At 53.3% G+C, this 140,398-nt stretch overlaps 2 protein-coding genes across 4 annotated transcripts; both read left to right on the plus strand.

Moving 5' to 3' along the window:
* Window positions 1–10,006: 10,006 nt before the first annotated feature.
* NPM1 (nucleophosmin 1) lies at window positions 10,007–24,203 on the plus strand. 3 transcript variants are annotated; one of them, XM_008255384.4, is made up of 11 exons: window positions 10,007–10,397; window positions 12,223–12,302; window positions 12,772–12,891; window positions 13,406–13,499; window positions 13,806–13,912; window positions 14,004–14,071; window positions 16,929–16,986; window positions 17,233–17,316; window positions 18,433–18,534; window positions 20,438–20,512; window positions 23,850–24,203. In XM_008255384.4, exons 1-11 carry the CDS (start codon window positions 10,340–10,342, stop codon window positions 23,886–23,888), a joined length of 885 nt encoding a protein of 294 aa, XP_008253606.1. In that variant the 5' UTR covers window positions 10,007–10,339; the 3' UTR covers window positions 23,889–24,203.
* An 8,614-nt stretch (window positions 24,204–32,817) lies between these two features.
* Window positions 32,818–66,627, plus strand: FGF18 (fibroblast growth factor 18). Its single transcript, XM_002710377.5, has 5 exons — window positions 32,818–33,235; window positions 33,372–33,408; window positions 45,902–46,082; window positions 58,181–58,287; window positions 65,986–66,627. Exons 1-5 carry the CDS (start codon window positions 33,204–33,206, stop codon window positions 66,250–66,252), a joined length of 624 nt encoding a protein of 207 aa, XP_002710423.1. The 5' UTR covers window positions 32,818–33,203; the 3' UTR covers window positions 66,253–66,627.
* The last annotated feature ends 73,771 nt before the right edge of the window (window positions 66,628–140,398 follow it).

Consider the following 140,398-nt stretch of genomic DNA (forward strand, 5'->3'; position numbering starts at 1 on the left):
AGCCAGGTGCTTCTCCTGGTCTCCCATGGGGTGCAGGGCCCAAGCACTTGGGACATCCTCCACTGCACTCCCGGGCCATAGCAGAGAGCTGGCCTGGAAGGGGGGCAACCGGCACAGAATCTGGTGCCCCGACCGGGACTAGAACCCGGTGTGCCGGCACCGCTAGGTGGAGGAGTAGCCTATTGAGCCGCGGCGCCGGCCCCCAAATAACCACTGTGCCAAGTCCCTGCCCACTGGGTGGGAATTCTCAGAGCCTGAAGGCAAGGTGGGTGGAATTGCCTAATGGGCAGCAAGATTGGGATGGTCACCAGGTGTACCTGCCTCCCAGAGGTTTGTTACAATTGTCAAGACCACAGTGTTCCTGGAGTGGAGAGGCTGCAGCCAGCAAAGCAACAGCAAATATTTAGATGCTCTGGTAAGATAAATGTGCCCCAAAGCATTGGGAGTTAGATCCTACACAATGTAGAAGTTCCCAGACGTATGCTAGTGAAGTGTTTAGGCAGTGATACGGGAGTTGTGGGGAGATAGATCAAGGACAAGCCATTGCCCCCTCCCCCCAACTCCCTCTGCTAAGAGGCACAGTCTTGACAGGCTCTCGGTGTGGAGGCAGCAAGTCCTGCACTAGGAATGTTGTTCTGCCTCAGCCACAGGTGCCTTGGAAGGATGCCAGAGTCGGAAAGAGCTCTGGGGCCGGGAGCAGGCTTGCCCTGGGCTAGGTCCTGTTTGTTATCTGCAGTAGATAAGGCACCCTGTGAAGTTGCTTTCAGACCCCTATGGGAGAGCCACAATGCAGATGCCCAGGGGTCCAGAGCAAAGGCCTGCCCTCCGCAGTAGAAAGCCACTTGAGAAAAACACGCTGGGATGTTTCTGTGTCCTGGGTCCTGTGACTGGTGGGTTCACAGGTGGGTCAGTCCGCAGAAGGCTCTGCTTGGGTATAAAAAAAGATCTTTAGATTGTTTTAAAATAAACTTTTGAGATTTATTTGAAAGGCAGAACGACAGAGAGAGAGCACTTCTATCCCACACAGGTGGTAGGAGCCCAAGCACTTGGGCCATCTTCTGCTGCTTTCCCAGGCACATTAAACAGGGAACTGGACTGGAAGCAGAGTGTCCGAGATGCAACCTGCACTCTTATATGGGATGTTGGCATCTTAAGCAGCAGCTTAACTCACTGTGCCACAGCGCATGCCCTGATAATGTGAGTTTTAGTGGACTCACTTTTCAACGTTTCAGTATTTGTTCAACAATCTTAATGTTCTGGGAAAATTTTAGCTGTCAAAAATTATTCTATCTGCTTATTCTTTTAAAAAGACATTTATTTATTTTGAAAGTCAGAGTTACAGAGAGAGGGAGACAACGAGAGAAAGAGAGATCTCCCACCTACTGGTTCACTTCCCAAATGCCCACAACAGCCAGGGCTGTGCCAGGTGGAAGCTAGGAGCCAGGAGCTTCCTCTGGTCTCCCACCTGGGTGGCAGGGCTGAAACACTTGGGCCATCCTCTGCTGCTTTTCCTAGGCCATTAGCAGGGAGTTGGCTTGAAGTGGAGCAGCCAGATACAAACTAGCACCCATATGGGATGCTCATGTTGCAGGTGGCAGCTTTACTGGCTATGCCACAATGCCGGCCCCCCAAACTAATTTAAAATCCTGTTGGGAGGGGGTGGGAGATGAAGTTGTGGCATAGCTGGTAAACTCCTGCCTGCATCCCATATAGCTGCTGGTTCAAGTCCTGGCTGCTCATCTGGGGAGTGAACCAGCAGATTGAAGATCTCTCTCTCTCTCTCTCTCTCTTTCTCTCTCTCTCTCTCTCTCTCTCTTTGACAGGCAGAGTGGACAGTGAGAGAGAGAGAGACAGAGAGAAAGGTCTTCCTTTTCCGTTGGTTCATCCCCCAATGACCGCTGTGGCCAGCGCGCTGTGCCAATCCAAAGCCAGGAGCCAGGTGCTTCTCCTGGTCTCCCATGGGGTGCAGGGCCCAAGCACTTGGGTCATCCTCCACTGCACTCCCGGGCCACAGCAGAGAGCTGGCCTGGAAGAGGAGCAACTGGGACAGAATCTGGCGCCCCAAATGGGACTAGAACCCGAGGTGCCGGCGCCGCACGCCGGCCTCTCTCTCTCAAAATAAATAAATCAATCTTTAACAAAAAAAATCCTGTATGGGATGGGGGACATACTTTCCCTTTTGCTTCAAGCTCCAGTATGGATCAGCATAGCAATGACATGAGTTCACATTTTTGATGTTTTGTCATCTTGGATTTCTTCTGCATTCATTTTGAATTTTTAAATATTGCATTAAAGTATTATTTATCATGGTTACTGATTTTTTAAAAAAGATTTATTTCTTTATTTATTGAACTGCAGAGAGAGAGACAGAGATCTTTCATTCACTGGCTCACTACCCAATGGCCTTTAACAGCTGCGGCTGGGCCAGACTGAAGCCAGAAGACAGGAATTGCGTCCAGTCTCCTTCATGGGTGGCAGGAACACAGGAACTCATAATAAAGTAGCACAATTTGAACAATGTATTGCAATAAAAGTTATGTGAGTGTGGTCTCTCTCGCTTACTCCAAATATGTCAATTTATTAAAATTTATTTTCAGACTGATTAACCACGGGAAACTAAAACTGTTGTAGGAAGCTGAGCTGCTGCCTGTGGTGCCAGCATCCCATACGGGCGCTGATTTGAGTCCTGGCTGCTCCACTTCTGATCCAACTCTCTGCTAAAGGCCCGGTAAAGCAGCAGAACTTGGCCCAAGTGCTTGAGACCCGGAAGATGCTCCTGGCTTCTGGCTTCAGGTTAGCTTGGCTCCTGCCTTTACAGGCATTTGGGGAGTGAACCAGAAAATGGAAGACCTTTCTGTCTCTCTGTCTGTCTGTTTGTAATTCTGCCTCTCAAATAAATAAATCTTAAAAACAAAAAAGAAGAAGAAGGAAAATGCAACCACACATAAGGGGACGCTTCTGTAGTCTGGGTGGGCATTAGGCTGTGAGACTGGTTTAGCTACATCCTAGTAAGTCCTGTAAGTGTGGTCTGCCTAGAAAGAGGTGAGTCATGTGAGCTATTTTCCTCAGGTTGGAGCCTGAGCCAAGAGCCCGAGATAAGGGTTAAGATCTCATGTAATTTTCTGAATGCCTGAAACTAAGACATCTTCAAACCCGCTACAAATGGGACAAGATGGTAAGGAAGGGTCGGTGAAATCTGAATTTGCCCTTTGTCCTCCATTCCCTGTCTACAGTTCCTCACATCCATGGACCCTCTGGAGTGATGGTATCATTTTGTTCCTTTTTCCCCCTTTATTCATATTCTATATTTATTTGAGGGACAGAATTACAGACAGAGAGGGAGAGACAGAGAGAGAAAGAGAGGTCTTCCATCCACTGGTTCACTTCCCAAGTGGTCATAACTGCTGGAGCTGGGCAAATCTGAAGCCAGGAGCCAGGAGCTTCTTCTGGGTCTCCCATGTGAGTTCAGGAGCCCAAGCACCTGGGTCATCATCTACTGCTTTCCCAGGTCATAGCAGAGAGTCATAGCAGAGAGCTGGATGGGAAGTGGAGCTGCTGGGACTCGGACTGGCACCCGTGGAGGATGCTGGCGCCACAGGTGGAAGCTTAACCTACTATGCCACAGCATTGGCGCCCCCTTATTCTACATATTTATTTATTTAGTTGAGAGGCAGAGAGAGAGAGAGAGAGAGATCTTCCATCTGCTGGTTCACTCTCCAAATAGTTGGGCCAGTCCGAAGCCAGGAGCCGGGAGCTTCTTCCTGATCTCTCATGTGGTCCAAGGACTTGGGCCATCCTTCAATGTTTCCCCAGATGGATAAGCAGGGAGCTGGATCACAAATGGAGCAGTCTGGACTCTAACTGGCACCCATATGGGATGCTGGCACCACAGGCAGTGGCTTTACCCAGTATGCCACAGCGTTGGCCCTGACAGTGTCATTTTTTTTTTTTTTTTTTGACAGGCAGAGTGGACAGTGAGAGAGAAAGACAGAGAGAAAGGTCTTCCTTTGCCGTTGGTTCACCCTCCAATGGCCGCCACAGCTGGCGCGCTGCGGCCGGCGCACCACGCTGATCTGATGGCAGGAGCCAGGTGCTTCTCCTGATCTCCCATGGGGTGCAGGGCCCAAGTACTTGGGCCATCCTCCACTGCACTCCCTGGCCACAGCAGAGAGCTGGCCTGGAAGAGGAGCAACTGGGACAGAATCTGGCGCCCCTACCGGACTAGAACCCAGTGTGCCGGCGCCTCAGCTCACTAGGCTAATCCTCCGCCTTGCGACCCGGCCGACAGTGTCATTTTGTACTTTGGTGGGTTGACCAGTGACTGACAGCACCCAGGTAACTTCAGGATGGAGGATGGGCACTTGGAATGACCAAGCAAGATTAGAAGGTTAAGAGTTCAGCCGCACTCCCAACCTCCGTGGATGCTACAGAGGCTGGAGGTTAAACCTTGCCCCTGGTCCATAAGTTATTCAATAGTGCCTAGGTAACAAAGCCTCTGTAGACACCAAAAAAGACAAGGCTTGCAAGGCTTGCAAGCAGTTGAACACATGCGGGCTTCCAGAAAGAGGAACGGGAACATCACGTGCTGGGAGGTGGCACCCAAGGCCATGGTCACAGCTCCAGTGCTCAGGGCGCTTCCACGCCCAGCCCTTTGTATCTCTCCACTAGGCTCCTTATTTGTATTCTTTGGAGCAGCCTTTTTAATAAAACCACAAACATGTTATCTCAAAGACCTCTCTCTCTGTAACTCTTCCTTTCAAATAAAACAAACAAATCTTTACAAAAATTTAAAATATGGAATGTGATTGTGCTATGAATGGTGTTGCTAAATGAAGGAAATAAAAGCAAATGCAAACAATGACAATTGTAGATGACTTTTTTTTTTTAAAGATTTTTTTATTTTGCTTGAAAGAGTTACGTACAGAGAGGAGAGGCAGAGAGCACAGAGAGGAGAGGCAGAGAGCGAGAGAGAGAGAGCGCGCGCGAGGTCTTCCATTCGCTGGTTCACTCCCCAAGTGGCAGCAACAGCTGGAGCTGCGCTGGTCTGAAGCCAGGAGCCTGGAGTTTCTTCCCGGCCTTCCACGTGGGTGCAGGGGCCCAACGACTTGGGCCTTTAAAACTGCTTTCCCAGGCCATAGCAGAGAGCTGGATCGGAAGTTGAGCAGCCAGGTCTCGAACTGGTGTCCACATGGGATGTTGGCACTGCAGGTGGCGGCTTTACCCACTATGCTACAGTGCTGGCCCTGTAGATGTCTTATTTTTAAGGTTTATTTTATTTGAAAGGCAGAGTGCTGGGAAAGGGGGGCGGGGAGAGAGAGAGAGAGAGAGGGAGAAAGAGAGAGAGAGAGATCTTCCATCTGCTGGTTCACTCCCCAAATAGCCACAATGCCCAGGAATAGGCCAGGCCAAAGCTGGGAGCCCTGTCTCCCACATGGGTGCAGGGGCCTAAGCACTTGGGTTGTCATCCTCTGCTTTCTCAGGTGCATTAGCACGGAGCTGGATGGGAAGTGGAGGAGCTGACACTCGATCCTGTGCTCTGATATGAGATGCCTTTAACCCAGTGTGCCACAATGCCCTCCCCAGAGATGACTTTTTATCTAAAAATATTTCCTAGCTGTCCATAGAAAATCCTAGAAAAATTAATGCAATAGCAAAGAACCCTGTTTAAAGGCAGAATATGGTCCCTAAGACCAATTCCCACTAATGGAATCAGAGTCCTTAGAGAAATGGCTGAGACTATGTTAGAGTAGGAAATGTACAAAGTGAATGTGGGGTATTTTATCATGCCCCCATGTAAGACAGCTACCAAAGGGGCTGGTGCTGAGGCGTGGCGGTTAAAGCCTCCACCTGTGACACCAGCATCCCATATGGGTGCCAGTTTATGCCACTGTCAGTCCAGCTCTCTGCTCATGACCTGTGAAATGCAACGAAGGATGGTCAAGTGCTTGGGCCCCTGTAACCGCATGGGAGACCTGGTTCCTGGCTTCAGCCTGGCCCAGCACTGGCGGCTGCAGCCATCTGGGGAGTGAACCAGTGGATGGAGGACTTTTCTCTGTGTCTCTCCCTCTCTCTGTCTGTAACTCTACCTTTCAAATAAAGACAATCTTATAATAAATAAATAAAAATTCATGTGCATATATAGATATTAAAAAATTGGTCATCTTTGGAATCATGTAGGGTTCTACCTTATTATTCTGAAACTAAGTAAATAAAAATTTATTTTCCTGCCTTTCCTTTCTTTTGAAGATTTATTTCATTTATTTGAAAGACATTACTGGGCTGGCTTTGTGGCGCAGCAGGTTAATGCCCTGGCCTGAAGCGCTGGGCTCCCATATGGACGCCGGTTCGAGACCTGGCTGCTCCACTTCCAATCCAGCTCTCTGCTTTGGCCTGGGAAAGCAGTACAAGATAGCCCAGGTCCTTGGGCCCTGCACCCACGTGGGAGCCCTGGAAGAAGCTCCTGGCTCCTAGCTTTGGATCGGTACAGCTCCCGCCGTTGCGGCCATCTGGGGAGTGAACCAGCAGATGGAAGACCTCTCTCTCTCTGCCTCTCCTTCTCTCTCTGTGTAACTCCGACTTTCAAATAAATAAATAAATCTTAAAAAAAAATAGTGATTCAGAAATGCCAGCACCTTAAAATTCATTAAAAAAGAAAGATTACAGAGAAACTAGGAGAGAGAGAGAGAAAGAGAGAGAGAGAGAGAGAGAGAGAGAATCTTCCATCCACTGGTTCCCTCTTTAAATGGCTGCAATGGCCAGGGCTGGACAGTTTAAGCCAGGCACTGGGAACTCTATCCAGGTTTCCCACGTGGGTGGCAGTGGCCCAAGTACTTGAGCCATCATCCCCAACTTCTGGTATGCAGAGTAGTCGGGAAGGGGTGGGGATGAGGGTGCCTCTGATTTGGGATGTGGACTTCCCAAGGGATGGCATAAACCCACTTGGCCACAATGCCCGCTCCACTGAGTTTAACCTTATTACAGAAAGAGAAGCAGACAGACAGAATGTACCCTTTGGCACAAAAGGATGGATTCTCGCCTTCTATAAAGTTTCTTGCCATGAAAGTGAACATGAGTCTAGTCAATCTAGATGAGCGGTGTCCCATAGAACTGTCCGTGATGATGCACATGTTTTGTGTGCCATCTACCACTATAGCAATTAGCCACAGGTGCCTATTGAATACACGGTTAGAGAAATTGATTTCTAAATTTTAGTTTATTTTAATTCATTTAAAATACCATATGGAGTTAGCGGCTTCTGCATTTGACGGTATGGCTCTTGGATTTACTAATTTATGGACAATTCAGAGGATATAGGCATGTGTTAAACTGTTAAATGACATGTGTTAAACTGTTAAATGTATCCATGTAATGTGTATAGCTTGCTTAGATCCCTGTTCAAGCCAATCAACTGCTAAAGACTGCAGGGAGTATTTGAACAGGATAATTCATAATATTAGCAATGATTTAAATTTTTGCTTTGTATCATAACGGCATTGTGGCTAAGTTTTAAAAAATTGTCTTTTAAAAATACACACTGAAGTGTTTCCAGGTGAAATGATACCTGCCTGGAATTTTTTTTTAAGCAACCCAGCGGAAGGAGAAGACGGGGGCAGGCACTGTGGTGTAGTGAGTAAAGCTGCTGCTGTGGCGTAGCAGGAAAAGTCACGTCCTGCAGTGCTGGCATCCCATATGGGCACCAGTTCGAGTCTCGGATGCTCCACTTCCAACCCAGCTCTGTGCTATGGCGGGGGAAGGCAGTAGAAGATGGCCCAAGTCCTTGGGCCTCTGCACCCACGTGGGAGACCTAGAAGAAGCTCCTGGATTGGCCCAGCTCCTGCCCTTGTGGCCATATGGGAAGTGAACCAGCAGATGGAAGACCCCTCTCTGTCTCTGCCTTCACCTCTCTATAACTCTGTCTTTCAAATAAATAAATAAAGCTTTTTTTTTTTAAATAAAAGGAGAGGAGGAAGTTGCGTGGAAGGGTGTGTGTGTGTGTGTAAATAAATTATAATACATATGAAGCATGATTGGCCACATAATTGTTGAAGCTAAGTGGTGGAAATATGGGTGTTCCTCATGGATCCTATTTTGTTCAGATTTGAACATTTTCTATCGTAAAATGTGTTTTAAAATGAAGAATTAAAAGAGAAGCTTGGATTTAAGAAGAATGCATCCAATGTGATACCATGCAAGCCCTAAAAAGAGTAGAGTGTGGAAAAGGAGTCCCATGGGTCCCTGTGTATGATGTCACGGCAAGACAACTAAGCCCCATGAGGGGGTCACTGAGATAAGCTGCTCAGTGGTTCTTGCCTTCAGACTTGAGACAGTAAGCCTGCTAGCCAAGCATCTCTGCAAACAACTGAGCCCAGTCTGCACTGAAACTGGTTTTTATCCATGTGAGTGTGGGCCCTTTGTTTTTCCTTCCCCACACCCCTTCAGGGGTATTGCTGGGTGGAGGGCTTTCTGAGCATGGAATCCCTCCCAGAGGGATTAGCTTAGTCCACTAAACTGCCCCCAAGGAGAGGAGTAGGACCCACCCAAGCACACTATTGACCCATAGCAAGACTTTTGAAATGTAAATGTTGGTTTGTTTCCAAGGCCTGTATCCTTGTGCCATCACACAAATATTCCCACTTTCAAAAAATTCCCATTTTCTTTGACCACTGGCACACAGATAGGCTAATGTCTACCAAGCTACGTTAATAAAGTTGGAGGACACTGGATAAAATGTGATCTTACTTAAACAATAAAAGAAGTATTTCTGAGTGTATGTACATATATTCCTAAGTACCCATCCTTTTACTGTGGAAGTCCATTTCTTAGGCTATATTCTATTAAACTACTTTCAGATATCCATAAAAATATAGGTACAAAGATGTTTACCTAAATAATATTTTTAGTAAAATTAGGTAGAAAATATGCCTATCAATGGAGGAACAAATAAATTATAACATACCTACATTATACTACCATAGACAAACATCTATCCAAAACATTTTTTTAAAAGTTTACTTATTTACTTGAAAGTCAGAATTACAGAGAGGGAGAGGCAGAGAGAGAGAGAGAGAGAGAGAGAGAGAGAGGTCGTCCATCCGCTGGTTCACTCCCCAAATGGCTGCAATGGTCGGTGTGGACCAGGCAAAGCCAGGAGCCAGGAGCTTCTTCCCCGTCTCCCACGTGGGTGCGGGGGCCCAAGGACTTGGGACATTAGGCCATTACCAGGGAGCTGGATGAAGTGGAGCAGCCGGGACTCAAACCTCAAACCGGCGCCACCATCACAGTACTTCCTAATTCGATGTATTGAGGTAAAAAAAAAAAAAAAAAAAAAAAAAAAAAAAAAAATTCCTTAAGAAGCCCAGCGCTCAGGGTCTGTGAGGTCTTACGTGTTTGTCAAGTAGTTTAAAATGCTAATTCCCAGGCTGCCTTCCAAAGATTCGAATTAAGGTTCCTGCATTTAAATCGAGTCAAACGTTTCCTTTCGCCGGGAATGTTAAAGGTTAGGAAGTGCACATCCCCAGAGGCTGCACCGGCGGAGGCGGCTGACTCGGTCCCCGTGTGGCCCCAAGTTGCCATAAAAATGAGGACTTTGTTGATTTTTCCTCAGAAAGGGCGGATTTATAAGAACACAGAGTCCTGTAAGTCTGGCCAATAAAGAATAAAAACCGTCGTCCACTCGTTCTCCCGCTCTGGCACCTGAGACTAGCTGTGGGGAAGCCATTAGCTCCGAGCCCAGGCTTTCGGGCAGGTCAAAATCCCGCGCTGATTATGCCATCTTGGAGGCTTGCGGGAGACGAGGGGATGGAGGAAGGAGAATGGAGCTGCTTTCTGGCTTATTCCCGACTGCCTGAGCCTCCGCATCCAGCACAGCGAAGGCCTGCTGTCGCCATCTTGCAGGGTGGGCTGCGCAGGCTCTTGGCGCGAAGCCGACGCGCTGGAACCGGAGAGGACGTGGAACCGCCGGAGGTGGGGAGCGCGCGCCGCAAGGGGAAAGCGCGCCTGCGCATCGGCGACGGCGGCAGAGGGGTGGGGCAGGGTTTCGAGTGCGCGTGCCCGGTGTGAGCCCGCGAAGTACCTGGAAGAGGTGGGGGGAGAGGTAGAGAGGAGTGTGTTGAAGAGCGCTTGCGCAGCAGCGCGACCGTACTGCGAGAAGGGGCTGAAGAGCACGCGCGCGGAGGCGGGACTTGGAAAGCTATCGCGAGATTTCTGGTGGCTATATATACTAGCGGGGAGCCCGCGTCCTTTCCCTGGCGTGATTCCGTCCTGCGCGGCTGTTCTTTGCAGCAGTGGGCGTCTAATCTCCGTCCGCTTTCTCTCCTACCCAAGTTCGTCCCTCCGCCTCATGGAAGATTCGATGGACATGGACATGAGCCCCCTGAGGCCCCAGAACTATCTTTTCGGTAACTATTGTGGGGGTTGAAGCGAGGCCGAGCAGGGCCTGGTGGTGGCTTTAAGGGTTGGGGGGAGGGGGCGGCGGGAGTCTGACTGAGGCCCGGGCTGTTGGAAAAAGGCCGGCAGACTGGAGGCCGGAGAGAATAGGGAGCAGACCGCAGGCGTCCTGGTGCTGAGCGGGGTGGGAGCTGGGAGCAGAGAGTGAGCCGTGTGAAAGGGGTGGGGAGGAGCGGCGGCCCCCGGCCTGGGGCGTGAGCGGGCCATGGCCCAAGGCCGTCTGAAGGTTCGGCGTTGCCTGGGCTGCGAAGTAGGATTCCAGGCGTGATTTTTTGTCCCGTAGTGTGTAAGTCGGCTGGCTTGTTGCTAGGCCGTGTTACAGGAGGTTGGGGGGGGTGCATGGAGGGGCGTGGAAGTCCCTGCTGGAGGAGGAGGTGGGTGCAGCCTGGCGTCCTCATCCAGAGTTCCGGGCCCGGAGACAGCTCGGGTGCCTCAGCCAGTGAACCGGGGAGGGGATGTGCGGCGGGGCTTGAGGAGGCCGCGACCGCCCGAAGCACGTGGTTGCCACGTGGTTGGGGGAAGGGAGGGGGTGTGGGCTGTACATCCGGGGCTCTGGCATCTTGTCACCCACCCACCCCCCGCCCCAGCCAGGGGTCCTGTGGCTGCTTTGAGACTGTTGGGCGGGAAGTGATAGGTGTAGTGGCGGATTGAACTAGGATTCTGGAAGTCTTTGTCCAGCGTCTGCAGCATCAACTGTACCGTAACTGGCCTTTTTAGAGTCCTCTTTCTGCCTCAGCTGGTAGACGGACCTAAACCACAATACAGGTCTGATGCTCAGAGAAGTAATTAGGTTAAGGTTGCGCTTAAAAACCAGATTTAAACAAAATCCTTGATTGCAGAGCCAGCGCTTCATAAGTGAGGCTTATTTTTTTTCCAGGAAGGGTGTAGCGGAGGTAGTCCAGCATGGATTTTGTTATGTTCACCAACGTTCTCGGGTTGTAACCAGAGATTGGGAACCACAGCGCCCCCGTCCCCCGCGAACTCACACTACTATGTATGCATAGTTTTAAGGAATTACAGTAGAACTTAATTCTGGGAACCCTTTGTTGGTTAGACATGGAAATAGATGCTAATCCTACCCCTAGTTTACAAACCATGTTGAGGTTTGTTAGCACTAGCATGCTTAAGTATCTATTGTGAATGGGAGTGAAGTGTAACCACGTAAATTTTTATTCTGGCAATAATTAAAACAGTTTCCCGATGGAGTGGGAGTAGATAATGTGCACGGTAGTGCACTTTAGGACTTAATTCTTAGCCATTTTTAGAGGTTTCTGGTGATTTTATAAACAATAATTCTTTTTTTTGGCCCTTTATATTGGAAGTGTCCTTGATTGTGTCTGTTGCCTCTATTTCTAATGTGCATCACTTTGGAATATTGACCCTTACAAGTTGATTCTTTTATGTTGGTACTTTTCTCTGTAGATGAAAGCTGTTCATCTGAGAAACCATTCTCATTGCTAATTTTCCACTATTGGGAGTTTAGATAGATAATTCCAGTTTTTTAAATGGTTGGGAATTAACTATTATATATTAGGCTTCATTATTGATATGTCTGCAGAAGTAGTAGTGCTTGTCTCAGTGTATTGAAAAATACTGTAATGAAAATGCAACTAATACAGACTTGTAAGGACCTTAAATGATTTTTAAAAATGAGTGTTGAGGAAACCAGAAAGAGACCATTCTTCCTACTCTGTGGTAGCTAAAGTAGAGGAAAACTACTTAAAAGGTTAGCTTTGTTAATTTTCTGCTTGTTAGAATTGCTTTTTTCTTTTACAGGTTGTGAACTAAAGGCTGACAAAGATTATCACTTTAAAGTGGACAATGATGAAAATGAGCACCAGTTATCTTTAAGAACGGTACTTAAGCTTTTAAAATAAACATTTCTTGATTTCAGCAATTTAATTGTCCCCTATTTCTCTGCTTATAAGAGTTTTTATGATTGGATATTGTATATACCTCATCAATAAACTTGATTAAAAAGCTGGGCATGTTCACTGCTACCTGGTAATCTGGTAAAGTCAAGTCACCGTTTTATTATCTTGCTTCATTTGAATCATGAAAGATCTCTAGGGTGTCTGCCAGACGAACCTACTCAGCTTTGTAGTGGGTGTTTAATAGGTGTTCTGTATAATATGTGTGCATTTTTAAGTATTTCTTCAAGTTTACTGAACATGAGAAATTGGTTTGCCAATCTTACTAAACTTGAAGGTAGTGTTGGCACAAGTTGGAAATAATGATAAAAGTCATATTTGGTATTTTTAAACACAGATTTCCGAGGCAGGATTGTAAAACAGTTGGAAATTAAAGTTTACAAACTGTTCACAGGTCAGTTTAGGCGCTGGTGCCAAGGATGAACTGCACATTGTTGAAGCAGAGGCAATGAATTATGAAGGCAGCCCGATTAAAGTCACACTGGCAACGCTGAAAATGTCTGTACAGCCAACGGTAAGGGTGCTTGGATTTGGGATTTTATGTCAGGATTTAGTTCTGTTTTAATGCAGGTATTTAGGTTACTACAAGCAGTAGTAAAAATTTTTTTAAAGATTATTTGAAAGTCAGTTACAGAGAGGCAAAGAGAGGTCTTCCAATGCTGGTTCACTCCCCAAGTGATCGCAGTGGCTGGAGGTGGGCTGATTGAAGCCAGGAGCTTCCTCCAGGTGTCCCCTGCTTTCCCAGGCCATAGCAGAAATCTGGGTCAGAAGTGGAGCAGTTGCCCATACAGGATGCTGGCAATACAGGCAGCGGCTTCATCCACTTTGCCACAGTGCTGGCCCTAGAAAGTGGAATTTTATTTGGTGCTTCTTTACCCCATTAGTCATAGCTACATGTTTCTGTCACTAGAGTTGAATGGTCAGCTGTTAAAAAGGTTTCTGCTGTTAAATAGAGGGGGAAACAGACTCACTGGTTTATTTTGGTGTGTGGATTTGCCTGTAATGCTGTTCTTAAATCTCCATTTTAGGTTTCCCTTGGGGGCTTTGAAATAACACCACCTGTGGTCTTAAGGTTGAAGTGTGGTTCAGGGCCTGTGCATATTAGCGGACAGCACTTAGTAGGTATGTTCTTTTCATATACTGCATTGTATATATATATATATCATATACTGCAGTTGCTTGGCTTCTGGTTTGTACTTAAACCAGGCTTGGTTATACTATTACTGTTTATAGTGAGTTCCAGTGAGAACCTTAAATTAATGATAGTAAGGGCATGTTTAACAACAAAATCCTTTAAAAAATTCTGTTGCCATTTGCTGTCCTTTTGTTGGATTTTTAAGTGTTCAGCATTCTATAGTATTAATCTTTATTTTTCCTGAATGATTCTTGTTTGAGTTTTAAAATAAATGTCTGATAATTTTATTTTAGCTGTGGAGGAAGATGCAGAATCAGAAGACGAGGAGGAAGAGGATGTGAAGCTATTAAGTATATCTGGAAAACGATCTGCCCCTGGAGGTGGCAGCAAGGTGCCACAGGTAGAGATGTCATTTCACTGCAGATTTGCATTACAGCCTTTGTTAGGTGGTAACAATCAGCATTTGCTCATAAGTATATTTTCCTTTTTAGAAAAAAGTAAAGCTTGCTGCTGAAGAAGATGATGAAGATGACGACGACGACGATGATGATGATGAAGAGTGAGTAGCATGCTTTTATGTGCATGGGTGGTAATTTTATGGAAATGATTTACCAGAGTTATTCTGTGCAATAGTTCATAATTAAAGGGATTCATGTGGTCAGTGGTTGTCAGCAAAAAAATGTTGGGACTGAGCCTTTAAAATGCTGCTGTGCATTGTGGCTTTTCCTAAGAGTAGAGCATGCAGCATTGGTAGGAATGGGAAAGTAGAGACAGAATCCTTCCATCTATTGGCTTACTCCCCAAATGGGCTGAACCAAAGCAATGAGCCCAGGAGTTTCTTCGACCTCCCATGTGGGTTTGGGAGCCTAAGCAATTGGGCGATCTTCCACTGCTTTCCCAGACCATAAGCAGAGAGTGAATTAGAAGGGGAGCAGCTGGGACATAAACTGGCACACTTATGGGATGCTGGCACCACAGATGGAGACTTAGCCTGCTGTGCTACAGTGCCAGCCCCAGTAGATTTACTTTTTAAAATGTAACCACAGTGTCGGAATTGTCCCTTTGTGTATATAGTAAGTAGATAATGCTTAGGGAGAAAGTAAAGTATGGGTGGTCCAAATCAGCACATTTTCGAATAGAGGAGAGGGTAGTCAAAAGCATGTGTGTGCTAAGGGACGTCATGGTTGCCTCAAGGGGGCTGAGGGTTAAGAGCATGGCATGGATGATGGTTAAGATGTGAAAAGATGAAATAGCCAATTGGCAGTAGACTTTGAACAAAGAACAAGGTGAAAGGGAGATCCTCTTTTGAGGATGGAAAGGGTATGGCACAGCTTAGTTGAAATTTATATCTGGATTCTATACTAGTATTGTTGGACAGTGTCTTCTGTACTGAATACAGACTTGATTTTTAATCTTTCATCATTTTTGTTAGGTGTAAGAAGTAACTTAGAGGTGATTTGGAGTATATGTATGTGTATATGTATGCGGACACTCTTATAAGTGGTTTAAATATCCCTGGATTGTGGAATACTTGGATCCTGGAATCAACACCCTGTGCAGCCATCACCTAAAAACAATTTTCTGTTTTTACATTTATTTGAAAGAGTTAAGGAGAGAGGGAGAAACAGATCTTAACATCCACTGATTTGCCCCCAAGTGGCTACAGCAGTCAGGGTGGAGCCTAGCCAAGAGCCAGGAGTATCAGTGAGTGGGAAGTGTCTAAAACTTGGCCTTTTGAAGTTTTTTTTTAAAGACAGATTCTTTTATGTCTTAAACCGATTTATTTTTAAAACTTTTTATTTGAAAGGCAGAGTTAGAGAGGCAGAGAATCTTCCATCTGTTCACTACCTAAGTGGCCGCAACAGCTGGAACCAGGAACTTCTTCTGGATCTCCCGTGAAGGCACAGAGGCCCAAAGACTTGGGCCATCTTCTGCTTTTCCAGGCCACAGAGGAGATGGATGTGAAGTGGAACAGTTGGGTCTTGAACTGGAGTCCATACGGGGTGCTGGCACTGCAGCTGGTTTAACCCACTGCGGCACATCACCAGCTCCTTGAACCTTTTCTTGGGCCGTTATCAGGAAGCTGTATCTGAAGTGGAGTAGATGCGACACCACGTCACTAGCTGCACAAATCATTTTAAAATGGTGTAACTGAAAAAATCATTTCCCTTAGCTGTGACTCCTCATGTTCCTCAACGAATGAACTTGGTCTTTATATTTGTAGATTTGCCTATTCTAGATGTTTCGGGTAAATGGTGACTGGAGGTTTAACTCTTCGGGAAAAAAAAGCCTGGCAGTTCCTCTAAGTGCCTGAATGATTCCTGCCAGTGGTGGGTTGTATACATACCTACCCCACTGGTGTATAGTATCATTGTGGTTTTGATTTGCATTTCCATGGTGACTGGTGATGGACATATACCATATGTATATCTTTGGAGAAAAATGTTGGTCAGATCCCTTGCTCATTCAAAAATTGCTAGAGTTCTTTATATTCTGGAAGCAAGTACCTTAGGTGATTTGCAAATACTTTCTGCCATTTTCTGCCATCTTCAGTAACTTGGTGGTAGCCTTTGCATAAAAATTCGTTTTCATGAAGTACAGAATTTTTTGCTTTGCTTTTGTTAAACCTAAAACACCGTTGCCAAATCTGAGGTCGTGAAAATATACTAGTAGCTTCAGCATTCATATAGGTCTTAGATTACTGTTTGAATCACCAAGTGAGAACCCTATGTGGTTTTAGGACAGATTTTTCCAAGGAAGTCAGCATTGTTGTAGGGATTCTGTTGAATATTGTCATTAGATTTAAGTCTACTGTGAATTTTTTGTGTCTTTAGGGTTTTTTTTTTTTTTTATTTTTTTTATTTTTTAAGATTTATTTGAAAGAGTTAAACAGAGCACAGAGAGCTTCCAACCACTGGTTCACTTCCCAGATGGCCACAATGGTTGGAGTTGGGCTGATCCAAAACCAGGAGCCAGGAGCTTCTGGGTCTCTCCCATGGTTCAGGGGCCCCAGAACATGGGCCATCCACTACTGCTTTCTCAGGCCATAGCAGAAAGCTGATTCAGAAATTGAGCAGTCAGGACTCAAACCATCACCTGTATGAGATGCTGGCACAGCAGACAGAAGTTTTATCCACTCTGCCACAGTGCTGGCCCCTAGCTATTTTAACATGTCCTCAAGATTCATCCCTGTTGCAGCATGGGACAGGGTTTCCTTAAGACTGAATAGTATTCCATTGTATGTTTACAAATTTTCTTAATCTATTCAGCCATTTGGACATTTGGTTGGCTATTCTGAAAAGTGTTACAGTGAGCCTGAATGAGCAAGTATGTCTTAGAGAATGCATTCAATTCTTTCACTAGCCTCCCCCCAAATTTTGGAAGTTCTTAAATATTTTCCCTTATTTCATTTCTAGTGATGATGATGATGATTTTGATGATGAGGAAACTGAAGAAAAAGCTCCAGTGAAGAAAGTAAGTACAGTGCTATAAGGTTGTCAGAAATGACAGCTTATCTGTTGTGTAGTGCATGGAAGGAGAGAATATGGCCTTGTACTGAAAACATTAAAGGGGGGAATGATATTCATGGCCTTTTCCCACAATTTGTTAGCCTTTGGTAACCTTCTGACGAAATGCTGCATTTATGGGATTTGGCACAGTTTATTTGAACTGATAGATTTTGTTGTGGGACCTCTGATTAAGAGTGCTTTCCATTTTCAGTCTATACGAGATACCCCAGCCAAAAATGCACAGAAATCAAACCAGAATGGGAAAGACTCAAAACCATCAACACCAAGATCAAAAGTAAGTGGATAAATGTATACAGTCAAGAGGGAAGAAATGCTTGTTATTCATTGTTCCATTCCACATACTGGAGAGGTGGCTCCTAGGATTCCGGGGGTAGGGGTTGGAGCCACCATAGCTTTTTGTTACATTTACATAAGTGGTTTCTTTTTTATTTTATTTTTTTTAATTTTTGACAGGCAGAGCGGACAGTGAGAGAAACAGAGAGAAAGGTCTTCCTTTTTCCGTTGGTTTACCCCTCAATGGCCGCTGCGGCCGGCGCACCGCGCTGATCCAAAGCCAGGAGCCTGGTGCTTCTCCTGGTCTCCCATGCAGGTGCAGGGCCCAAGCACTTGGGCCATCCTCCACTGTACTCCTGGGCCACAGCAGAGAGCTGGCCTGGAAGGGGAGCAACCGGGACAGAATCCGGTGCCCTGACGAGGACTAGAACCCGGGGTTCTAGGATTAGCCTATTGAGCCTCGGCACTGGCCACATAAGTGATTTCTTATAAGGCGTATGGATTTTTTTTAAGATTTGAGAGGTAGAGTTGCAAACAGGAGAGACAGGTCTTCCATCTGCTGGTTCATTCCCTGAATGGCTGCAATAGCTGGGCTGATAGGAAGGCTGGAGCGTCTAGGTCCCCCATGCAGGTGCAGTGGCCCAAACACTTGGGCCATCTTCCATTGCTTTCTTAAGCCATAGCAGAGAGCAGGGTTGGGAGAGGAGCAGCCAGGATACCAGCCGATGCTGCAGATGGAGGCTTAGCCCACTGTGCCATAGTGCCAGCCCTAGGATTATTCATTATTGAAAGTACACGTAGTGGCACAGAGCAGAGGTTGAGCCCTGTCTACATGTTGGTATCCAGTAGAGCTAGAAGCCACCGTCTACCTTTGGAAGGTGAATTCTCTGGGGTGTGAACACCAGGCATCCAGCTATTGATTTCATTCTTTTGAACTAAATAAATGCAAATGCAAGTTATTCCTAATTATTTCAAACAGTATGGTGCAGCGTGAATATATGGAAACACCTCTGGGTTATATGCTTGCTATTGTAATAGAGGGGACTGTAGGGTCAATATTATCAATATTATATACATTAATATTAATGAACTTTTGGGCATTCAAATTTTTCCCCAGGGTCAAGAATCCTTCAAAAAACAGGAAAAAACTCCTAAAACACCAAAAGGACCTACTTCCGTAGAAGACATTAAAGCAAAAATGCAAGCAAGTATAGAAAAAGTGAGTAAACTAGCTGGTTCTATCCCCCCCTCAAACAACCTTTCTGGGTTTTGGATAAACTAAACATTACACTTTTTTAGCCTTTTAATGTACTTAACCTGTTTCATGATGATGTGAATTTTCCAAGAGAAAGGATTACTAAAATAGAACTAGTTAGCTATATTCATTTATGTTTGTCTGATTTTTTTTGCATAAGTGAAATTAAATGTGCTAAATTTAACATTGTAAAGAAAATAAGCACGTTGGATGCAAGATAAATTCTGACTTTTAGATGTTAAAATGACACGGATAAGAAAATTTCTGCTCTCTGGTTGTTGTATCCCTTTTAGAACCAGCAGAGGGCGTGTGAATCTTCAGTTAATTTGCAGATGGCTAGAAAAGTAGGAAATTCTGTGTTGGTCCTGCTTGGCATTATTGTGAATAAAACTCAGCATTTTCTGGCAATCTGAGTCAATTCTCTTTGCCCTTTACAGCAAGGCATTACTAACCAATACATACTATATAATTATGAATTTGAGTGACCAATATGCTTACATTTAGTCTTTCTGTCAGTGGAAACCTGTGAAGAGAGGGTCAGCTCTTGCCCTACTACCTTCACGATTTGAGATTAAAACAGTGAACTCAGGACATGCGTGTAGAGTATGGAATAATGGGTTCACATGTTTTAGAATTGCATTTCATAGCAGCATTAGTTTTATGAATAATAACTTAAGAATCCAGTTTCTGGGAATGTTGTCCCTTGCATACGGTGCTAAAATGACATCTTTGAGAAGTCCCTCCTCTCAGTTTTAATGCGGTCCTATCTCCTTGGTTTAATTGCAGGCGAATTGAACAGTCCTGCTGGGCACTACTGGTTAATTAAGCCCAAAGATTGGGAGAGGAAAAGGAGAAACAAATATAGTCCATACAGAGTATCATCAACAGTCGAGACTGAAGTCTTCTATTTTAATCTCAATCCCCTTTCCTGATATGCCATCCATACTCCCTTCCAGGCTTGAAGCAATCTCCTTTAGCACTTTGCTGTGACTGCTGTGATTCAGTGAAACCTTTGACATTGCTTTCTATTACATGTGCATATTCCTCATCTCTTTAACCATGTGTTAATTACTTTTGTATTTCCTTAGCTGTTTAATAAATTTGAATTGATAAAATAAGAATGTATGTGACAATAATTTAAAAATGAAAATGATTGCAGTGAGGTTTATTTTCTGGGTGTTAGGCCTGGTCCGTTTGCCATTTGGGAACCTTCTTTAAAATGCATGAAAGGTGGTATTTAGGATACAAGAAAAGCCAGTAAAAATTCAAAATGTTTCCTAAGTGGTAAATTTAAGTATGAACAGTTTAAGGTGTTGGCAGTGCTTGCAGTGTCTTAAATTTTGGTAATACAAGTATTGCTAACACTTTGTTGACTGCAGCCAAAATTTGAAGGAAATGATCAATTTTTGTTACAAATTAGTGATGTTAGGATTTCGCCATTCAACATCTCATTGCCTAAATTGATACCAGGTTATTGTGCTGGACCTAAGTTCTTGGTGAATATTAAATGTTATATTACACAGTTTTGGTCACTTGTGATGTAGTTCTCAAAGGGGATTGCGTTTTTATTTGGTTCTGGGTGGTAGAAGGTGGTTGCTTGTTTGTATACCTGAAGCACCTCAAGTGTAGCCTATGTTTATTCCTAGAGTGACTACCTGGCAAGATTTGGATCTTTGAAGGCGTCTGTAGAGGGGGACTACTTTGAAAGTCTATGCTGCCCACTATATGTCCTAGACCTAAAAGCTGTTCCGTAAAGTTAAAGGGATAAGGAATAAACTAATTCATGTAATAGCATGCAGATCTTCCTAACAGTTGCTTTGTTAAACAACATGTTACTGTACTTATCCTTAATCTTCTTTCTCAATAGGGTGGTTCTCTTCCCAAAGTGGAAGCCAAATTCATCAATTATGTGAAGAATTGCTTCCGGATGACTGACCAGGAGGTAACTGCATTTTCTGCATTGTGACTCAATCCAGACTTGGGTGATTCATCAAGATTCCCCTTTTGTTCCTTTAGTCTCTTAACTGTTGGCTCCTTTTAAAAGGCTCCTGACCACAGACAATACGTCAGATTAAATAACATGGAAACTCTTAAAAACTGAGTTGGCAGAGGCTGGGAAGATAACATTTTTAGTACGTTTTTCTCAGCTTTTATATAGTTGGTAAATTACCTCTTGATTACTGAGCCCAGTTTTACTTCTGGCGCTGTCTTGGCTAAGGAAACCAGCTGTGGTTTTCCTTGTTGCTCTGTTAGGCTGTCTGGAGCAGTCTGCTCTTGGCTTTCTTGGGAGCTGAAGACAATTTTGCTAAAATCAACCTAAAGGATAAAATTCAGAGAGCAAGAAGCCAAATTGTACTTGCTATATATATGAGTTCTTCGAGGAGTTTGTAGAAAAATGGAATTGAATATAAACTTGTGCCAGCCCATGCATTTTTTTTCCAAAATTTGCACTTACCTAGATCTTTGAATCCCTTGAGTTAATTCTGTAGTTTACTGAAAGGCAAAAATCTTCCATCCACAGGTTAGTACCCGAATCCCTGCAATAGCTGAGGCTGGCCAGATAGAAGCTGGACTTCCCCTCCTGGTTTCCTAGGGCACTTATTAGCAGGAAGCAGTTAGTAACCCAGAGGTTTTCCAGTGTTGAACACAGGTGTCCCAAGTCTTAACCAAATTTAGCCGCTGAATTTTATAATTGTATAGGTGTTATTAGTAGGCTTAATTTTTTGGATTTGGATTTTTAGTTGCTGACTAAAATTAGCAATTAGATAAGGTTATTAGGCATATACAGGACAGGTGCTGTGTTTAATTTTATGTCTTTGTGGAGGGCTCCTAAGTCTAAATATTTTCAATAAATTTTAAAAATTTCTTTTTTTTTGACAGGCAGAGTGGATAGTGAGAGAGACAGAGAGAAGGGTGTTCCTTTTTGCCGTTGGTTCACCCTCCAATGGCCGCCACGGCCAGTGCGCTGCGGCCGGTGCACTGCGCTTGATCCGAAGGCAGGAGCCAGGTGCTTCTCCTGGTCTCCCATGGGGTGCAGGGCCCAAGCACTTGGGCCATCCTCCACTGCACTCCCTGGCCACAGCAGAGAGCTGGCCTGGAAGAGGGGCAACTGGGAAAGAATCCGGCACCCCAACTGGGACTAGAACCCGGTGTGCCGGCGCTGCTAGGTGGAGGAGTAGCCTATTGGGCCGCGGTGCCGGCCTTAAAAATTTCAATTAGCTTTTCCTGCCACACTATTTATCATTTAAGAATCGTGTGAATGGCAACACAACTTGACTTAGTTTCTGGGTTTGTAGTTCTTTCAATTCAGCCCTGTTCATGGTTAGTTGTGTAGTCAACCTTGAGTGAACATGGAATTGATTCAAATTCTACAGTTGCTGATTTTCTTTGGTATGAAACTAGATTTCTGTGAATATTAGGTTATTAAACATAAAAAGCTCCTTGAGGTTGGCATTTAACCAAGCTGTTAGGATGCCTATACCCCATATCAGAGTACTTGGATTGATTTCCTTACTCTGAGTGCTCCCAATTCCAGCTTCCTACAAATGTAGATCCTGGGAGGTAGTGGTGACAGCTCCTGTCACCCACTTGGGACCTATGTTGCTTTCATACCCACTGGCCTTTGCAACTGAACAGTATCAAATTTCATCTTTCTAGATATTGGAACCTTCAGGCATTCCAAATCTAAGAATCAAATCCAATGTCCTTGAACGATCAGTGCTCAAAGCTATGGATTTTGTAGCAGTTGGGATTTCAGATAAGGGATGCTTAGCTTGTAGAGACCCACCATCTCTAAATTGCTTTTCTGGCAAGATTAGGCACAAGTAACATACAGCTCCTTGCTTGTGCAATATTTTTCTCAAAAGACTTTTAAGGCTTTGGCAGCTAAAATCTCTTCCAGATGGGACTTAAGAAACAATAGCAAATGCTTGCAAAAACTCTTACTAAAGAATTAATCAAAATTGTGCTGCTTTTGTGTAGAAACTACAAATAGAAGTTTTGTTGAACTTGTATGTAAAGGTGCAAGCTGTTATTGCAGAATTGAATGAAGCAACGTGATCTGCAGAAGGTGTTGGGCTGTCCTGTCCATAGCCTACTGAATGCTAATCCGGCAGCATCTGTTTGTGTTAGAGCAAATGACAGCCTTCATATTGTTTGAAGTTAATGATTAGGAGACATTTGTGTTATTTGCCATTTAATGTTCTTCAGTCTTTTTGCATTGTGGTATAGCAGGTAAAGCTGCTGCCTGCAGTACCAGTATCCCATGGGTATCTGTTGGAGTCTGGGTTGCTCCACTTTCCATCCAGCTCCCTGCCACTGGCCTGGGAAAGCAGCAGAGGACAGCCCAAGTGCTTAGGCCTGTGCACTCCTGTGGGAGACAGATGAAGCTCCTGGCTTTGGCCTATCCCGGCCTTGGCCTTGGCAGTCATTTGGGGGAGTGAACCAGCAGATGGAAGATATCTCTTTGCCTTTCAAATAAAGTAAAATTAATAAATTCAAAGCTTAAGTGGAGAACTATGTATGTATGTGATATACTGCTTTGAAATGGTTATCTTTTGAAGGATTTAAGTAAATATTCTACCAGCTTGAACAAGTAGAATCATGTTAAAGGAAATAGGAATTGAGTGGTTTTTGCTTTTTTAAGTAAATGATACTTCTAAATCATGAATATGAAACGGTAGTGAATTATGGAAAAATGGGGAGTTGTGTTTCGTGCTTCACCAGCTCGATACAAAGAGCAAGTCTTAGTAGGTAATGTCAGTATGTGAATCTAACGCTTAGCAGTTCTCATTGACTGTTCCGTGGACAGTTGAAGAAAGTAATTTCCATAAAGCAGGAGACTGAAATTCCCATCTGGGGTAAAATTAGTGATGTGATTTAGGTAAATCATCCTCCTCCCCAGATAAAGGAATAAATTCAATTCTGTCCTGAGTTTTTATTTGGTTGATGGGCAATCCCAAAGCTGATTTGCAGGCTGATGAGGAGTTTGAGGCAGTATTGTCCAAACTGCTCTCAGTCTTTCCTCAGCTGGATGGCCACACTGGTCAATTATATTTGTTAATGTAGGAATCTTGGGATTCTGTGTCTGAATTGGAATATTTGAAAGTTGGTTTGAATATAAATTTGTTCAGTATTAGTTCTTAATTATCTGGAGTGTGAATGTCTTTTGTGGTAGAATGAAAAATAGATGTTGAACAGTGCAGAGAGACGTGGTTTAATTTATTGATGTCTGTGAAATACTGTGGTTCTTTAACCACATTTCTTTTTATTTTTTCCAGGCTATTCAAGATCTTTGGCAGTGGAGGAAGTCTCTTTAAGAAAATAGTTTAAACAGTTTGTTAAAATTTTCCGTCTTATTTCATTTCTGTAACAGTTGATATCTGGCTGTCCTTTTTATAATGCAGAGTGAGAACTTTCCCTACCGTGTTTGATAAATGTTGTCCAGGTTCCATTGCCAAGAATGTGTTGTCCAAAATGCCTGTTTAGTTTTTAAAAGAAGGGACTCCACCCTTTGCTTGGTTTTAAGTATGTATGGAATGTTATGATAGGACACAGTAGTAGCAGTGGTCAGACGTGGAAATGGTGGGGAGACAAATATACATGTGAAATAAACTCAGTATTTTAATAAAGTAGAACTGTTACTCTTTCTATTCACTTATTTAACCTTTTGTATGTAGATAGTATGTTGTATGTTGATAGTATCCTGAAATCCCATGTTGAAAGTCCCTGCCCCTCCAAATAGTCTCTGGAGTTAACCAATTTTTTCGTGACAATTTAGTGCTCATACAGTCCCACCTCAGGACAATAGTCAACAACTACAGCTATAAAAACATGTTTCCAAATGTCATTCTGCCTGTGCTTACCTTATTCCAACTCCCAAAGGAAATTGGCATGTTAAAACAGCCAGGTGAACTTCCCAACCTACAGTCCTTTGCCTAAGTTGAGATAAGAAAGCTGTTTTTGTGACTTTTCTTGGTTTGTCCAGGAATGACACTTCAAACTGATTTCACCATTTTTGAGTTGGAAATACTGTTGTGATTGCTATGCTTCCTGTCATTTGTCTTGATAGTTTTAAAAAGTACATGTGAGAAGTATTTTCTGAATGCTTAAAATTTTTAAGTTGTCTTGATTTTGACAACTGAAGGCTCCCTTTTAGGCTGAATCTCAGAAATGTGTAGCTTTTTCTGGCAAAGTCCAAAGTCCACTGCCGCAGTTGTATCTTTGGTAAATGACTGTGTTCTGAGGCTTGATCATGTTCCTTTTTGTGAATTCATAAATTGGGCCCTGAGGGACTCTGGGTCTGATCTCCAGTTCTGGGCCATTGGGGATTTCAGGGTCCCACTTCCATCTATTGGGCTTTGTGTTTGATTCTTTTGGATATTTTTCCTCATTCCTTTGTTTAAACTTTAGGAAAGACTATTTTCTGCCTTCTCAAATTTTTGTCACTTTATTTTTAGCTTTAACTAAGTGCCTGGGTCCTTTGGAATGTACTTAAAATCTAAAAAAATACTGTAATTATGAAGGAGTCTCATCCCTGATTCCGTTTTATATTTCTCCCCCAGCTTCCCTTCCTAACTTGTTGTATGTTGATTTAGTAGGGTGGAGTATGATTACACGTGCAGGCAGCTTTGGGAGTGTGCAGTCCTTGCCCTTTCCAACTGGGCTGGCTGTCAATCCAGGTGGTGGAGGAGGACAAAAGGTGTAGTAGCTGTCAGTGCCTCCAGTCATTGAGGTTGTTAACAACCTCACTGATTTAATTGTTCTAAATATGTGTTGCTTTTCTGCTGATTATAGTGGAGGCATAACAGGGAAAGATCTGCTTATAAACTGAATTGCTAGACCAATCCCAAATGAAGTACTCAGCCAACTTACTGGATAAGTAACAGGTATTGAAGTAACGCCATAAAGAAATGCTACGAAGAACCACATGATGCAGTCGCTGCCCTGATTGGGCACTTCACTCTGTTGGGATGATCATGTATGTAACATTTTCAAAAGTGGGGTTAATATTTGGTTTTACCCTAATGGAAATACAATTATACATATTGGCTTATGTGTCTGAAGTTGAACTTCACCTAACAATTTCAGGTAACAGGACATCCTAAAGGACCATTCTGAGTGGGAGCCACTGGCCTTAAGGAACAATTGTATTGAAGAAACAATTGTATTTACCTCTAGTCAGTTTACTGAATAAGAATGCTGCTTGATGGCATAGTCCTTAGCAGTACCTTTGTATTCTGCAGGCAGCTTTTTTTTTTGACCGGCAGAGTTAGGTCTTCCTTTTTTCCATTGGTTCACCCCCAAAATGGCTGCCATGGTCAGCGCACTGCGCCACTCTGAAGCCAGGAGCCAGGTGCTTCCGCCTGGTCTTCCAAGCGGGTACAGGGCCCAAGCACTTTCGGCATCCTCTTTTGGCATCCTCCACTGCCTTCCCGGGCCACAGCAGAGAGCTGGACTGGAAGAGGAGCAACGAGGACTAGAACCTGGGGTGCTGGCGCTGCAGGCGGAGGATTAGCCAAGTGCTCTGCAGGCCGTTTTTTAAAAGACTAATTTGAAAGATCTTCCATCTGCTGGTTACTCCCCAAGTGACTGCCAGTGCCGGGCCAGGCCAAAGCCAGGAGCTTCATCCAGGTCTCCCTGTGCGTGTTGGGGGCCCAAGTACTTGGACCATCTACTTTTACCAGGTCATTAACAGTTGGATTGAACATGGAACAGCTGGGTTCCCATATGGGATCTGGGTGTTGCAGGCTATGGCTTTATACAGCACCCCACAACACTGGCCCCTCTGCAGGCATTTTCTCTGGTTTCATTTAAAACAAAATTTTATTGATTCCATTTGTGCCTACATTTGTGAGAAATATTTGCCAGTCTTCAGAATGATGGACTGATAGCTAGCAACCTCAAAGGAATCAGTGAATTACATCCTGACTTCAGGTTTTTATATTTCAAGCTGCTGTATCACAGATTTGAGAAAAGCTGCTTTAAGATTCTGTCAAACCTTGGTAAGCTGCTACCTACTTAGTGTGATCAGGTTTGTTTTCCCATTTCTCCAGAGAAAAACAATGATATCCATAGGCCACAGCCAGGGTGGAATCCTTGTTAATACCGGGTACAGACCCTTTTGGGACTATTGGAATCACTGGGGAAGGACATTGATGAAGTTGGATGACTAAAGGAAGCCTTTCTGCATATAAGATAGGGTGTTTGGGGTTGGGCCCAGCACTGTGGCATACAGTGAGTAAAGCCTCTGCTTGAGACATCATCCCATGGGTGCCAGTCCAGCTGCTCCCTTGCCAATCCATCTCTCTGCTATGGCCTGGGAAAGTAGTAGAAGGTGGCCCAGGTGCTTGGACCCCTGCACCTGCATGGGAGATCTGAAAGAAGCTCCTGGCTTCAGATTGGTCCAGCTCCAGCTGTTGTGGCCAGTTGGGGAGTGAACCAGGGGAAGGAAGACTGCTCTGTCTCCCTCTCTGTCTCTCAAATAGTAAAACATTACAAATAACGTTGTCCAGATTAGAGGATTACAGTTTTTCCGGGAAGTGCAAGGAGGAGCACTACCATCCAGTCCATCCAGCTGTGTCCTGACTCATGGGCCTACCAGTATAGGTCCCACATTTGTGTGAACTTGAGAGCCTCCCCTGTGCTAAGGGTCTACCTCTAACTTGATCCAGTTGATGCTGCTGCTTGAGCAGATCTTGTCCCCTGTTGGGTTGGATGTTCATCTTTGTCACCACACTAGTTGTATATACCATGAACACCTTGAGTCAGTCTCAATGAAGATTGGGAGAAAGTGGAAAACTAGTGTCAGTTCATTGTGCTTAAAAAAGAGTAGTTAAATGGGTTCTCTGAAGAATGTCATTGGGTTAGAATTTGCTGTTCCTGGTCCCTCAGTGAATTGAGTAGCTTAGAGTTGGGAGTGTCTAACTGCATCCTCAAACTAGTGATAGCCATGCAGCTCAGGCCCTTAAGGCTATTTTTTTTTTTTTTGGTTTATTTGAAAGGCAGGAGTTACAGAGGCAGAAAGAGAGGTTTTCTATCCATTGGTTCACTCCCTAGATGGCCTCAACAACTGGAGCTGTGCTTATCTGGAGTCAGGAGTTCCAGGTCTCCCACATGGATGCAAGGGGCCCAAGGACTTGGGCCATCTGCTTTCCTCAGGCCATAAGAAAGCTGAATTGGAAGTGGAACAGCTGGGTCTTGAACTGGCACCCACATGAGATGTCTGCACTGCAGGTGGCAGTTTCACCTGCTACACCACAGCCTGGAGGCCCTTAGTGGGTCCCTCAACTGCCACTTGTGTCATTCCTCCATTCTTAAAAGCCAGAGTAACTGAATCTTAACCCTTAGTCTGAAAGCCCTTGATAGATAAATTGTCAACTGGTTATATCCATGCTATTAAGTACTACTTAACAACAAGATGGAATGACTACTGGAAAGTGCAGAAAGAATGAATCTTGGGGAAAAAATATGCCAGGCTACACGCAAAGGAGCACGATGCTTTGTGGTTCCATTTATGTGAAATATGAAAAACTGCCTGGGACCAGTGGTTGGGGGTGGGGAAGTTACCTGAGGAGGTACATTTTTATGTAGTTAAGTTTGTCAAGATCGAACTGCATGCTTAGATGCATTAAAATTGTATATAAATGGTATGTGAAAAAAATGCCGAGGTGTGCGTGTTTGGCTCAGTGATTGGGGAGGCCATGTAGCATATCACAGTGTTCCAATCCTGGCTCAGCTCTGGATTCCAGCTGCTTGATGTGCACCTTGGGAGGCAGCAGGTGATGGTTTGAGTTGTTAGATTCCTGCCACCCATGGGTGAGACCTGGGTTTGAGTTCCCAGTTCCAGTATGTTTGGTAAGTGAACCAGTGAATGGGAACTTTCTGTCAAATAAATTCTAAAATAAAAGGCTTATATTTTTCCTATGAGGCATGATCAAGGTAATTATTATTTAAAAAGATTTATTAGCCGGCGCCGTGGCTCAATAGGCTAATCCTCCACCTTGCGGCGCCGGCACACCGGGTTCTAGTCCCGGTTGGGGCGCCGGATTCTGTCCCGGTTGCCCCTCTTCCAGGCCAGCTCTCTGCTATGGCCAGGGAGTGCAGTGGAGGATGGCCCAGGTGCTTGGGCCCTGCACCCCATGGGAGACCAGGAAAAGCACCTGGCTCCTGGCTCCTGCCAGGATCAGCGCGGTGCGCCGGCTGCAGCGGCGGCCATTGGAGGGTGAACCAACGGCAAAGGAAGACCTTTCTCTCTGTCTCTCTCTCTCACTGTCCACTCTGCCTGTCAAAAAAAAAAAAAAAAAAAAAAAAAAAAAAAAAAAGATTTATTTATTAGAGAGGGAGAGGGCTTCATCTACTGCTTTACTCCACAAATGGCTTATCACCAGGGGCTGTGCCAGGCTTAAGCCAGGAGCCAGGAGTTTCATCCAGGTTTCCCATGTGATTGCAGGAGCTCAAGCACTTGAGTCATCTTCTGCTACTTTTCCCAGGCCATTAGCGGGGAACTGGATCAGAAGTGGAGCAGCCATGACTCAAACCGGTGCCCATCTGGGATGCCAGCATGCAGGCGGCGGCTTAGCCCACTATACCACAAAACTGGTGCCAAGCAAATTGTGTTTTTGCCCTCTGCCTTTTTCCATTACAGGCACTTGAAGTCTACCTGGAATATTCCTTTGCATGACTGACCGTCTATCTGGCTCTCAGCCTAAATGTTTCCATGGGGTCTTCTGACCACTACATCTCTTCCCATCCTGCTGGCTCCATTCAAAGAAGTAGCACTTAGCCTTGGTCTGTTGCTTATTACCCTTGTTCTCTAGTAGAAGCTAACTGCCTTTTCTGTAGGTTTTTTTTGTTTTTGTTTTTGTTTTTTGTTTTTGTTTTTTTTTTTGTTTGTTTTTTGTTTTTTTTTTTGGTGCAGGGGACCTTTCCTATCTTTATTGTGAAGGCTGAAAGTCCAGGAGACTCAACAGACAGTGGTCAAATGAATTGATAAGTGATTCCGAATGCATGTGGCAAATAGGTCATATTGTAACAGCTGTGTGAAGCTCGGTTTGAGCGTGTGCTTGGTGAGAAAAAGGAATAATTTAGTAAAAGGAAGTCAAGATATTCTAGTTAGAAGCCTTTTCAACTACCTTGGGAGTGATCCTACCTCTCCACTTCGGGAAGTTGTAAAGGAAAGAAATGTGAGAATACAGTGGAAACCGTAGCTACGGCTGAGTTAATAACAGCTAAAATGTTGGGAGCCGCCTTTATGCGCCAGACTCTGCATGGTTTCGTCCAGTACTCAACAACTCTGAGAGTTATTACTGTTCTTGGCCATATTTTTGTAGATGAGGAAGCAGTCTGCAGACTTGTTTGCTGGAATTTATAAGTGAACATTGGAGGCAACATTCAAATCCCGGACCTCTGATTCTTGCATTTATGCTTGTAACCCCAGACTGTTCTTGACTTTTTGGTCAGTGTTGTTTGTGGGATAGGGGAGATCAACAAAGACGCTATCAGAGCCCTGGAAAAGACTGCACGCAAAAAGGTAGGACATCAAGTAGTTACATGCTCAGTGTGTTCAAAAGTAATAGAAAATAGTCGTAGTACAGAGACCTCCAGCTCTTAGCTGGGGGGTACTTCACACACTAGTGGGTGGTGAGCTCAAACCACTCCTTAACTGGATCTTAGACGTCTTAAAAAGTTCTGGCAATGGGAATTTCTAAGTAAATTTAGTTGGGTAGCTTCACACAAGGACTTTCTCCATCACTCAGCATCTTTTTTTTTTTTTTTAATAGAGTTACAGGGGCTGTGGGAGAGAGAGGTCTTCCATCCACTGATTCTCTCCCCAAATGGCTGCAACGGCTGGAGCTGAGCTGATCCAAAGCCAGCAGCCAGGATCTCCCACATGGGTGCAGGGTCCCAAGGACTTGGGCCATCTTCTGCTTTCTCAGGCCATAGCAGAGACCTGGATCAGAAGAGGAGGAGCAGCCAGGACTCAAACTGGCACTCTTATGGGATGCTGGCACTTCAGGCCAGGGCTTTAACTACTGTGCCACAGCGCCAAACCCAACAGCCTCTGCTTGTGGGCTGGTGTGGCAGAGGATTAAGCTGTCACTTGAGACTCCTACATCCCATATCAAAATGCCTGGTTCCAGTCCTGGATCCTCCAGGCTTCAGCTGCAGCTCTTCCTAATGCACCTGAGCAGTGGTAGATGATGGTTCAAGTACTTGGAGTCCTTGTCACCCACATGCGAGACCTAGATGGAGTTCCTGGCTCTTGGCCTTGGCCTGACCCAATCTTGGCTAGTGCAGGCATATGCGGAGTGAACCAGCAGATGGGAGACAATCTCTTCTTCCCTCCCTCCCTCTCTCCCCCTACTCCCAGTGCACCCTACTCCCCCACCAATCTCTGTTTCAAGTAAATCTTCGGGAGGGGCCGGCGCTGTAGCACAGTAGGTTACCTCCCTAGCCTGAAGTGCCGGCATCCCAAATGAGTGCAGGTTCAAGACCCGGCTGCTCCACTTCCGATCCAGCTCTCTGCTATGGCCTGGGAAAGCAGTGGAAGATGGCCCAAGTTCTTGGGCCCCTGCACCCACATGGGAGACCCGGAAGAAGCTCCTGGCTTCAGATCGGCGAAGTTCTGGCCGTTGTGGCCAACTGGGGAGTGAACCTCTCTCTCTCTCTGCCTCTCCTCTCTCTGTGTAACTCTGACTTGCAAATAAATAAATCTTTTAAAAAACAAATCTTTGGGAATAATCGCCTCTGCTTTGGAACTTGAACTTCAAATAGCTTGCAGGAAGGCTTGATACTTGGAACTAATACTGACATTTCATATTCCATGTCTAGGAAGCAGCACATGCCTCAGTTTATGCCTTAGTGGAGTGGGAATATCAACCACAACGAACAACGCAAGGAGGCTTTTAACCAAAGAAGATTCCTGAGTTTTGCTTTGTAGCTTGTTTTCCAGTTTCCTTCCCACTGTGGCCTGTTTCCTTTAGCATAAGGCCAAGCAGAGCCTGGCTGACGTGGGCTGTAGATGGAGCAGCAGGGTGTGAGAATAGGTTTGGGGGTTTGTGGAGAGGACAGGAGTTATGCCTCTGGACGGACTGGAAGCGGTGCAAAACAGTGTCTTGAGAAGCGTGATAGTCAAAAGACCCAAGCTGCTCAGTTTGCAGGCGGAAGCAAACCTTAGCCTGCTCTTGGGCTTAAAGTGGGCGCTGACCAGAGTCCTGGCTACTCCTCGGCCTGTGGTGCGCCCGGCTGAGGTTGCAATGACGGCTCGGGGCCGCTAGGTGGTAGCCGTGTGTTTCCAAAGCTGGCTGTTGACCCAGGCGCCCAGCTGGGATCCCCAGAAGCGACCCCGGAGCCCCAGCGAGGCCTGGGGTGGGGCAGGGGAGAGACGCCCCGGAGTCTCACCCTCCAACAGCAAGCACGGGAAGGGCGAGGAAGGGCTCCCTTAGAGTGGCCGGCCCTCCGGGAGGGCGACTTAAGAATGGCCCCCTTTTGGGTCCGCTCACGGGGTGGGTAAAAGCGACTCCCCCTTCAGCTGCGGAGCCGCCCTGAGAGCTGGGACTGACCCGCCCTCTTCCCCGCTCCCCACTCTAGCGCGGGTGGGTGTGCGTGCGAGGAGCGACTGTGGGCGAACGAGGACGCCCCGCACCTAACCGCCACCTGGGGGACCGCCGCCTGCCAGATTCGGGCAACGTTTGCGCCGCTGCGCGGGTCACTGCGCCCGGGAGCAGCGCTCCGACGGCTTCCAGCGTTCACCGGGCCCGGCCTCGCGGGTGCTGCCCCTTCGGAGCTGCCGGAGTCTGAGCGCCTCCCTTCCAACCGGAGCCGCCAGGAGGAGGCGGCGGCGGCGGCGGCAGTGGAGAGGCCGCAGCAGGCAGGCAAGCGGGCAGGGCCGCCTTTGATGTGGGCGCGGCGCACCCAGGCGAGCTGAGCGCCCGTCCGGCCGCGCCCCGAGGGGGGAGCCCCCGGGCCCCGCATCCTCATTGTGCCGGCTCGGGCCCGGGCCCGCCCCCGGCCCCCCGCCCCCTCGCCGCCCGCGCGTAGAAAACGCCCCGGCCGCCGCCAGTGGTGGGAGGCGGCGATGCGCACGGCCGGAGAGACGCGGAGGAGGAGACATGAGCCGGCGGGCGCCCAGACGGAGCGGCCGTGACGCGTTTGCGCTGCAGCCGCGCGCCCCGGCTCCGGAGCGCTGACCCCCGGCCCCGCGCAGCCCCGCGCCCCGGCCAGAGAGCGCGCCCCAGCTGCCAGCCCCGCCGCGCATGCAGTCTCCGGAGTGAGCCAGCCAGCCAGCCAGCCTCCCGCGGACGGCCAGACGGCCGGACGGCCGGCCAGCGCTGAGCCAGCTTCCCCGCACCGGCCGGGCACCTCCTGCACAGAGGCGGCCGCCCCGCAACCCCCGCGCCAGCCCGCAGGGCGCAGCGCTCGGGAGGAGCCGCGCGGGGCGCTGATGCCGCAGGGCGCGCCGCGGAGCGCCCCGGAGCAGCAGAGTCTGCAGCAGCAGCAGCCGGCGAGGAGGGAGCAGCAGCAGCAGCAGCGGCGGCGGCGGCGGCGGCGGCGGCGGAGGCGCCCGGTCCCGGCCGCGCGGAGCGGACATGTGCAGGCTGGGCTAGGAGCCGCCGCCTCCCCCCCGCCCAGCGATGTATTCTGCGCCCTCCGCCTGCACTTGCCTGTAAGCGCCCGCGCGCGGGACAGCCCACCCTGACCGGCCGTCTGGTCGCCTGACTTTGCGACGGCGTATCTGTCTGTCTGTCCGCGCGCCCCCTCCCTCGAGTCCCGCTGACCGCCTCTCCGTCTCTCTCTTGCAGGTGTTTACACTTCCTGCTGCTGTGCTTCCAGGTACAGGTACGTGGGCTCCTGCCTCGCGGTGCAAGCCGACCCCCCTCTCCCGGGCCGCGCCCCCTCCCTGTGCCCCACCCTCCTGGGCGCCGAGCCCAGTGCACCTGTTCCCAGGGCGCGGAAGGGCGGCTCCGCGCGCACCCTGCGCGGGCTGGGACTGGCCAAGGGCAAGGGGCTCGAGCTGGCGCGGGCTGGCGCAGCCCCGGTAGGCTTCGGCTGGGAGGAGATGCCCGGAGCCGGCGGGCTGAGCCGCAGCAGTGCGCCGTGCTCCGAGCCCCCTGCCCGCAGCTGCCGGAGTCGGGACCTGGGGGTTTTTTCTCTGCTAACCCTCCCTTCACGTCGCCGCTCGCTCTTCCAAACAAAAAGGCTCGTTTGAGCCGAGTGGATTTCGAGTCCGGGGAGGGAGCTTCGGTTGTAAATTACTCTCTGGCTTCAAAGGCGTTTGCAGCATTGAGAGACAGACAGACAGACAGACACGCACACGCAGGGCGAGGGCAGACGCGGGGCGCCGGGGCCGAGGGCCGCTGCCCGCAGCCCGCGAGGCCGCTCCCGCACGGGCGGCGCTCCGTACGCCCTCGCCCGAGGCGGCGCAGCCCTCGCTGCTTCCCCGCCTGCTCCCCGTTCACTCTCGCTCTCCGTGAATCAGAAGAGGGCTTGGCGCTCAGCCTGGAAAGCACTTGCTAAAATCTGATCTGTTACTTCAGCAGCTTTCAGACTCGGGAAGGTCTTGGCACGCAGACAGTTGGAACGCTCTGGCTTCCAAAGCCGTGGAAATGAAGGGAAAAGGGGGTGGGGGTGGGCGGGCGGGAGGGAGGAGTGGGAGCGAGGGAGCTGACTTCAGCCCCGATTAGAACCAGACCAGCGCTGCCGCAGCGTGGTGGTGGTGAGGGGCGGGCAGAAGGGATAGGAAGGGCCAGCTGCCCAAGCCCCCACCCACCTAGAGTTGCGCGGCGCGGGAGCGGCTGCAGGAGGGCCGTCCCGCCCCCGCCCCCTCCTGGCTGCGGGCAGGTGTCCTTCAGGGCTGGGGAAGATGCTTGGGCTGGCGCCTTCTGGACTCTGGAGATGCCGGGAGAGCCTGGAGCTCTGGCAAGTGGTGTTTCTCCTAGATTTCTGGTGTGCAGGGTGCTGTGGAGACCCAGCAACCTCTTGCAGCATTTGTGGGTGGTGGGTCTCTTGTTTTCTTTCCCACCCTGTCCCGAGCATGGCAGTCTCGTCCCTGCGCTGGTGCAGTGGGAGGGCTGGGGGCTGGCAGGACAGGTGGATGGCCCGGCTGATGGATTCTCTCCTCCTGTTGGCCAGGCTGGAGTCCCCACTGACTCCTTGAATCAATACAACTGGAGTCAGTAACTTAAAACTGGCTGGTCGCCAAAGCAGCTGTGGCCCCTCGTGGGGGTGGGGGTGGGCTGGGGGACAGAGAGAGAGAAGCTAGTGCCCGGCAGGGTCCCCACGCAGAGCTGCAGAGCGCAGGCCCCCGGGTCGCTGCACGGGTTCCGCTCGGCCGACCCGGCCAAAGCTCTTTTCTGGAACGCTGGGCCTGGGGTGAGGGGAGTCTTCGCACCTTGGCGCCCAGACCTCCGGATGCTCCTCTTGGTGTTTCTTGAAGTGGGGCCCAGGACAGGGGCTGCGTGTGGTCTTTGTGTTCTCCAGGGCAGTGTGAGCCAGGGAATCTGGCCTCAGCGTCCCCCCTCCAGCCCCGGGCCAGAGCCAGCATCTTGAGAGAGAGCTGGGTGGTCCCTGGGTTGGGGAGGGGGAGGCAGCCTTTAAGCAGGTGAAGGATCCGGTCCACTCTCCCTCCTCCCCCCTGCTTCCTTCCCCCTTCCTGTGCCCTTTTGTGCTCTCTGGCCTTTCTGCACTCAGAACTGATGGTTTTCACCCAGGGTCTATGTTTAAGCATGGGATTATGAGGAGGGGTGTGCCTGAGACATTGCACAAAAATGGTGTCCAAATGTGTTGTGTCTGGAAGGCGGTCCTCAGCTACCCAAAAGATTTTCAAATGAATCTAAGGTCCCCCTCAAAGGTAAAGAATTGCTACCCTGGGATGTGATGGGCAAGGTTGGCAGGCTCGGGTCCCCATTCACACTTCCTAGGACAAAGGTAGGATGCCTTTGGTGGCAGAGAGCGCCTTTGTGGCACGGAGGGGACATGTGGTGTTGGTAGCCTGGAGTCTTGCAGTCTGCCTGCTCCCTAGTGAGGAGCTGGCGGGCCCATGCTGGGGGCCGCTCCGTCCTGGGCAGGGTGAGGTACAGGGTGGCACTTGGAACTCTGTCTCCTGCTGTCTGTGGCTCCCTGTGGTGAGTCTTAGTCTCCTCTGCTGGGAAGCAGGTGGCCATGCAGTTGGCCTGATACATGGGAGCAGGGGGGGAGGCCATGCAGGTTTGCACCTGCCCACCCAGGGGGACACCTGGCTCTGCCGGGAAACGTGGGCACCTATGCCCTGCCCACCCCCCGCCTCAGTGTTTTGGGGCTAGTCTGGTCTCAGCAAGGGCTGAGCTCCTGTCCTCCCCTGTCTATCAGCCACCAGGCCCAGAACAGGTCCCTGAGCACATGCAACGCCAGCCCCAGTGTGCTGAGCCCCGCCCTCACCCACCGGCCACCCCGGGGGGAAGTGGGAGGCTGGGAATTTAATAAAACCCCTTCATCCCTTGTCTGCCCCGACTCGGGACACCGCGGACAGCTCAAATCGGAAGAATTTTAAAAATTTCCGCGGGGAGCGGGTGGCGTGACCAGTAAATTGCTTTTCTGCACTCGGCTGAGCTCCGACAATGACACCGGCGCCCGGCCTTTCACGCAGCTCGGCCGGCACCTGCCCGACATTGTTCCGGCCGCCAGGCTCCGCTAGGTCCGGGCCTGCCCCAGACAGGCGGGCCGCTGGGGAGGGGGGCTTCCTCCCGCCCCACGGCCCTCCCCTAGGGCCGCTTCCTCCCACACTGCAGGAGATGTTCAAGTTTGGGAGTTTGCTTCCACGCCCCCTTGGGCTGAGGACGCCCCACACCCAGACTTTTAAGTTGATGGGGAGACAATGTCCTTTGGGGAGAGACCGGTCCTGCTGGGTGCCCTTGTGATTTCTTAAAGCAACATCTTGCAGCCGTCCATGCCAGGAGGTGTGCCCCCAGCCCGTACCTGCTAGGAGCCTGCCTCTTGATGGCCTTGGGAGTGAGGCGTAGTCTGTCTCTCTATAGATGAGGACACATCAGCGGGAGTTGGTCTCATCTGCTGCTCTGCTTCCAGAGCTGTGGAGTGTAGTGAGGCAGTGCATATCTTCTTCCCATTTCACAGGCGAGAAACTGAGGCTGTTGAGCCTTGACTCTCCTAAGGGAAGAGGTGCTGCTTGGAAGGATTTTAAAGTAATGTCAGGAACCTGGGTTCATTCATCCCAGCATTCTACAAGGAGGTTGAGGTAGGAGGAGTTCCTGTTTCACAGAAGGAGAAATTGAGGCACAGGGTAGGAAGGAATTTGTTCAGAGCCATGGCTAAAAGTCCCAACCTTGTATTCTTTCTACCACACCAACCTGACTTTTCCAGAGCCTCCTGGCTGGGATCCAGCATCCCAAGAGCAGGCTCGGGGTCTGCAGTGAGGGCCTGGGCGGATTCCGGTGTGTCAGGGCGAGTAGGGGGAAGTTGGTCAGCACTCAGCGACTCCAGGCCCTGGGCCTGCTGGAATGGGCTGACCCGAGGCTCCCCGAGTTGGGAGAGGAGGGCGTCTGGGCAGGCAGTGGGTGTGTGAGGTCCCGAGTGCCCCTCCCAGCCTCTTTCCCAGCATGGAGGAGGGGCAGGCACCCTGCCAGCATTCCTGCAGCCCGGGAGTGTCACCAGCTCCGCTCCCAGATAAGGAGGTGGATTTTTAGAATTTCTGGTGGTTGGCACGGCCAGTGTCAGTGGGCTTGGGGCAGGTGTCGGGGTCACAGATGCAGCCTCTCCACTGCTGGGGGCAGTCCTGAGGATACCTTGGGTCCCCCAGGGGACTGGAGGGGCAGGGGGAAGACTTCGTATTCTCTGCAGGACCTGGGTCTGGCCTGGTCCTCTTGCAGGAGGGGTGTGGGCCTGGGACAGTGGAGCACAGGCTAGCAACCACCATGGAGGCTAGTCGTGGCGGCCGCTAGGTACCCAGCTCACAGCGCTCAGGCACTGCGCCGCTTCTCCCCGCCGTGCCTCACAAGCAGCCTGGACTCAGGGAGGTCTAAGATGCAGAGCAGGAGGCTCAGAGGCACACAGTCAGTTGCTGTTGGTCTCATAGCGCCAGAGAGGCAGGGCTGGAGTTGGCTCATGTCTCTGGCTCTAGAATCCCAACAGGAAAAGGCAGTACGAGGAGTCTGCAGTTGGCCAGCCTGCTTCGGATGGTGGCTGTGCCTTCTCTCTGCTGTGTGACCTTGGGTAGGTTACTCAGCCTCCCTGGGTCTCAGCTTCTGCCTGTGTGAAATAGGAAAAAGCCAACAAGATGGTCCCTGCTTCCCAAGGGGCTTGCTGGGCTGTTACCTCTTTCCTGCAGTTCCAGCCCCAACCCCTGTGCCTTACTCTGGGAGGTGCCTTGCCCAGCCCCCCGGCCTTTCCCGGGGTTCTGCCACCTCCTGGTCACTTGGGGGAGGGACAGTAGGCTCTGGAGTTGTTACTGAGTTTGTTGTGTGCCCCCCTCACCCCAGATCCACGGCAGCGCATCGTGGGAAGGGGCAGTGTCCAGGACCCTGCCCGTGTGCCGGGGCTGAGGGGAGCAGACCAGCCTCAGAGAGAGGGCCGAGGCCTCGATCCGCACTTGAGTCTTGGGGATTTGTTCTGGGACATCAGCCCCCTTGGGCCTTCGTCAGACTTGCTGGTAGTTCTTTACTCTGCCTCAGAAGACGCTGCTGTGCCGTGGCCGGGGCCCATGTCAGGCCTCCTGGGGGCCTCTGAGCAGGACTGATAGCATCCCTGGGTTCCAGTCCTGGCTCTGTCCCTGAGGGGGCCTTGGCTTACCCACCCGAGCATCCACCAGCCAAGCTAGGTGTCTCCGCTGGTGCCCAAATGCATAGGCTTGGCTAACCTCTGTGAAGTGGGATCATGAGAAGTACCTGCTTCTTAGGGATCATGGTGAGAATGAAACCGGCTGCATCGCGCAGAGACGCTAGCCAAGCACACTGGCAGACACACTGTGAGTAACAGTCGGAGTAATGGCTTGGTCGGTTATCTGCTGCGTGTGGGTCAAAGGCATCTTGCAGCCTGCCTGGCCCCCACTCAGAGCTTGCTGGAGGCTAAGGGGAGGTTGACCCATCCTGAAGGCACCATGGCCCCTGGTAGAGCAGGCATGCTGGCTTGGAGGGCAGGGCCTCTGTTGGCTGGGGACCCAGCTGGAGGCCCCACCTGCTCTCCTCGTGCCAGGTGGCTCAGTTTCCGTGTCAGTCCTTGGGGACTTGGGAGAAACTGAGAGATGAGTGCTGGGGAGCCAGAGCTTAAGGGCTTGGTGGTGCTCACATGAGGAGCCCTGAAGGGGTGGCAGTCCTGGCACAGTGGGTTAAGCCATTGCCTGGGATGTCCCAATCCCATGTTGGAGTTCCTGGGATGGAGTCCTGCCTCTGCTTCCCATCCAGCTTCCTGCTAATGTGCAACCTGGGAGGCAGCAAATGAGGCTCAAGGGGTTGTGCCCCTGCCACCTATGTGGGAGATGGAGCTCCCAGCTCCTGGCTTTAGCCTAGCCCAGCCCTAGCTGTTGTGGGCATTCAGGGAATGAACCTGCAGATGGAAGATTCTTGTCTTCTCTGAGTCTGTTTCGTTTGGGGGCCAGCGTTGTTGTAGGTGGTAGGGCAAGTTGCCTCTTGATGGAATAATCGAGTGCTGGTTCAAGTCCCAGCGGCTCTACTTCCAATCCTGCTCCCTGCTAATGCACCTGGGAAGGCAACAGATGATGGCCCAGGTCCTTGGGCCTCTGCCACCCACATGGGAGATGAGGGTGGAGGTCTAGGCTCCTAGATTCAGACTGGCCCACACCTAGCTGTTGTGGACATTTGGGGAGTGAACTAACAGTTGGTAGATACCCCTCTGTCTTGCTCTTTAAAATAAATACATTACTTTTTTTTTTTTTTTTGACAGGTAGAGTTATAGACAGTGAGAGAGAGAGAGACAGAGAGAAAGGTCTTCCTTCCGTTGGTTCACTCCCCAAATGGCTGCCATGGCCGACGCGCTGTGCTGATTCAAAGCCAGAAGCCAGGTGCTTCCTCCTGGTCTCCCATGCGGGTGCAGGAGCCCAAGCACTTGGGCCATCCTCTACTGCCCCCCGGGTCACAGCAGAGAGTTGGACTGGAAGAGGAGCAACCGGGACTAGAACTTGGTGCCCATATGGGATGCTGGCACCGTAGGCGGAGGATTAACTAAGTGAGCCACAGTGCTGGCCCCTGACCTTTCTTTTTAAAAGAAAAGAAAAGCCCTGAAATCAGGCCTAGGGCAAGAGGAACTTGCCAGGGAAGATGTCTCACTGAGTCGGGAAGTAGTAGGAAGCCAGGTGTGAGGACACTGTGAGCCAGCCAGTGCCTGTGTGTGTGTGCGTGTGGGTGCAAGTGCATGTGTATGCATATGTGTGTATGCATGTGTGCGCATGTATGGGGTGTATGTGTGCACATGTGTGGGGGTGCATGTGTGTACACATGTGCCTGTGGGCATGTGCATGTGTTCTTGTGTGTGTGTGTGTGAGAGAGAGAGAGAGGACCTCTCTGGGCACGTGGAACTCCACTACCTGCAAGCAGGGTGTGTCCTGGTGTCCTCAGGAAGCCCCACCCACTGGGCTGGCTGCCGTGTCAAGTGCAGGACTAGGAGTGATGGAGAAGGCCAAGGCGGCACTCAATGCCAGAATAAAGAGCGTGGCTGTCCTCTTGTGGGCAGGAAGAACTCTTCTGCTGGTGCAGGACACCAGGAGAGCAGGGGCCGGAAGGAAGGGAAGGGGGGAAGAGGAGAGGGCAGGGGTCTTCCCTGGTCCTCACCCCCAGGCTGGGTCCGGGTTGACACCCATATCGACGATCTGTATGGAGGAGGCTGATGTATGGGCAGAGGGAGGTTGACCCTTGGGCCCCACCCCCACCTCCCAGAGCCCCTCCCAGCTGATGGCTCAGCCCTGCCAATCAATACATTGATAGCCCTGGGAGCTTAATGGACAGGCTGGGGGTGGGGAAGGGCCCTTTGTGGCAGCAGGCAGTTGGTCCTGGTTGAGTTGGGTGTGGGGAGTGTGACAGGAGCCAGAGCCTGGGCTGAGGGCAGGGTGGGGCATCCATCTGAGCCAAGGGCAGAGTAGGGGATGGGCTCATTCTGTCCAGGACTGCCTGCGGGGAGCTTTCCAGGCTGCAGAGCCAGAGCTGGGTGTGATCTCAGCTCTGCCATCCTCTGTACCATGTGGGTGAGTCCCTTGGCCTCTGTGGGTCTCCCTTTGTCACCTGGGGCACAGGGACAGTGAGACTTGCCCTTGCTCAGGTTGTTCAGGGGGGAGCAGAGAGGCAGAGCCTGGCAGGTGCACAGCCTGGGCCCTGGCCCAGAGCAAATGCCAGGTGACAGTAATGATGATCCATGGGCGCTGGGGCCCATGCCGCCCTCGAGGAGGCACTGGGGAGCTGTGTGTTGGGCTAGAGATGGGGGGGAGGCTGGCTTTCTTGGGGAACAGCCCTGGGGTGGAGAAGAAGATCTCAGGGCTGAATCCAGAATGTGAAACAACTCGGAAATCACCGCCACTGGGGGGGTGGGGGGGTGGGCGGTGGAATGTGCCGGAAGTCTGTGGGCTGCCCCTCCTGGGCCAGCCAGATCCTCCCTTTCTGGGCAGGCTGCCTGGAGACAGGCACGGATTGCGTGAGGCCTCAAAGATGGGGGACCCGGGCGGGAGAGGGCAGTGGACCCCATCCTCCCCTCGCAGGGGAGGAGAGCTGCAGGCCTCCAGTCCTTTTGTGGCTCATCTTGGCCCCACCCACGTTCCTGGTGCCAGTCCTGGAACACACTCCTCTTCGCTTATCTGTGGGGGCCGTGTATTCCAAGACCCCTGGTGGCTGCCCGAAATCAGGGTGGTGGTGAGCTCACGCAGCAAGCACTGGGGTGCTCGGGGGCGGCCCGCAACCTGGATGGTCACCATGTGACCAGGCCGTGCGCAGTGGGGTCACACGGAACAAAAGGACGCTTCCGCCTCAGGTGGGCCGCAGGACTTGACGTGAGAGTTCCTGGTGCTGCTTAGATCAGTGCAGCTGAAAACATCGGAACTGGCTGTTTCTGAAATGTTCCGCGGAGTGTTTTCGGACTGAGGTTGACCCTGGGGGCCCCAGATAAGGGTGGCGGCTGTAGTGGAGGAGAGGGTGAGTGAGGAAGGGACGGGGTGGCAGCGGGCGTGGGGAGTGGAGAACATGGGCTCCAGACCAGTTGTAAAATGTAAACTTTAAAGTTTATTTCTTTTTTATTTACTTGAAAAAGCAGAGTGAGAGAGCGAGAGAGAGAGAGAGACTCTTTCACCCACTGGTTCGCTCCCCAGATGCCTACAGCAGCAGAGGCTGGGCCAAGCTGAAGCCAGGAGCCAAGACCTCCATCTGGGGCTCTCACGTGGGTGGCAGGGGTTCAAGTACATGAGCCATCACCTGCTGACTCCCAGGGCACCCGTTAGCTGGAAGCTGGGACTCAATTCAGGCGCTTTGATGTGAGGTGCGGTCGTTCCAGATGGTGTCCTAACTGGTGTACCTAATACCCAGGCCTGCTTTTGAATCTTGATTCCTCTTCTCATCAGTTCCATGACTTAACCTCTTCAAGCCTCAGTTTCCCCATCTGTGAAATGGGGGTAATAATCACACCAGCTCGTGGGCTAGCTGTCGGGATTCCAGAAGTGTTCCTAGCACAAAGGATCTGTGCCACAGTAGTGGTTTTTAAGAAACAAAGTAACATGAAGAAAAAAAGAAAATAAATAAAGGCGTGGCTGTGGCTACTAATAGAATCTTTCTCTGAAATACCTATTATAAACAATCCCATTTTGCTGATGAGAAAACTAAGGGTTAAAGAAATCAAACGCGTTGATGATTGGACATGCAGCCAGGTAGGAGGGAAGGGCAGGTGGCGCTAGTTACCGTGTGTGGTTGAATGCATGTGGGGAGGTGTGTGGGCTGTGTGTGTGTGGCTGATGTGTGGTGTGCTGGATGGCTGGGGAGGTGCAGACGTGGCCCAGGAAGGAGGAGAAAGCGGTGCACCTGATTGTTGGAGCCACCAGTGGGCCCAGGCAGCTGATGTCTTCAGCAATGGTGATCGTGGGAGGTCCCAGGGGAGGGCATTTGGTGGATCACTGCAGGTTTGCACTTTTCTTGCCAAAGTGCCAGAGAGGAGACTTGGAAGTGCGGTGGGGCTAAGTCCCAAGACAGCTGTGCTGTGTAGTAGCGGGAGCCAGGGCAGCGGCGTCACGTGATGCAGACAGAGCTGCAGAAGAGGAGACTGACTGTGGGCAGGAAGTGAGTGGGCCCTGTTCTGCTGGGCACCCTGTCTGGGGCCCCCGCCTGGAGACCTTGGCAGACCTGGGGGGAGACTGGAACCTGACAGGCCCAGGTGGTCTCTGTGCAGCCTGTGGATGGGGGAGTGAGTGCTCACAGCAGATGCAAACCCTCAGGGCAAGGGCAGGGGGAGGGTGGTTGGGGACCCAGGCCACCTTGCTGCTTTGAGTCAAAGGGAAACCCATTCGCATGGTGGCGGGGGAGGGGTGCAGGTGGAGTGACACAGGAGAAGGAGATGTCCTTTATGTGCCGGCCCCTCTCACCTTTGAGAGTTCATCCTGTGGTTTTCCACAGCTGTCGTGCACCTGCCGGCTGTGGCCAGCAGCTCCAACTCTCCTGGGAAACCCTCCAAGATAGGCACCAAGACGGAGGGACCTGCTGCCTGGCTAGCAGGCAAAGAGAAGAAGTGAGCTCTGGAGGTGGACCCTGGAACTCAGCAGGCTGCAGCACAGTTCTGAGGCCCCAAGGGGCTGATCTGTGAAATGGGCTCACTTGCATGGATGGTTGGGGGAACCAGAGGAAGTGCTGTCGTATCTAGAGCACAGTGTGTCAGACAGAGGAGAGCTTAGTAGTCAGCAGCTTCAGGAACATCCTGGGCAGCCCTCTGTGGGACACTCTATGCTTGTTTGGGCAGTGAGGGGTGGGGCTTCTAGCAGCGGAGTCCCTCACTCTGAGCCACAGCCATTTGGCACGCATTTGCTAATTGCCTCCTGGGGGCAGAGCTGAGACCCAGAGATGAACCAGACAAGCTGGACTCTGGGGACAATAAGCAAAGTGCAGTGGAGAGCCTCTGCACACTCCAGCCTGGGAGGCAGGGGCCAGTTTCCTGGAGGCAGGTGACAGCTGGGCAGAGGGAGCAGGGTGCCCTGGGCAGAGAGGCCAGCCTGTGCAAAGGGCTGGAGCCGCCCACAGGCCCTGCCCAGGAAGCCCAGGGCTGCTCCTTGCCTCTCCCGGGTCCGACAACAGAGCCACCCCTGCCATGTCCCTCAGGGCTGGTATGGCTGCAGTGTTGGAGGTGGCGAGAGGGATCATTCCCCCCACTTCTGGGGAGGACCCCCGATAGCCCCTGCTGACCCCAGGTCACCCCCGCTGCCTGTGTCCAGTGGGCCAGGGAGAAAATCAGTCACGGAAGGGCGGCTTCTGGGGCAGGAGCGCGCCCCTCGGGGCCCCTGGGGGAGGAGATTGGTTTGACCTCTGGTCGATAAGGTCTCCTGTGAGCAGGAGGAGAGTTGGAGGACGGGAGGGAGGCTGGAGGCCTGGCCTTGGGGGAGGGGCTGGGGCCAGGCCACTCCAGAAGTCATCGCAGGAGGGTCAAAGGCCATGGGTGCGGGGCATACAGGACAAATGCCCACCAGGTGTGGGCCTTGGGGCCCTGGGTAGAAAGCCAGGTGGCCTGCAGGGATCCAGGCTCTGATCACTGTGGCTGCTTGGAGGCACACCGGGTGGGCCAGCAGGCCAGGCCCTGTTCCTCTGGGCCGTATGGCTTTCCGAGCCTCAGTTTCTCCATCTGGAAAGTGGGGAGAGGGGGCTGTGCGTAGCGTTCCCACAGCCCAGAGTCCTTGAAACTCTCAGAAGCAGTCACTTGTTCTGGAACGAGGGGGTGCTTGCTTGTTTCAGCCTCACTGCAGCCCATGGAGTGGGGGGCCCATCATCATCACCCTCATTCTTGGAGGTGAGGACACAGAGGCACAGCAAGGTTAGGAGTTTGCCTGAGGTTTCTTAGCTAGAGAGTGGCGCTTGGGCTTGGAACCTGGGGCCAGCTCCCGGTAGCACTGCTGTGTGGTGGTGGTGGTGGTGGGGTTTGCAAGCTGGCAGCCCACAGCAGGGGTGGGCCATGGGCAGTGCAGGCTTGGGGGCCACAAGGCCTGTGTGTTCTGCTCCGGAGTCTCGGTTCCCTCACCTGTCGTGCGGAATGATGCTTCCAGCCTGAGGAGGCCTGTGAAAGCTGAATAAAGTGGCTCTCCCAAAATACATGTGGGGGCCAGGCCCGGGGAGGGGGGTGGACAGGTGCAAGTCACCTGGGGACAGAGACCTGGGTTGGCCTTGGGCTGTCCTTGCCCTTGGGAGCCCATAGCGGAGGGGTGAGACAGATACTTGAGCAGCCGGGGTCCCAAGAGCCCTGCCACGGGCTGGGTGGGGCCATGCTGGTGCTGTGTGCCAAAGCTCATCTGAAACAGACCCAGAGTGCCGGCGGGACTTCGGAACTGTCCAGCTCTGTGGATTCAAGGCAGGGCAATGGCATGCAATTTGTAGGATGCAGGAGAGCCTTGTTAGAGGCAACATGGTGATGATAGGGTTCCAGGTCTTTTCAACACTCGTTCATTCATTCAACAAGTGTTTGCGTTTCTGCTCTGTTAGGTTCTGGGGAATAGCAGCCCCTGAGAGGTAGAGAGAGAGAGAGGAGAGAGAGAGCGAGAGAGACAGAGAGTGCTCCAGCCTTCCTGTGCTCCCAGGCTGTTGAGGACAGACAGTTGTCACTTGAGTAGATGTCAAGGTCACAAATGCTAGAAAGAAACACAGAGCTTGGCTGGAGAATGAGAAGTGACAGAGGTGGTGCTGTCTCAGAAAGAGGCGGTCCCGGGGCTGGGTGTTGCTGTGTCTGCAGCCATACTCCAGGGGCCTCGGGGGGGGGGGGGTCTCCGTGCTCTGCTTCCCTTTTTCTTTCCTTAACTTTTCTTCCTGGGACGGGGCCCCGGCTCCACCACTTTCCCTAGAAGGAATCCAAGGCAGAACATCCCACAGGTCCAAGGTCACCTGAGAAAGCTGCGCTCCGGCCTGGCTTTCACAGGGGCTGAGGTGGGAAGACCCCGGGGCGTTGTCACACAGACCCAGGCCTGAGTCTCAGCTCCGCCGCTTCCTATCCGGGCCACCTCGGTTCACCTCCCCAGCCTCTGTCGCCCGACCCGTGAAATGCGGGTGGCAGTGGGGCAGTTGTGAGTGTGGGCCGAGGCCCTGCCCTCTGCTGTGAACGTGGCTGGCTCCTGCTCCCAGGGGCCCCAGCCCTGCCAGCGTGGCTCACTATGGCCCCTTTCCCTGCCCAGGTGCTGGTGGCCGAGGAGAACGTGGACTTCCGCATCCACGTGGAGAACCAGACGCGGGCTCGGGACGATGTGAGCCGTAAGCAACTGCGGCTGTACCAGCTCTACAGCCGGACCAGCGGGAAACACATCCAGGTCCTGGGCCGCAGGATCAGCGCCCGCGGCGAGGACGGGGACAAGTATGGTATGTGCCAGCTCCTCCTCTTCCCCGGGGCTTTAGAGGCCTCCAGTGCAAATTCCAGCTCTGCCGGGTCCCGGCTGTGTGACCCTGGGCCTCAGTGTCCTGATTTGTAAACTGGGGATGCAGTGGTGAAGCCAGGGGAGGCTAGTTGGGAGTGCCTACTGCAAAGTGCTTTGGTGGCGGGCATCTGTGGCTCCCTGGGGGATGGCTGCTCCCCATGCCATTGGTGCACCAGCCCCAAGTTCAGACACTTGCAGGGGCAGGAGCCACTGGGTCATGCATTTTGGATGCTGCTGCTGGTGCATGCGAATTGCCTTGGCATGTATGTATGTGTGTACCTGTGAGTGTATGTGTGTATGTGTGTGAGTGCCAACGTGTATGTGTGCTGCACACTTGAGCTTGTGCACCTGTGAAACGTGGATACTCCCAATATCATGGTCCTCTTGACCTGCCCTTGACCTGGAACCTCCTGGCCTTTGTTAGGAGGTGCTTGGGGACCCTCACCTGCACCCCCAGGCTGCCTCTATGAGAACTGGGAGGAGCAAGGCCCCTAAACAGCAAGAAAAACATGACTGCAGCCTCCCAGAGCATGGGGGTGCGTGGCTGTGACGGACCCTGAGCGAGTACTCACCGCACAGGTTACGGATTGAGCATCGCCAGGCAGGAGGAGCTCCGGCTGCTCCGAGCCAGCCTGGTTCTCGCCCCTGGCCAGGAGAGCACAGCACTAGGCCTGGGGAGGCAGGGCCGTGGGTAGCTGAGGCCCTGGCTGGGCTGGGAGTCCTTGATGCGGCCGAGTCTGCCAGCCGCGGCGTTCCTGGGGTGATCCTGCTCGCCAGCCCCTGCCCGTTGCCGGCAGGACATGACAACAAGACAAATAATTTCGTGGACCTTTTATCTTAGACACCATTTATTTTCCTGCAGCCCCAGGGCAGGACTGACCTCATGGTAGGGCCCGAGCGAGCGAGCGTGGCAGCTGCACCATCACTGGGGGCCAGGCTGGGCCGGGCAGGGCTGGGCCACGCTGGCCTCCCGCACCTCTAGGCCAGCTGCCTCCTTCCCGGCTCCCTGGCCATCACTCTCACCACCGCCCCTCCCTCCCACCCTTCTTCCCTTCCTGGCTCTGCCCCTTTCCCCTCTTTGTTTTCGTCCCTCCCCCTGGCCACAGCTTCCCTCCTCCCCAGCTCTCCCAGGCCCTCTGCGTGGACGCCTGGCTGCGCCGCGCGGGCCCAGGTGCTGGTTTTCCCTGGGCTCTGCTGTCCGGTTGCTGCCAGGGAAGAGGCAGCTGGCTGGCTGCGGCAGGAGGAGGTGCCCTGCTGGGGGTTCCCCGGAGCTCTCGCTGGCCCCTCCAGGCTAGGAGAGTACAGGGGGGTCACACTCTGGTCTGAACCATCTGTCCACAGCCTGGCCCGGGAGGCAGGGGCTGGGGAGGGAGACGGGCCCGGGCACGGCAGGCCTCTCCTTTGCTCTGCTGAGCTGGGGCCTTAGGGGATCTTACCTGCTGTGTGACCTCGGCCGTGCCCTCTGCCCGTCTCTGGGCCTCAGTTTCTCATCGATAACAATGTGAGGTTTGGATTAGAGCTGTACTTTTTTTTGATTTTTAAAAGATTTTATTTATTCATTTGAGAGGTAGAGCTGCAGACAGAGAGAGGGAGAGACAGATAGAGAGGTCTTCCATCCACTGGTTCACTCCCCAGATGGCCGCAAAGGCTGGAGCTGTGCTGATCTGAAGCCAGGAGCCTGGAGCTTCTTCCAGGTCTCCCACACAGGTGCAGGGGCCCAAGGACTTGGGCCATCTTCTACTGCTTTCCCAGGCCATAGCAGTGAGCTGGATTGGAAGAGGAACAGCCGGGACGCAAACCAGTGCCCATATGGGATGCTGGTGCCACAGGCAGAGGCTTAGCCCTCTATGCCACAGCCCCGAGTGCCGTGCTTCTTAAATGTCAGTGTGCATATGAGTCACTGAGGGCACTGTCAAAACTGATGTGGGTGAGGGGCTGGAGTGGCCCCGGGGGTGGCAGTGCCGGCCGACCCCACTTTGGGGCTTGGGGGCACCTGACCGATCTAGCACCACACCTGCTGGGCGGTCATCACACTCTTTCTAGGAACATGTTCCTCAACCCCTGCACACCCAGGGCACCATGGAGGCCTTGCGGCTGCTCCATTTAAATATCGCATTAGAAACGCAGATGAGGGACCCCATCTGTGAGCCCTGGGAGAGGAAGTGAGACAATGGAGCCAATTGAAGCTTCCAATCTAGATGATCAATACAAATATTATTGGGAGGGTGATTTATGTGGCCACACGAGGCAGGAGGACGGGGCGGCGGCTCCGTAGGTCTGTATGAGGGGCCTGCCTTGCCCTGGGGGAGGGGCAGGCTGGGTGCTGAAGGGACCTGCTCCCCTCGTCTCAGGTCTGGCTCTGGCTGAGAGAACCATGTAGCCTGAGACGGGCAACACACATAGTTAGAATCACCTCACTGCGGTCTCAGAATTTCAGCCAACCAAGTGCAAGTACAGGATCCCTGCAAACACCTGGCATTTGGCATCTCACCTTGGAGTTAGTAGAATGGCAGCCTCTGTGGGCAGGCAGGCTCAAAATGCAGGTCCCCTTGGTCTGGGTGACTTGTCTGCAGTGGTGGCTCGTTGGTGAAGTGTGCACAGGTTATCACTGGGGCTCCCGAACCCCTGCGTTCTGCAGAAGGATCTCCTTCTGTGTCCCCTCCAGCTTTCCCTGCGCCATGGGAGCCATGAGGGTGGGCTGCTCCAGGAATGAGGGGCTTTCTGAACCTAGGGCTGGGCTCTGGGGGTGGGGCGTGGGCTATGGGACAGCTGGCCAGAAGACTGGAGGCTCAGGGTTTGGGCTGCCAGGCCAGGAGGGGGGTCGAGGGGGAAGTTTCTGTGAGCCACCTCTTCTTGCCCTGGGACCAGCGGGCCTGGGCCAGGAGTCTGCAGCTCTGGGCTCAGAGCCTTCCTCTGCCTAGCGGGGATGAGAAGGCCCCCCTCACCTCCAAGGTTGATGCACCTGAGCATGGGAGGTGAGGGCCTTGGTTCCTGGCTGTAGGAAGCAGGGCTGCTGGGTACTAGGGCAGGACCCTAAGAAGTGCAGGGGCTTGGGGCCACATGGAGGGGCTGTGCTAGCCAGGGATTTGGGGTTTCAAGGGCTGAGCACGTGCACCCTGGAGTCTGGTGGGATTCACGTCTCAGCTCCACCACTTAAGAGCAGGGATGGGTTAGCCCTCTGAGCCGTCCTCTTCTGCAGAACGGGGCACTGACATGGGAGAGTGTCCGAAGCACAAGGCACCCATGGTTGTCCCAGCAAGAATATGAGTAATGACCATGAACCGCATCGCTGTGGTCCTGGCTGTCACTGGCTCAGGGTGGGGCTCCCCTGTTAGGAACTTTGGTTGTTTAAGATTTATTTATTTATTTGAAAGGCAGAATGAGAGGGAGGGAGACAGAGATCTTTCTTTTCTTTTCTTTTCTTTTCTTTTTTTTTTTTTTTTTTTGACAGGCAGAGTGGACACAGAGAGAGACAGAGAGAAAGGTCTTCCTTTGCTGTTGGTTCACCCTCCAATGGCCACCACGGCCAGCGCGCTGCGGCCAGCGCACGGCGCTGATCCGAAGGCAGGAGCCAGGTGCTTCTCCTGGTCTCCCATGGGGTGCAGGGCCCAAGCACTTGGGCCATCCTCCACTGCATTCCTGGGCCACAGCAGAGAGCTGGCCTGGAAGAGGGGCAACCGGGACAGAATCCGGTGTGCCAGCGCTGCAAGGCGGAGGATTAGCCTAGTGAGCCGCGGTGCCAGCCGAGACAGAGATCTTTCATCTGCTCCTTTGCTCCCCAAATGCCAGCAATTGCTAGGGCTGGGCCAGGCCAGAGCCAGGATCCTGGAACTCCATCCAGGTCCTTCAAGTGGTGACAGGGGCCCAAGCATTTGGACCATCATCTGCTTCCCAGGTGCATTAACAGGGAGCTGGATTAGAAATGGAGCAGGGGCTGGTGCTGTGGCTCAGCAGGTAAAGCTACTGCCTGCAGTGCCAGCCATCCCTTATGGACACCCATTCGAGTCCCAGCTGCTCCAATTCCAAAACAGCTCTCTGCTATGGCCTTCAAAAGCAGTGGAGGATGGCCCAAGTGCTTGGGCCCCTGCAACCATGTAGAGATCTGGAAGAAGCTCCAGGCTGCTGGCTTTGGATCAGCCGGCCATGTGGCCATTTGGAGAATAAACCCCCAGATGGGAGACCTCTCTCTCTCTCTCTCTGCCTCTCCCCCTCTCTCTCTGCTTCTGCCTTTCAAATAAATAAATGAATCTTAAAAAAAAAAAAAGTGGGGCAGCTGGAACTTGAACCAACCCTCATATGGGATGCCGGCATTGCAGGTAGAGGCTGCACACAAAGCAGGCCCCAGGAGCTGGTTCTTGAGTCCTTGGGGGGGCCCTGGGGGAAGAAGGGGAGCTTCCTGTCTGCCGTCACTTCAGATACAGGCAGGGCAGGCCCTGTTGGCATGGTTCTGTGCAGGGGACCGAGGCCAGCTGAGGAAAGATGGCCTTGGGGTCCTCTCATGGGTGTGGCTCAGTCTCCTCTGAGTTAGCACCAGGGCCCCTCGCACATTCCACACAGATGGCCCAGCCGGGGGCGGGGTGTGTGTGTGTGCAGTGGTGAGTGACACGTGCCAGGGCCCAGTCCTTGAGCAGCTCTCAGTCTAGCGCCCTGTTCCTTACTTGCGGCCCACATTGCACAGGAACAATGCTGTTACCTTTCCATACCTGTTCCCTTTCAGGCCTCAGTTTCCCACTTTTAGCCTGGGTGGATTAGAGGATGTGGAGTTGACATTCCGCAGGCTTCTTCCGGTGGGGGCTTGGCACGGGTCTGTGATTCCAGGTTCACAGGGAGCCAGTGTGCCCTGGAGCAGGCTCTGCCCTGCTGGGCAGCCTCCCCAAGCCCCAGCCTCGCCTCTTTACCACCCCTGTCCCAGTACGGGTCCCATCCTGGTGGAGCCAGCTATTGGCATGCTCGGCTCCTAAGACAGGGGTTCCTTGGAGGCAATGACCTTGCTTTCTGCTGTGTCCTCAAGCCCAGCACGAGGGCCCCTTAGACATCGCCTGATGAATGAGTGAAATCAGTGTGGGGCGACTCGAAGTGTAATCAGAGGCTGCCGTGTGCGGCCGTGGGGAGAGCTGTGTGGGGTCTTCTGGGGTTTTTGAGGGTCCTCCTGCTCCCAGTCCCCTCATCCTGTTACTTCCTGGGGGGGGGGGTTGGTGTGAGGGAAGGGCTTGATCCTTGGGTCTGGCTGGCACCAACGAGGCCACAGGGACCCTGCTCTCTCCAGGGTGGGCCCCCACGGTCCATTCTGCAGAAATGTAGGACATGTCACTCCACCACTCCATGGCATTCCTGTCCCGTAGAATCCAAGGCAGGTCCTTGAATCAGCCAGGAGGGCCAGTGTGGCCTGGCTCCTGAGCCCCTGCGGCCCCTCCTTGCCCAGCCTGCGCCAGCAATGGCGGCCGGCCTGTCTTCCTGGAGGTGCCCGTTCCCATCCACGGGCCTTCGTGCGGCTGTCCCTCTGCCGGGATGTCCTCACCTCGTGCACACTGGCTTCCACCCCACCCCTTCTCAGAGGGTCCGTGTGCCCGGTCCCTGAAAGGCACGGTTCCCTCCCCAGAGCCTGTGGCCATCTGACATCCTGATGCCGGTGCAGCCACTCACATCACTCCTGTTGGAGCACAAGCTCCTGGAGGCAGAGGCTTTGTCTGTCTTGCTGGCTGCTGAGCCGGCCACAGAGAGGCGCTGGAGCAAGCCAGGGCCTGGGTCCCTCCGTGTGTGTGCCTGTGTGGGTCCTGTCCTCTGGACATGGGTGGCACACAGTAGGGATGTGGGAGATCCCCTGCCTGCCCTGTGCCCTGGGGACGCCACGATCAACGGGTCGGTGTCCCTTGGAATTCACGCAACGAGGAGGGACGTTTACATTCCAAACCCCTGCCCTCTGAGCCCACAACTTTTGTCCCCAGTGAGGAGCGGCCACCCATGGCTCGCTGACCCCGGGGCTGGAGCAGCTACGTGAGAGCCCCAGCGAGGATTAAACATAGCTCCTGATCGATGCCATTGATTGCCCCTCTTCCTGTCTGGTGGCCCACGTGGCCATCACATCTCCTCCAGGGACTTTAGGAGAAAGGCGAGTGTGGGCCCCTTTGGAGCAAAGGCCAGAGAGTGCGCATGCGCCTGTCTCATCACGACAGGGCCACATCTCCCCTCCCCCGCCCCTCTCGATTTCTCTGTGCTGGGGCCACCTTCAGAGGGGACGGAGGGAGGACAGATTCGCTGTGACCTCCCAGTGCCTTTTGTGGCCAGGACATTCCCTCACCGCAGGCCGGTGATGCCTGGAGAGGGGCCAGGAGCTCCGTCAGCATGGGATTGTGGCGGCAGCCAGCTGCTGGCCACCTGGCAGGGCCGCTTGGGGCCGCAGCTCCCCCGTGGCCCTCGCCGGTCTTGGGGAGTTTATCCAGCCTCGTTCTCCCGGGCTGGGTCCCTCTTGGCGCCGTTTCTCTAGACCTCCGGCTGCCTCTCTGTGTCTTTCCCTACAGTTTCCTGTCTCTGGTCCTTGCTGTGTGACACTGGCGAGAATGGAACTACTCGGATGACTGCCTCGGGTTCTTCACCTGAAAGGCGGCATCACTGTTGGCTACCTTATGGGGTTGGCTGTGGGATCCAATGAGATACTCCATGTGTGTGTTTAGAGATTTATTATTTATCTATTTGAAAGGAAGAAATACAGAGAGAGAAGGGAAAGACAGAGAGAGAGAGAGAGATCTTTCATCTGATGGTTCACTCCCCAGCTGGCTGCAATGGCCAGACCTAGGCCAGGAGCTTCTTCCGGGTCTCCCACGTGGGTGCAGGGGCCCAAGGACTTGAACCATCTTCCACTGCTTTCCCAGGAACATTAGCAAGGAGCTGTATGGGAAGTGGAGCAGCTGGGACTCCCGCTAGCACCCATATGGGATGCCAGCACTGCAAACGGCTTAACCTACTAGACCACGGCACTGGCTCCCATCTTCTGACTGTTAAAACATGGTAGGCAGTCAAAGGAATAGTATCTTTCATCAAGGTTTCAAATAACTTTTTTTAAGGTACACAAATTTCATATCATAGAAGTTATTTATTTATTTGACAGGTAGAAGTAGACAGTGAGAGAAAGAGATGGAGAGAAAGGTCTTCCTTCCATTGGTTCACCCCCAAATAGCTGCCACGGCCGGCGCTGCACCACTCTGAAGACAGGAGCCAGTTCCCTCCTCCTGGTCTCCCACGTGGGTGCAGGGGCCCAAGCACTTGGGCCACCCTCCACTGCCTTCCCAGGCCACAGCAGAGAGTTGGACTGGAGGAGGAGCAACCAGGACTAGAACCCGGTGCCCATATGGGATGCCAGCACTGCAGGTGGAGGATTAACCAAGTGAGCCATGGTGCCGGCCCCCTCAAATAACTTTTCAAAGAATTGTTTTTTAAAGATGTATTTATTTATTTGAAAATCAGACTTATAGAGAGGGAGGGACACAGAGAACCCTTCCATCTGCTGGTTCACTCCCCAGATAGCTGCAACAGCCAGGGCTGGGCCAGGCAGAAGTCAGGAGCCAGGAGCTTCTTCCAGGTCTCCCACATGTGTGACAGGGGCCTAGACACTTGGGCCATCTTCTGTTGCTTTTCTCAGGCCATTAGCAGGAAGCTGGATCGGAAGAGGAGCAGCCGGGACTAGAACCGGCATCCATATTCTCATAGAGATGCTGGCACTGCAGGCCAGGGCTTTAACCTGCTGCACCATAGCATCGCCCCCCCCCCCAAATAATTTTGAATTGTTACTGTAGGTACTTTAGAGAAATGGGGAAAAAGAGACTGCACCAGTCTTTACAGAAAGGGCTTTCTTTCTGGCTTCGTTTTCTTGGCCTTTCTTTTTCCCTCTTGGTTCGGGTGCTGGAGAAGGGAGTGAGTCCTTGGTGCCCGCTCCTCTCCCACTGCCCTCCTGGTCCATGGCCGCAGGTGGGCACAGGGCTGCTACTCTGCAGTGGGCCCTGAGGGGCCCGGCTCTGTGTGCTGTTTCTCAGGACGGCGCCCCAGCTTGGACTTGCTCCTCCTCTGGGTCCGTGCAGCTCGTCTTCCCTGGACCAGATCTGAAACACCCTGGGAGCACCTCATTGTGGGCTCTAAGGGTTCTTCCTTGGGGAGACCCTAGCCCCCCGCCAGCATCTTCTGAAATTGCAGCTGCATGTCCACTCCAGGGCTTCTGCCTGCAAAGTGGCCAAAGGGAAGCTGACCGTGCCCCCATCTGTGTCTACTTACTCCCTCAGGGTAGGGACCTCTGGCTCAGCTTGCCAGGATTTGACCCTTAGCTACGTCACTGTGTGACCTGGGGACTCAGTTTTCTCCCCTATAAAATGGGTATCACAGCAAGGATTGGCTCCTCACAGGACTGCTGTAAGGGTTAGCATGAACTGATGTACGCATGGGGGTAGGCACGATGCCCAGCATCGTCAGCTCTGCACACATGTGTGCTGCTGCTGACACCTCCTAATGGGGCGGGAGCGAAGGAGGCCTTGGTGGTTACCTGGTCCTAACCCCGACAGGGTTGGGTGGGAGCCCACCCTGCATTGAGATGGGGGAGGAGCCCGGGACTGCGTGCCTTTGGGCCAGCCCCTTCTCCCTGAGTCTCCTGTGTGTGTGTGTGTGTGTGTGTGTGTGTGTATGAGGGAGGGAGGGAGGAAGGGATGGAGGAGGGAGACAGAGAGAGAGAGAGAGAGAGAGAGGTCTTCCATCCACTGGTTCACTCCCCAAATGACTGCAACGGCTAGGGCTGGACTGATCCAAAGCCAAGAGCCAGGAGCTTCTTCCAGGTCTCCCATGCGGGTGCAGGGGCCCAAGGACTTCGGTCATCTTCCACTGCTTTCCCAGGCCACAGCAGAGAGCTGGATCGGAAGTGGAGCAGCCAGGACTTGAACTGGCGCCCGTATGGGACACCAGCCCTGTAGATTTGGGTTTTAACCCACTGTGCCACAGCGCCTGATGCACTTTCTGAAGCCTGGGCATTGCAGGGGTGAATAAGCCAGGCGAGACCCTTCCTCAGGGAGCTCGCCTCCTGCCGGGCAGAGAGAAACACCTGAGGCCATTTTGGAGAAACGGAGCATGCCAAGGGGAGGGCAGTGCCAGCCCTGGGCAGTGTGGTCATGGAAGGCCGCTCTGAGGAAGTGGCATTGAGTGACAACCTAGGAGTGTGGGGCCATTTGCAGGAAGCTCCAGGCAGAGGGAACCGCAGGTGTAGGGGCCCAGAGGCAGGAGTACCTGTGCTGTGGGTGGGGGGAGAAGGCGGGGCCTGTGAGGATGGGGGCGGGGCCAGGTTGTGTGCATCCTGGAAAGGAGTCTGAGGCAAGGAGAGAGGTTCTTAAAGTGACATTTGTCATGGATTCCTTGGGCTGGTGTGTGGAGAGCAGGGGGTGTGGCCGGAGCTGCGCAGGTCCAGGTGTGATGAGAGGAGAGAGGTACTGGCTGCAGGGCCGAGAAGGGAGCTGAACCCAGGCGAGAGAGCTGGGGTCACGGGCCGGATGGGGCAGAGGTGCTGGGGACCAGGCAAGCTCTGGAGTGGACCTGGCCTGGGTGGAGTCCCCCTCTCCCTCCCCTCTCCCCTCCTCTCCTCTCTCTCTGAGAACTGCCGAGCTATTGCTCCCCAAAGACTTTACATAATTCTGGCCCGGCTCCCTGCTCATGATGTCATGTGCTGAGTGGAGTCTAGGCTGGGCCAGTGCAGGCTGCAGCCGGTCAGGGAGAACGGACTGTCGGCTCCGCTGGAGGGGCCCGTGGGCCCACACGCTCCCTGACCTGGTGGGAATGGCCAGGCCTGCCCAAGGCCAAGGCCAGGGTCTCCTGTCGTGCCTCTGGCCACTGAGTGCTAGTAGGGCTTGCACTTGGAGGCCTCTCTTGGAGGAGCCCAGGTCCCAGCAGAAAGAGGTGGGCAGTTCTGACGTCAGCCCCTCGTGCTGGAGTGCCTTCTCTACCTCAGTTTTCTATACTGTGAAATGGGCACTAAGACACTCAGCCTCATGGGAATCAGTGGCTGCAGTGGGCTCGGGGAGTCTCATTGAGCACATGGTAGGAGCTATCTGAGGACAAAGGCCTGGGCAGGTGCTGCGAGGGGGCAGGCAGCAGAGGCTGCCTTTGGAGCTCCCTTGGGGGTTACCTGGGTCCCAGCCCCATGGCATCACCTGCTTCCCACAGCCTCCCTTGCCAACCCTCTCTTGGCCTCTACTCATCCATTCCAAGAAGCAGGACAGGGTTGAGCCCCTCTGTCCCTTGCACCAGCCAGGAAACGGAGACTCGGAAGGGCGGGTGTCTTGCTTAGGGCCACACAGCCTGGGACGGCAATGCCGGAAATGAACTCAGGCCCTGTGAGTCCCAACCGCAGGCACTTTCTGGGGCATTTCCCGGAGGGTGATGCCAGGGCCCCTGGAGGACGCTGAGGAAGCTCTCGGTGGCGCGCAGGGTCTGGGCAGCAAGGTCCGCCCTTGTGCACACATCCAGGTTCTTCCCACTACGTCTGAACAGTTTTTTCTTTTAGGAAAACTGTTCAGTTTTGCAGTTTTTAGGAAACTAAAACAACAGTTACTGAGTTCCCCTTCCCCAGCCTCTGAGAACAGGGTGCTGAGCTCTTTACTGTGTCACTTTGTGCAGTCCTGAAGGTTAAGGGTGCTTCTGCCCATTTTGCAGATGAATAAACTGAGGCTCATAGTCATACACTTGGCAAGGGGATCCGGGGTTTAGATGCAGATCTGTGCCTTCTAAAGACCTCATCAGAAGCTCCTGGAATTGTCCTGACCACACCCTCCCCCCCAGTTGGCTTGAGCTCTGTGCAGAGATGGAGAAAAGTCACCGAGCCGCTGTGTTGTTTGGTGCCTGGGGTGGAGCCAGCAGAAGAAATCACAGGGAGTCTGAATGAAGGGGTAGTGGGGGTGGGGGTGGGGGTCAAAGGTGTGTACCCCGCCCTCCATCTCAGTCCGACTCAGTGTGCACCGGCCATGGGGGAAGGGGAGGGGAAAGAATGTGCCTCCCCTTGTTTCTAGAATTACTGAATTCTTGTTAGATCTTTAAATTTTATATAAATTCTTCTTTTTCTTCCCCTCGGAAAGGTGGGTATCACATTTTAATTAGCAGTGGTGTCAAAGGAGGGCTAGATTAATTATTGGAAATCTTGCATTCCAGATGGTTGTAATTTTCACAGCAGGGCACCAGGGTCTATATTTGTAAATTTTTTTGATTAAAATCCTACCTCGTGTAGTTTAGGAGCACTGAGGCACATTCCTTGTGGCTCCAAGGATACTGTACTCAGGAATTCGGGGCTATGATTCTGGTTATGGAGAAGCAAGTCCCTTGTCAGTGAAATTAAACTTCCGAGGGTGCTAGGAAGCAGGGGGCCGGGGGGCGGGGTGCGAGCATTGCAGGGGGGACGGTCACAGCCTTGGGTAGGAAGAGGTGGTGGCCGGGACACCAGAGAAGGGCGCACAGCTTCCCCTGGGGTTTGCACGTCCCCTTTCTGTGCCCTGGCAGCTTCCAGTGGCTGGGACAGAGGTGCCAAGGGGGCACCAGCGGGGGTTCAGTTGTTTGCTCTGGGGAAAGTGGACTCTGAAATAGCTTGATGTCCCCCAGGGCAAGGTGTGTGTGTGTGTGTGTGTGTGTGTGTGAGAGGGCGAGCACTCGCGCCTGTGCACCTGTGTGCATGCCCCTTAGTCCCAACACTGTTTCTTCTCAAACCGGGGGTGGGGAAATTGGCCGGCTGTGCTGCTTTGGGAAATGGGGCTGAGGGGCTGGGGGTCCTTGGTGATGAGCGGGAGAAGGGCGCAGGGCAGACTCCCCTCCTGTTGGAGCCACCTGGGTGCCAAGAGGAGCCTCTGTCTCCCAGCCTGAGGGACCCAGTGCTCACTCCAGTGAGACTTGTCAGAGCCCCCCCCGCCCAGGCCTGAGGTTGGGGGAGGGAGGGACCAGGGACGGGGTCAGGGACCATGTCACTGAGCCTTCAGGCTGGGCCATTCATTGCCCCTGGTTAAACAGCGTGTCTTGTTGTCCTGCCTTTCGAAGCCCAGCTCCTAGTGGAGACAGACACCTTCGGTAGTCAAGTCCGGATCAAGGGCAAGGAGACGGAATTCTACCTGTGTATGAACCGCAAAGGCAAGCTCGTGGGGAAGGTGAGTGAGGGCCTGCCGCTCCCGGGGGCTGGGAAGAAGGGGAAGCAGACCCTGTGTGTGTGTGTGAGTGTGTGTGGTGTGTGTGTGTGAGAGAGAGAGAGAGAGAGAGAAAGAGAGAGAGAGAGAGAGAGAGAGAGAGAGAGCCAGCCCCAAGGTCATCTCTTCCCTTCAAACCCACCCATTCCTTCTCTGCGGGGGAGCACCTGCAGTCCACCGGGCCAAGGTAGCCAGGGCTACGGCTGGGCTTTGGGAGCACAGAGGGCCCCTGGTCCTGCCGTGGTGGTGGGGGGGTTGGAGCTCTGACCTCCTCAGTAGCAGGAGAGTCCCAGCGAGCAGTCAGCAGTCGGCCAAGTGCTGTGGCTGCAGCGATCACTTTAACAATCGCCAGGGGCCTCCAGCGCCGCACAGCAGCCTCCGGAACCCGGCTGCCTTGTCAGCGCTGGGCCTCACGGTTCTAGCATTTCAGGAAGATTTTATTACTCTGGAATAGGCAAGAGAGCTGCATGCAGCAAACTGGGGCGGTGATGAGGGCGCTGGGGCAGGGGTGTCTGAGCTCCCCTGCTCCCCTTCTCTGCCCGTGGAATGTCAGGTGGACGATGGTCCTGGCAGAGGCTCTGTGGTGGGCTCAAGCTGTCTGCCCCTTTCCCCTGCAGGGACTGTGCCAGCCTCCATGTCCATGGAGGCTGGAAGGACTTCACCTGCTGGGAGCCTAGGCCCTGGTGCATAATTTGCAGTTGGTTACACATTACGGAGGTGGGAGGGAGGTGGCCAGTCAGGGTTTTGGTCTCTCGAAGCCCTCAGCTTTGCGCTCAGGTGACTTGGGAGGGTGTAACAGGCCAGGGACCTGAGCTCAAGTATTGTCACCTTAATATTTTGGGGGAAATCCCTTAATAAAAACGGTTGCAATCGCCCTGATAATTTGAGCACCTGTTTTCTGCCAGGCCCTGAGCAAAAAAAAAAAAAAAAGGAGCCCTCCCAAAGAATGCCCAAGTCTGTACCACTACCAGCCCCATTTCACAGATAGGAAAGCTGAGGCTTGGCCACGCCCTGGGCCCCTGTCCCAAGTCCCACACCAGTGCTAGGCGGGATTCAGAGCCCAGTCTGGCAGGAAAAGATTCCAGCCACACTGCCCACCCCAACCGGAGTTTCTCAAACAGCAAAATAGTGGCGATCCCAAGAGCGCGTTCTGGGGCCCGGGAGTGGTTTCAATTAGTGATTCACTCTCGGCCCGCGGTGGGGCCGGCGGCCGGCGCGCGGGGTCGGGGCTGGGGCCCGGCCGGTCTCCCCTCCCCAGCCTGGATGGCCGCTGCCTGCGGCAGCGGGCGGCGTGGCCGGGCCCCGCGTCGGGAGCTTTGTTCTCCTGCCCGCCTGGGCCGCCTCCCAGGCCCGACCTGCTTGGGGTTTGGGGCTCGGTTCCCTCCGGCTTGGCGCCCGCGCCCGGTGCCCGCCCCGCGGCGCGGTTCCCGGCATCCTGACCCCAGGAGGGCCCTCCCGGGTCAGAAGAGCAGCCCCGGCCCCGGGCCGCTGAGTCACCACTTCCACAGGGGCCGGCTCCTATTTCCCGCCCCTCGGCATGAATTTTGGGGACGGTTCAGCTGGCGCGCGCGGGGGTGTGGGGAGGCCGGCCCGGGCCCCCTGCCGGCCCTGGCTCTCCTATGCCCACTCCCCGGCCCCTGCAGGCCCCTTTTCCGAGGCTGACCCTGTGCTCTGGGGGCGCCCCCATGGCCACCTGTCTTCAGCTCCACGCACACTCCTGCTCTGAAGCCGGAACCCTCGGGCCCAGGGCTGTGTCCTTGCCCAGTTGGGCCTGTCACGGGATTCCTCTCCTTCCCGCACACCTGCCCTGGCCTCATGCCTTCTGGAAGTCCTGTCCCCAGCGCTCTCACCCTGCGGGGTCCCAGCCCCGGATCCCATCTCCAATGTTTCACGGCTTGCTGCCCTGGCCGCAGCTCCCGGGGTGGGACTTGGGGCCCCTCCATGCTGCTCTGTCTCTGGCTGCCATCCCCTGTCTGTGTGCCCTCCTGCTGAGCAGGCTGTCCCTGCCCTCTGTCTTGGGGCTTGTATCCCTCATTAGATTTGGAGCTCCCTGAAGAAGGCCAGTTCTGGGTGCATGCATCCGTCTGTGCTACATACCTGGCCTAGGGGCTACAGCAGCACCACAGCAACAGAAATGTGCTTTTTGCTTTCTGAGGACTGACTCGCAGCCTCCAGCCAGAATTGTGCACATCAGGCCAGGGAGTCAGAGTGCCTGGAGCTCGCTGAGCCACAGTGTCGTCATCTGTCAGATGGAAACCAGGTCATGAGGTCACTCCTTCACTCGTGGGAGCCCCAGGCCTCAGCCCTGGCTCCAGCTCCAGCCACTCCAACAACAGGAACTTCCCTGGGCTGTCTTGACTCTGGGTGCCACCTCTGTGCACCTGTGGCAGGTGCATGGCACCCTCAACAGAGCCTTTCCGGACGTACTTACTCCCCCTGCTGCCTTGTACCTGAGCCCCGTATGCTCAGGTGCCCCCATTCTCCTGGCCGCCTCTCTGGAACCCCTCTCCCCGTCTCCCACAGGAGCTGGTGCTCCTGTGGTTCCATGAATGGTGGCTGAGCATCTCGCATTGTGTGCTGGACTTTCCCCTGCAAGTCTGGAGGCCCCACCCAGATCGGATTTCCCCACCTGCCCCCACCTGTGTGATTATCACCGAGTCCTCTTTGGGGGCAACACAGGGTTACAGGCCCTTTCAGGGCCACCAGCACGTGTGCTTTGGCTGTAAGTGACTGAAACCCAGCTCAGAATGCCCTAAGCGAAAGGGGAGGCTTTGGCTCACGGAGCTCAGCAAGTCCTTGTTTTTGCTAGGTCTGGACCCAGGTACCAGTGATGCCACCAGGATTCAGGCTGTGGATCGAATCCTTCAGCTTGGGCAGAAGGAGGTTGGAGGTGGGCGTAGGGAAGAGAGGGTCAAATTCCACGTCAGAAAAGTCCTGCAGCTTCTGCTCAACTTATCCAGAACTAGTTCATCCAGAATTTCTGGGGGTGGGGCACAAGCACAGAGTTTTTAAAAAATTTTGCACTGATATAATAATCGCACAGAGCCATTTCTTTCCTTTCTTTTCCTTTTTTAAAAACAGACTTATTTACTTGAAAGGCAAACTTACAGAGAGAGAGAGAGATCTTCTACCCACTGGTTCACTCCCCAAATGGCTGCAATGGCTGGGGCTGGGCCAGGCCAAAGCCAGGAGCCGGGAGCCAGGAGCTTCTTCCAGGTCTCCCACTTCGGGGCAGGAACCAGTTCCTTGAGCCATAGCTGCTGCCTCCTGAGGTCTTTACCAGCTGGAAGCTGGAATCAGGAGCCTGAGGGGGCGTGGAAGCCAGATACTCTGACATGGGATGCAGGTACCCTAAGTGCTAGGCTAAACACCCAGCTGTATGGGGTGTTTTATAAAGTCCTGCAGATAATTAGCAGGGTGAGAGGGTGGTGAGGAGCCCAGGCCAAGGTCAAAGCCAGTGCAACCTACTGTTGGCTTCTGGTCTACTCTCAGGGTGGGAGGCTTAGCATTATCACAGGCTCCATGGCTGGTTTGTAATCGGCCCCTGCACTCAAGTGTTGGAATTGCAGCCCGAGGCCCAACTGCACCATCTTCACTAAACCCGGACGGGTCTCCAGCATGTACTGAGCATGTGTGCTGGGCACTGGCAGGGCTAGCCTCTTAAAAAAAAAAAAAAAAAAAGAAAGAAACATTTTTTTTTTAACTGAAAAATAGAGTTACAGACAAAGAGAGGGAAAGACAGACAGAAAGGCCTTCCATCCGCCGGTTCACTCCTCAACTGGCCGCAACGGCCAGAGGTAGGCCGATCCGAAGCCAGGAGCCAGGAGCTTCTTCCGCGTCTCCCATGCAGGTGCAGGGGCCCAAGGACTTGAGCCATCTTCTGGTGCTTTCCCAGGCCATAGCAGAGAGCTGGGTCAGAAGTGGAACAGTCAGAACACCATTCAGCACCCTTAGAGGACGCTGGTGTTGCAGGCACAGGGTTAGCCCACTATGCCACAGCGCCGGGGGCTAGCCTTTTGCACATCCAGAGCCTCACTTTATGCCCCTGGTATGTGGGTCTGGGGGAGGTGAGGTTTGCACAAGCAACGCCTGTTCCTCCTCACCCATTCTCCCAGTGGCCCTCTGTGGATTGGGCAGGGGAGAACTGAGCTGCAGAGGCTAAGCAAGTTCAAATCCCTGCTCTGCCACTTAGAGCTCCATGACCTTAGGCAAGTCCTTGCAGCTTTCTTGGAGCTCTGTTTTCCTGCAGGTCAAGTTGACCTTAGTGATTTAAGAGGATGAAATGAAATAATGGATATGGAAATGTCTGGCTATAGCTCGCAATTAATAAATGCTGGAGCTGGAGTGGTCATTCGGTGCCACCTGGGATGCCTGCATCCCATATTGGAGTCCCTGGATTTGAGTCCCAGATCTGCTTCTGATGTCAGCTTCCTGGGAGGCAGCAAGTACTTATTTCCTGCCACCCACATTGGAGACCCGGATGGGGTTCTGGACTCCTGGCTTCAGCCTGGCCCAGCTCTGGCAGTTGTAGGCATTTGAGGAGCGAGCCAGCAGATAGAAGACCTCTGTCCCTGTCTGTCCGCTTTTCAAATAGAAAAATGAAAATCAATAAGTGAAAGCGGATAAATGCTGAATGAATGGGTAGGAAGACTGAGTGGGCCAGGTGGCCGCCCCCACCGTCAGCTCCGTGAGTCTCCCTGATCAGTGTGTCCCCAGGAGGGGTCTCCCGTGGCTCATGGTATCACTGGGCCATGGGGAAGGTCTGGGAGGCAGAGGCCGCTTTCTTGTAGGCTTTCCCGTGTCACCCCCACTGCTAGCGAAGCTGTTGCTCCAACCACAGATGCTCTGGGCACGCCTGGCTCAGCCAGCAGGGCCACGAAGATGCCAGTCTGACTTTGGGGTGCTCTTGGGTTAATGAAGAGGCAGATGCCAAATTGCTCTGTCAGGAGGTTGGGGGAGGAGTGGGTGCCTGGGGCTAACAGGATGGCGTATATGAGCCCAATAAGGCTGATGTTTGAATGGAGGCAGTTTTTCCTATACATTACTTTGAAAATAATGTTCATTTACTTTTTTTCATCTACTTGAAAGTCGTGGTGGGGGCCGGGGGAGGGGGAGAGAGAGAGAGATTGATTTTCCATTCATTGGTTCACTCCCAAATGCCTGCACCAGCCAGGGCTGGACTAGACCAAAGCCTGCTGCAGCCCAGAACTCCTTCAGGTCTCCCACACGTGTGTCAGGGGCCCAAGCACTTGAGCCAACATCTGCTGCCTCCCGGGATACATTAACAGGGAGCTGGATTGGAAGCGGAGCTGCCGGGTCTCGAACTTGGCAGCTCTCAAAGGAAGTGGAGGAATCGCCCAGGGAGATAAATGGCAGTCAGGAAGCCTTCGCCAGGGAGGCAGTTCCTGAGCTCAGCCTTGAAGGAGAACAGTGTCCCAGGCAGGGGCAGCTGTTCTGGGGTGAAGAAGTAATCTTGTTCAGTTTTTCCTGACTGTTCTGTCGAGACCAGGACTCAGTTTGGGCAGAAATCTTCCGTATTTTTCCATGGGGGACCTATAGCCCCGGGACCACCCCTCTTTCCCTGCCTTGCACATTTGCCCCAGCTTCGCTCAAGAGCTCCTCTCTGCCGTCCTCACCCGGTGCTGTCCTTTGAGTGCCGAGCGCACCTCCCGGGCCTGCCCTCTGCGTGTTCAGCAGCCTCCTGGCAAGGTCTCGTCCTCCAGCGAGTGTTTGCTTTCTGCAAAGTTCAGCACTTTGTCTGCAGGGCCCAGGCTTGCCCTCTGCTTAAAGGTGAACGTTCCTGGAAGCTCCAGCCCGTTTTCCACTTCAAACAAAAGGCTGGAACTCGCACCTCAGTCTCCGCACACAGCCAGACCGCTGGGCTTCCAACTTGGCTGGGCGTCCGTCCGGAACGGGGAGTGGGCCCGGCCTAAATTTGGAGATGTCAGTTGGAAACTCGAACGCTGCTAATTCAGGCCTTCCAACTGTGTGTGTTTCCCACTCTCCCATCGAGCGGCCGGATGGGTTCGGGGAGGAGACGCAAAGCCCTGCCTTCCCACCACCTTTTGTCCGCCTCAGGCCAGCCCGGGCGGAGCCACCTGCTCTTCCTGCAAGGTCCCCCGTGAGCGTCAGGCTTGTTTCTGAGCGTTGTTGCTGCCCTCATCCTGTGATGCAGGAGGACCCATCTCCTGGCTCCTTTAGGTGGTGCGGAGTCTGGGGGCTTGAGAGTGGAATTAGCTAGGCTGAAAGGGTCGAAATCCATCAGCCTCTGCACACTGGGGCACCCTGCCCAGTGTACCTCTCTTCCATGGGAGTTCACACCTCTGCTTGGGGGCCTGAGAGCCCAGAACCCAGGGCCCGGGCCTGGGAGTCTGGCCAGGCGACATCTCTTATTTTTGGAAGCCCCCCACCCTCCTTCCTACCACGTGTTAAGAATGAACACTTCCCGCATTCCCTGCGATTTATACTGAGCCACCTCACAGTGCAGTTGAGCTGCAGCTGAGTGGCCGACTTCATGGCAGGTTTTGTGCAAATCTGTCAGGACTCATTTCTGTTGCAACTGATAGGACATGATGTCAGCTGGTTTCAAGGAAGTGAGACTTTATTGGCCCACAGATCAGGGAGCGAATTTGACCTTTAGATGTGGCTCGATGCAGAGCCCAGATGGTGCAACCAGAACTTGGTTTCTCCCATTCTCTTCCTCTTGGCTTTGCTTCTGCTATGCTGGCTTTGCCGTCAGAAAGATTTTCTCTCTAGTGGTGAAATGGCTGCCTCCGGTTCAGCCTTACATAATACAGTTTAAATCAGCCAACATTTTTGGGATCACTTATACAAAGGTCTCAAGGAACATTCTGATTGGATGGCTTGAGTCACATGCCTACTGAGAACCGATCACTGAAGCCTAAGGGGAAATAATGTTTTGATTGGCTGGATCTGGGTCTCCTGTCCTAGGAGGGACAAAGTGGAGCTGCCTGGCTGTGAGGTGGAGAATGGGGAGGAGTGGATTCCTGAATGACAGTGGGAATTTGTTACCTGGTTGGAGGGTGGGGTCAGGACTTTTCACCTGTGCCCTGCCTGGCATGGCCACCTGCACATGTTCTCTCCTTAGCGCTCTGCCCCTTGCACCTGCTGTTCCCTTTCTCACCTTCTCCTGACAAAGACTTTTTGTTTGGCCAAACTTTAGTCAAGCTCCTGACCTTCTCCTAGGCCCGCCTGAGCATTTCCTCGCAAAATTCAGTCTTAGCAAGAACCCTGCTAAGTCACTTCAGCAGGAACCCCCACTCTGGAGATCTGATCTCCCTCGATATCTGGTTGGGGTCCTCTCCCTCTGCTGCCATTCCCCAGGTGGTGTCTGCTGGCCCTGCATTGTCTCCAGCAGGGATCCTGTTGGCTGGGTGTAGGCAGAATCCCTCCTACCCCTGAGGTTTGCTCTCAATGGTTTGAAACACACACACACACACACACACGCAGTGATTTCCCCAGCCTGGCTCCTTGGCTGTCCATCTCCACTCGCCCACGCTGCAGTCGGAGTGGGGGCCTCTGTGTCTGCTCTGCCCTGGCACCGCACCCACCCCAGGGGTCCTGAACAGCACCTGCCTTACCGTGTTTCAGCGGGCGTCATGGGCCAGGTTCCGCCTTAACGCTCTTCTCCCGTCCCTGCAGCCCGATGGCACCAGCAAGGAGTGTGTGTTCATCGAGAAGGTTCTGGAGAACAACTACACGGCCCTGATGTCGGCCAAGTACTCCGGCTGGTACGTGGGCTTCACCAAGAAGGGGCGGCCGCGGAAGGGCCCCAAGACCCGGGAGAACCAGCAGGACGTGCACTTCATGAAGCGGTACCCCAAGGGGCAGACGGAGCCGCAGAAGCCCTTCAAGTACACCACGGTGACCAAGCGCTCGCGGCGGATCCGCCCCACGCACCCCGGCTAGGCCGCCCGGCCCCTCTCACACCCCAGAGGACTGCATCAGAGGAATATTTTTACATGAAAAATAAGGAAGAAGCTCTATTTTTGTACATTGTGTTTAAAAGAAGACAAAAAAACTGAACCAAAACTCTTCGGGGGAGGGGCGATGAGGATTTTGTTGTTGACTTGAAACCCTCTCCCCTCCCCCCATGACAAAGAGGGGCTGTTGTCAACCCACAGGTGCTTGCCTCCCTCTGGGAAGAGACTGGAGACTCGTCCCCGGAGGAGGACTCGAACGAGGAAACCGACACTCCGAGAAACCAAAGTCCTTTTTCCCAAAGGTTCTGAAAGCAAAAGCAGAAAAAAAATAAAAGTTAAAAAAAAGAGGAAAACAAAGAAAGAGAAAGTGGCACCCCCTTCCCTCAACAAACTCCTCCCATTTCCTCCCCCTTCCCTGCCCCCCCTCCCCGCCCGAAACTCCAACAAAAATCGCTCTCTGGTTTGCAGTCATTTATTTATTGTCCGCTGCAAGCTGTCCCAGGACACCACGCAGGGAAGGTGTGCGCCTGGGCGCTCTCCGCGCCTCGACCTCCGACGACAGCCGGCCTCGTCTGATCCCGGTGACCCTGCGTTGCTCAAGTTCTAGAGGATGCTGCTATGACCTTCTGTGACTCACGTGACCTAGTACACCAATGATAAGGGGGTATTTTAAAACCAGCTATATTATATATATTATATATATATAAGCTATTTATTTCACCTCTCTGTATATTGCAGTTTCATGAACCAAGTATTACTGCCTCAACAATTAAAGACAACCGACAAATTATTTAAAAAAAAAAAAAACAGGAAGCGCGTGATGGCTGGGGGTGAGGTTCGGCCCGTGTGTGTCTCCTTCCTCTTGGGCTGTTGTCTTTGTCCCGTGGTTGGTTCTTCCATGGATCACTCGGCACCCAGTGTGCACCAGGCGCCATTCAAGGAAGCAGGTGGGCAGCCTTGGAGTTGGTGGAGAGTCATGGATTCCACGGTGGGCTCAGTCATTCATTCATTCACATGCATTTTTTTGGTACCTCTGCGGTGCCACAGGGGACCGCACTTCTGGTGAGTCAGTGATTGTCTCATTCATCGGCTCCCTGACGGGTTTACCCACCCAGCACATGTTGAGTAAACACTTGGGAAGTGCCAGCATCCTCCTGGATGCCGGGAATTCATCCCTCATAGCAGGCAAACGCAACCTTCCTCAAGGAGCTTGCAGTCTGTTGCACGGGGCCCCTAAGTCAGTCCATGTCTGGGTTTGGCCGAGCACAGCCTGGTCTGGGGTATAGCAGGTGCGGGGTCCATGTCTGTGCGGGACCTGGGGTTTCTCTTCTCAGATCAGAGGCTCCCGCTGGAGTGGGGAGAGTCTGCCCTTGTTAAGGCCAAGGGTCCGTTCTTCAAGGTCTTCTGCTTCTGCTTCTCCTTCTCCTTATTCTTCTTCCTCCTCCTCTTTTTTTTTTTTTGTTTAAGATTTATTCATTTATTCGAAAGAGTTATATAGAGAGAAGGAGACACACACACACACACACACACACAGAGGGAGAGAGATCTTTCATCTACTGGTTCACTCCCCAAGTGGCTGCAATGGCTGAAGCTGGGCCAGGTCTACCACGCAGGTGCAGGGGCCAGGGACTTGGGCCATCTCCCACTGCTTTCCCAGGTGGATTAGCAGGGAGCTGGTTAGGAAGTGGAGCAGCGGGGACTTGAACGGGCATTCATATAGGATGCCGGTGCTGCAGGCAGCAGCTTAACCATCTGTGCCACAGCGCTGGTCCCCTTCAAGGTCTTCTTTCCCAGGGCCTGGCCCAGGAGGCAGGGGGGAAGCCAGATGAGTCTTGGGTGGGAAGCAGAGTGGAAGCCTGGGGTCCCCTGCCCTGAGCTCTGGGCTCAGTGGGTGCAGCAGTCAGGACAGCGGAGGGAAACTGGTTCTGCTCCCTTCCTCCCTTCTCGCATTCAGTCTGAGTCTCTTCCTTGGGCAAACTGTGCATTCCTAGAAGGCAAGAGGTTGCCTGAGGTGGAAGACGCATCGTCTGGGGTCCCGCTGCTGTCACCGGCACTTGCCTTGTGCCAAGAGTGGCTGGGAGAGGTCCCCAGGAGGCCCTGAGCAGAGGAGGGGTCACAGGCGGGGTGGGCGACAGGAGCACTTTCCCTGCGGCTGCCTCAGAGAGGTACATCCCCTTGGTGACGGCCAAGAGCTCAGAACTCGGGCCCTTGGTGCCTTTCCTCCCTGCCCCGCCCCAGCCCGTCCCCCTTGTCTGCGGTTCGCCCTTTTGCCTGCACAGCTTTGTGAAGCCCTTTATGCGCACGATCTCATCACGCCCTCAGGACTTCTGTGCAGAAGGCACTGTTAATATCCCCAATTTATAGATGAAGAGACTGAGGCCCCAACATGTTAAGCCACTCCCCCAAGCTAACGAAATAAAAAAGTGGTGGGGCCCGTGTCCAAATTCCAAACCCTGCAGGACTGGGGCAGCTGCCACGAGATGAGTGCCCACTGTGTCAGCCCCCCTGCTCAGGGCACCACTAGGGACACTGCCTGGGCATTGTCCCCAGCAGCCCTGTGGGGGACATAGGTCCTCCAGCTCCCACGACTGGCTGAGGCCTTGCAGTGAGCAGGAGACAGCTTGAGCCTGGTGGTGAGAATGACTCCTAGCGACCCTGGTTGGCACCTGTTGTGCACCTGTTACATGCCACCTCCTTTCACTCTATGATTTCATTGAAGCCATCATCCAGTGAGCTGGGTGTTTGCTCTCTTGCATGGGGAGTTTTAGAGAGTTGAACTGACTTGCTTAAAGCCATAGCAGCTAGGAAATTGTGGAGTTACAGGTGTGGGGTTAACCCTGTGCTACGTGCTGATCCAGGGGCTGCAGTTAGGGCAAGGCGCAGGGCCTCACGGAGCTCACAGCACATTGGGGAAGGTCACCGACAAACCAGACATGCAATGTGCCGGATGGCGCAGAGCCAGCAGGAATGAGAAAGTGGGGGCGGGGGATGGGGCTGTTGGGCTAGGGTGCTCAGAAAAGAGGCAGGGCGCGGGGTGGGCTTGAGCAGGCTTGAAGGCAGGGAGGGCGGGCCCATAGGAACACTGAGGGCAAGGGCTGAGGGCACAGAGGGTGTGGAAGCCTGGAGGCCTGTCGTGGTGCAAGGAGGGGGCTGGTGGGGCTGGAGCAGAGAGGGGGGCGTGGGGCGGTGTTGGAGGGGCCGCGACTTGAGCTTTCATCTGGAGGGAGAGGCCGCGTTGATGCCGCATTCGCGCACTTTTAAGGTGAGGCCAGAAAGATTGCAGCCAGAGGCTCTCATCCACCCTGCCTTCTGCCAGCTCTGACTGCCCCTCCCCCTCTGCCTCTGCCTGCTCCCCCTGCACCCCCAACCTTGTCTTTTTCCATCCCTAGGGCAGCGAGGCCAGCGGTTATCTCCCTGTCTTGCCCCTTCTCTTTGCTCTAGACAGAGCTTTCTGGATGCTTCCTGAGTCAGGAGAAACAAGGATTCCACTGTGGGCTGGGGGAAGCCTTCCCAGCTGCTGTGGTGTCTTGCTAGGTACGCCCGCTCTGCGGAGGGGGCTAGCAGGAGTCTTCATGGTCTCAGTTCTCAGCTCTGTGCAGGCGCCCAGTCTTCCCCCACCGACGCCGATTCTGCATTAATGCTTGTACTCTCCCAGCCCAAGGAGAGGCACCACAAACCACGCTCCTAAGTGCTCGGTGACAGCCCTCTCCCCGGGGTGTCCTGCCACTGACGGTACCAGATCTGGGACCTAGAGCGCCCGGCTTGGTCTTTGCTTGCCCATCCCGCCCTCTGTGTCACAGCTTTTCTATGCACCATATCGTTCCCCAGTGCGATTGTTTGACCTTGCAGGTTCCAGGCAGTGTTTGCAAGAGAGAGCTGAGCACTGGGCACCCCGGGCAGGAGCTGTCTCCCTCCTTCTCCCTTGTCACCCGGGGTCACCAGGCGCATATGACAGAGCCCCTTAGATGCCAGTTCACAGTAATCACAGTGCTCACCAACACGTTGGATGAGATGCGGCTGGACGCAGTGAGCTGCAGCTCTCCCCGGGAGTTCAGGGCTCTTCCCACGCCAGCCGGCCTGGCTTAGCGTCCCTCCCAACTCAGCGTCTCTGATGCCGAGGAGCAAGGGGCAGGGTGCAGAAGGCTGTGAGCTATCTTGGTCCCTCCCACTCCCCCTCCTCCCCTTGTAATGGCACTGGGCGAGATGGGTGCTGGAGGGGAGTAAGGACTGTCCCTCACCCTAGCATTTCAGGAGGCAAGCAAGCAAGAAGGAGGCCCCAAAGCGGGGCTGGAAGTGGGCGTGGGGACAAGGTGCTTCTCCCCCCGCCCCTCGGGTGTTGCTGGGGTCCAGTGTCTTCTCCCTCTATGGCCGCCGCTCCCCTTCCCATCACAGCGGTTCCAGCAGCACAGCTCTGGGGCAGAGCAAGCTCCGGTGTCCTCGCCCTTGCTGGGATCTCATTTGATTGACACGAGAACCTGGCCAAGGAAGTGTTAGGAGGGCCATTGTGTAGATGGGGAAACTAAGGCTGGTGGAAGAAGGTGCCAGAGCTGAGCTTTGAACCCAGGCCTCCCGTGCCCGCTTGTCTCTTCCCTCCCGTTCGCCTGTGTGTGTGTTTTGGGGGGGGAGATGAAGTTCCAAAGCTGAGGGGCAAGGGAAGCGAAGTGTCCCCTGAGGAGCGGGGGAGGCTGTGGTGTGGGGGTTTGTTTGCCGCCCGCCAGGTGAGCCGTGCAGGTGCTGGGAGGTGCGGCGAGGCTGAGTGGAGGAAGTCAGGGGATGCCCTCCTGGCTGCCTGCCCAGCCGGAGCCTAACAAGGCCAGGCTGTGGTGCCCGGGGCCTGAAAGTCCCATAAACAGGTAGAGCCCTCCCTCCCCAGCCGCAGGATCGGGCTTCCAAAGAAACAATAGCGAATTAGGTGCTAAAGGTGGAAAGACTGCTGCCTACCCGTGCAATTAGCTGCTGGGTCTGCTACAAACATTAGGCAGCCGAGTTAGGGACCAGATGGCGGCGAGGCTCACCCTGCTGGCCGGCCGGGGGCTGCCTGGCTTCCTGGCTGCAGTTTCCAGCTCTGGCACAGAGGGGAAGCCGGCAGGTAACACCGGGGTGTGGCCCCCTGCAGAGTGGGCCAGTCATTAACCAAGCGTTCCGTCCCCTCCCTGGAGGCAGGCGGGCTGGTGGCTTTAAGGACCTAATTAGCACTAGCTAGAATTTCTGCCGGCTCCTCTGCTTGCGGAAGGGACAGCTCTTTCTGATCCTGGGTAGCCCGGGCTGACCACTCTGCAGCTGCCGGCCCATGCCAACCTCTGGGCAGGAATGACTGGTGCGGTCTTGGGTCTCATCCACCCATCCCACTCAGGGTAGCTGTCACACGGAGCACCAGCTCCGTGCACACGTTTCCACCACAGCACTGATTTTCTTCTGCTTCCTGCCAGTGTGGAAATGAGGCTGAGAGCAGGGAGGTCCCTTGCTCAAAGCCATATCTGACCCCTCACATCCTGCGCATGACTGTGATACCTACAGTAAGCCCCCATGGCCAAGGACTCCAGGAGGACAGGATCCAAGAGGCAAAGTGACTCATTTGAAGCCAAGATTCGAAACTAGGGCTCCTGGGTTGTAGAGCCTTGCCCCGCCCCTCCTCCTCCACCCCCACTTCCGTCCCTGTGTTATTCAGGATCCTTTTGGCTACAAATGACAGAAACACAGGGAGATGGACTCATATAGGATATGGAAACATGTTTTCTGTGTAACGGGAAAGTGCCCACGCATTTGACTTCAGGTGCAGCTGGATCCAGGTGCTTGGTCTCCTTGCCTGCTTTCTGCTGGGTGGGAGGCCTTGTTGGGAAAGCGTTCCCTGCCATCCCAGGCTGATGTCCCACTGGACTAAGAACTTGCGAAGGAGAAGAGTAGCATTCCCTGGGGCCAATTCTGATTGGGGTAACTCTCCCTCTTGCATGGCCTTGAACCTGTCTCTGCGATCAGGGAGTCAGACTACTTGGCCAAGCCTGGACCATGGGCCGGTCCCTGGGACCAGGCCAGGGAAGGTCTGGGGCGGGGGGAGGCGGAGTGGAAGAGTTCTTGCCGGAAGGAGGGATGCTGGCGGCAGCAGGGAGTCCCAGCAGCGGTGGTTCTCACACCTGAGTGCGCAGCAGGGCCCCAGAAGCACCGGAACCTGCAGGTTCTGCTTCTAGAACGTCCCAGGTAGTTCTGAGACTGTGCGTCCAGCAAGCTCCTTTGGGACACTGATGCTGCTGGCCTGGCGGCCACACTTTGAGAACCACCGGTCTGCACTTTTCTCCTGCACGCAGGCTCCCATCCTCACTGACCTGTTTCCTTCCCTGGCCTCAGTGCGTGCTGCACCGTTGTCCCCTTGCCCACGTGCTCCTTGTTGACGGAGTGCCCCCGTGGCCGGCCTGTTCACCTTCCCACTTCCTGTTTCACAGTGCACTGTCTCTACAACAGAGAGAGCCACCTCTCACCCGGCCTGCATGTCACTGCACCTGCTGCCCTGCGAAGCAGAAAGCTCCAGATCAAGAAATACAGGGAGGATCTCAGTGTGGGGCGCTCCCTTGACTCATGACAGCATCTGCCTAGCTATCAATCATCTGCCTGTGTCTGTATCAGCTGTCTACCAGTCACCTATCATGTATCTGTCATTTATTCTCTATCTCGATCGCCTATCAATCCTCTATCTAATCATCTAACAATCATCTATTTGATTACCATCATCATCACCATTACCATCATCTGTCCATCCAAACATCGGCCCACCCATCAATCTGGTACATCCATCTCTCTGTTTACCTACCACCAATTCATCTTAGGATCCCCACATTTAAGATTTGGGAGAAGCACGCCAGGTAACACAGTCTGGGTGAAGCCCCCGGGGCTTTTCCTCACCCCTCCCTCCCCAGTTTTTGTCACCCCACAACATTTTGCCCAGTTTTGAAAAAGAAGAGGTGACATATCTCAAACTTATTTTCTACAATTCAACTTTGGGGCCAGTGCTGTGGCACTGACATCCCACATGGGCACTGGTTCAAGTCCCAGCTGCTCCACTTCTGATCTAGCTCTCAGCTATGGCCTGACAAAGGAGTGGAAGATGGCCCAAGTGCTTGGGCCCCTGAACCCATGTGGGAGACCCAGAAGAATCTCCTGACTCCTGGCTCTGAATTTTCCCAGCTCCAGCCTGTGTGGCCATTTGTGGAGTGAACCTGCGGATGGAAGACCTCTGTCTGTCTGTCTTTCCCTCTCTCTGTCTGTAACTCTGTCTCTCAAATAAAAATAAATATTTAAAAAAAATACAAATCCATTTTCAGTAAAAGCTCCTGTATCAGAGAAAAATTAGTGTTACATAGTTTCTTGAACATTTTTTCAGCCTCGTAGGGTAAATATGTTCATCTGACTTTTGCAAAAAGATGACTGGCTAAAAATCTATATTCTTTTTTGACTTGCATGTATTTATCTTATTTGCTGTCACTTGTCCCTGCTCACAAGTTCGTTCTCAGCAAGTGTGTCTTAGATTTAGGTGAACTTAACTGTGTGTGATATGAATCTTACTGAGAACTGATAATTTTGGCAATTATTGAGGGGGGTTAATGTACAAAAGAAAACACGGGGCCCCATTCTAGTCACATTCATGCCTCTGCAAATTCCATGCCCACACACAGGTGCATGGCGCCGTCTGGGACAGCTTCCCCTGGGCACTGCTGCTTACCTGCCTTCAGCAGTGGGGGCACAGAGAAGCCTCCACAAGACCCTGGGGGGGGACCTCCAAGCCCTGGGGGCTCACAGGTGGATGTCAAGCAGGTGGGCTCTAGGGCAACAGGGGGAGGGGCTCTGGGTGGGTGCAGGGAAGAAGAGAGAAGGGGGTGGAGCAAGGGGTTAGGAAGGCTGAGCCAAGCTTTATGTGCGATGAGGATGGGGAAAGAGCTGCCCAGGCGGAAGGAAGACGGACGGCAGACGGACGGTGTGCGCGGGGCTCCTCCACTCTGCAGGTCGTCTCTCCACTCTGGAGTTTTCCTTCTCTGGACAGAAACTTCACAGCTGACGTCATCCCGTGTGTGTGCGCCCTGGGGTTGATAGGAGCCTGTGGAGTTGGGCTTCCCCGGGGCCTGTGCCCACAGCCTGGTACTTGGCACTCCCTACTCCAACAAGCAGTGTGGGGCTCGGAAGGACCTCCTCTGCGTTTCATTCACTCGCACAGCTGAGTGCTTTAAAGGTTCACAGACACATGGCCCAGCGGGATGGGGGGAGATGGGGATGACGCTGGCGTGAGAGGGAGATCAGGCCGTCCTGCTGCGGTGTTCACAGCCCCCACATCTTAGCTGCTCTCTGGCACAGGATGGGGACAGCCACACCCCCACACACTCACACTGCACCTGCATGAACACACATGAATGCCCACCCCTGTGCAGAGATCACCAGTCGTGCCTCCCTCATCCCCTGCCGGCCGCTTGCAACATTTTCCCCAGTGCCTGTTCTCTACTGGGTTCCTGGGATATTAAAAAAAAAAAAATTCTGGCGTAGCCTCTGCCCATAGGGATCTTGTTGAGAGACAGTTCACAATGACCATGCACTGAGACAAGGCCACAATGGGCAAGGGTAATACGGGGAGGAGTCCCAGAAAGCTGCCTGCAGGAAGACAAACCAAAGCTGAAGCCTGAAGATTGGTGTGCATGGCAGGGGCTGGAAGGAAGTAGACGGAAGGCAACATTCAAGGAAGAAGGCGTGTGTGCCAACTCTGCCCGAGGGAGCGCAGCCTGCAGGAAAAATGCAGTAGAAAGAGGCCAGGACCAGGATTTATGATCTCAATATAGGAATGGCAATTTTGTTGGAAGCCACGGTGGTAGCGGGTTGGGGAGGAGAACAATAGGGCCTCACCTGTTGTGTGGATGCTGCCTGGGGCCAGGAGGATGCAGCTTGATGGTGATGGGGAGGGGCAAGCCCATGGAGGGGAGGTAGGGCACTTGAGTCTCAGGTGCAGCTACCCCCTCTCCTAGCCTGAGCAGCCTGAGGCCCACACCTGGGTCAGCCATCCTCTTCTGGGTGACATTTGGCTGTGTGTGGAGACTTCAGGTTGTCCTACCTGGGAGGAACATGGATCGGGTAGAGGCTGGGGTGCTGCTGAGCCCCCTGCATGCGCAGAGTAGCCCCTGTAACCAAGAAGCCACTGGTGGCCAGTGGCAGCCGTGCCACGATTGGGAAACTCTGGCCTTGATCCGTTATTTCAGGGGGGCGGCAAAACTGATGTTCTCACTGCATCATTTCTTCTCTGGATTGCTGGAGATTCGTCTAAAAACACAAACCCCCTCCCTGCGCCAGCTCCCCAGGTTTCCCAAGACATGATGCCTGCAGGCAAGGCAGGGCAAGTCCTGCTACTCCCTCTTTACCTGGCAGTTTTCAGCGTGGTGAGCCAGCCCACATCCTCCAAAGGAGACCAGCGCATTTTTTAAGCATCACTATGAACTTCTGGAGTTTTAAAGGTATTCTATGTGTTTCAACCCATGGCCATTGCTATTCTTTTGGAAAACTGGGTTATTTCTGTCTTTGGCCACTGAGCACTCCTTTTTTTTTTTTTTTTTAAGATTTATTTATTTATTTGAAAGTCAGAATTACACAGAGAGGGAAGGAGAGGCAGAGAGAGAGAGAGAGAGAGAGAGAGAGAGAGAGGTCTTCTATCCACTGGTTCACTCCCCAGTTGGCCACAATGGCTGGAGCTATGCCGATCTGAAGGCAGGAGCCAGAAGTTTTTCTGTGTCTCCCATGCAGGTGCAGGGGCCCAGCGACTTGGGCCATCCTCCACTGCTTTCCCAGGCCATAGAAGAGAGCTGGATCAGAAGTGGAGCAGCCAGGACCCGAACCGGCACCCACATGGGAAGCCGGCACTGCAGGTGGTGGCTTTACCCACTATGCCACAGCGCAGGCCCCACTTGTGTACTTTATTTACTTAGTTTTTAAAGATTTAGTTATTTGTTTATTTGACAGGTGGCGGGGGCGGGGAAGGGGTAGAGGAGATATCTTCCAGCCACTGGTTCATTCCCCAGTTGGCCGTTATGGCTGGGGCTGGCTGAGGCCAAAGCCAGGAGCCAGGAACTCTATCCGGGTCTCTAACAGGAGCAGTAGGCAGCCAAACACTTGTGCCACTTTCACTACCTTCCCAGGCATGTTAGCCGGGAGCTGCTTGGGAAGTGCAGCAGCGGGATAGCAATCGTCTCGTGCATTTCAAGCGGAGACGTAACCCCCTGAGCCTCTCTCGCGTCCTGTCACTGCCCCAGTGCTGTGGTGGCGTCTCTGCCTTCTGGTGTGACTAGATGTCCCAGGGGTCCCACTGGGTCGTGCATTTCCCACCTGCAATCTGGAGTCAGCCCGGCCCCCGCAGGCCTGGTTTACTTTAGTGGAGGGTGCCAGGGCTCACTGAGGGTCCACACGCGGGCAGTCCCACGGGAGCTCATAGCAGGAGCCTGGGTGGAAGTTAGAGCTCTTGAAGCTTGGTGATTTCCAGGCTGGCAGTCGGCTGGCTCGGGTCGCTTGGGCTCCGTTCTTTTCCCCAGCCTCCCGTGCAACGTGACCCCTTGCTCGCTCTACCTCTGGGTGGGCTGGGCGGGGGCCCAGGTGCAGGGAGGGTTCAGGTTAGCAAGGAGAGGAAAGGAAATAGGACCCTGCCAACCAAAGAGGTGCTTAGCCCTGGAGCCAGGGCACAGCCAGCCCGGGAGAAGAGCAATTAGCTAATTCTGGAGTCAGGCCTTGCTTTTATTTTCACCCTTAATCCGGCAATGACCTTTGCCCCAAGCCTTCAAGCAATTAGTGTGTGCTGGTGAAGTGGTGCTGGGTTTGAGCTCCTGCCTGCCTCCCCAGGGCCACTACCTTTGTATTCTGTTGCATGTAATTGAGGTAAAAGGGTTTATTGAAGCTCACACATTCTGTCTCCCATAGCAGGGTCTCCGCCCTGGTTAGTGAACGGGCTCTTCCCAGACAGCTCTGTTTTCTCTGCAGCCCAAGCCTGTGTTTCGTACGACTCCCCAGTTCTCCCCTTCCTCCCCTCTGCATGCCCAAGTGAGTCCAGGAAATTCAGTGTCACCACCGCTCACCCGGCAACCACCCTGGGCCAGCGCCTCCGTCCACGGTCCAGGTTCAGAGACCGCAAGACACTGCTCCCTCACCGCATCTCCTCGCCTCAAACTGGAGACAGACCCCCAAGCAGATCAGGTGTCAAACGGCCCGTGGTAGGCTAAGGCCGTGACCATTCCACAAGTCCAGACACAGGAGATGGATGGTGTGGGCTGGTCTTTGTGCGGAAGAGTCTAGAAGGGAAGATGAGACTGGAGACAACGGCGGGAGTCTTCCGTGGACCAAGGGGGTTTTTCTCAAGGGGTCTGAAGGGTGGATGCTTAAAGGGAAGGCGTTGAGAAGAATGTGGCTGGCATCTGCCTGCACAACACAGATTTGGCTCAGGTTCCCTGCTCCCTATGGGGCCATGTGCTGCACAGCAGCCCTGTGCCCTTCTTGGCCTCTGAGGGTCAGTCCTGATTCAACTCAGCCCACCAGGCCAACTGTGTTTCCTCCACAGTAACTGCCTTGGATAAGGACATGTGACCATGTTTTGGCCGAGGCACTGTAGGGAAAAGTCTATGAAGGGAGAGGGTTGAGCAATTTTCTCGGAACATTTCTTAATTCTTAAAAACAGACACCAGGAAGTCAGCGTCCATTTTCAGAATGTGGATTTTGGTGTGGATGTGATGGCTGGAGCTGTTGTAGCCATTTTATAACCATGAAGATAGTTAGCTGCTACACTTAAAATGGCAGAGCAAAGAGACGGAAAGAATCCGCCTTCCTGAGTACGTTGTACGGCTGCTGAGGTAAGCCACGTGAGGCCATCTCATTCTCTGAGATAACAAAACTTTCTTGTGTTAAAGTCTCAGTTAGGAGTTCTGTGACGTGTTGCCGCAAGCATCCCAACTAATGCAGGAGACGAGGTAGCAGCTGGAGAACGAGGCGTGAGGAGGAAGGAGAGGGCACTTCAGGGAGGCCGTGCGGGCCAGACAAACTGGCCAGCAGAACAGAGCCTGGGCAGAGCAGCCTTGGTGCTGGCAGGGGAGGCCGGCTGGGGTTCAGCCCGAAGGCACCATCCTCTCTCTCTACCGCCCTCTGTCCTCCCACCATTCTCTCCAGATAAAGCTGGGAGGCAAACGCAGGTGACAGCGACCCGAGCCTACAAATGAAATGAGTGAAAACCAGGGATCCCAGGGGATGGGCAGGTGAGGCTGCTGGTCCAGACACCTGATTTAATAAATAGTGCTGACTTGCGGACAGCAAACGGTGGCCAGCGCAGTGTAGCCCCCCACTTGGAGGCAGCTTCTCCACCACGTGTGTTCTCTCTGCAAGGCGCGGCTCAGCCCTCCTGCCCTTCGGGAAACAGCAGGCCGGCTTCAGCACTGTGCTGGGGATCTTGGTAAGCGGCGAAATCACCTACAGAAAGCCCCCGGACGGGAGCGGCGGGCCGAAACGGACCGCAGATCCGCAGCGTGAGAAGCAGGGCGTCGCCGTGGTTGACTTTGGCTGGGAACGTGTGCATTGAGTGACTCAAAAAGTTTTCACCATTCTGGGCACAGCCATGAATCACTGAATATTTATTTGGGGTTGTGAATAAATGAAATGTTAGCAAGTGGGTGGATACCCAAACATAGACTCTGTGAATAATGAGAATTGATTGATTCTGCAGATACATAGATGTCTATTTATGTGGACATGAATATATATATATACATATATACATATATATATATAGAGAGAGAGAGAGAGAGAGAGACCCCAGCACTCCAGCTCTGTGACTCTGCTTTGAGTCATTGGCTGTGTCTACTCATCCGTCTTCTGGTTTGGGTTTTCAATTTTTGTTCGGTTATATGAAATACTTCTTTCTTTCTTTCTTTCTTTCTTTCTTTCTTTCTTTTTTTTTTTTTTTTTTTGACAGACAGAGTAGATGATGAGAGAGAGACACAGAGAGGAAGGTCTTCCTTTGCCGTTGGTTCACCCTCCAATGGCCGCCACGGCTGGCGCACCATGCTGATCCGAAGGCACCGAAGGCAGGAGCCAGGTGATTCTCCTGGTCTCCCATGGGGTGCAGGGCCCAAACACTTGGGCCATCCTCCACTGCACTCCCGGGCCACAGCAGAGAGCTGGCCTGGAAGAGGGGCAACTGGGACAGAATCTGGCGCCCCGACCGGGACTAGAACCCGGTGTGCCGGCGCCGATAGGTGGAGGATTAGCCTAGTGAGCCGCGGCGCTGGCCTATATGAAATATTTCAATGTCCTTCTCCATCCATGTTTTCTGCTTGACTCCCAGGCTGATTCAAATCAAGTTCTGGGGCCGGTGCTGTGGCGCAGTAGGTTAATCCTCCACCTGCAGCGCCGGCATCCCATATGGGCGCTGGTTCTAGTCTCGGCCGCTCCACTTCCGATCCAGCTCTTTGCTGTGTCCTGGGAAAGCAGTAGAAGATGGCCCAAGTCCTTGGGCCCCTGTACTCATGTGGGAGACCCGGAAGAAGCTTCTGGCTCCTGGCTTCATATTGGCACAGCTCCGGGCGTTGAGGCCATTTAGGGAGTGAACCAACGGATGGAAGACCTTTCTCTGTCTCTCCCTCTCACTGTCTGTAACTCTACCTCTCAAATAAATAAATAAAATCTTAAAAAAATCAAGTTCTGTTGCTTACAACCAAGAAAGTTCTGACCATGTACAAAACCCTGGTGCGCAGTAGGTCCTCAGCGACTCTGAGCCCCTCCCTTCACGAGAGGCAGGGCTGGCTAAAGGTCCCCAGTGAATTGTCTGTGCTAGGGAGACCCAGTGGTGAGAAGAAAGCTTCATTAAACAACAACAACAAATCAGGAGACCATATATTTCCAGCTCTTCTCTCTGCCCTCGGCACCAGCAGTCAGTCCTTGCCATGTTCCAGTCCAGATGGAAAAGTCACTGAATTACAAACCCAGTTGCGAGCTATTTTTGGTGGAGCTGTGTGTGTATGTGTGTGTGTGTGTGTGTGTGTGTGTGAGATGTACGCATCGGGATTCTTGGCCATCACCTCTGTTTGTATCAGCTGTCAGCGAATCAGAGGCGCCATCCACGTTTGTCATAATTCATTACATTAATTAACCACGTTGGAGAACTGGGTGGGGGCCAGAGGGGCTGCAGGGGAGGGCAGCCTCCACACTGTTGTGTCTCAACCTCCCAGGTCAGAATTTCCACGGTTTGATGGGCTGCCATCGCCTGCACATGTGTCCCCTCACAGGAGGAGTTTGATGAAATCATCGTGTTTACATCTCTGAATATTCTCTGCAGATGATGCCTGTGGCGGGCAGCCAGAGGCACAGAGCATCCCAGAACTTGGCTCCGGAGGCTCAGCTCTGTACCCAGAAGAGTTTGGAATTACCCTGACGTCTGATACCGAACTGGGCCTCCTCCAGCCTGGCCCTCCCTGGCCAGCTCTCTGGGCTGGCTGCCCAGCCCAGGCCTTGCGCAGGACCCATGGCACGGGCTACGCCAGCCCCACTGAAGACCCAGTGAGGGGAAGCCATCATTTCTCTATTCACCCATTTCAGTGCATGGTACCACGGCCTCCCAGCCCCGGGACTCAGAACCTGCTGGTGGCTCCTGACTCTTGCCACGTCCAGCCTCTGCATCCCATTATTGCCCGTTATTACCTCTCTCAAGTCTCACGCCCCACCGGGGCCTCTGTGGCTTGTCACCGGACCGCAGTGACAGCCTCTCCTTTAATCTCCTTTGTCCTTGTCTCTGCCCTCTGTCTTTCCTGCAGACTGTGGCTATACAAATTTTTCTCCAATGCAGACGGAAGCAGGTCACTCTACTGGCTAAATTCCATCATGTTTTCCCATTGACCTTGGGACTTTTAGGATGGCTTACCAGGACCTTCCTGACCTGGCCCTGCCAATCATCAGTTCCTGTTGGTTTCCAGGGCTGGTGTTGTGGCTTAGCGGGTTAAAGCCTCTGCCTCTGATGCCTGCATCCCATAGTGATGCTGGTTTGTATTCCAGCTGCTCCACTTCCGTCCAGCTCCCTGCATATGTGACAGGGAAGCCAAGGAAGATGGTCTAAGTGCCTGGACCCCTGCACCCATGTGGGAGACCTGGATGAAGCTCCTGGCTCCTGGCTTTGGTCTGGCTCAGCCTTGACTGTTGTGGCCATTTGGGGAGTGAGCTAGTAGATAGAAAACTCATCTCTCTTCTCCTCCCACCCTTCCCCATTAACTCTCACTTTCAAATAATAAATAAATCTTAAAAAAAATTCTTGTCCATATCCAAGCCTTATTCTCCAGCACTTCTTCCAATGCATTTCTTTTGCCCAAGTTGTTTCTGTTGCGTGCAACCAGACTCTGATTCCTGAATCATCAGTTCTGTTTGTCAGGCTAAGGGCAATTCTGTTTATTTTTTCAACAAAAATGTCCTAGGTTCTTAGCATGTGCTCAGTAACTGGGCCACCAATTAGTGTTCAGACACTGAGTCTTTGGTGCTTAGAAACTAGGTCTTCAGTGACATCATTGAAGCTACTAGGTCAAACCTTACCTGAAGCCAGTGCCAAAAATATTCCAGTGCCTTGAGTCAACAGATTCTTCTCATTAACCAAGTTGGTTTGTATTAAGATTTTTTTGGACTTTGAACTTAACACAGATGTTGAATCACAAACTGTTTTTGGACAAAGACCATACCTGCTTTATCCTGCCCCAGTCATCTGCTAGAGTGGGTTCACGGCTTATGTTACCTGAGCCTGTTACCAGCCTCTTCCCTTTTTAAAGATTTATTTCAAAGACTGAGTTAGAGAGAGGGGAGAGAGGGAGAGAGAGAGAGAGAGAGAGAGATCTTCCATCTGCTGGTTCACTCCCCAAATGGCTGCAAAAGTTGCCACTGGACTAGGCTGAAACCAGGAGCTCCATCAGTCTCCCACATGAGTGGAAGAGCCCCCAAAGACTTGGGCCATCTTCTGCTGCTTTCCTAGGTACATTAGCAGGAAGCTGTATTGGAAGTGGAGCAGCTGGGACTTAAACTGGCACTCATATTAACCAGCTGTGCCAAGACGTCGGCCCCTCTTCCCGACCTTATGGATGCAGTCATTCCCCTCCGGACATCATTTGCACTTTGTTAAATACTTTCGGGTCTATTATCTCATTGGAAACTGTCAGTGATCTTGAAAGGTGTGTACAATTGTAGCCATTTTATTCACAAGAGGACTGAGGTTGAAAGAGGTGCCAGAGAGGTCACAGGCTAGCCCAGAGTTCTGCAGCTAGTGAGAAGCTGAGATAGCGCTTCAGTCGTGTCCTGGGGTTCAGAACGTGCGTGCTTTCTTATATTCCTTCAGCCTTTCAAGATCAGCGAGAATGACCATGTGCCTGCCACCTGCACGCCCCTTGCTAAGCTTTGGCAGTGCACCAGTGACCTAGACAGGCCCCCTGTCCTGCAGAGCTTGCTGGTTAGCAGGAGCCACAGGGGCTGTGCCGTTTGAAGACATCCACCACGGGGTCACCTCTCCCTTCTGAACCCGAGCACTTGGGCAGCAAGCCACCCCCAAAGTGGACAAGACTTAGCTACTACACCTCTCATTGTCCCTCAGATTAACATTCAAATGCCAGTCTTGGCTGAGGTGACAGGCAGATTAGAACACATGCAATAGGAGCTAGCACTGTGGCGCAGTGGTTTAAAGCCCTGGCCTGCAGTGTCGGCATCCCCTATGGGCGCCGGTTCGAGTCCTGGCTGCTCCACTTCTGATCCAGCTCCCTGCTAATGTACCTGGCAAAGCAGTAGAAGATGGCCCAAGTGCTTAGGGCCCCTGCACCCATGTAGAAGCTCCTGGCTCCTAACTTCAGCCTGCCCGAGCCCTGGCCATTGCGGCCGCTTGGGGAGTAAGCCAGTAGGTGGAAGATCTTTCTTCTTACACTCCCCACTCTGCATTTCACATAAATAAAAATTTAACAATTCTAAAAGAGAGAGAGAGGAAAGAACCTCAGTTGTTTTAGGGTCTAGACTTTGGGCTCTGGTAAGGCATTTCCCTTCATCTAGGACATCTAAGTCTTTGTCCCTGCAGCACTTCGACTTATTTGGAACGCTCTTCCGTGACTGTTGCTAAACCTTTGAGGTAGAAAGTGGAGGCAGGTGAGGCAGCCCAGGGCCTTTTTCCATCATCTCCTGTGGTTCTGTGGGCACCTGCTATGTCCTCTGACCCCACCCACGGCAGGCAGGACTAATGGATCCCACTGAGTGGACACAAAAGCACTGGAAAATGTCTCGGCAGCTGACCAATAAAACAGAGCTGGCACATGACATGAGAACTACTTGCCTGTCCTGGTCTGGGGACTGTGGATCCTTGGGAGGAGGCCTTTAACAGGTTTTCACCTGTTAAATACATGATGTGTAAGGTGTCTTCCAGTTCTGAGAGTGTGGGATGGGGAGTCTTGATGTGAGCAGGTAGAAAGTTCTCTGTAGGCTTTCAGCTTCTAGGTAGCGTTCCCCATCTCCCACCCCCACCCCGCCCCCATCTTCCAGCCCTGAAGTGGTAGGGATCACTACCCATCCAGGGAGCAGGGCCAGCAGGCTCTGTCCTAATTTCCAAGTGAAAGTCCCAATTCCCATTCGCAGAGGAGGGCTGAGCGCTGGGTGGCTGCCCACACTCACCCAGGGAGCAGAGTTCAGGTTTTGTGTCCACGGCTCTTTGCCCAGTCCTAACTGCCTCCTGCGCCAGAGGACTAAGGGGAGGGCCTTTGCTAAGCCCACTCCCACTCCAGGTCACCCTGGAGGACCCTCCACTGCTCCACTGCTCGCTCTATTGCAGGGCCCTGGGTTCTCACTCCTAGAAGCATCTCTGCTGAACCTAGGTAGGGTTAATCACTTCATTCTCTTTTAAAAATTTTATTTATTCATTTTATTTGCTTGAAAGGAAGACACACACACAGAAAGAGAGAGAGAGTGAGTGGGAGAGAGAGCTCCCATTTGCTGGTTCATTTCCCAAATGCCTGCAACAGCTGGGGTTAGTCCAGGCCAAAAGCAGGAGCCTGGAAATCAATCCAGGGTCTCCCACATGGGTGGCAGAGGCCCAACTACTTGAGCTATCACCTGCTGCTTCCCAGTGAGCACTTTAGCAGAAAGCTAGAACCAAAAGTGGAGCTGGAACTCAAACCTGGGCATCCTGATATGGGCTGGAGGCATCCCAAGTGGTGTCCTGACGGTGGTGCTAAATGCCCACCTCCATGGCTTCCTCCTTTGTCTCCTACCTGGTGGCAGACACCCACTGCACAACTGCCAGTCTCCCTTGCAGGTAAGCAGGAGCCGGACGACTGGCTCGAGTCAGTGGAACACGGGCCAGTGAGGTATGGGGTTTCCAGGTGAGGCCTGGATATGGTCAGTGCAGTCCCCCATGCTGTTGGCTGACATACATAGAGGACTCCAGCAGAAGCCCCTGCCCATGCGTTGCACTGTGGGATATCCTGTTAAGCCAGTGAAATAAATGGTGGGATTTTTTTTTCTTGGTACAACAGCTTGCACTAAATGGCCTGACACACGTAGCATCTGAAGGTTCCTCTATGCTAACAGCAATCACGCTGCCTTATAAAGCTTCCTATCCGTCCCACCCACCGGGTGGGAAGCTGCCTGAGAGCAGACAGAAGCCTTGTCTCTCTGTATCCAGTGTCCAGCACAGAAAGGCGCTTCATCCTGATGTAATGGGTAACCCAAGGCACTGTGGGATGGCCAAGTGGCTGGGCCTGGGTTGTCTTGGGCTAGTGACTGAACATCTCTGAGCTCAATTTCTTTCTTTTTTAAAGATTGATCGATTGACTGATTTGAAAGGCAGAGTTACAGAGAGGCAGAGGCAGAAAGAGAACGCGAGAAAAGTCTTCCATCCGCTGGTTCACTCCCTAAATGGCCGAAAAGGCTGGAGCTGGGCCAATCCAAAACCAGAAGCCAGGAGCTTCTTCTGGGTCTCCCACGTGGGTGCAGTGGCCCAAGGACTTGGGCTATCTTCTACTCCTTTCCCAGGCCATAGCAGGGAGCTTTATCGGAAGTGGAGCAGCCAGGACTCAAACCGGCGCCCATATGGGATACCAGAACTGCAGTTGGCGGCTTTACCCACCACGCCACAGTGCTGCCCCAAGTTTTGTTTCCTAATCTGTAAGGTGGTGATGACAGAAGCACCTGCTCCATAGAATTGGCCTGAGGCTGTAATGTGGCCACGTGTTTAGCCCAGGGCCTGGGGCAAGCAGTAAGCACTCAACAAACAACTCTAATTACCATGATAACTATTGCCATTGAAATTCAGAAAGGTTGCTTGACTGAGCCAAGATCACTTGGTAGGAGACAAAGATGGGCCTGGAATCAGCTCACCCTCTTTGGGCTACGCTTGAGGAGTAGCAGAGAACTTGTCTGTGACCTTGGACTCCCCCTGAAGTCCTGGGTGACAGCCAGCATCCCCAGCTCGAGTGGAAGTTTTTTTTTTTTTTTTTTTTTTTTTTTTTTTTAACACCTTTTGGTGCTTGGGGATAGCCACACCTTTGGGTGGAAGATGCCCTTGGGGTGGAAACACCACCGCTACCCCAGGGTGCTCCTGGAGTTCGTGGGACCCCCACCCGAGAGCCCTGTGGCAGGACAGCCCCGCTGGAACTGCGCGGACAGCGGAACACGAGCCCAGCTTTGCCTTCTGTCTCCCCCTCCACTTTTACCTCTCCTCCTGCTGCACAGAAATACTCAGCAGTTTTTGAGCTGCCTTAGCAGTCTCTGGGCTCGGATCGCAAGCCCTGCCGCCTCCAAGGACAGGAGCCCAGAGGAAGGGCTCCGCACCTCAGACCCAGACGGCAGGAAGCGCGGGGGTTTCCTGCCGTGGGGGGGGTGGGGTGGAGAGAGAGCTGGGCCCTCCAGGGTTTCCCCAGCACGACGGCAGGGGTCCCAGCTGAAGTCGGACTTAGGGTCCCTCGCAAGGCTGCAGGAAAGGGCCCTGGGAAGCCTGGCCTGGCTCCTGCAGTTCTTGGACGGCGGGGAGTGGCTGCCCTGTGTTCTGGAGGGGCGGGTCGGCAGCGGCCGGTGAGGAGCTCCGCCCTCCCCCTGGCCGCCGGCCCCGCATCTGAAACACACCGAGCTCCTGCCCACCTCTGGGCCACGTCTGGATTGCCTCCCCTCCCCCACCTTCAGCACCTAGGCTCCGGGAGGTCCTCCCAGACGACGATCCCAGACCCCCCGGGGTTCATGCCGGCTGCCCACTGGTGAGCAGAGCATCAGAGAGTGAATGAACGAGAGGGCCGGAACGGAGGGCAGGGGACTGGCGGTGTCCCCGACAGGCAGTGCGGGAAGGAATGAATGAACGAGCCCGAGCGGGAGGGATGAGTGAGCGGGGGTCCGCCCAGCCCAGCGCAGGAGAGGACGTGGGGGAGGGGCTGCCTTGCTTCTGGCTGGGAAGGACCCCGCCCCCGCCGTCGCTCCGCCTCCCTCGCCGCCCCGCCTTCGCCACCCTCGCAGGAGAACCCCGCTGGCCCCCCGCCCTGGGGTTTTCTTGGCTGGATCCTCCTTGGAAGCTGTTTCTCTTGGATGGAGACTCCCCCTGACCCCTCCTCCCCTCCCCAAGTCCCCATAAAATGTTCAAAGTATTTTCTTTTACTCAATAAAGCAAACAAAGGCGAGGGCAGCCCTGAGGGCTGAATTTGCATCTCCTCCGCTTTGCTCAGCCTGGGCTCACCGACCCCTCCGTGCCAGGGTCTTTGGGGACCTCACTGTGGGTTCCACTTCTCAGAAGGGTCCCCGCGGCTCAGGAGGGCAGAGGTCGTGCAGCTGAGGAAGAGCAGCGGCAGAGGTGACCAGGGGCCTTCCTGATCTACGGAGAGCAATTCGCTTCTTCATGGCCCCTCATCTTGACCCCAGTGGGTGACAGCACAGGGATGCCTCGGGGTGGGTCTCAGGCAACCTCGAGGGCAAGAGCCTGCTGCTGTTTCTGCTCGGGGCTGAGGGGGAGGGCGGTCCACGCATCATCAGCTGACACCCCCAGGGGACAGACAGGGTGGGGCAGAGCTGAAGAGACCCCCCCCCCCCCCCGCCCTTGAGAATGGGCTGGGGCTACAGGATTGGCACACCCATCTGAGTGCATTCTCCTGCTAGCATTCATTAACCACAGCCCCTAGGTGGGCACCTGGTGGGCCTCTCATCTCCACTTGACGGTAGAGAAGCTGAGGCCGAGAGAGGTGACAGGAGTTGTTAGGGGTCACACAGGTGGTAAAAATGCTGGAGCCCAGGCTCTAACTCCTGCTCCTACTTGGGTGAGAGCTGGGGCTGGGCGAGGAGACGGGCATAGGTGCAGATGGGCCAGCATCAAGCTTTAAGGTGCCCGGCGGGGCGCCAGGGGCCGAGTGGGTGCTGGGTCACAGGCCAGCCCGCCCAGCCTTTGGGAGTCTGACTGTCGTTGGTGGCTCCTTTCTCTGGAAGCCTCATTGCTGGCGCCTGTCTTCTGTGCAGTCGGATGCTCCCCAGCCCTCAGACTCCGGGTGTCCCCCTTCCTGCCCCCCCCCTCCCGCATCCCTGTGGTGGGCGGAGCCGGCTCCTTGGGAAAAGGGGATCCCTTCAGACAGCCTTGCCCCCGCCCTCCCCCCCCACTCGCTGGCCTGGGCCGGCCCCCTGGGCCCCGGCTTGGGAACAGACACTCACCCCTCTGCCAAGCACGGAGTGGGAAGGGAAGGGCTGCCGCAGCTCTGGCCAGGAGTCCCAGCCAGGGAATGGATCAAGAGCGGATGGGATGACTGGGGCTGCGGAGGGGCTGGGACCAAGACACGAGGACCTCGGGCTGGGGCCAGCCTGGCGAGCCATCGAGAGGTGGCTGGGAGGTCAAAGAGGGAGCAGGGGGCTCCTCTCCCCAGCTCAGCAGGATCCTGCAGCTGGAGGGGGCACCTGGAGAGGGGGCATGTTGTTCTCCTTGAAGGGCGCAGCTAGACTCTTAAAGGGGCAGCTCCTCCATGGGGGGGCTCAGCCTCCTGGCCCTGGGGTCCTAGCTGAGCTCCCCCCAACCCCAGGCAGCTAGTCTGCCCCTCCACAGGTCCTCTGCATCCCTGCTGCTCACCACCCTGGCGTCCAGCAGCGCCCCTCTCGCTTGAGGGGCTCCGAGGGTGCGATGGCCTGGCGGAGCCCAGCTGGGAGGAGTGTGTCAGGGACTACTGGGCAGCAGGTGGTTTGGGGATGAGACCTGACTCAGTTCCCTGTTGGCCTCCCAGAGCCAGTTTGTGGGACTGGGTGGAGAGAACTGTGGCAGAGAGAGACCTGCCTGGTTACTTTGTCCTCTTAGCCTTGCCACTGGCACTCAATGCAAAGTCACGGCCCCACGGCCCAAATGACAGCTCTGATGCACTGCTCAGAAGCTGTAGAAGCCTGGTATTTATGGGGTCAGACAGTCTGAGTACAAGCCCCCATTCTGCCACCCCCCAGCAGTTCCTGCTTCCTCATCTGCAAATGGAGCCATCAGTAAGACAGTATCAGAGGCCGGCGCCGTGGCTCACTAGGCTAATCCTCCGCCTAGCGGCGCCGGCACACCGGGTTCTAGTCCCGGTCAGGGCGCCGGATTCTGTCCCGGTTGCCCTTCTTCCAGGCCAGCTCTCTGCTGTGGCCAGGGAGTACAGTGGAGGATGGCCCAGGTGCTTGGGCCCTGCACCCCATGGGAGACCAGGAGAAGCACCTGGCTCCTGCCATCGGATCAGCGCGGTGTGCCGGCCGCAGCGTGCCGGCCATGGCGGCCATTGGAGGGTGAACCAATGGCAAAGGAAGACCTTTCTCTGTCTCTCTCTCTCTCACTGTCCACTCTGCCTGTCAAAAAAAAAAAAAAAAAATTAAAAAAAGAAAGACAGTATCGGGCGATTTTTGGACAGCTTCGATTACTTCTTGCAGCTGACGTGATTAGAACAGTGCCTGACCCCAAAGGCTCTTACAATAAGCGGTGGCTGTCATTTTCACCAGAAATAGCCTCTGTGGAGGGTATTACTCAGAGGTTGAAGTGACAAGTCCAAGGGCACACAGTTGCTACACAGCAGAGCCAGGGCTTGAACACAGGTCCAACAGGTGCTAAAGCTTGTTTGCTTTCTGCCTCCCTGCGTACCTTGCCCTGGGGCCCGGCGGGGTGGGGGCTGGCACTGGCATCTCAGCAGAGACCTGGGGACAGAGGCTCAGCAGAATCCACTACCTCCTCCCGCTGGCCTAGCGCTGCAGATGTCCAGAGGCCCGAGCGGGATGACGGCCACTCTTGCTGTGGAAGTGCCTGGAAGCCCTGTGTACAGTCCTGGCTTCCTCATCTGTGGGATGGGCTCATCCCACCGAGGCCGCTGAGAAAGTGTGTGGGACACAGAGCTGGCACGCTCTCCCAGGCTGGAGGACAGGAAGGGGGGCCCGCGTGTCCGAGCGAGGAAGCGAGCTGGCTGTGTCCACAGCCTCCAGCCACCGCCCCGGCCCGCAGCTGGGGCTGGATTCCTGCTCGTGGCCGCCCCGCTCACAGCTCTTCGGGGATTTCTCTGCTTCTAGCTGACCCCTTCATTGCTGCTGAGGTTTCTTTTAGCCCCAGTCCAGGCACGCCCACAGTGTATTTGTGCGTGTGTGTGTGGGTGGGTGGGGGTGGTGTAGGGTCTCCTCTCATGGTGAACACACGTGTGCACCATGCACGGAGCCCCTCGGAGGCGGCCTGGGCTGCCGGCTCAGCCGCCCTTCCCAGAGCCTCTGCAGGCCTCCTGGCTGCTGCTGCTTGCAGATTCCCGGCGAATGGTGCTCCTGAGACTGCCACGGGCCTAGGCTGCGTCATCTCCCCCCCCCCCCCCCCCAGCCCTGGGACCTGCTGGGCAGGGCTCCAGCCCCGGGAATTCCGCCTGCTGCTTTCCCCCCACTCCTGTGATTCAATGAATGGCCTCGGATTCCCATTGCCTGGTGTGGCCAAGCTGACCTTGTGGTGCAGGGCAGAGGGCATGGGGCCCGGAACCGAGGCGCAGGTCTGCGTTCTGGCGTGGGTGCCCTGTGTGACCTTGGGGAGAGTGCGCTCCACGTTGGGTAACGTGTTCCATGCAGCGAGAAAACTCAAGGCCAAAGGCATCTTTCAAGAATCATGCTCCAGTTCACTTCTCCCTTAGCTGTCTGCGCGGTGCTTCTATGGGCCATGCACTCAGCAAAGAAACGGTTTCAAGCATCAGCAAAGACAGCTTTACAGTGGGCCTCTGTTTTTCCATCTGTGAAGTGGAGCAGGAGGAGGGTGGTGAGGGTGCATCTCACAGGAGCAGTGAGAACCGCCTTTGCACCCTCTCGCACCTGCCTCTCAGCACCAGGAGGGCACTGCTCAACTTTTCTTTGTCCTTTACCCAGGAGTCTAAGCTGAAACTTTCTTTCTCTGTCCTTCCTGCCAAAGCAGCATCCGAATCACCAGTCCTCAGGCCCAGCGGTGGTGGCCTTGGACGGGTATTCACCCCCAGCCCCACAAGAGATGTAGGCCCCAGGCTGGGAGGTGTGGGCCCCGCAGTCCCCTTCACCACCGTTCTCTCCCTGGGTCAAACACAGAGGTACCCCACCTGGTGGGGCTCCACCACTAGAGGGCACCCACCCCCCAAACGATTATAAAAATAAACTCAAAACTACCCCAAGCAAACGTGATGGTCCCCACATTTACTGTGTCAGGTGCTGTACAGTAGTCCTCCCTGCACCTCCGGGAGGTGGACAGGGCCACCCCTCCCGCTTCTCCAATGCTGCCACTGAGGTCCGGAGAAGTGAAATGACTCAGCCAAGGTCATCGAGCTGGTCAGAGATGGAGGTAGACCAACACTCCCGTGCAGTCAGGGTCCAACCCCTTGCCCAGGGCTGAAGGACAGTGGCCCTCAGAGTCCCAGTGATGGCTGGGCCGGGAACTAGCAGGGGGAGCTAGGAATGATGTGATCAGAGACCACGGAAGAAAATGGTTGTGAAAACACTAACAACAATGAAAAACCCCACACATGTCATAAATTATTTTAGTAGTTGTAACTGCAGGTTATACCCATGGAGTGCTCACTCCGGGCCACAGTGCTAAGTCTTCTGCCTACTGGGTCTCACCTAATACAGCTATGCCTAAGTATCCAATGGTGGTGGACCCAGGGTCCCCCAGAGACACCAGAATCCACAGCTGCTCAAGTCCCTTTGTAACTCAGCACAGCATCTGCACAGAATGTGCACACTTTAGATCCTCTCTAGATGGTTTATGATACCTCATACAAGGAACGTGCTATGTAGATAGTTGTTAAACTGTACTGTTTAGGGAATAACGAAAAGGAAAATGCCATCGGTAAAGACACGAAGTTCTTCTCTGAATATTTTCGATCTGAGGTTGGGTGAATCCTCAGATGCAGAGCGCTGCGTAGGGAGGGCCTACTGTGTTCAGAACAACCCAGCGGGGATTTGCACTAGCGTTATCTCCATTTTACAGGTGAGAAGACTGAGGCTCATCAAGGTGAACTGTCTTGTCCGAGTGACCACACGTGACCCCATATCTGTTGGCCTCTGGAGCTGTGACTCTACTGCACTAGGCTGCTTCTTTCTCTTGAGATGAATCTTACCCAGCATCCCAGTATTTAAGAGATAAAAGTGGGTGGAAGCAGAGAGGAGGTGAGGACACAGAAGCCCGAGGCTCCCCAGGCCACAGTTTGAAATGCACCTGAAATGATCAAATGCACCCCTCTCGCTCCCCAGAGAAGAGCAGGGACTGATCAGGGGCGAGCTCTAGGCAGCCGGGCAGGCTTGGGGCCCCAGCGTGGGATGTGGTCCCTGCACGGTGTGAAGCTCTCTTTAGGAATAATGGAGCCATTTCCTGATTCAGACTGTGCCTGGGTCTACCCTAATTTCAGCAAGAGTTGGATCTCTGCAATTTTCTGATGTCTGCAGTGGGGCTGGAGTAATTGAGAGAAGCTGCAGGATATGCAACAAACACCCTAGAGTGGAGGAGCATCATCGGTGGTTCCGGCAGGGGCTGGGGGTACAGGAACTCATAATGTGTGTTGAGCACCTTGTGGGGACCAAGCCCGGGACGAAGCATGATGGCACTGAATCCCTGCAGCAACACTGTGAGGCCGGGACTCTGGTGTTTTGCCTGCCTTATGCACGTACAAAGCTGTAGAGATGGTAAGTGTCAGAGCCTGGATTTGCATCTTGGTCAACTTCAAATGTTCCTGCTGGAGTGTACATCACAGAACATTATGGCCCCAGTGAAGCCCCTCTGGTGTTCATGCCCTTCTGTGTATCCCCTTCCACAGTGATTATGTGCTTGGCCGTCTGACTTGCTTTGTTCAGTGGGATGATAGCAAGTAAAATGCGGAGGCTTGATAAATGTTTGCACAGTGGGGTGTCTTTTCTCAAAATCTTTGCTCTTGCAGGTATCTGTTTTTTTAAGATTCATTTTTATTTGAATGTTAGAATTATACACAGAGAGAGAAAGAGAGGCAGAGAGAGAGAGAGGTCTTCCATCTGCTGGATCACTCCCCAGTTGGCTGCAATGGTCAGAGCCACACCAATCTGAAGCCAGGAGCCAGGAGACAGGAGCCAGGAGCCAGAAGCCTCCTCCAGGTCTTCCACCTGGGTGCAAGGGCCCAATGACTTGGGCCATCTTCTACTGCTTTCCCAGGCTGTAGCAGAGAGCTTGATTGGAAGTGGAGTAGCTGGGACTAGAACTGGTGCCCATATGGGATCCCAGCACTGCAGGCAGCAACTTTACCCGCTCCGCCACAGCGCCAGCCCTTCTTGCAAGTATCTAATAGAGTTCTGAGTACTCTGTCAGACTGACCACAGGAGAAGAGAGAGAGAGAGAGAGAGAGGTAAGTAGTCGATCCCCAGCCCCCAGCTGTTCTGCCACCCCAGAGGTGGCAGATATGTGATTAAAGAACACATTTTGGGAGCTGGTGTTGTGGCGTATTGGGTACAAAGCTTCCATCTGTTATCCTGGTGTCCCATATAGGCACTGGTTTGGGTCCTGCCTGCTCCACTTCCAATCCATATCCCCAATAATGTGTCTAGGAAAGCAGTGCAGGACAGCCCAAGTGCTTGGGCCCCTGCATCCGTGTGGAAGGTCTGGATGAAGCTCCTAGCTCCTGCCTTCAGCCTGGCCTGTTGCATCCATCTGGGGAGTGAATGAGAGGATGGAAGATCTCTGTTTCTCCCTCTCTGTAACTCTTTCAAATAAATAAATCAATCTTAAAAATAAAATAAAATAAAGAAGGCATTTTGGGTGTCCCAGCTTCAGTGACACCATGTGGGGCAGAACAACCACCCAGCTGAGCCCAGCTGAGACTGTTGTTTGCAGACTCCAAGTTGGGGTGATTTGGAACAGCACTAAATGACTGATGCACTTCCTCCCAGGAGGCGGGATTAAGAAACAGTTTTCGTCTTAGCTTCTTGTTCTTGAAAGAACTGAGCAAAGTCGGTGTGTTTGGCACACTTCCCTGTTTCCATTTGAGCAGATGTGAGGGACAGGAGACCTGGCAGAGGGAGACAGATGCGCATCCACAGCCATGTTTTCTGTTCCTCCTGACCACACGGCTGGGTTGCACTTCCCTCTCCTCCCTCCTATGCAATGTGGCCATGGCACCAATTTTCAGTCTGAGCTGTGTGGTGGAGGCCATTTGTGCCACTTCTGGGCCTGGGACTTATGTACCTCTCACGAGTCCGCTCTTACCGCTGACTGACAGGGAGGCTCTGAGGGCTGAGAGGAGGGGGAAGCACAGGGTGGAGGAGGTCGAGGTCTCTGAACAACTGCCTGGAGCCTCACCTGGAGCACCTGCACTGGACTGCGATGTGAGCAAAAAATAAGCTTTCACTGTGTTAAGCTACCAGGGGGGCAAGGGTTCTCCGGTGCAGGCTCAGCTGGCCCAAATGATTACAGAGGGCAAAAAGAGGAGATTTGGGCTTCCCGGTGTAATGGATACTTAGGTAAAGAGGAAGACAAATGTGTCTCCCAGCCCCCAGGGGCTGTGGACACTGTGGATGCTTTGCCGTGGCCCTCTGGACAAAGGTGGCTGGGAGGTGTCTTTGTACCAAATCATTTGCTGAGTGCCGGATGTGAGTCAGCATTTATCTTGGCCCTGGAGAAGCAGAGGTGGCTGTGGCTTTGCTCTCAAGGAGCACAGTGTCTGGTGAGGGACACAAAGGCAGCACAGGGACAGATGACATTGGCAGCACAGGGGCCACAAACTCACATGGCTGAGGGTCAAGGTGGGCAAGGCAAGCCAGCAAGGGTGACCACGTGTAATGCGGTAGGGAGTGGTGGGGACTGTGGTGAATTTCAGACACACCTTAGGGTGGTGGCTGCTGTCAGATTTTGCCACTGGTTGCCATGTGGGACTACAAACCCGGTGTAGTCTGAGTCTCAAGTTTTTAACGTCAAATATTTATTTGAAAGGCAGAGTTACAGAGAGAGACAGACAGACAGACAGACACACAGACAGACACAGAGAGAGAGAGAGATCTTCCACCAACTGGTTCATTCCTCAAATGGCTGAAATGGGCAGAGCCAGGAGCCAGGAGTTGCATCCAGATTTCCCAAGCACTTGGGCCATCCTCTGCTGCTTTCTCAGGTGCATTAGCAGGGAGCTGGATCAGAAGTGGAGTAGCTGGGACTCGAATCCATGCCCATAAGGGATGCTGGCATTGCAGATGGTGGCTTTACCTGCTATGCCCCAATGCTGGCCCCTTTTTTATTTGTTTAAGACAGAGAGACACAGAGATCATCCATCCACTGATTCAATTCCCAAATACAAACAATGGCTGTGGCTGGGCTGGGCTATAGCCATGAGCTAGAAACTCAATCCAGGACTCCTATATGGGTGGCAGAGATCCATTCACTTGAGCCATCACTTGCTGCCTCCCTAAGTGCAAATTAAAGGATGTTGGAACTGGGAGAAGAGCTGGGACTCAAACCCAAGCATTGTTGTAGGATGTGTCGCAAGCGGGGTCTTAACTGCTGTGGCAAACACCTGTCCCCAAATCAGAAATACTGGTATTCAGTGAATTCTTCCATTTTCCCAAACTTGAAAACCAGTTTAAAACTAGCTTCAAAAATCTGAAGGGAAAAAAAACAACGTCAGAGGAATTAAAGTTTGCAAAGGAACCCAAATCTGGGTGGGCCCAAAAACCTCCCAGGCCAAACCCAGCTTTTGGATTACAATCCCTGGATGATACAGGCTGAGCATCTGCTTGGAACCAGAAATGGATTTGGATTTTGGAATTTAGAATATTTGCACATACATAGTGAGATATTTACAGACCCATAATGAGATATCTTGGGATGGCACCCAAGTCTAACGACAAAATTCGTTTTTTTCATATACACTTTATACCCATAGTCAGAAGTTGATCTTATGCTGTATTTTTAATACGTTGTGTTGTGACTGTGGCCTGTCACATGTGGCGAAGTGTGGAATTTTCTACTTGTGGCATCCTATTGGCACTCAGAAATTTCTGGATTTTGAAACACTTTGGATTATGGACATTTAACCATGTTCTTAGGGCCTGGGGGATCCTGGAGGGGTCCCTCAGGGAGGGAAAACCCAGCCTGACACTGAAGAAGGGTTGGGAGACAGTAGGGAAGAAGCAGGTGGGTGGGTCCATGGCAGCACCTGCCGGCACCTTGGTTCTGTGGATGGGCTGGAACTACCAGGGTGCTTGTGCCACTCACACCCCTCCTGGGGGAAACTGCCATTCTAGGAGTAACCTAAGTCAGAGTTTTGTGGTTTTATTGGGGGGGAGGTAAAAGAAGAAGAAGGAGAGAAAGGACATCTTCCACTGCTTTCCCAGGCATGTGATCAGGGAGCTGGATCGGAAGTCGAGCAGTTGGGACTTGAACCAGTGTCCATAAGGGATGCTGGCCTTACAGGCCGTGGCTTTACCTGCTGTGCCACAGCGCCGGCCCCGGGCTTTCTTCTGAGGACAATGGGGAGTCAATAAAAGGGTGAAGGAGGGGTGGGTTAGACCTGGTGACACCATGTTTTGGGAATGAGGAGAAGCAGGGAGCCTCTTGGAACTCTCTTGGGGCTTCCTTTGGAAGATGCAGAGCATGGCCCTGGCGGGATTCCCCAGGGCAGACAGCACTGGCGCTCTCTCCCCGGTCGCCAGCACTGGGGGTGTGGTGTAGCTGTCCCTCCACTCCAGCTTCCTGACATCATCTTCTGCTCCCCCACCCTTCCCCATCTCCCATGTACCCCAAGCCTGTCCACACCACCCTCCTCTTCCCTAGGTGTCGCTCCCCGTCTTCGTGGAGGAACGACACAGGACCCTGCGCTGTTCTTTTGTCTGCTCGGCCCTCCCCGGGTTTGCTGCTGGTTCTTCCCGGGTTGGCTACCATCCCTTCCACCTCCGTGGAAGGGCGGTTCCCCCGGCCACTTTCCCCACTTCTGCAGGGGAGCGGCACACCGCCGGCCGACTCTCTCGGGGGCTGCACAGGTGTTCCTTCAGATAGATGTTCCCCTTAGATGTTCCTGGTGCATGTTGTCTCTCTCCTCCTTTATAGTCCTCTTCCACCAATCCCAACTCTGCTACCCACACGCCGAGTACGCTGCTCTCCTCCAATCAGGAGTAAGTCCTACAGTTTATTGGTTGAACTGGAGGCAGCTGCGTAGAAGCTGTTTCTCCCTTCTCAGCGCCATATTGTGGGAGAGCAGATGCATAGAATAAGTCTTAATTCCAGTAACTTAGTCTAGTCCGAGTTGCTCCCCACACCTAGGTCCTGTTGTTTCTTCTTTATAGATTTATTTATTTATTTGACAGGTAGAATCACACACACACACACACACACACATCTCTTCCATTTATTGGCTTACTCCCCAAATGCCTGCAACAGTCAGACTGGACCAGGCCAAAACCAGGAGCTAAGAACTCAGTCGGGGTCTCCCACGTGGGTGGCAGGGGCCCAGGTACTTGAGCCATCACCAGGAAGTGGATCCAAAGCATGGAGTAGCTGGGTGGGACCCAACCCAGGCACTGCCAAACTGCACCATGTTGCCCGTCTCAGTCCTGTTGTCTTAACCTGACCAAACTCTACCAACAGTTTCCAATTTCAGATAAAATTTCCCCTTAAATATGGCCCCTCGTGTATCTGGACACAGCTCACAGCTTGGATGGAAGCAGAATCAGAAACAAAAGCTATCTGAGCAGCCAGAACAAAAGTCATTATGAGGATTCGTCCCACCTGGGAGTCTCACTCAGAGCTGGTTAACTCTTTCTTTGCCTCCTTCCTTGCTAGGAGGCCAGGTATCATGCATTACAGGTGCATCCTGGAATTTTAATAAACTACTATTTTTGGCACTTACCCCATTTTGTTGCTTTTTATTTATTTTTTTAGTACTCTTTTTTTTGCAGAACAAACACATAATAAGCATTCTAAAGAAAATGTAGGCTTATAAAGGATGGAAGACAAAGAACATCCTCTAAAACCATCCCATGAAGAGCTAATATCGAGAGAGGCATGTGTCCTTTCAAAAGAGTTTCCAGAATATCTCTTGGTCTATATACCTCTCTGTTTTATACAGACATTGATCAATGCTTGTACCCTCTGTAGACTTTCCACAACATGCTCTTAGCTTATTTTGTTTTAGACATCTTCCACTGCCACTGGATTTCCCATACCATACCGTACTTCGTTTAGTTAATCCTCTTCAGATGGTCATTTGCATATTCCTCATTACTCACTATTATAAATGCATAAGATTCCTACCTTTGGGCATCTGCCCCAGTCTATTTTAAGATGAATTCTTGATGTGCACTTGCTTAACCATCCTCTAAAAGTGTTGATTCAACCTACATTTCCACTAACAAAACAGGCTTGTAGTCTTAGTACTAATATCGTCTTTTAAATTTGTACCCAAAAGGGCCAGTGTTGTAGCACAGAGAGTTAAGCTGCCGCCTGCGACACTGGCATTCCGTATGAGTGCCAGTTCAAGTCCCTGCTGCTCCACTTCTGATCCAGCTCTCTGTTAATACTCCCAGGAAGGCAGTGGAAAATGGTCCAAGTTCTTGGGCCCCTGGCACCCATGTGGGAGATCTGGAAAGGGTTCCTGGTTTGTGGCTTTGGCCCTGCCCAGCCCTGGCTGTTGCGGCCATCTAGGGAGTGAACCAGTGGATAGAAGACCTCTCTTTCAGTAATCTTACCTTTAAAATAAATAAATAAATACAGCTTTAAAAAGAATATTTTTTTACTCTCTCACATACACACTCTGCCTTTTGAATAAATATATCTTTAAAACAAAAGTCATATTCTTGCCTAAATACAGGCTTTTTCTATTTCCAGCTAGGTGAGTGCTTTCACATCTTTAATGGTCATTTGTAGTTGTTCCTTGCATTGCATTTATCTTTTTTTTTTAAATATTTTATTTATTTATTTGAGAGATAGAGTTACAGAGAGAAGGAGAGACAGAGAGAGGTCTTCCATCTGTTGGTTCACTCCCCAAATGACTGCAATGGCCAGGGCTGTGCCAGACTGAAGCCAGGAACCAGGAGCCTCCCCCACGTCTCCCACGTAGGTGCAGGGACCCAAACACTTGTGCCATCTTCCACTGCTTTCCCAGGCGCATTAGCAGGGAGCTGGATTGGAAGTGGAACAGCTGGGACTCAAACCAGCGTCCATATGGGATCCTGGTGCTGTGGGCTGCGTCTTAACCTGCTATGCCCCTAATCTGGTCCCTACTGTGATTTAAAAATATTTTTTACTTATTTATTTGAAAGGTGGAGCTACAGACACAGAGGGAGAGACAGAGAGAAAGGTCTTCTATCAGCTGGTTCACTTCCCAAGCAGCCACAACAGCCACAGCTGGGCTGATGTGAAGCCAGGAGCCAGGAACCTCTGCTGGGTCTCCCACTCTGGTGCAGAGGCCAAAGCATTTGAGCCATCTTCCACTGCTTTCTCAGGTCATAGGCAGAGAACTGGATCAGAAGAAGAGCAGCCAGGACACCAACCAGCGCCCATATGAGATGCCGGCACTGGAGGCAGAGCCTTAGCTAACAGTGCCACCCCCCACTCCCACCATCACCCCTAACCCTGCCCTGTAACTTTTTTTTTTTGACAGGCAGAGTTAGTGAGAGAGAGAGACAGAGAGAAAGGTCTTCCTTTGCCGTTGGTTCACCCCCCAATGGCCTCTATGGCCAGCATGCTGCGGCCGGCGTGCTGTACCCATCCGAAGCCAGGAGCCAGGTGCTTCCTCCTGGTCTCCCATGCAGGTGCAGGGCCCAAGCACTTGGGCCATCCTCCACTGCCTTCTCGGGCCACAGCAGAGAGCTGGCCTGGAAGAGGAGCAACCGGGACAGAATCCGGCGCCCCGACTGGGACTAGAACCTGGGGTGCTGGCGCCGCAGGCGGAGGATTAGCGGCCCCATAACTTTTTAAAAAAGCAAATTTCTTCTTGTAGCTGGTCAGAGGAGGGCTTGGCAGAGAGAAGTGCCCTATGACAAGGAGAGCTTGAGGCTCCTCAAATGAGCAAGGGCATGGCACCAGGACCCCCAGAATCCCCTCCTGCCCAACAGTGAGAATGTGGAAACCTGCGTTGTTGCATACAAGCGTGTTCCCACTGGGGTCAGCCATGCGCTCTGGTAAATACCATGGCATCCACGCATTTTGTAAGGGGAGGGCTGTTGTGGAGGTATTTCTCTGCAGAAATTGTAGAGCTGGACTTTGGTGAGATTTCCTGAGAAAAGATTAAAAAAAAAAAAAGAACAATAAGCCAGGTAAAAAGCCAAATCTTCAGGCTGAGGTTTCTCTCCAAGCATCACTGTCAAACGGGAGAATGGGCCACACCCAGGAGTGTTCCAGCCAGTCAGAACACAGGGGTCCAGCTCGCTCCGCCACCCAGAGCTCAGCACTCCTCGGATGCAGGAGCTCTGTTCGTTCTCGATTCCTGCCCGGGACAGAACTTCGGAGCTCCATTGGAGAAAAGCCAGGTGGGCGCTCTCCAAGCGTGATCCATGCATTGAAAGGGCGAAGCTCACACAACTACCAGCTTAATAGCACACATTCAGTGTGCGCGCGACCACGCTCAGCCTGCCCCCGGAGAGGGTAAGGAGCTTGTTGGAGGGCACACAGTCTGTGGCGTGGGAGTCCCTGGCCCCTGAGTCTCCTGCTGCTTCTGTGAAATAGTCATTGTCATCACTGCACCCAACAAGAGCTTCCAGCTGCTGGGCCGAGGAACCTGGACGCAAACCACACGCGAGGACTCTGTGGGTGCCATCAGCACTTCTGCTGTGGCTTGGCGGTGCCTCGCCCCCAGGGGCTCATGTTCTGGGAGCTTGGTGCCCAGTGTGGTGCCTACTGGGTGGTGACTGGCTCGTGATCACCCTTGAAGGATTAATGCTGGTCTTGGGGAGGGGGTGGGGTCTCACGGACCGGCTGAGCCCCCAAGAGGAGGGATTGCCGTGAGTGAGTGAAGCATCTCGCCGGAACCCCTTTTTCAGTGTGCTGCTCCCCAGTCTTGGAGGCCACTCACAGTGAGGCCCCCACCAGAGCCCAGGAGATGCTGTGCCCTACCTTCGAACTCCAGAACCGTGAGTTCAATCTACCTCTTTTCTCCATAAAGTGCCCCGTCATGGGGATTTTGTTACAGCAACACAAAACAGACTAATACAGCTTCATTTTACAAAGTGACTGATAGTAAAATAAGAAAGAAATCAGAAACATGTCTCCCATTGGACAAGAACTTGACAATGTAGAGAATATGAGGGGCTGGCGCTGTGGCACAGTGGGTTAAAGCCTGGGCCTGCAGTGCCAGCATCCCATATGGGCACTGGTTCTAGTCCCAGCTGCTCCTCTTGCAATCCAGCTCTCTGCTCTGGCCTGGGAAAGCAGTGGAAGATGGCCCAAGTCCTTGGGCCCCTGCACCCACAGGGGAGACCCGGAAGAAGCTCCTGGTTCCTACTTCGGATCGGCGCAGCTCCAGCCATTGTAACTCTGTAACTCTGCCTTTCAAATAAATAAAATAAATCTTCAAAAAAAACTGAGAATGTGAATTGGGTTCCTTCATGAAAGAAAGAAAAAACACACCACAAAGCCAAAGGCTGGGCCATGGAATGATTCAGCAAATGGGTGTTGAGTGACTGAGTGACGGGGTGTAGGAAACTGCAGGGAGGCCCAGTGGAGAGCCACCAAGAGTGAGGGGTGACAAGGATGTGGGCCCCGGGAGTGTACGCTGGCTCCTAGTGGAACCCCCAGCACGCGTGTGACACCTGGCCCTCACATGGTCCTCGAGTGTCAGGGGTCTGATATGTCCAGTGAGTACACACACACACACACACACACACACCCCACACAGGGCTCCAGCACAGATATAGTCACAAGCAGATAGGGCACCACACAGGGCTGGCTGTTCCTGTTACCACAGATACATCCACCTGCGGACAGCTGCACCTTTGAGCACACACACACCACACATGCACACAACACACACAAGCACGCACATACACAAGTGCCTGCATGTACAGCCCACTGCCCTACACAAGACAATAACACAGAAACTACACACAACACACACAAAACACATACATACACACAAGACAATGTACACATACATGCAATGCACAACACACAAACCACACGCATAGGCACACACATATACAAGTGCCTGCATGCTCAACTCACCCACACGTACATACAACCTACACATGTACACACCACACAAACTACACAATCACACACAAGCATGTGTACACACACACACACACACACACACTCGTCTGTCTCTGAGGACCTCAGGAAACTCCTGCACAGAACTCCTTGCCTGCATGCCTCTTGGCCGCTGCTGGTCCGGTGGCTCAGTCCCCACGTGCTCTGCCCGGGCACCGTCCCCTGGGGCCAGGAAGGAGACGGCCCAAGTCAGGAAACAGGGAACTCAGGTTAAGGGGAAAAAAGCATACTGGGCAATGAGCGGTGTTGCTGGTGGGTCTGTTGGGGAGAGCTTGTCAGAAAGGCTCTGGGGAGCTGGCTCTGGTTCAGACATCTTCCAGGAACACAGAAAACAACCACATTGTACTAATTATAGCGAGGGAAAACACGCCGCGATTACGGCTAAATTACATGGAGACAGAACTGGCTGGCGGGCCTGGGCTCTATCTCTCTGGCTCCGGTTTCAGCCGGGTTGGGGAGGCAGGGGTCTCCTAGCCCCTTTCCCCTTGGGGCTGTGACTCTGGGGTGACGATGAAGAGCCGCTGTGTGACAGCATCTAATCCTCCCCAAAAGCGGCTTCCCTGGGCCCCCGGGGGCTGCAACCCCCTCCACATGGGGGGCCACTGAGTCGCCTCCTTCCCCTCTCTGAGCTGGGCATGGAGAGCGCCAGGTTGCAAGGAAGGTCTTGGGACGGGAGCAGAGCTGCTGAGAGGGAGCTCCCGTGGGCTGTTCTCCTAACCCCTCTCCCCAGCCGCAGTCACCAACTCAGGTTTTTCCTTCCAGGTCTCAGTGTGCACCTGCCAGGAGGGGCTTGGCACCTGTGTGGGGAAGGAGGGGCTTGGACCCTCACCCTCTACTCTCTGTGTAATTATTCCCAGAGGGCCCATGTCTGATTCATGCCCCACAGATGGAGGGAGGGAGGAAATGAATGAGTGAATGAATCATTAATGTAGGAAATTAATTAATGGAGGCAAGTCCACTTACTGAGCGCCTGCCAACTGCCAGCCTCGTCCACCCCGTGTCTCCCGGGCTCTTTACAGGGGCCCTGGGGGCGGGAGCCAGCCTTGTTCTTCCTCGGGTTCCAGCGCTGCATACAAGGTCGGGACGCCGCCGAAATTCAGCAATTCCTTGAATGAGCTAGCAAGGGGGTAACTGCCGGGGCTCCGCGGGGGCAGTGGCTGCCCGGACAGCCCAAGGCTGGGGTTCCATCCAGCTTTGCTAGGCTCCAAAGCCCACTTGCTCACCCCCGCAGACCCAGGCTGCTGCCCCTTGGGTGCTTTGAAGGTGGCCACCCCAGGGACCACGCAGCCCCCAGTCCTGATGGGCCCAGGTTCTCAGCCTCTCCCTGCTTGGTGCCTGGGGGCCCAGTGCCACCTTTCCTTCTGCCAGACACTATACTTTCAGTACACCAGCTCCATTGACAGTCCCGTCACGGTCAGACGAGGTTCCTTACAGCCTGGTCCATTACATAAGGATCCTTGGGGCTCAGGAGGTCAAGGGGCTTGCCCAAGCTCACTCTCTCTCCCAGAGCTGCTCTCGGGAGGTGCTGGGGTTCCCATCCTGGCCACCTGCTGCAGCAAGCAGCACACTGTGAAGCCACGGTTTGCAGGGTCCCTGTGGGGGCCTGGTTTCTGGCCACCTCCTCAGGGCCCGCTGATGGCCAAGGGCAGGGGCTGGGGGGGGGCCCCTCTGGTTCCCAGCGCAGACCTTGTCAGCCATGCCGGGGGCCTTTCTTGCTGCAAGAACAGGGTTTGGCCAGGCCCCTGGGGCTCAGCTCAGGAAAAACACGCCCGTCTGTGCCCGCGGCCTGTGGAGCCGCGTCCTCCGCAGATGCAGGGTAGCAGGTGGTGTGGCCACGGGCATGAGGCGTGGCTGGGCTGCGGTGCTGGCCGCTGCACTCTGGCCAGGGCCGCTGCTGTTTACAGTCCACATTTTTAATAATCTGATGTTATGTTTGGCTCCGGATCCCTTGTGCAGAATCTACGGCTGGCCTCCAAGATAGTCTTCCTGCTCCTTCCAGCTCCCGACCTGAACTGAGCCGGGAAGAGAGAGACCTGGGGGGAGGTGGGGACGAGGTGGGGAGGGCACGCCTAGAGAAGTCCACCTGACGGTGACGGAGCCCCCCTGGGTGCCATGTACCCATCTTACGTTGCTTTTATCTGATCTCCTGCCAGCAACCCAGATGCTGTGTTTTTCCTGTGTATTCTGCGGATAAAATTGAGGCCCCAGGCCTGAGGCCGGCTGCCCAAGGTCACACATGCAGGTGTGGGCCAGCCAAGGCCTTGACCTCAGGTGTGTCCTGTTCCAGGCTCTGTGCTTGTTGAGTGACGGGCACAGCTGTGACTGCAGCTGCCCCATGAGGCCTCACCCACGCTGACCTTCCCCGGTCCCAGGGGCCCTGTAGAGCTCTTAGGCCAGCTTGGGTGAGAACAGCGATGAACAGCTGTTCCGGGCACGGGGCAGCCCAGGCCTGGGGCTCTCCCTTCTTGCTCCAGTCCCATTTCCACACGCCTAGCACAGCTTGTCAGCCCCAGTCTGCAGTGAGAGGCGGGGCTTCCCGCTGAGTCAGGGGCAGGGAGGCCAGGCCTGTGCTGTTTGTAAGCAGCCTGTGACCAGGCCCAGCCAGAGCTCCGCCAGGCCCATGAGCTCAGGGCCCCCAGCTCCGTCCCTTTCTTTGCAAGCTTCTCTCTGGTGCGGTGGAACCAGCAGTGAACCTGGATCCCCGCACCGGCGCTCCTGGCTGTGCGGGTGGGCAGAAGTGACAGCACTAACAATAGCCCAGCCCCCATCCTGTTTCACACAGTGCTCTGCAGGTTCCCTCACGGTCTGAATGCTCCCCCCAGCCCTCTGAGGTGGCCAAGGTCACTGTGCTCATCTTTGGGGTGAGGGTTTGCCTGGGGGCCACGGCCAGCAGAGGCAGTGTGCCTCCTCATGTTGCTTTTAATGACTATCTCTAAGCCACCGTTTTCTCATCTGTAAAATGGGCTTCTACTTGCCATATGCACACCAGTGCAAGGAGACTGTGAGGGTCAGGTGCTGAGGCTATAATCTGGCAGCTCTTGCAGCCTGTCCACCATTCGGCTAGGGTGTTGTGGGAGGGACAATGTTGTGCTGTGGGAAGACAGGCCTCATTGCACATGACTGACGGCGTGGTTTAAGGCGTGCTTCGTGCGGGAAGGAACAGTACAGGGCGAGGTAAGGAAGGCCCCTGGGGCCACTGAGGTCGGAAAGTCTAGGTGCCCCCGGCACAAGGGAGGGGTCTCTCCTCCAATCTGCCTGGCAGCTGCCCAGACACCCCCAGGAGGTCTGATTCCAGGGGTTCAACGTGGATCCTGTCGCCCTTGGCAACATTCCTGCCCCAGGCACACACGGGGCCCATTCTGTGGGCTGGGGTCCCGTGCTCGGCAGCTGGGAGCTTGCCCAGCAGGTCGGGGTAGGGGGACTCCCTCTCTGGAGCCTGTGTGAAGCAGCGGACACCTGCCAGTTGTTGAGTTGACAGCAGCTGGGAAAGCCAGGTCAGGTCCCGCCTCTGCAGCTGCTTCCTCGTGTGATATCACTGCTGAGAGCCTCAGTTTACCTGGTCTGTGAAATGGGCACCTTAAGACTCCCTCTCTAGCTGTTTTGAGGATTTAATGTGAAGCTGGTATTAGTTACTATCCACTATTAAAATGTACAGTTACCAGATATAGTGCGCACTTGACATATGTTGGCGGCTTATTTAATTTAGGTCTCAAATTCCTGAAGGAGGTGCCCACTTTGTCCCCATGTTGCAGACAGGAAAACTGAGGCTCAAAAAATTCAAGAACGTGGCCAAGGTCAGGCTGCTGCTGTTAGAGTTTAAGTGGAAAAAATAAAACACACAGGGCTGGTGCTGTGGCATAGTAGATTCAGACTCCGCCTGTGGCGCCGGTTCCTGTCCCAGCAGCTCCTCTTCCGATCCAGCTCTCTGCTGTGGCCTGGGAAAGCAGTGGAGGATGGCCCTGCACCTGCGTGGGAGACCTGGAAGAAGCTCCTGGCTCCTGACTTCATATGGCCCAGCTCTGACCATTGCAGCCATTTTGGGAGTGAACCAGAGGATTGAAGACCTCTGTGTCTGTCTCTACCTCTCTCTGTCTGTATTTCTGCCTCTTAAATAAGTAAATAAATAAATACATCTTTAAAAAATAAATAAAACACACCAGGAAACTACAATTGAATAAAAACCATAACTCTTGAATACCGATTACTAATATGGTACAGACATTTGCGTGTGAACCCAGATCTCTCTGATTAACGGGTGCTTTTCTGCTTTGGTTCAGGACCTTTGGGGGTGGGGTGGGAGTCCAGGGACACCAGGTCTATTTGGCCCTGACTTCGCATTTATGAAGGACTGCAGATGTCAACTTTCCATAGTCTCTTTAAATGAGGTTGTGAATACTGTTGGAATTGCCAGATTTAGGAAATGGAGATATAGGACATTAAGTTAAATTTCAATGGCAAATAAGTGATTCTTATCAGTATAGGTGTGTCCCCAGAGTTGCATGGGATATACTTACACTAAAACAACTTGCATAATTTTTTGGAAATCAAATTTTTTTAAAAAGATTTATTTATTTGAAAGGAAAAGTAAGAGAGAGAGAGAGAGCGAGCGGGCTTTTCCATTGCTGGGTCACTCCCCAAGCGGCCAGAGTGGCAGGGGTTGGGCCAGGTTGAAGCCAGGAGCCAGGAGCTTCTTCCAGGTTTCCCAAGTAAGTACAGGGGCCCAAGGACTTGGGTCGTCTTCTGCTGCTTTCCCATGCCATTAGCAGGGAGCTGGATCAGAAGTGGAGCAGCCAAGACAAGAACTGACTCCCATATGGGATGCCGGCATCATAGGTAGTGGTTTAACCCACTCGCCACAGCGCCGGCCCCCTGAAACCAAGCTTACTGCACATCCTACCTTTTATCTGGTCACCCTACATGTTGCCCAAGAAACACCCAACTTGGGGCTTGTCACCAAATCTCCCCATGTGTGGTGCTCTGTATTGATTTTTTTTTTAAAGTTCTGACATTTCTTTGGAAATATCTCGCATGTTGTGGGGGTTAAAACTTCACCTTTGATTTAATGTTTAAAACAGGCTGCAGTGTTTTTGTAATTTTACTTTGACATTTGAGTTGGCAAACCCTGGGCCTGGGGGCTAAGTCCTGTCCCAAATACGAGATATTTTATTTAGAAAAAGAAAGTTTTACTGGTGCACAGCCACACCCTTTCACTTGCATATTGTCCAGGGTTACTTTTTTTTTTTTCTTTTTTAAAGATTTATTTTATTTGAAAGGCAGAGTTACAGAGAGGCAGAGGAAGAGGGAGAGAGAAAGGTCTTCTATCCGCTGGTTCACTCCCCAAATGGCTGCAACAGCTGGAGCTGGGCCCATCTGAAGCCAGGAGCCGGGAGCTTCTTCTGGGTCTCCCACGCCGGTGCAGGGACCCAAGGATTTTAAGACATCTTCTACTGCTTTCCCAGGCCGTAGCAGAGAGCTGGATCGGAAGTGGAACAGCTAGGACTCCAAGCAGCGCCTCTACCCACTACGTCACAGCGCTGGCCCGCGTCTGCCTGTTAATTGGAGTGCAGAACTTGTTGAGTTCCGGTGCTTGGGGCTCAAGGTTCAGCTGGGTTTCACTGCGGCCCTTGTCAGAGAGCGTCAGCGTTCAGACTGGACACAGGACAAGTGCCGGGCCAGGAAGTCCCCCATGTCTGCTGCTTTGTGCCCAGGCCCCCCCCCCCCCCCCGCCTGTACACCCGGAAGGAATCCTCCCATCTCAGAGCCACTCTCCCGTTCTCTCTTCACATTCAAATCCTCTGCCCACAAGCGCTCTAGTGGGGCTGAAGCTTTACTTGTAAGCTAACAAGTTTGGCTTCATGGTTTCACAAGTCCTGGCAGAAGACACAGACTCCAGGGCAGAGACAAAGGACGTGATGGGCCAGCGCTGTAGTGTAATGGGTAAAGCCTCCATCTGCCATGCCAGCATCCCATATGGGCATCGTTGGTTCTAGTCCTGGCTGCTCCTCTTCCGATCCAGCTCTCTGCTATGTCCTGGGAAAGCAGTGGAAGACAGTACAAGTGCTTAGGTCCCTGCACCCGTGTGGGAGACTTATAAGAAGCTTCTGGTTCTTGGCTCCGGATTGGCTCAACTCTGGACATTGTGGGCATTTGGGGAGTGAACCAGTGGATGGAAGACCTTTATCTTTGTTTCTCTTTCTTTCCATAATGCTATCTCTCAAATAAATAAATCTTAAAAACACATAAAAGACATGATTCCTCATAGTGCAGAGGTCAGTGTGCGTGTCACTGGTGGGGTGACATGGAGACATGCAGAAGGATGCTGCAGGTGCACTGGTTTGTGTCACAGGTAAGGAACCCTGAAATAAGGGAGTGGAATCTTTTATGAGGCAGGAGACTGGCCAACCTTTCACATTTTCTTTGTTGTACTGGATGTTAGATAAACCTGCCTTTAATCTGGGGGGAAACGCTAGGTCTGCTTTCTTGGGCTGTTCTTAATCTACATACCGCCTTGAAAAGACAGTCAATGCACTGCTGCCGAGGTGTGCAGGGATTTGAGAGAGCCACAGGCAACCGGGTCCCCTTAACTGTCGATTTCTCTCCACTGAGCCTTCTTACTGATGGCTTTGAATACACAGGCTTTAGGCTCGCAGCAATGTGACTGATGATGTAACTCTCACTCCAAAATCTACTTAGAATCGTTGTGTACATTTAAAAGTAAATATTCCGATACTAACAACAAGCCTGAGTGAGTATGTCTTGGATGTGGGCTTGACGTTGTTTTCATGAGTGGACTTGATGGGAAACCTACATGATCACACAACAGGGCTTAGGAAGGTCAGAAGTGACGCTGAAGTTGGTACTTGGTTCTTTGCTCTCCAAAATGGAATCCAAGACGGAAGTGAAATAGCAGACTTCGGCTGATTTGAGAGGCTGACATGGGTTGTTAATTAATTAATTAAAAATAAATTCTCAAAATTTAAGAAACTGAAAGAGAGCGAGAGAGCGAGAGAGAGAGAGAGAGAGGAGCGAGCTCCCTACTACTGGTTCATTTCTCAAATGCCCACAACAGCTAGGGGGTGGGGGAGTGCTGACCTAGGATCCAGGACCTCAGTCCGGGTCTCCCACATGGGTGGCAGAGACCCAACTACTTGAACCATCACCACTGCCTTTCCAGGGTGCACTGCTGGCAGGAGCCCGGAACCAGGAGCCAGAGCTGGCGTCAAACCCAGACACTCGAGCATGGGACGTGGGTGTCCGAATCAGCAAACTGACCCCCGGCCAAGCACCTGCCCCATGTGGTTAACTTTCCCTATAAACCAGACTGGGCTGAGGAATGCCCAGCTGACTGGGCATGCAGCATTTTTGGCTGAGTGCGTGAGAGCGTTCTGGAAAAGGTTAGCACTTGAATCGGGAGGCTGAGGAAAGGGGGCCCTCCCCGGCGCGGCCCCAAGGAAACAAGGAGGTAGAGGAAGGGACGTCCACTTTTCCCCCTCCGCACACTCGGCTCTTCTCCCGGAAGTGGACGAGGACGCACGCCACTGGTTGCTCGGTTTCTCTGACCTTTGCGCTTGACCGTAACGTGGGTCTCCAGCTGGCGGCGAGCAGACCGTGGACCCCTCTGCCTCCACGAGCTAACGCCAGTGGCCTACATCTCTCTCCGTCTATATATGACCTGCTGGCTCTGTTTTCCCAGAGGACCCTGGCTTGTACAAAGTTGGATGCTGGTGCACTCATGGGGGCCGAACGGCTGCAGGAGGAGATGACTAGGGTCACGTGACCTGAGCTCTGCTGCCCACAGGTGAGCTGGAGAGAGGAAATCTAAGGCCTGGTCCCGAAGCAGCAGCAGGAGCTGGGGGAGGCGGGCATGGGGTGGGTGTGGGCGTGGGGAGAGTTTCAGGTTGAAGGACCAGCATGCGCTGAACTCAGAGGAGAAAGTGAGTGCCCAGTGTGTTATGGAGTCGGAGGGAAGTTCAGAGCGGGTGCCACACAGGGAATAGGTGGAGCAGGCTGAGAGTGGTGGCTTTGCCCCCCATCCCTGCCCTGCCCCGGAAGTTGGGAGCTGTCATGTGATTGGGTAAACGGACCAGAAGAGTAATTCCCAGTGTGAAATATGCCACCTCCAGAACCCAAAGAGCCCGTCGGGCACAGTGCATCCTCCCTGGTGGGGGGAGCTGTGCGATGCAGTTGTCTGCTGCCTCCACGTGCCCCAGCTATGGCCTCTCAAACCATCGGTGAAACACCAGCCCTGGTCTTCACACACTGGAGTTCTCCCACTCTCTGTGAAGCCTGTTTCCTTCCGAGCTCGCCAGTGCACTTCCTACTAAGTAGCAGGCTGTAGCTTTTCGGTAGGACAGACCTGCCGTCACATTGCGTCCGAAGTCCAGATTGTCTTCACCTCCTTAGAGAGCCTCCCAAGGCAGCCCTGGGGAAAGCACTTACTCACACCGGGTGAAGACAAGTTCCTCTGCGCTTCCCTCCCAGCGGGGACCATGAAACGAGTGCGGCTGCCAGCTCCATGGCCAGATGCCGTGAGCCTGACCCCCACGTTCATTTGCTCTACGCAGGGACAGCAGTTGCAGTTGGAGCTCCTGGGTTGAATTTGTGGTAGTCTTGTTTGGCCTTTAGCAAGTCGGGCTAACCTCTGCCTGGGTCATGTTGTGATTAATCCTTGTTAGGCAACCAGGAAGGAGATGAGAGTAGATTTTGAATGAGATGCATCCTGTCTTTCAAAGTAGTGACCTCTGCAAAGCAGCAGCCGTGGGCCACACCAGGGGAATCGGGCATTCTGGTGTCGGTGCACCGACTCACCTGTTTCCATATCAGTGCTCAGGCCCCACTCCTGAGTAGCCCTCCGACTCTGGCATAGCCAGCTTGAGGGGTTGAGAATTCAGCCTCCTCTGAAGCTCCCCATAAATGAACGCCGGGTCTGATCCGCAGGAGATGGGCGTCTTCTTAGCCTGCCAAGGAGAACATCTGGCACTCACGCCTCACCTTCAGCTGGTAATTAATCACCACAGCCTTCTACTGTCTTTCTCGGATGAGTTGATGACGCTTGGCAACAGCCGGTATGTCCCATTAGCGTGGCAATGGCCACTTCCTCTGTCAGAGGTGTTGCACCTGCGGGACACTCCCTTCCACCTGCGTCCTATCCTGTTTGAACGTTTTCAGGATTGCACCACTACTGCAAGCTAGGGGAGTCCTCCAAGGGGCTGAGGACAGCCAGGACTGGGCAGCAGGAGAACTTGGGCGCCGTGCCGTGGAGACAGTGGCCTCATCAGTGCCATGGGGATCTTTAGAGTTGGGACGGCACCTCCAGGGTGTGGGATTGAGCTGTGAAGACAGTCGCTGCATGGGGGCTGCTGCAGGAAGGGGAGCATGAGTGAGGCCGCTCACTGTGGCCGAGGGCAAGCCTGGTAGAGGGAAGCACAGAGCCACCAGCAGGCAATGCTCCTGGAAGTCAGGAATGAGTGCTGCGGTCCCAAAGAAGGACAATGCGGGGGCCACAGGGCACTCCGTCCACTCCCCATCTCCGCACTTCTCAGGAGTCCTGGCACAGGGGCGTCTTTGTGGTCCCCATCAGCAATCTCCACTGCACACCATTATGTTGGTTCTCTCTCTCTCTCTCTCTCTCTCTCTCTCTCTCTCCCTCCTTCTCTCCTCCTGTGGGGAGCAACTCGGACTAGACTAAGTTACTGGAATTAAGACTTATTCTATGCATCTGCTCTCCCACAATATGGCGCTGAGAAGGGAGAAACAGCTTCTACGTAGCTGCCTCCAGTTCAACCAATAAACTGTAGGACCTGCTCCTGATTGGAGGAGAGCAGCGTACTCGGCGTGTGGGTAGCAGAGTTGGGATTGGTGGAAGAGGACTATAAAGGAGGAGAGAGACAACATGCACCAGGAACATCTAAGGGGAACATCTATCTGAAGGAACACCTGTGCAGCCCCCGAGAGAGCCGGCCGGCGGTGTGCCGCTCCCCCGCGGAAGTGGGGAAAGTGGCAGGGGGAACCGCCCTTCCACGGAGGTGGAAGGGACGGTAGCCAACCCGGGAAGAACCAGCAGCAAACCCGGGGAGGGCCGAGCAGACAAAAGAACAGCGCAGGGTCCTGTGTCATTCCTCCACGAAGACGGGGAGCGACATCCTCCTACCCCTCATATGTGTGTGTGCGTGTATAGGGTCATCTCCCAGTACCTGGAGGGTTTGGTTCTAGGATTCCCCAAGGACACCAAAATCTACAGATACTCACATTCCTATGAGTCCAGCCTATGCAATGCTTTTGTGTACTTTTGTCTCTAAATTCCTTGTAATAAGAAATGCAATGGCCGGCGCCGTGGCTCACTAGGCTAATCCTCCGCCTAGCGGCGCCGGCACACCGGGTTCTAGTCCCGGTCGGGGCGCCGGATTCTGTCCCGGTTGCCCCTCTTCCAGGCCAGCCCTCTGCTGTGGCCAGGGAGTGCAGTGGAGGATGGCCCAGGTGCTTGGGTCCTGCACCCCATGGGAGACCAGGAAAAGCACCTGGCTCCTGGCTCCTGCCATCGGATCAGCGCGGTGCGCCGGCCGCAGCGCGCCGGCCGCGGCGGCCATTGGAGGGTGAACCAACGGCAAAGGAAGACCTTTCTCTCTGTCTCTCTCTCTCACTGTCCACTCTGCCTGTCAAAAAAATAAATAAATAAATAAATAAAAAAAAAAAAAAAAAGAAATGCAATATGGAGTCTATGTGAGTTGCCATTGGACTGCATTGTTTGAGGAAGAATAATGACAAGAAATATAAGTTTGTATGTGTTTAGTAAAGTTGCAAATTTTAAAGAAATGGATCTTCAATTTTAAAAATTTAAAAAATTATTTGAAAAGATGGGGTGAGAGAGAGGGAGAGAGAGAGAGAGAATCTCAAATGCTCTGGGGCTGGGTCAGACCCAGGCTGGCTTTCCCATAGGTAGTTGGAACACAATTACTGGAGTCAGAAGCTGCTGCCTCCCAGGGTGTGCATTAGCAGGAAACGGGATGGAAACTGGAGCTGGGACTTGAACCCAGCACTCCCATATGGAATGGGGCATCACAAGTGGGGCGTAACTGCTGCACCAGATTCCTGCTCCAGGTGCAATTTGTTTTTCCTGAAATTTTTTGGATTTGCAGTTAGTTGACGCCAAGGATGTGAAACTCAGATACAGATGGCTGACAGTCTATGTATGTATGTATGGATGCATGTGCACGTATATATGTGTGTATGTATGAATGATTGCATGTGCGTATAGATGTATGTGCATGTGTGCTTGTATGTGTAATACGTGTAGATGATGCATGTGTGTATGCATGTATGTGTAGGGATGCATGTGCATGTATGTGTAGATGGATGTGTGTGTATGGATGTACATGTACACATGAATTTTTGGAGAAGGAGGTGCACAAAACTATCAATAATGCTTAGGAACTAGGCAGTTGGAAAACACAGGTACGAAGATGACTCATTTTCCATGTTTCCACTTTTACTTTTCTACCAGGTGCCTTCATTTTACTATCTATATGCAATATGTCAAATAAATCAGTACACATCTTAGGAACATTGAACACATTGAAAAATATCAAATCATTTCCCAGGCAATTTTTTTTAAAGATTTATTTTATTTGAAAGGCAGAGTTACAGAGAGGCAGAGGCAGAGAAGAGAGAGAAGTCTTCCATCCGCTGGTTCACTCCCCAAATGGCCACAACAACCAGAGCTGCACCAATCCGAAGCCAGGAGCCAGGAGCTTCTTCTGGGTCTCCCACGTGGGTGCAGGGACCCAAGGACTTGGGCCATCTTCTACTGCTTCCCCAGGCCATTGCAGAGAGCTGGAATGGAAGTGGAGCAGCCAGGTCTCGAACTGGCGCCCATATGGGATGCTGGCACTGCAGGCAGCAGCTTTACCTGCTACGACACAGTGCCGGTCCACCAGGCAATTCTTAAAATTATAATTAATCATGTTTCCCCTCGTCATCCAAGTGTCATGTGGCCATTTTAGCAGGCTTGGGCATTTTACCAAGGGAAATGCGTGTGCTTTGCTCTTAAAGCCCTTGATTAGAAAGTTCTGGACAGTGCCTGGCTGAAGTACATCTCACTTGATTTTGATGGTGCTTTGAGGTGGGTCTTAGCAGGTGCCAGTTTCACAGGTGGGGAACCACGCCCAGAGAGACAGCCTGGCAGTGGGGCGTGCTCCAGTAGGTTCTTCTTGTCTGTGACACGGAACTGTCCCTTGCTGTCTATTCCCAAGAGTCCCCAGAGGCAAAGCAAGGATTCTTCAAGGCAGTTTGCTGGTGAAGAGACTGGGCTCCAGATAGCGGCTGGGCTAGGGGGTGGCCAAGGCGGGAAGCGAGGCATTGCTGGGCGTGAGTCCCAGGCCAGAACGGTGTCCCTTGGTGTTGGGGCCCTGCCTGGGCTCCCGAGGCCTTGAAAGGAATGATCTGGTGACCTGAGAGGCCAGTGGCCCCGGAGTCAGAAGGTCACCCTGCCCTGCCCTGCCCTCCGTCTCTCACACTGACCGAGGGGTCGGTGGGGGAGGGACTTTATGGCTGAGGGGATTTATGGCAGAAACAACAGTTTGTTCTGTGCTGCCCTGGCCTGAGCCACCCAGGGAGCAGTTTAACACACAGCCCCACAGCCCCCAAATGGGGTTTCCAGCTGGCGCTCCGGGGCCCACCCCTTGGCCCTCGCCTGAGACGGTCCCACTTGCCATCTGTGCGGCAGCCCCACGGGCTGCTCAGCTCCTCTGACTCTGCCAGGAGTCCTGGAGGGAGAGGGATCGGCTGGGACAGGCCCCTTAGTAGGGGCCCAACTCCTTCTAGGAGCTCTGAGCAGGAGGGGGTTGGGCCGCCAGCCACCAAGCTGCTCCCCGTGCAGAATCTATCTATGGCCCTGGGGCCACAGTAGGCTCAGGTCGCCCTCTCCACTGCCCTCTGCCTTGGTTCTCTGTTCCTTCAGCCCCAGGTACTCATGACTCTCCACCTGCCTGAGGTCTCCCCAGGGGCTTCACAGGAACTCACAGGCCCATGGCTTCTCCTCCTCACCCATCTCCCTGTTCTCAGGCAATGGGGCCTCCACTTTTCCCGCCTCTCAAGGCAGGAACACGGGGTCCCCTCTGACCCCGCCGTCTCCTTCTTTCAGTCACCAAGTCCTGACACTTGGTGCTACTCTAAAACTTCCCCGAGACCTGTAGACCTCTGTCCACTCCCACCATTCCCTAGCGGCCTTCCCTTCTCCTAGGAGTATGTCAGAACGCACCTTTCCCAGCTGGCACCTCACGTGAAGACGCTGGTTGGGATGCCTGCACCACCACCACTGGAGAATCTGGGGTTCAGTCCCAGCTCTGGCTCCTACAGCCGGCTCTCTGCTTCTGTGCAGCCAGGAAGGCAGTGGGTGACTGCTCAAGTAGTTGGGGCCCTTGTGGGAGACCTGCATTGAACTTGAACTTCCTTTTTTTTTTTTTTTTTTAAAGATTTATTTATTTGAAAGTCAGAGTTACACAGAGAGAGGAGAGGCAGAGAGAGAGAGAGGTCTCCCATTCTGCTGGTTCCCTCCCCAAATGACCGCAATGGCCAGAGCTGGGCCAGTCCGAAGCCAGGAGCCAGGAGCTTCTTCCGGGTCTCCCATGCGGATGCAGGGGCCCAAGGATTTGGGCCACCCTCTACTGCTTTCCCAGGCCATAGCAAAGATCTGAATTGGAAGTGGAGCAGCCGGGACTTGAACAAGCGCCCTTATGGGTTGCTAGCACTGCAGGTGGTGGCTTTACCTGCTACACCACAGCACCAGTCCCTGGATTATACTTCTTGCTCCTGGCTTTGGCCTGGCTCAACCCTAGACATTGTGGACATTTGGGAAATTAAGGAACAGATGGGAGCTTTCTGTCTGTCTGTCTGTCTGTCTGCCTCCCAAATACTTCAAAACAAAACAAAACCCTCTTCAGTGTCTCCTCATTGCGCAGAGTTGTGCCTCTCAAGCTGGGTACCTGAGGAATTGTCAGCGCATACACAAGGTCATGGCCCACCTTGACGAGTGTCCCTCCAGCCCTGATATCACACACAGACTTGGAGGAAAGCTTCAGTGTTTCATGGTCTAATGACTCCCAGGAAGTTCTGGGACAGGCAAAGAGAGATGGGCAGGTCTGGTTAGAGAGCTGGTTTGGGGTATGCATGCATGCGTGCTAGCCAGTGATCTCCACACAGCCAAAGCCATTAGGAGAGGGCACAGAGATAGACACAGATGTGTAGATAGAGATTTATTTTAAGGAACTGCTTCACGTGATCGTGAAGCTTGGTAATCCAAGGCCTGCAGGACAGGGTGGCCGGCGGCAGCCCCAGGGCAGAGCTGATGCTACGGCTCCATCTGATGGCGTTCTGGATGCTTCCTTCCTTCTTGGGAGACCTCGGTCCTTTTCCCCCTTAAGGCCTTCAACTGATGGATATGACCCACCCCCACTATGGGGAGATCTGCTTTCCTCCAGGCCTGCTGACTTAAATGTTAACCTTTTCTTTTTTTTTTTTTTTTTAAAAAAAGATTTATTTATTTATTTGAAAGTCAGAGTTACAGAAAGAGGGAGAGGCAGAGAAAGGGGTCTTCCATCCTCTGGTTCACTCTCCAGATGGCCACAATGTCCAGGGCTGGGCCAATCCAAAACCAGGAGTCAGGAGCTTCTTTCAGGTCTCCCTTATGGGTGCAGGGGCCCAAGCGCTTGGTCCATCCTCTGCTGCTTCTCCCAGACCATTACCAAGAGTTGGATCAGAAGTGGAGCAGCCAGGATATGAATCGGTGTACACACGAGATGGTGGCACTGCAGGTGGCAGCTTTACCCACTATGCCATAGTGCCAGCCCCAGTGCAAATCTTTTCTAAACAAAAAACTACCTTCACAGCAATACCTGGGCTGGTGTTTGACCAACTATCTGGGCACTCTGGTTTAGTCAAGTTGACATCTGAAGTTAGCCATGACAACAGCCATGTGTTTTTATGTACATGGAATACGGATAATTGAATGAATGGATGGATGGATGAGTGGATGATCTGACGTGTGTGTGGACTGGATGATGGAGAATTTGTGGTTGGTGATGGGTCTGGATGGGAGGATGAATGAAGAGATGGGTGGATTAACCATGGAATGATTGGTTGAGTGAGTCAGTGGGAGGACAGATAGCTAGGTAGGTGGATATGTACACATCACTGATTGGGTAGTAAACTTGTGGGTGGGTGGACCAATGGTTGTTGAATGTTTGGGCAGCTGGCTGTTGTCTAATGGGAGCTGTGGTGGGAGGCATTGCTGATGGGTGCACAAAGGTGTGTGTTGGGGGGATAGATGTGCCAAAGCTTCCGTGAGTGGATGGATTGATCAGTAGGCAAGTGAATGATTGTGTAAGGGCAATGAACAGGTGGTTGGGTGTGTGAGTAGGTGTCCCGGGCATCTGTAGAGCTCTTTGGGAAAATGCTAAAGTCGACAAGGTCAGTTTTATCGAAGAAAAAGGTGGCAGAAGAGAAGCAACATACCAGGCCCTCTGTGGGGTTTATACAAGTTCCTTTACTTCTCCGAACTCCCACTGCTTCATCTAAGAAGCAAAAATACAGCACATTCTACCTGGCAGTGTTCTGTGAGGCTCAAGGGAGGTGTGTGTGCGAGTGTCCGGCACAGCGCCCTGATTGTTGTTTCGTTCTCAAAAACATCAGTTTTCTGCACTCCTCTGCCTCTCCCCTCCCTCTCCCCTCCCTCTCCCCCATCCTTGGGGAGTAGGAGTCCCGCTGGGGGCTCCTCTGAATGCCCCCTCCCTGGCTGGAATATGAACACATCCCTGACATTGCTAGTACGACCCCGTGAGTCCCCCTCCCGGGTGTAGACTAGAGTAACCCCTCTCAATTCTTCTCATTCCAAAGGGACGCCACTGGCTCCAGCTGGGATGATTTCTTTGTCCTTAATGGGCCAGAGACAACATCTGGCCTGGCTACTGCTTCTCCTTGAATCTTCTCCTGACACTCGAACATGATGAGAAACACATTTGGTCTCCTTGGCGGTGGCAGCACTTTCTCCCTGGGAGATGAGAGGACAGGCGCAAGGCCACACACACACACACACACACACACACACACTTCTACAGGGGCCCTTGGTGGGGAGGAAGTTTGTGGTATAGCACTGGAGTCTGAGAAAGCAGTTTTAAATTCTGGCTTTGCCATATGGTTTTCCACGCGGGTGGCAGGGGTCCAAGTACCTGGGCCATCTTCTGCCGCCTTCCCAGGTGCATTAGCAGGGAGCTGGATTGGAAGTGGAGCAGCCGGGACCGGAACTGGTGTTCTGATATGAGATACTGTTTTGCCAGCGATGGCTTAGCCCACAGCGCCTCAATGCTGGGCCGAGGGGAGATATTTTAGCTGGTCTGGATGCCCTCCTGTACTTTACCCAGACAAAGCAGGACCAAGTCCTCTGGTTCCTGGCTGAAGTGGGGAAAGCATTTTGGAAGCATTTTTCCCCTCCCCTGAGAGGATCGAGGAAGCCCGAGGAAGGGGAAGGGGCCAGGCAGAAGTCACGCCCCTCAGCAGGGACTTGGGCTGGCCCTGAGAATGAGTCCTGGCCTGCGGGCCTCTGGCCAGCTCCTTCGCTGCTCCATCTCTGCCAGACTTGCAGGCCCTGGGCACTGCGAGGGCTGGGACCAGCGGCCAGGAAGGGTTCCCTGCCTACGGGAAGGATCCCACTTGGACCCGGCTTCCTTGTGCCCTGTGGCGGCTGCTCGGGAGGGGGGCTGTAGGGTCTGACATGTGTGGCCATGAACCATGCTGTGTTTCCAGAGGGACACCAGGGTGGCCAACTTGTCCCACTATGCCCGGATTTAACACTGGGTGTCTCGCATCCAGGGGAAGTCACCAGTCACCCTAGAAATTTAGCAGTGGATGTGCCTAAGAGAAATACACAGGCAAAAGATGTGACTCATCCTGTCTCCCGAAATGCCGTAAGGCAGAATGGGTGAGAGCCCAAGCAGCAATGCTGTGAGACTTGGGTGAGTAGCTTAACTCTCCGTGCCGCAGCATACCCATCTGTAAAATGGAGACAGTGGTTATATTATAGGGTACTATCTCGTGGGTCATATTATAGGGTAAATACACAAAGCATTAAAACCACTTAATAGTAATAAGTGCTCAACTGATATTAGTGTTTATAGAATTATAGACAACAAATTATAGAATTTGTTGCCTCAATATCAACCGTAGGTACTCAGCAAATGTTTGTATACTGTTTTTTTAATAAAGATTTTATTTATTTATTTGAGAGGTAGAGTTACAGACAGTGAGAGAGAAAGGTCTTCCGTCCATTGGTTCACTCAATGGCCACGATGGTTGGAGCTGTGCCAAGAGCCAGGTGCTTCCTCCCAGGTCTCCCACATGAGTGCAGGGGCCCAAGGACTTGGGCCATCTTCCACTGCTTTCCCAGGGCACATCAGAGAGCTGGATTGGAAGAGGAGCAGCCAGTACTAGAACCAGCGCCCATATGGGATGCTGGTGCCGCAGGCGGAGGATTAACCCACTACTCCACAGTGCCGGCCCCTGTTTTTTATTTTTAAAGGTTTATTTTATTTATTTGAAAGACAGAGTTACAGAGAGATGTAGAGCCAGAGAGAAGGAGAGGTCTTCCATCTGCTGGTTCACTCCCAAATGACTGCAATGGTCAGAGCTGAGCTAATCTGAAGCCAGGAGCTTCTGGGTCTCCCATGCAGGTTCAGGGGCCCCAAGAGTTGGGCCATCTTCTACTGCTTTCCCAGGCCAAAGCAGAGAACTGGGTCAGAAGTAGGGCAGCCGGGCTCGAACTGGCACCCATATGGGATGCTGGCACTGCAGGCTGGGGCTTTAACACACTGCTCCACAGTGCTGGCCCCTTGTATATAGATGTTGATCAAATTTGTGAATAGATGGATTAGTCTGATAAGGGTGGTAGCCAGAGGAGAGACAGCTGTCTTTAGTGGGAATCCAAAGTGACGTCACAGAGCGGGTACTACTTGGGCAGGGTGTGACGGGTGGAGGAGGAGTCTTCCAGGCAGGACGAATCACAGTGCAAAGGCCCTGAGGTGAGAGCATGAACAATGGCTTTGCTGTCCTGCCACACCACGTGCAAGCTGGGCTGAGACACAGATCAGCAGCTCACTTAGCAAAGGAACCAGGTCTCATGGGAGTGGGTTTTCCAGCAGCCACGAGTATAAATGTCCCTCCATCTGCTTTTCCACTCTGTTTCCTTATCATCCAGCTCAGCGCCTGGTAGGTAGGAGATGCTCAGCACATCTCTGTTACTTACCTGCTCCGAGCTGGGAGACAAGTAGCTTGCTGGGGTGAGCTTCAAGGGCTTGTTCAGAAAAGAGTTGGCTTTGGCCTGCGTCGCGGCTCAATAGGCTAATCCACCTGTGGTGCCGGCACACCAGGTTCTAGTTCCGGTTGCCTCTCTTCCAGGCCAGCTCTCTGCTGAGGCCCGGGAAGGTGCTTGGGCCCTGCACCCACATGGGAGACCAGGAGAATCACCTTGCTTCTGGCTTCGGATCACCGGCCACAGTGGCCATTGAGGGGTGAACCAACGGTAAAGGAAGACCTTTCTCTCTCTCTCTCACTGTCCACTCTGCCTGTTAAAAAAAAAAAAAAAAAGAGTTGGCTTTGCGTCTGTGCAGTATAAGCTTTTAACCACGTCCTGACACAGTTCTTTAGCTCTTGGTCAACGGTTCCTCTGCTACAGCCCTATGAGCAGGAGGTGACTGGTTACGCCCCAGGCTCTTTGTTTCTGCTCTGGCGGGGAGGTAACCGGGTCAACTCAACTCACTGGATGACTCACAGGCCCCTGATACGCCGGCAAACCTGGAGCTACAGAACTCAGGCAAGAGGCTGTCCCGCCGGGCTGCGGGGCTCACGCCTGGCTCCATGCTTCCTGCACTGCTGGGAGACTGAAACGAGAAACCTCTCATACGGGTCTGTGCGCAGTGCCCGGCCCGTGTGCACCTGGTTCTCGTGATCTGTGGTTACGGCTAACGTCATCACTGCGGCCATCAGACCGTGGGGACAGAGAACCAGGTGACACCTGAGCCTGCCCTGGAGGAGCTCAGAGAATGGCAGAAGAGGAGTGGGCTGGGCTCAGGCCTACCCTGGGGCTCAGTGGCACACGGGCTTGGTTTTACGACTTCTGGGGAGGAAGACAGCACTTGGAGCAGGGATGGCGAGAAAAGTCGCCAAAGACCAAGCTCTGGGCATTCAGCATGGATGGAGAAAGTGGCACCCCCCCTCCCAAAGCAAATGGCCAACTGCCCCTCAGGCATGGGCAAACTGGGACCTTGGCTAGTCTGGCCCCAAGGGAAACTGAAGGAACAGCCCAATGCAAGAGAATAGCAAAGGGTGAGGGGATTTGGAGGAGAAGGAGGTGGGGGCAGCAACTCAGCGGGAGGCCAGTACCCTGGGAAGATGGCGCTGCCCCTGGGTTTGGCAATGTGACTGTCACAGGAGGGCTGGGCTCTGGGAGACTGGGGCTAAGTGTTTGATGCGGGTGGGCTGAAGAATGCAAAGGAGGTGAGGAGGGGAGTGCACACCACTGTGAGAAGTTTGGTGAAGAAATGGAAAAGACAGGAGTGATGCTGTGGCGTAGCAGGTAAAGCTGCTGCCTGCAGTGCCTGCATCCCATCTGGGTGCCGATTTGTGTCCCGGCTGCTCCATTCCGATCCAGCTCTTTGCTATGGCCTAGGAAAGCAGTGGAAGATGGCACAAGTCCTTGGGCCCCTGCACCATGTGGGAGACCCGGAAGAAGCTCTTGGCTTTGGATCAGCGCGGCTCCGGCCTTTGCGGTCATTTGGGGAGTGAACCAGTGGAATGGAAGACCTCTCTCTCTGTCTCTGTCTCTATGTCTCTATGTAACTCTGTCTTTCAAATAAATAAATAAATAAATAAGAAGTGGAAAAACTGGAATCCTAGAAAATGCCCATGGGAGGATCCAGCAGAGAATGGGAAGTAAAGACCCAGGAGGCGGGGCTCGGTGGGACGGAGACTGATGAGTCGGGATAGGGTGCCCAGGGCAGGTGCACCTCCACAGTGGGAGAGTCGGGCCAGCAGGGAGGCAGGCTGGGAGATGTAGGGACTCCTGCCAGAAAGGCTGCGTCTTATTTGTGAAGATGGAACAAGCCCACCTCCTGAGGAGGTTCACAGGGGGTTTGGGTGAAGGGGAGGATGTGGGAGGGTTGAGGCAAGTGGGGGAAGGCAGCCAGTGGGAACTGAGCCTCAAGGCCATGACCCCAAGGAGCCAGAGACCAGCTGCCTGCTGGGGAAAACTGCAGGTCACGGCTACCGGGGGCAGAAGCAGGGCGGTATGTGGAGAGAGCTGGAAGGGAAGAGGCACTGGTGATGGCGGGTGGCTGTGGGCTCTGGGGCCAGGCAGTGACATCTTGGAGAACCCTGGACCACAAATGCAGGGGCTGCAGTTAGAGGACTGATGCCCCACTGGCTTTCTTGAGGTTTGGGTGTCCCATTAGGGTGGCTGGTTTGGAGGGGAGCCAGCAGTGGGGATGAGGAGTCTGGGACAGAGAAGTTGGGGCACTGGCCGGGATGTCCATGACGTGCCACAGTGACCCAGGGCAACAGCAAGAGGTCGTCTAGGGAAGGGGAGGGTCCTCTGTGCGGGAGAGGTGACTGGGAAGCTGTGGACCACAGTCAGGGCGGCAGGTGCAGCTGACAGCTTGACCCCAGGGGGCGGGTGTGTTGGGCCCAGGGCAAGGTGGGGGTCAGCAGGTGTCCGCTCTCTGGGATCCCGTCCTCAGGGGAGAGGCAGCTCATGGGGACCGATGGGTGATTGGGGAGTCCAGAAGGGGAGCCGGCAGCTGTGTGGGGAAGGGAGCACGCTGTCTACGCAGCATGCTGCTTGCAGGGCCAGGGAGAGACTACAAAGAGAAGGGGGCGGAAGCATCTATGGAATGACTGTGGGGCCGTGGGCTGCCTTCTGGGTCGTTCCAGTGACTACTTGGGAGCAGCCGAGGCCTGGAAGCAGGGTCGGGGTACCAAGGTGGGGGCGAGGGTCTGCTGCCCCCCAACAAGGGGGTGCAGGGGCCTGGTTACCCACTCCGGGGTGGGAGCCTGAGGCCGTGGGGCTGGGCCTCCCAGGGCCAGTCTCAGCTGTCTCTGGGAGGGCGTCCCTGTCTCCCCACCCCGTGACCCCGGGTCAGGGGCTGCCTCCCCAGGGCTGGGAGTCTGCGGCTGGCCTGGGCCAGCTGCTCAGGGGAGGAGGCCCCTGCCATGAGGGCTCTTTCACACCCCCAGGAAAAACAAGCCCATCTGGGGCTTGGCAAACGGCGGCTCTGAGGGAGGAGGCTCCCTGTCTTCCCGCTGCGGGGGCGGGGGGCAGCCCTGAGCCTGCGAGCCGGCCCCTCCCTCGTCGTGGGGGCCTCGGAAGCACCTGGAGGATCAGGAAGCTCCAGGGACACTTCGAGGCTCAGAGGGGTGGCAGAGTGAGCACTGTGCAGGGAGTCATGTGACCTCAGCCTCCCCGACAGACCCCCCTCCCACCCCTCCCTGACTCCTGAGTGCCCTGGGGCTGCCCAAAGGGTCCACTTGGGGTCTCAGTTTCCCTGGCCATGCAGCCACTGATGTCGGTGGCCTGGGATGCTCTTGCAGCTGCTGAGGGTGTCTAGGCCCTCCCAATACGGGTGGAAGAGCCAGGCCGAGGGCCTGAGTGTCCGCCCGCTCTGGGCACCCGGGCCAGCTTGAGTTCCATTCCTGAATATCAATGAGCAGGCCTAGGAATGTCTACCACAGCTGCTGCGGCCAAGAAAGGGGAGGGAGGAAATGGTCCAGCCTGGCTGTCCGGGACCCACCTGCCCCAGCAACCACAGGCAGAACGTGCAGGGGGCGGGGCAGCCTCTGCCCAGGGCGCCGGGAGATGGGGACGATGGGAGGCAGGGACTGGGGAGTGGGACCGCAGGCCTACCGCGTGCCTCTCTGCACCTCTCACCTTCAAGTTGGAGGAAACCCCAGGATCACGCACGTGCACTCCTGCGAGTGATGCACCTCCACCTTGGGAGGAGGCGAGACTGGGCTCTCCACCCTGCCCCTGCCCGAAGGCCTCTTCTGCTTCACACGGATGTCTTTTGCACTGTGGCACCCGAGGGGGCGGTGGCAGCTGTGCAGGGAGGGCCCCGCTCATGGGCTGGGCTCTGAGCTGCATTTGTACGTTTCCTCCTCTGGACCAGGCTGATGCTGGGTGCTGGGTGCACATCTGTGAGCAAGCCGGGGAGCTTCCGGGCCTGGAGAGCAAAGGCTAGCACCCATCGCTCTGTACTTCAGCCACTCACGGTGCACCTGCCAGGGCTGCGGATGGCCCGCATGCCTCTGCATCACCAGACTCACCGAATCGAAAGCCTCCCCCACCCCCCCGCCACATCTCATCCCAAGCTTGATCTGTGGAATTGCATGAGGGATCAAAGCCTTTGGAGAGTTGGGACATCAGTGAGTAGCCCCCAAATGTGCAGGGGGAGGGGGTGGCTGGCAGTAGTACTTGATGAGGTTCCGGCTGGACGGAGCTCACAGCTCGCGGCTGAGCAAGGGAGGCAGTCCCACAACAAGGACACCACAGAAAAGCATGCAGGGGCTGGGAGCTGGCAGGGGCTGGGTTGGGACACAGGGTCCATGATCAATGCAGATTGGTCTTGATTGCACCCGGTGAGCTTCTGAGGGGTGCCCAGGAGGCCAGAGGACACGTTCTCCAGGTTGACCAGCTTGTCCGCCTGGGCACCCAGGCTGTTCCTTATCTGCACCTCTGCTGTGGCAAGGGACTCATGGCAGAGAATCCCACACATGGCTCAGCCACACCTGCTTGGACAGGAAACAGCGTTTGAAGCCTTCTCCATTCAGACCAGGTTCAACCCCAGGACCCAAGGCTAAGCGACCTGGACAAGTCCTTCCCTGCTCTGCTGCCCCAGTTCCCCGGATGTCTCCGGGAGAGGTGGGGTTGGCTGACTACAGAGAAGGTGGCTGGAGAACTGCTTTAATTGTGGTTGTCAGTTCTGGTCCCTGGTCTTGCTGTGGGGAGGTCAAGATGGGGGAGACAGACCATGGGGCCACCCTACTGAAGCATAGTGAGACATCCATGGAGCTTAGACCCCCCATATACACCTGGGATGGGATGTAGAGGCAGAGTAAGCATCTCGGGCCTTGTTATCTGGGAAGATAAGGACTAATATCCCAGCTCTGGCCCCTATCAACTCACTCATCCATCCATTCATCCATCCATCCATCTGTCTATCCATCCATCTGTCCATCCACCCATCCATCCATCTATCCGTCAATTTGTCCATCTGTTTATCCATCCCTCCATCCATCTATCCGTCAGTCTGTCCATCCGTCCATTATTCCATGACTAATTGCTGGGCACAGGTGCATCCAGCTTGTGTTCAGTAGCTGCTGTGGCAGCTGCATTAGTAAGCATGGTATACATAGCAGAAGGGTCTCTCTCTGGCAGCATGGCCATTCATTCAGCACTTAAGGAACTCCCCTTGTGCCCAGGAAAGCCACCTCATCCCTGTCAGCCTCAGTTTTCTCATCTGTGTGATGGGAATTAATGAGCACCATCTGCAGTGCTGCTGTGGGTTCATGAGAAGATGGCTGGAGACCACGCAGCGTGGTCTGGGGACTCTGCCAGGGAGCTGTCATCTGGGCTCATCAACGCGTCAAGACTGAATCTCCAGGTGACACAGCAGGGTAGCAGGCCCCACTGTGGGGGAGGAGGGCCATGGTGTCAGGCTGACCTGGCCACTTCCTAGGCCTGTGACAGTGGGCCAGGCCCTCAATTCCCAGAATCCTTAAGCATTCCTGCCTGGCAGGGTGGGGGTGAGGATGGAAGGGACCAAGGGCAGGCTTGGCATGTTACATCAGAGACCGCCTGAGCATTCGGCTCTCCTTCCCTTCTCTGAGCGGGACAGGCTGATGGGAGAATCAACAAGCACCTCGAGCAGGCCTGGGAGCCTTTGCATTCAGCCACAGGTCATCATCAAAGTCCTATTGGGGTGCTTGGGGTTGATGACGGACAAGACGGATAAGGTCCTTGCTCTCATGGAGTCCCTAGACTGGGGGTGGCAGAGGGATGCCGAATGCCAAGTACATGGAGCAGAGTGCAGCATGTGCCTGTGGGAAAGTTCCAGGGGCCACGGCAGCAGGTCAGGAAGGGGCTAGCTGAGGTGGGGAGGACAGGGAAACTTTGGGAGGAAGTGGTTGGTTTTTTTCTTGGAAAGGGGAAGGGTGAGAAGGAGCCAGCAGCCGTTCATAAGTGGGCCGAGGCAGGCAAAGCAAGTGCAAAGGCCCTAGGGCTGCAAAGACTTCGGAGGTTTGAGAAAGCAAAGGAGGCCGTATCCCCAGAGCTTTCCCGTGTGAGGGAAGACTGGAAGAGATTCAAGGGGAAGACAGGCACAGGTCGGATCAGATGGGCAGATCCGTCGACGTAGATGTCTGCATTCACTCCGAAAGGCTAAACCACCTGTGCAAAGTCAAGCTGGCAAGAGATGGTGCCAGATGGGTCTCCAGGGGCCAGGGGCAGAGGCCTCAGGTGCTCTGAGCCCCCCCCCCAACCCCCGCCCTGGTGAGGGCCGAGTCTCGGAGAGAGAACATTGTGTCTGTGGGAGAGAGTCAGAGGAGGCAGCCTAAACATACGGCAGACCCCGGCCAGCCCCGGCTGCCAGCACAACTGCTTGTGTGGCTGCCAAGGAGCCAGATGCCGCTTCTGGAAAAAATATCTTCCTGGCTTGGCACTCGCTGGCCGGCCTGCCTGCCATGCGAGGGGAGGAGGGGCTGCCGAGGGTGGGCCGCCACCGAGCACCCCAGAACGCGCTGCTGTGCCTTTGAAGCCAGGGCAGGAGCAGGGAAGGGGGGCCGGGGCTATGCAAGCAAAATATTTTCGCTAAAAATATTCTGGTCCAGGAGAAGATCTTTTTTCTTTTTTTTTTTCCCTTACTCTTGCTGGAAAACCAAAGTCTTATTAAAACACCACCAGAATATTTCATGTTGATATCAATTAGACGAAGGAGAAGGAATCTAGAATTTTCCTCCCTGCCAGTTTCACATAAAAGGAATATTCTCCCAGAGGCCAGAGGATGAAGGTTTTTCATCCCCAACCCTCCTGCTTTTTTGCAAAAAATGCCTGCGATGTGGATGGAAAGTTCCTCAAGTCTGAGAGCTTGAGGAGGGGGGGCGGGGAGCTGCCACTCAGCACCTGGAAACAACCCCCTCCCCTAGCTGGGTGGGGCAGGGCAGGTGGCTGGAGCCTGGCGAGGCCCTTCTGAACCTGTCTGGGAGGGAGGCAGCCAGGCCTGCCCCGCATGAGGCCAGCCGGCCCCGCCTGTGTGCTCCATGCAACCTCTGGCCAGCTACTCCACTTAGCCAAGGGCCGGGAGGTGGACAGATAGGCACAGCGCCCTTGACCTCTGCACCTGGCCCTCCTGCCACTCAAGCTCCTCAGGCAGCGCCGTGTAGACGGGCATCTGCTCTGAGACGCCAGACCTGGCCCCGGGCCCCTGTCTCTGCTTTGGGCCTCTCCTGGCCGTGATGGCACGACCGTTTCTGCACCCCCACTACGTGCCAGGAACTTTAACACATACGCCAATGCAATATCTCATTCAGTCCTCACGATGCCAGGGAGAAAAGAGGATTCTCTTATACACACACACACCCTGCCCCGTGCTCCTGAGCCACCGAGGGCTTAGTGTCACCCAGCTGGTAAGCTGCAGTGACCAGGTTTGAACCCAAGTCGTCCCAACCCCAAGGACTCTGCTGCCCTCCTTTCCAGCCTGGCTCAGAGTCTGGTCTGTGCCATCGAGCGTTTGCTAAGTGAGGCTTTCCTGGCCTCGCTGTCATCTCAGTCTTCCAATTCTAAGTCAGAGTTCCTGGAAGCACTCCTTCAGCAAAGCTTTCTCTGCCTTCTCTCCTCTCTTCGGCTTTCTGAATTCCCCTGATTTTTCAAACTTGATTTACTTATTCATTTGAAAGGCAGAGTGACAGAGGGCAGGGAGAGGGAGATTCCAGCTGTGAGTTCACTCCCCAAATGACTGTTATAGCCAGGGCTGGGCCAGCCTGAAGCCAGGAGCCAAGAACTCCATCGAGGTCTCCCACATGGGTGACAGGGGCCCAAGGACTTGGGCCGTCTTCCACTGTTCTCCCCAGTAATTAGCAGCGAGCTGGATTGGAAGTGGAACAGCTAGAACTTGAACTGGTATTCTGATATTGGATGCTGCAGGCCCCAGTTTACCTGATGTAGACATTTGTTCATCCACTTATTCCCTTACTCAGCCACTCATTCCCCCATCCAACCAGTCATCCATCTAACCACCCACCAGCCCCCCCACGCACTCACCCTCTGTTCATTCACCTGCTGACTGTTCATCCATCCTTCTACCCACTCATATGTCCACCCACCCACTCCATGTTTACTAAGTGCCAGGCACCAGAGAGGCAGAAATGACTAGACTCAGCTCCCGCTCAATCCCATTCAGACTCATCCAATCCTGGAGGTGGAATATAATCTTAGAGGATGTTAGTTCCACGTTCCTCTGATTTAATCCAGGTCGGGGGAAGTCTCTGTATTTTTCAGGTGAGGGAATGGTAGCCCGGGGAAAGCAAGGAGGTTTGTAGGACAATGACAAGTCTTTGAAGCCTAGGCAGCCTTGAGTTCTAGTCCTAGCCTTTTTCTTCCCAGCTGGGTGACTTTGTATAAGTCACTGAAACCGGGAGTGAAGGGGATGGCAGTCAGTGAGGCCAGTGAGGCCTGGAAGCCACCCAAAGCTTTGTAAGCCATTGGGAAGAACCTAGAAGATGGACGTCTTTGCCTGGTGTTGGGCAGAGGGGAGATGTGTTCTGACTCAGGTGCCTGAAGGTTCCCTCCAGGTCTTGTGTAGAGAGAGGGGTAGAAGCAGGGTTGACCAGTTAGGAAGCTATTGCGGTGTTCCAGGTAAGAGATGATGGCTGTTTGGACCACAGGAATAGCAGCCCAGGTGGCAGGAGCCATAATATTTCATGTGTGCTTGGGAGGAAGAGTGGCTTCAAGGGTGACTTCCTCGTCTTGCACCTGAACACCCGGAAGGATGGAGTCGCCATCACCTGAGGTGGGGCCAGTTTTAGGTGGAAGACCAGGAGTTCATGTCTGGATGTGCTGAGTCTGAGAAGTCCACCAGGTATCTAATTGGTGATGCCAAGTTCAATGCAGTCGGGAGCAGGGCCGGGCTGAGGGGTGTGACTCTGGGAGTCATTGGTGTGTGATCGATGTTTAAACCTCGAGGACCAAAGGCTTCCAGCCGGCCCTCCATCACCAAGGGCTGCTCCTAGTGTATTACTGCCAGACCCCAGGGTGGAGACAGGAAGAAAGAAGGGTGGTGGCTATGGCCAGTGCTGTGTCATAATGGGTTAAGTCACTGCCTGCAACGCCAGCCTCTCATATGGGCGCTGGTTCAAGCCCTGGCCACTCCACTTCCGATGCATCTCCCTGCTAATTGCACCTGGGGAAGCGGCAGAAGATGGCCCAAGTCCTTGGGCCCCTCCTACCCACCTGGAAGACCCAGATGAAACTCCTGGCTCCTGGCTTTGGTCTGGCTCAGCCCCCGCCATTGCGGCCATCTGGGGAGTGAATCAGCAGATGGACGACCTCTCTCTGTCTCCCTCCCCCTCTCTCTCTGTAACTCTGATTTTAAAATAAATAAATATTTTTTAAAGGTCAATGGCCACCACAGAGTACATATTCTAAAGAGGGCAGCAGAGGCAGGAGGGCCAGGGTAATAAGCTTTGCAAAGGGTCAGCCCAAGACCTGTGGCAGCCAAGGGAGACCCACAAACCTGACAGATGGGGCCTGGCCTGGGGTACCTGGATGGCTGTTGGCATCCCTGACCCTATTCTAGGGTAAGACATAGAGAGAATGAGAGGGAGAGCAAGAGCGAGAGCGAGAGTGAGAGAGAGGAGGCTGTGGGCCCAAAGCCAGAGTTTTGGAGGTTGCGTAATATTCTCTGTGGCCTCAATAAGCACTCTTAGCACTGGAGAGACAAGGAAACTGAGGCAGGGGAAGGGGAGCCCCGGCCCCAGGTTTGACTGTAAAGGGAGCGCACTTACTGCAAGAAAGAGAGAACGGGGTTGGGGAAGGGGGTACAGAGGGCGCTCAGAGCCTCCGTGCGAGGTTGGGGACTGACCTGGGAGAGAGCCCCTGGCACTGTCCGAATCCACGGCCAGCCAGAAGCTTGCCGGGCCAGGCAGGGCCCACAGCAAGCAATGTGGCTGTGGCCACAGGCCGCGGAAGAGGCAAGCCCGCGTCAGGCACTGCGGCGGCTCCCAGCCCGGCCAGCCAATGATAGCTCTGCGGAAACGTGGCCCGGCGTGGCCAGATCTGGTTTCCAAAGAAGCAGCCGGAAATCTGGATTTTTATGTGAAATTTCCCACTTTTTAAAATGGTGTGCTGGGTCCAAGCAAAACACATGTGCATGTTGAGTTGACCTCATGGCCACCAGCTCCGGGCTTTGGCCTCTCCATCTGGTGCGCATAAGCGAGGGCTCCGGGATCTCACAGGCCGGGGCGCAGCCCCACTCCTCTCCACCAGCTGTGTGACCTTGGGCAGTAAGTTCGCGGTGCTGGGCCTCAGTTTCCTCATCTTCCAATCAGCCCACGTCTCAGGGCTGTGTGAGGATCGTGGGGGACAATGTGTACAGAGCAGCTAGCCCAGCACCCCGCACCTCTCGGGAGTGCTACAAAGGATGGCGAAGAGGTGTGCTTGTGTGCATGGTGGGTGCACATGTGTATGGTGTGCACACATGCGTGTGCATGTGTGTGAGTGCGTGTGTGTGCTTGTGAGAGAAGGTGTGTGTACGTACATGTGCATGTTTGTGTGTGGGGGGGGGGTTGGGCATGGGCAGGGATTGCCCCAAGGGCTTTGGGTGGGTAGACTTATTGCCTTCACATTCTTGTCCCAGCCTGGCTTGCTGAGTCCTGAGATCCTTCAGTGACCTGGACTCTACGCCAGCCCTTCCCTCCCTTGCTGGTCTTTGCAGCGGACCCTCATGGGCCACTTCTGGCTGTGCTGGGCAGCGGCAGCCTCCGGCCCGAGCCGGCTCACCAGCCTCCGGGCCCTCGGCTCTGCACAGGAGAGCTCTGGGGACGCCTGCATTCCTGTGGGAATGTTTTCCACATTTCTGGAAACCCACTGCGGTTTGGTTTTCTGTGGTTGGCAGGGGCGCAGCCAGTGCAACTGCTGGTGGCTGGGAGGGGCCGGAGTCAAAGAGACATTCATTGAGCGCCCACTGTGTACCAAGGCCCCAGGGAGTCACAGATGCTTAAAACAGTCCTGCGTCCTCCAAGAACTTCATGATCTTGTTGTGGATACAGACTTGAAACACGAGAAGGTGAAGACGGATCTTAAAACCCAAGTCCTTGTCACTCAAGCAGGAGCCTGCCTTCCCCTGGCTCACTCCTCCTCCTCCCACCAGCTACCCGGTCACCCTCCACAAACCTCTAAATCTCTTGGACATGCCTATTTCTCTCCATCTTGTTGCCACGGCCCTGCCAAGGCTGGGTCACCATTGTCCTTCTCCCAAATAATGACAGCTGCCTCTTCCTGGGACAATCTTCCTTCTGTCTTTCCTCATTTTTTAAAAGATTTTATTTATTTTATTTGAGAGGTAGAGTTACAGACAGTGAGAGAGAGAGAGAGACAGAGAGAGAGGTCTTCCCTCCGTCGGTTTACTCCCCAAATGGCCACAACGGCTAGAGATGCGCATATCCGAAGCTGGGAGCCAGGAGCTTCTTTTGGGTCTCCCATGAGGGTGCAGGGGCCCAAGGACTTGGGTCACCTTCCACTGCTTTCCCAGGCCATAGTAGAGAGCTGGATTGGAAGTGTAGCAGCCGGGACTAGAACTGGCGCCCACGTGGGATGCCGGCACCGCAGGTGGAGGATTAACATACTGTGCCACAGCGCCGGCCCCCCCTCATGTGGTTTTGGAAAGTTTTTCTAGACTCTAAATCTGTTCATGTAACTTCTCTTCATAAAGCCCCTGGTGACCTCAAGATGGAGTCTAAACTCCCCACAACAGCGCAATTGCAGAATCTGACCTTGAACTTGCCCTCCTGCCGCCTCTCCCCTCAGGCTCTGCTCTTCAGCACACAGAGCTTCTCGCAGTTGGTGGTTGCATGCATTCCGCTCTCCTCAGCCCTGGGCCTTTGCACACCATCCTGTGATACTTCTGCACCCTCCCACTCACCAAGCACACTCCTAATCACCCTTCACTTCTCCTCCAAGAAGGCTTCCGCACCCGCTCGCTCTCCAGCCGGGAATGCGTGTTTCGGTTCTGTATTTCCAGGGCTTTCGTTATGGCAGTCCAAATCCTGATCCCAAGGCTGATACTAACACTGATGAGCATTAGCACTAACAGCAGGCCCTTCTACGGTGCCCACATCTGCCAGGCACGGTTCCAAGTGCTCAGTACACATTAGTTCATTGTGGCCTCCCAGTGCCTTCTGATGTAAGAACTATTGTGGTCCAACCTTCCCAGGTGAGGGGGGGCAGTGGGCCCAGGTCATCTGGGTGGGGCATCCTGGTGATGCTGGGATTCGTTCTGCTTCACCTGTTAGGACTGTGTGCAAGCTCCCGGTGTTTTTTTTTTTTTTTTTTTTTTTTTTTTTTTGGTTTGTTCCCTTCACCGGGCTAAACTCCAGGAGGATAAGGCGCACTGCTGGTTACATCTGTGGTTGTGTCCCTAGCACCCAGCACAAGGCCTGGTGCATAGTAGTTGCTCAATAACTGCCTGCTGATGGAAGGAAAGCGCATTAGAATCTGCACAACTCCAGACCTGTCTGCGAGCTGAGACTTGGACCCAATAATTTGTTTCAGATTCTTGCTACTTTTGATGTAACATTCGGGATGCAGACTGCTCGGCACCTAAAAGCAATTGGTCAAGGGAGAGTAGAGGAGGGTTTTAAGACCTCCTACACCCTGACTCAGTCACCCCCAACCGATTTTCACATTTGGGTTATTTCTGTCTTGTCTTCTCTACTCTGCTTAAGTTTTCATTTTACAGAGTTCGGATTCAGCTACACATACTGTGTTTCTGATTTTTCTCTACTTAACATTAGGTGAAAAAAACATTTTATACGTTTCTGTTTGTCTTTATTAATGCATTTTTACATGCATCATCTTAAATCTTAAATTTCTGCAACATTATTTTAACTGAATATGTCATCATCTACTTAATCATCCCCAGTATTATCAAAGATTTAAGTTCATTCAATTTTAGACTACTATAGATAATTTTTATTTTTGACAGGCAGAGTGGACAGTGAGAGAGAGAGACAGAGAGGAAGGTCTTCCTTTGCCGTTGGTTCACCCTCCAATGGCCGCCGCGGCCGGCGTGCTGCAGCCGGTGCACCGCGCTGATCCGATGGCAGGAGCCAGGTACTTATCCTGGTCTCCCATGGGGTGCAGGGCCCAAGGACTTGGGCCATCCTCCACTGCACTCCCTGGCCACAGCAGAGAGCTGGCCTGGAAGAGGGGCAACCGGGACAGAATCCGGCGCCCCGACCGGGACTAGAACCCGGTGTGCCGGCGCCGCAAAGTGGAGGATTAGCCTAGTGAGCCGCGGCGCCAGCCACTACTATAGATAATTCAAGTTTGAAAAGAATTGCTTTTCTAAGATAAATGCTCAGAAACAGAATTACTGGGCTAAAATTTTGAATGCTCTTAAAAACTCATTGTATGGTGTTAATTTCTGAACTGTATATGCATTCATATGTCCACACCTAGGTATTGCAAATGCATGTAGGGCCCCACCCTTATCAGTGCCTGGTATTGTATACTTTGAAACTTTAAAATTGCTGTTAATCTGAAAAAAAAAAAAGAATTGACATATTTTTGTTATTTATTTATATATTTTAAAGATTTGTTTGTTTATTTGAAAGGCAGAGTGACAGAGAGAGGGACAGAGACAGAGACAGAGAAAGGGGTTGGGGGACAAGAGAGAGAGAGAGTGAGAGCTTCCATCCATTGGTTCTCTCCTCAAGTGGCCACTACAGTTGGGGCCCGGCCAGGACAAAGCCAGGAGCCGGGACCTCCATCCAGGTCTCCCTTGTGGGTGGCAGGGGCCTATACACATGAGCATGGAGCTAGGTCTGGAAGCAGAGCAGCCAGAGCAGCCGGGACTCGAGCTGGCGCCTACAGATGTCATGCTGGCTTAACCCGCGGCACTGCAGCACCTGCCCCCGTCTTCTTCTAATTTGCATCTCTGATTCCCAGTGAAGCTGAATTCCCTCTCTTCTGATATTCCTAAAAGAAGCTGAATACAGATTCTTTATGAATTATATCTTTTTATCATTTGCCCACTTACCTTTTGTTTCCAGTGTTTCTTGAATTTTAGCTTTTTGTTATTTTCGGTTGAATTTTCTCCCAAGTTCTGGGTCTCATCACTTTCACTTTGGCCTTTTCTTCCTTTTTAACAGATGTAGCTCCACCCCCCCCCCCCCGCCCCCGCCTTATCCACAGTTTTGCTTTCCGTAGGTCAAACACAGTCTGGAAATATTTAAATGTGGAAAATTCCAGAGGTAAAAAATTCATGTGTTCTGGGGGCTGGCGTTGTAACACAGGGGGTTAGGCTGCTGCCTGCAGTAGCCGCATCCCATATGGGCAACGGTTCGAGACCCGGCTGCTCCACTTCCGATCCAGCTTCTGCTAATGCACCTGGGAAAGCAGCAGAAGACAGCCCAAGTGCTTGGCCCCTCCACCCATGTGGAAGACCCGGAAGAAGCTCCTGGTTCCTGACTTTAGCCTGACCCAGCCCTGACCATTGTGGCCATATGGGGAGTGAAACAGTGGATGGAAGATCTCTCTCTCTCTCTCTCCCTGTCTCTATCTCTCCCTCTGTCTCTGTAATTCTGCCTTTCAAATAAATAAAATGAATCTTAAAAAAATTTGTATGTTCTAGGGCCAGCGCTGTGGCGCAGTGGGTTAATGCCCCGACCTGAAGCGCCAACATCCCATATAGGTGCTGGTTGGAGACCCGGCTGCTCCACTTCTGATCCAGCTCTCTGCTATGGCCTGGGAAAGCAGTAGGAGATGGCCCAAATCCTTGGACCCCTGCACTTACATGGGAGACCCAGAAAAAACTCCTGGCTCCTGGCTTCGGATCGGAGCAGCTCTAGCCATTGCAGCCAATTGGGGAGTGAACCAGCGGATGGAAGGACCCCAACCCCTGCCTCTCCTCTCTCTCTCTCTGTAACTCTGACTTTCAAATAAATAAATAAATCTTTTAAAAAATAAAATAAAACGTGATCTGGTTTTTAAAAAATGTGTGTGTTCTAGTAGCTTTTCTTTAATGTATTGTTACAACTGTTCTGTTTTAATTCTGTTATTACTGTGCACTGCTTCTAAGTGAATCTGTGTTGCAGGTGTGCACAGACAGGAAAAACCATCATCTGCGAAGAGGTTGGAGCCACCAATTTCAGGCATTGGCTGGGAATCCTGGAGTTCCATCTCTCTCTGTAATTCTGACTTTCAAAACAAACAAACAAACAAACAAACAATTGCTGGCGCTGTGGTGCAGCAGGTTAATGCCCTGGCCTGAAGCACCGGCATCCCATATAGGCGCCGGTTCGAGACCTGGTCGCTCCTCTTCTAATCCAGCTCTCTGCTATGGCCTGGGAAAACAGTGGAAAATGGCCCAAGTGCTTGGGCCCCTGCACCCGCGTGGGAGACCTGGAAGAAGCTCCTGGCTCCCAGCTTCGGATCGGTGCAGCTCCGGCTGTTGTAGCCAATTGGGGAGTGAACCAGCAGATGGAAGACCTTTCTTTCTCTCTGCCTCTCCTCTCTGTGTAACTCTGACTTTCAAGTAAATAAATAAATCTTAAAAAAAAAAAAAGAAACCCATAAAGCATACAGGAAGATATACATAGGTTACATTCAAATATGGTGGTGTTTTGGAATTTTGTGGAAAAACAAAATGAAAAGATGTTATTTTGGTGCAAAAAGTTTTGAAATCCATGCATGGGTTTTCCCATAATATGCAGTTTCCATGAACTTTACAAAGAGCCCTCATATGCCTGGATTTCAAATTTTGTCACCATTATTCATGAATTTTAAACTCCGTTTTTGCTCCTCCAGAAACCTTTTATTCAAAGAATACAAACTTCATGCATTTCATAAGTACAACTTTAGGAACATAGTGATTCTTCCCACTGTACCCACCCCACTAACTTTTTGAAGTCCCTTTGTACTATACCATTTTATTTTTTTAAAGAAAGATTGATTTATTTATTTGAAAGTCAGAGGTACACAGAGAGAGGAGAGACAGAGAGATCTTCCATCTACTGATTCACTCCCCAAATGGCCAAAATGGCCAGGGCTGAGCCAGGCAGAAGCCAGGAGCCAAGAGCTTCTTCCAAGTCTTCCATGTGGGTGCAAGGGCCTGAGGACTTGGATCATCCTCTGCTGCTTTTCCGAGCCATTAGCAGGGAGCTGGGTCAAAAATGGAACAGCTGGGACTTGAACTGGTACTGATGCCGGCACTTCAGATAGCAACTTAACCCAGTGTGCCACAGTGTCAGCCCACTATGCCATTTTATATAAGGGCCTTGAACTTCTGTGGATTTTGGTGTGTGCTTGGGGTCCAGGAACCAGTGCCCTGTGGGTGATGGTTAGGACTTGTTGTGTGACCCTCTGATTGCTTCCGTGTGGTGCGTGCCCAGTCACCTACACGGAGGTTTTACAGGAATGGGAGCTGACCACCTGCATAAAATAGTATCATCAGTTAGCAATATATGGTGAGTGACTTTTTTTGGCAGGACACATACTTCTTTGCCATCATTTTAAAGGGCTGTATAGTATTCCATTGTGTGGTTGTACCACAGCTAAATGGAATCAACAATCTGGAGGCTGAGGGGCCAGGGCCGAGGGGGCGGGGAGCATGGGGGATGCTCAGAGGGGCAGGGTCACAGGGTGTGGGTTGCTGAAGCCAAAGCTGCAAACAGTTCGAGGTACGTTCCATGAGGGAGGCCTGGGAGGCTCCGGAGAGGAGAGGAAGCTCTTTCAGCTTTGAAAAGAGGGCCACTGGCAGCCCTAGACAGGGCCCTTGAACTTACTCACTCACACAAAACTGTTGGCATCCGCTTTCAAGGAGTGCGGCGGAGGGAGATAGTCCATAAACAAACAGAATGGAGGTGTAGTGAGCCAAGGCTCAGAGAGGGCAGTGCTGAGGCACCTACAGGTGCTGGGGGCAGAGGGGACATTGATAGATCTTGGATGAGCTGTGGATCCCTGAGAAGGGGCGATTAAGGGAGGGGAACTCTGGGCGGAGGAACCATCAGCGCGATAGTCAGCTAGTGGCAACTGCAGCCCCAGGTTTGCCACATTCCGTTGATTCCAGTCTTCACTCAGCAGGAGCGGGTGAGCTCTCTTTTGTTGCAGATGGGAGTGTCTCCAGGGAGGGAGGTACACCCCCACCCCCACCCCCCCCCCCCCACCCCGGCACCGCAATCTTTGCCAGTGCACCCATTCCCTTTCTGTACTTATTGTACGCTGGAGCACAGCCGTGACAGAAGGAACAATGAGTAAGAATCAGTTCCTCTCCTTCAGGGTGTTTGTGGGCCAAAGCAGTGAGGGCGAGTGGAGCAGCCCAGGGGAAGAGGATCGCGCAGCCGATAGCCTCAGAGATGGCACACAAGGATGAGCCCCGGTCTCTTCAGCAGAGGCCCGTCGGCTGTGTTCTCCTGCGACACCCATCCTCCTATGTCAGTCTGCTGTCAACCTGAGGTTTATGCACGGGGCTTCCCCCAGTCCACACCTGGAAAAGGCATTACACAGTTGTCTCGTTGCAGACCTAAGATTAAGTCTGTAAATGGTTCTGGCTGTAGTTCTCCCATGTTCACGGGAGGTCATAAAAATGGCTGAGTGCAAACAGGGAGCCATTCCCTTTGACAGCTGGGTGTTAACGACCATGCTTTGAAAGCAGCAGAGCCATGTCTGAGTATCCCCCAACTAGCAGACCGGAAGCCCTTGTCTGAGTGACTGCAACAGTGGTGGGGCCAGCAGGTCAGTGAGCATGGGGTCCTGTCTGCACTGGGGCTGACCAAGTAGAGCTTAGCAGAAAGTGTGTACTTGGCCAATGAGAGATTCAGGAGCAGGAAGAAAAAGAGCTTTAGGGCATACATGCTCACCTGTTACCATGGTACCGTGGAAAGACTCGATCTATACTATCTTGATTAGGCTTTGAATCCAATGTCTGCTCTTTTTGCAGCCTGGGTGACCTTGGGCATTTCACTTAACTGCTTAGTGCCTCTTTTTCAGAGTTTGGGAATCAGCAAATGATAGACAGTGTTTGTTTATCACTGAGTAGCTATTGCCCCTATCTAGCAGGGACCTGGGTTCATCCCTATGGTGATGTGCCTACTGGGGGATGTGTCACATATGATCTAAGCCAGTGATTGGCTTAGGAGCTGATATGTGACCAAATTCTGACCAATAGGAAGTCAGGTTGGAAATCTATGTAGAATATTTTCTCTTCCCTTGTTTCTTGCAAAGATGTGATAGTTGGGGGCTGGGGCTGTGGTGCAGTAGGTTAATCCTCCACCTGTGGTGCCAGCACCTCATATGGATTCCGGTTCGAGTCCCAGCTGCTCCTCTTCCGACCCAGCTCTCTGCTGTGGCCTGGGAAAGTAGTAGAACATGGCCCAAGTCCTTGGACCCCTGCACCCACGTGGGAGACCCGGAAGATGTCCTGGCTCCTGGCTTCGGATTGGCGCAGCTCCAGCCATTGTGTCCATTTGGGGAGTGAACCAGTGGAAGGAAGACCTTTCTCTCTTTCTCTCCCTCTTACTGTCTGTAATTCTATCTCTCAAATCAATAAATAAAATCTTAAAAAAAAAAGATGTGATAGTTGTTGCTGAAGCAATCATCTTCCAGCCACGAGATGATGAGCTATAAGTAAAAGTCGGTGCGCTGGGGGTGGCACAGGGGAGGGATAGAAAGCTACGGATAACAGGGCTCAGGTGTTGCATCAAACCAGGACTTCTTGGTACAGGACGTGATTAAGTCCCGGCTAGTCTTTGGTGTTCTGTTCCTCGTGTCTGCAGCATCCCTAAGCAACCTGAGAGCTAATAATGACTGCTGTCCAGAGCTCCTGGGGGACTCTATGTGCAGGACAGGCTGCACGCGCTGTGCAAGGCTTCTGTTTTGTTGCCCTCCTTCTGATTCCCACTTCATATGGTATGATCGCTTATACAGGGACGGAAGACAGTGACGTGTCCGTGGTGGCATTTGCAGGACAGTTGAAAAGTTCTAGAAATGCTCAGAGGGGTGTGACGTAGATTCAGGATAACTGTCAGCATATGCCACCATCAGAACTGCGAGGCTATCCATTGACTGAACGTTTATGAAACACATGTGTAGTATAGAGGAACTCTTTCTTTAAAAAATATTTATTTATTTATTTGAAAGGCAGAGTTAGAGGCAGAGGCAGAGAGAGTGAGAGAGAGAGCGAGAGAGAGAGCAAGAGAGAGAGATCTTCCATCTGCTGGTTCACTCCCCAGATGTCCACAATGGCCGTAGCTGGACCAATCCAAAGCTAGGAGTGAAGAGTTTCTTCAGGGTCTTCCATACAGGTACAGGGGCCCAAGGACTTGGGCCATCCTCCACTGCTTTCCCAGGCCATAGCAGAGAGCTGGATTGGAAGTGGAACAGCTGGGACTACAACCGGTGTCCATATGGGATGTCAGCACTGCAGATGGTGGCTTTACCTGCTTTACCTGCTATGCCACAGCACCAGCCCCTAGAGGGAATCTTTTAACAGGAGTTAAACAAGGAGGTTTTTTTTTTTTTTAGAGGCAGAGTGGACAGTGAGAGAGAGAGAGACAGAGAGAAAGTTCTTCCTTTTCCGTTGGTTCACCCCACAATGGCCACTGCGGCCGGCACACTGCGCTGATCCGAAGCCAGGAGCTGGGTGCTTCTCCTGGTCTCCCATGCGGGTGCAGGGCCCAAGGACTTGGGCCATCCTCCACTGCACTCCCGGGCCACAGCAGAGAGCTGGACTGGAAGAGGAGCCACCAGGACAGAATCTGGCACTCCGACCGGGACTAGAACCTGGGGTGCTGGTGCCACAGGGGGAGGATTAGCCTATTGAGCCACGGCACCGGCCTAAACAAGGAGTTTTAAACTCTTTTAACAAGGGAGGACAGGGAAGTTGTTTAATCTACAGTCATGCCATCAAAGTAGCTGGTGAAGTCAATGAACGTGTTCTAACCCTCCTTGACACGCACTGGTTCAGAGCTGACTGTGTAACCCAATGTTGGCCAAGAAGCTAAGAGGCTGGTCTCCTGTGGGCTTTTGGAAAGTGCCTTCTCTCCTACGAAAGAGCCAGAGGATGCAGGGCCTCTTGCTCTCTCTGGATGTCGTGGCGCCTGGTTGAGACATCTGGAGCCAGGGTGGCCGTGTCACTGCCAGGCTGGGGAAGCCAACACCAAGACG

The sequence above is a fragment of the Oryctolagus cuniculus genome, chromosome 6, assembly GCF_964237555.1.
Source record: "Oryctolagus cuniculus chromosome 6, mOryCun1.1, whole genome shotgun sequence".
NCBI classification, from domain to species: domain Eukaryota; kingdom Metazoa; phylum Chordata; class Mammalia; order Lagomorpha; family Leporidae; genus Oryctolagus; species Oryctolagus cuniculus.

What these genes read in the sequence shown, in the direction of transcription:
- NPM1 (XM_008255384.4), top strand. Translation starts at nt 10,340, where the DNA reads ATGGAAGATTCGATGGACATGGACATGAGCCCCCTGAGGCCCCAGAAC. An exon ending in CATCAACACCAAGATCAAAA is followed by an intron (nt 17,317 to 18,432) that starts GTAAGTGGATAA and finishes ATTTTTCCCCAG; the next exon opens with GGTCAAGAATCCTTCAAAAA. An exon ending in TCCGGATGACTGACCAGGAG is followed by an intron (nt 20,513 to 23,849) that starts GTAACTGCATTT and finishes TATTTTTTCCAG; the next exon opens with GCTATTCAAGATCTTTGGCA.
- FGF18 (XM_002710377.5), top strand. Translation starts at nt 33,204, where the DNA reads ATGTATTCTGCGCCCTCCGCCTGCACTTGCCT. An exon ending in TGCTGTGCTTCCAGGTACAG is followed by an intron (nt 33,409 to 45,901) that starts GTACGTGGGCTC and finishes TTCCCTGCCCAG; the next exon opens with GTGCTGGTGGCCGAGGAGAA. An exon ending in AAGGCAAGCTCGTGGGGAAG is followed by an intron (nt 58,288 to 65,985) that starts GTGAGTGAGGGC and finishes CCGTCCCTGCAG; the next exon opens with CCCGATGGCACCAGCAAGGA.